We start from the raw sequence: 140,031 nt of genomic DNA, 5'->3' as shown, positions 1-140,031 counted from the left end.
AAATGCAGAACCCTTCACTGATTTCTGTGCCCGAGTAACTGAAGTTGTCACCAGGACTATGGGTGAAGTGGAAGGTACTGCTGTAGTGAGAAAGGACATCCTCTGATCAGGAGCTAATGCAGATTGTAGGAAGGCTCTGCTAGGATTACCCAAGAACTGTTCCATTGAAGACATGTTAAATAGGTGTGAGGAGGTAGGATCTCAGACATAGCTAGCAAGAGTACAGGCTTCCATCTTCGCAGGGGTGCTGAGAAATTATTAGGGAGCTGGAGCAAGAGTGAGATGCTTTAAGTGTGGAAAAATAGGACATTACCAGAGGGAGTGTAGAAACAATTCAGAGGGAAGAAAAGGACTTGAGTACCAAGGGAACAGAACACCATTTAAGAGTAAGCCAACCACACCCTGTCCAAAATGTAAGAAAACAGGGCATTGTGCTTCAGAGTGTAGGTCATTGTCCCCTCTCAAGGGTAGTGCTCAATATTTAAACATGCAGACGGGCATCCCTCCAGCCCAGGAGAAAAAGAGGGGCTACCGGGAGGACGCAGAGACGATCCCACAGGCCACTTTAGAATTCAGGAGGAGGTACCGGACACTCAAGTCGGCGCCATACAGTCAAAATTAATCAGAAGCCTAGGGAATTTCCTGATACCTCCATGCACAACAGTGTGGTTACCAATAGAGGAAATAAGCATCAAAACAAAGTGAGAGATTATCATTTCTGCACCAGCAAATGCTTACCCAGGCTTGCAGGCCGTAGTACAGCAACCACAGATTGGTACCTTACACAAGACCCTGATGTGCAACTCTAACAATGGGGAGGTGGAGGTGGGTAGAGGGCAGCCGGTAGCACAATTGATACAAATGAATCATAACATAGAACAAACAATATATTGAACTCAACAAACTGGCAATCAGAGACCAATACTTACCATATATATAGAAGGAATACCTAAAACAGGCCTTGTGGACACCGGTGCAGACAGAAGCATATTCCCTTTTTCACAATGGGAGTCTCAATGGCCTATAGGAGAGGAAGACAATGTATATGGCATAGGAGGCTCACAATGGGCCAGGGAGGTGGCCAGACCACTACGGTGGACTTTTGAGGACAGATCAGGAAAATTTTGGCCACAAGTATTGGAAGGGCTTCCCATAATACTATGGGGAAGAGACCTGCTTACACAATTAGGGGTAAGATTAACAACAAATTTTGGAACGGGTCCATTGATGACGATGCCGTGAGAATTCCACCACCAAAATTACCATGGATCTCGGATGAGCCCATCTGGGTGGATCAATGGACCCTAAAATATGAAAATCTCACGGCCCTGAAAGACCTTATATAAGAACAGTTAGAGTTAGGACACATTGAGGAATCCTTTAGTCCTTGGAACTCTCCTGTATTTGTCATAAAGAAGAAATCTGGAAAATGCAGAATGTTGAATGATTTGAGAAAGATCAATGACATCATGCAGCCGATGGGTGCTTTGCAGCCAGGTTTGCCATCACCCAATGTAATTCCCAGCAGTTATAAACTTTGGGTGATTGATATCAAGGATTGTTTTTACAGTATTCCTGTTTATACTGAGGATAGGGAAAGGTTTGCATTCTCTTTACCCAGTGTCAGTCTACAGAAGCCATACCTTCATTACCTATGGAAGGTACCACCCCAAGGAATGAAAAACAGTCCCAGAATTTGTCAGTGGTATGTAGACAAGACATTACACCCAGTCAGGAAGAGATTTCCCCAGGTGTTGATACTCCATTATATGGATGATATCTTAGGAGCTCATGATAACACTGAAATTTTAGAAATGACATTACAAATGACAGAGACAGAATTCCTCAGACAGGGTTTAAAAATAGCATCTGATAAGATACAGAAAGACCTGCCTATACATTACTTAGGACACACCATATTAGAACATCAAATCCATATTAAATCACCTGTAATAGATGTGTCTAAAATCAAGACTCTTAATCCTATGCAAAAGGTGATAGGAGAGCTTCAGTGGATCAGACCACAATTAGGAATACCTACAGGTGAATTACACCCATTGTATGACATGCTGAAAGGAGATCCTGACTTAAATTCACCACGACAATGGACTCCTCAAGCGCTGGAGTGCATCTCCAAAATTCAAACAAAAATCGTAGAGGCTAGCACCAGGAGATATAGACCAACAGAAAATATGTATATCTCTATCCTTTTCATTGTGGAACTTCCCACAGGATGCCTTCACCAAGAGGAAGGGGTATTAGAGTGGATACATTTGAAGAGGGTACACAGTAGGTCTTGTGTCCCTTCCTGTGTACTAGTTGCACAAGTGGTTTACAAAGCAATTCAGAGAGTGAGGAAACTGATAGGAAGAGATCCTGATGCCATCTACTGTAGAGACACTAAAGAACAAGTAGAGAAATGCTGTACAGAATACCCAGAATGGCAAGTCATCCTTAATCAAAACTTCAAAACAGGGAACATAAATAAGGCTCTAAGCATATACCAGGAAACACCATGGACATGGGCTGAGAAACACTATGACACTGCGGTCATAGGAAAGAATGTATTTACTAATGCCACAAAATTAAATAGAGCAGCCACATATGTGTATCAAGATAAATGGTTGCAGGTATATGATACTCCATTCTCATCCACCCAAAAGAACGAAATATTTGCGGTCTGGAAGGCTTTAGAAATTGATGAGCCTATCAATGTCATTACTGACAGTAGATATGTAGGCACACTTATACCAGACCTAGAGACTGCCTGCAAATCAACCCAATTAGAAATTGGACAGTTGCTCGCGGAAGTCCAAAACACCATAAGAGGACGTATGTTCCCATTCCACATTTTACATCTAAGATCACACTCCAATCTACCAGGGCCTCTAGCAGAAGGAAATGAGGTTGTGGATCGAGTAGTGTCAGGAGGTATATACCTAGAAACCACTGAGGAAGCTCAGCAGGCTCACAATAAGTTTCATATATCAGCAAAATCATTAAGACATTTATATAAACTTACTAAGAAAGAGGCCCGAAAGATTGTAAAATCACTCACAGCATGCATTCCTTTCCAGCCACCGATGCCATGCAGAGTGTACAATCCTAAGGGATCACATCCTAATGATATCTGGCAAATGGATGTGACTCACATAGCTTCATTTGGGAGGCTTAAATATGTCCATGTGTCTATAGACACTTTCTCCGGTTTCATCATGGCTGCTCTATGCACCCGAGAGGCAGTTAAGGACGTGTGTAGTCATATGCTTCAATGTTTTGCAGCCCATGGCGTCCCACGACTATTAAAGACTGATAATGGCCCAGCATACACTGCTTCGGCCTTCCAAAAAATTCTCTCAGAATTCAGAATCTCTCATGTGACTGGGATCCCCTGTAACCCCACAGGACAAGCCATAGTAGAACATGCGAACCGCACCATAAAACAATATGTCCAAAAATAAAAAGGGGGAGCTTCGGGACACAGGTCCATGGCACATGATCAATTGAAATTGGCACTTTTCACTATCAATTACTTAAAATTCGATGAGCACGGTCTTACGCCTGCCATGAAACACATGGTCAGATCAGGCAGACCACCAGATGATTTTATTTTATTTTATTTTATTTATTATTATTTTTTAATGTTTAACAATCACTGCCATACAATTGAGATTTTATCCCCCCCACACTTACCCTCCACTACCCCCCTCCCTCCCCACGACTGCATACAATTCTGTATAGGTTCTACATATACTTTCCTATTGAGTATATTTTCACTATAGTCATGCTATCTAGTCAGACTAAAATAAATGAAAGAAATCATATAACAAATCAAAACATGATACACAAACACATCCACATACACAAACATGATCTGCTACATTTTGGGAGTGACTTCCATATTTCTTTCTCTGAGTGTGGAAGGCATTTTGCCTTGAGAACCATCTTTGGGATTTTTTTTTTTTTTATAAGAAGTTCTTGCGTTATTACAAAATTCCAAGTCTACCAGAAAAAACTCTCGCACACTGTGGTCGTTGCTGTGCACAAAGTTCTCCCAGTTCTGCTCCTTTCACTCAGCATCAGGTCATATAAGTCCTTCCAGGCCTCTCTGAAGTCTTCTTGTTCATCATTTCTTATGGCACAATAGTACTCCATTACATTCATAAGCCATAATTTATTCAGCCATTCCCCAATTGATGGACATCCCCTTGACTTCCAGTTTTTGGCAACTACATAGAGTGCTGCTATAAATATTTTTGTACATGTGGATTCCTTTCCCATTTTTATGATCTCTTGGGGATACAGTCCTAGTAGCGATATTGCTGGGTCAAAGGGTATGCACATTTTTGTAGCCCTTTGGGCATAGTTCCAAATTGCTCTCCAGACACCAGATGATTTTAAGAAAAAATTGGAATGGACGCCTCCGGCCACGGGACAGACAGCCATGTGGCAAGATCAGGAAGGGCAGTGGCATGGACCACATACCATAATAACTTGGGGCAAGGGTTATGCTTGTATCTTTACAGGAGACAAGGAGATTTGGGTACCAGTGAAAAGACTACGGGTCGTACAGCACCAGGAAGAAATCACAGGGATTCCGCCAGAGAAAGAAGAAGAAACTACAACGCCTGAGCCATGAAATTAGTCAGCTGCCTCTTACTCCTTCTAACAGTGAGCCAGGCCAAGGACCAGTATTGGACCTTTGGACATTAGAAGACATTTCAACTTTACAGGACTGGTGAAGGGCTATCCTTGGTGTTTGTACAAATAATGTATCAGTGGGATTTAGGGAACAATTGACCTGATATTCTAGAACCAGAGGGTAAAATAGAAATGGAAAGAATCTACCAATCACCTCCTGAAAGAGCTCCCAAAAGGAAAAGTCCTAGGGTATCTAAAAAAGAAAATTGAATGTTGAGAGGAATGTACTAGGAGAAAGAGAAAAGGAAAAGTAGTATGTAGTAACTCATCTCACATAAAAGAGGCAAGAAAGAGCTTTGACAATGGAGGGGAGGAAGGTGAAAGTGAGAGGTGAACCTTCCCAACTCCTGCTACATTTCCAGTAAAAACTTGCCCCACATGTGAACTAACTAGTAGCTAAGTCAATTCAGCAGCACCAAGTATCCAGCATTGCTGATCCTTACCTACTCCCAGGTCCTTATTTCAGCATTATCCTTGATGGCTAACTCTCCCTCACCTAAATATACCATCTGTTGTGAAATCTTGTCTTTTTCTGCCTTTACTGTATCTTTTATATGTATCCCCTTCTCTGTACTGACACTTAGGCTCTCATCACTGCTCACCTGCATTGCTTTAAGAGCTTCTCTCCTGGCCTCTCTGGCTCAAATCTGTCCTGACTCCAAACAAACTCCAATGGTTGCCTCTTCCCACTTAGATCAAAGAGAAACTCATCTTCTTGCGTTTTAAAGCACTTCACAATCTGGTCAAATCAATCCTTCCACTCTCGGTACATTACTTCCTCTCCTGTGCTTTACTGTCCAGAAAAATAAAAGCAAAAATAAAGCACTGACTTTCTTCCTGTTCTTTTACATATGGTGATCTCCCATGGCTGACATGGGTTTTCTGCTCACCTTTTCCTCCAAGAATCCTTCTCTTCCTTGAAGACGTACTTCAAGCACAACTTTCACATGAAGTCTTTCCTGACTCTCTCAACCTTGTATTGAGACCTAAATTAAATAGACCTGATGGACCTAATTAAAAGAGAGAAATGTGAAAATTACATTTTCTGGAAGGTATCACTGGCAAAGAATTAATATCAATCTCAACCATGAATACATCAAATGCATAGCATCAAAATGCTTAAAAGAAAATTTAAATGACTTACAGGGAGAAATAGACAATATAGCCAAAATAATGGAGTAACTCAATTTACCACTCCCAGACAAAGATAAATTTTACCAAAATACAAATAAAAAAGAAATGGAGAACCTCAGTAGAATTTTAGAAAAGGAATACAAGGTAGACCTCAGGATGATAGTGAATGGGAATAGAAATGAGTATATCTATTTCTCAGCTGTGCATGGCACAGTCACAAAATAGAACATGCATTATGGCACAAAAATATCATAAAGGCATAAAAGGAGAAATACTGAACACATCTTTTATGGACTATAAATACGGACTATATTAAATGGACTATATATTACATATATATTATATGGACTATAATAAAAATTATAATTAACATAAGCCCTCTGAAATGAACATTAAAAGTAATTGAAAATGCTCACTTAATCCTGAAGAATGAGTAGTTCAAAGAACAAATCATAAAAACAATAATTTCATTAAAGATAATGACAACAATGATACAATGTAGCAGATGTATAGGATGTATTCATAGCAGTACTCAGGGGAAAATTATATCTATAAAACTTTTCAACAATAAAAAAGAAGAAAGGCATGCAACTAAAATAGAAAGCCAACATTTTTTACAGATGAGCAAAGAGAGGCAAACAGGGTTAAGTGATTTGCTCACAGTCACAGTAATAAGAGGGGGAAATACCTATTGGGAAAACTGGAAATTCGTCTGGCAGATGCTAGGTATAGACCAGTACTCACATCATATACCATGACAGGTTGCAGATGGGTATATGATTTAGATATAAAATAGAACAAATTAGAAAAGCATGAAAGAAATTAACTGTCAGATCTATGGATAGGGAAAGAGTTCATGATTATACAAGAGACAGAAAGGTTCACGGTAAATAAAATGGACTATTTTAATTACATAAAATTTAAAAGTTTGTGTATGAGTAAAAACAATTCAGCTAAAATTAGAAGAGAAGCAAAAAGTTGGGGGGGATTTTGAAGCAAGTTTCTCTGAAGAAAGTTCTAATTTCTAAGATATAGAGGAAACAAATTCAAATTTTAAGAATAAGAGGCACTTCCCAATTGATAAAGAATATGAATAGGCAATTTTCAGAGGAAGAAAACCAAGCTATCAATAGCTGTATGAAAAAAATGCTTCAAATTACTCACTTTATTTAGAGAAATAGAAGTTAGAGCCACTCTAGGGTTCCACTTGGCTATACCTTCAAATCTATTAAATTGTGTATATCCTTTGCCTCATGAAAACTGCTACTAGATCCATACCTCAAAGAGATCACAAGAGGAAAAGGATCCACATGCAATGTACGGAAATATTTATACCAGCTTTTCTTGGTGGCAAAGTACTGGAAACTGAGGAAGGTGCCATCAATTGGGGAATGACTGAAGAAGGTTTGGTATATTACGTGATGAAATACTGTCCAGCTGAAGAAATGGGAAAGGGGAGAGTTTCAGAGAAACCTGGGAACACTTGCATGAACTGATGCAAAGTGAAATCAGCAGAACAATTTAAACAATAACAGCAACTTTAGAAAGATAGATGATTTTGACAGACACAGGAACTTTTATCAACACAGTAACTAACCACAATGACATAACAATTACATAATTTATGATGAAACATGGGAGGAGGGAAGGAGAATGTAGACCACAAAATAAAACTGAACTTTAAAAAATGATTTGCAAACCATAGCTAGAGACTAGACTTATGATTCCAGTGGCATAAGGAACTCCCAAGTGATGGTATTCCCTCTACAGTTGCAGTTTGGTACCTTGTCTGAAACTTATAATCTTGCCTAGAATTCTCAGAGGTTAAGTGTCTTCCTCAGAGTCACCTAACCAGTATATGTCAGAGACAAGACTTAGTGTTTGAGGTGGCAATCAAGAATAGGTAGGATCCACTTGCAGCCTACTGCCTTTACTGGAAAGTTCCCTTGCCTCTCTTCCTCTGTACCTTAAAATCTTTCCTCTGCTCCCTGACTGGAATTACAAAGGTGGCTCTCCTCAAGGTCAAAGCTTGCTCTTCTGCAGGTGTGCAGGGTCTCATGGTCTCACTCCTTCCCATATCCGTAATGTTGATTATACCTTTTTCTTGCCTCCTTGATTTTTCTTTATCTTTTCCCCTTCCCTCAATAGAATTTAAGGTACTTATGGGCAGGAAAGGTTTCCTTTCTGTCTTTGGTATGTCCAGTTCCTAGCAAAGGTCTAGGTCCATAGTAGGTATTTTTAAAATGGTTGTTACATTTTCCTAATGACTTCTAGCTCGTGTCTACACAGTCTCCCTAACCCTGAAATAAAACCTTTCCTGGAAAAAAAAAAACAAAACAACTTTCCTCAGCCCTATTAATTAATAAACAATAACTAAGCACCTTCTGTACTAGGCACTCTGCTATACCCTGGGGATACAAAAGTGAAAGACAGTCTCTGCCTCAGGCAATTTACAATGCAATGAGGAATTTATAATCCATTATTAACCTTTCTCTCTTTTCCCTTTCACTAATAAAGCTGAATGAATGAAAAAGCATTAAAAAAAAAAAAGCATTTGTTAAGCACTACTAGGCTTCAAACTCTATATTAAGAACCTGGACACTAATACCAAACTGAGACATTCCTACTCTCAAGGACCTACCACTGGCCAGTTAATGTGGTCATCCTTTGGGTCCTTATTGACTCAGGGTAAAATAGCAATTGTTTCTGTTTTGACCAGAAACCCTGCAGGTTTTCCCCCTCCCAGACTGATTTTTTTTAATAGGTAAAAGAGGCCATTCTTTTGTCTCATTTCTTATAAATTAGATTCATGAACCACAGTCAATTGAAATCAAAAGGGTCAGTCATCTACTATTAAAATTCAAGAAGAATTTGCAGTTATCAAGAGATAAAAAAATAATAAAAGTTTTAAAAGTTGAGTTTCCTAACAAAAATCATTAAATGAATTGTGGCTCGGGATTAGGACAGAATTTCTAACAATTTCTGAATAGGCCCTAAACATATCTCTGCTGTTTTGTACTATGCATTTATGTGAAATGGTGTTCTCAGTCACCACTGACGATTATAAAATCAAAATATCGCTCAATTCTGAAAAAATGATGAAGATGCTCTAAGTCCTGCAGTATCAAATATGCCACCAAGATTTAAGTCTTCACGTAAAAAAAAAAAAAACACACATTCATCTCACTAGTATGCAAATTTGCTTTCATCTTTAATGGTAAAAACTATATATATACACACGTGCGCATATATATGTATACCAAAGACTTGTTTTAAAATAAATTTCTTTATCATTTATTATTGGTAAATGTTTGATTGTCTATTTTATATACTTGGAGTCACGTGAAAATTTCTTGTGTGAAAAGGGGGTACAAGTGGAAAAAGTTTAAGAAGCACTGATCTAGGGGAGAATCAGTTATCTCTAGGTCTTTCCTCATTCCACCCCTTCTCCCTCTTCTGCAAATGGGATAAGCATCTTTTATCTTAATTTAATGGCATCATCAGAAAATATAGATTCCCTAAAGCAAGGGATCAGAAAACTTCTCCTGTTAAAATGGAGCTGTCTTACTCTGTAAATAACTTATAGTTCTAGATGTATGAATTCTGAATCTAAAGAAACTAGAGTTTCTTTCTTCTAACTAGTCAGTGGAGTACAGCAAGTGCTGGCAATAGAATCACAAGATCTGGGTTCAGATTGACTCAGCCTTGTGTTTGACCTCTCAGTTTCCTCATTTGTAAAATGATGAGCTCTGCAAACTCTTCTCAATTTACAATCCACATGCTAAATTAATATTCTCCACCTCCCTGCAACTTTTGCATTTGGACCTACTGGCTTCCTTCAGGACTCAGCTCAAATGCTACCTTCTTACATTGTCCATGGTAACATAGCTAATAAGGGTCTAGGGTAGGATTCAAACTCAGGGCTTCCTGACTCCAAGCATATCATTCTCTTCACTCTGTCACCCAATGGGGGCTCAGTGTGTTAGCCTTGCAAACTCAAACCTACAAAATGCTGGTGAAAGTTGTATCAGTTCTTGAAGACCTAGTTTAAGTTCTAGCTCCTCCTCCATGATACCTTCCCTATCTTCCCTTGACTATCCTAGGTTAGAATGACTTCTCTCTTATGAACTCCTATGCCATTCGATACACCAGATACAGGTGTGTATATATATTTGGAAAAAATTTGTAAACTACTACAGTTTAAGACTATACTAAAACTTTTGGCAGTTCTCTCAGTGGATAGAGAACTGGACTTGGAATCAGGAAGATTCATCTTCCGAAGTTCCAATGTGGTCTCAGAGACTCCCTGTGTGACCTTGGGCAAGTCATTAACCCTGTTGGCCTCAGTTTCCTCATCTGTAAAATGAGCTGGAGCAGGCTATGGCAAATTATTCCAATATCTCTGCCATGCTTCAAATGGAGTCATAGAGTCAGACATGACTGGAAAAAAAAAGACTAAACAAGACTTTTGGGACACCCTATATTACCTTGTATCTCTGCTTTAATATCTCTAAGAAACCTTGATCCCATCTGTGTGAATACTCTTTCAACCATGCACATCAAAAACCATCCACGCCTTCTCACTTTGTGCTACTTTAGTCCAAGATTCTGTAAATCTTCTATAGACTATCTACTCAATTCATGCAGTTGGGTTAGAGTAGGCCCTTTTCTCCCTGAAGAAGACTGACATGTATTGAGTTCATGAGTTCAGCCACTGATCCCAAAGAAACCCTACCAAGTCCTGTATGTAGCTTTATCTAGCCTACTCATGATTGCTGCATTGAAAAGTCCCTGAGGCCTGTGTCCTCTAAGTTAGTACATTTGAAAACCATTTAAGTTATTCTGTGCTCCTGCTTATAAAAGAGTGCTGGCCCTAACTAGAGTCTAATCAATCTGCAGCTCTGGACAATACTGGTTTTCCTGCACTGTGGCTAAATGTACCGCTTTTTGCTTTGTAGGTCCGAAACAAGGCTAAATGTTAAGTAAGGCAGGAAAGTACATGGCTTTTTAAAGTGCTTCTTATCAGCAACATCCTTTTTCGCTTGTGAATACATTCTCCAATTGAATATTCATGCTTGTTTACTTACTACTAATAAACACTCTAGTTAGGGATTTTTTTAACTTTTTTTTTTGGTGATGTGGACACCTTTGGCAGTCTAGTCAGTGAAATCTCAGCATCTATTCTGAAAATCGTGTTTTAAAACGTTCGAAATAAATTGTCTGTGATTACAATGGAAATGAGTAATATTAAAACAGTTATCAATATATAACTGAAAAATCAAATTTGTCAACCCCTGGTTAAGAACCCCTGAATTTGAAGGTTGTATCAATCTTCTTTGAATTCCTAATTTGTACTGCAGTACACCAAAGTACTGCACATCTTCCTCTAGATCTTTTAGTATTTCATGAATGCTGGTAGTCAACACTTGAGTGGTCCCCACCCATTATCCCCTTTTTTTTGCTCTTCTCTTGCTACATTATTGGCCAGTATTCTATACTGGTCATAGAAATTCATGCTAATGATGAGGTTGAGGGGTGATGGGGGACCCCAAAATAACGACGATCCGGGTCATGCTCGAATGAATTCGTCTCAAGCCTTCTTAAAGCCAAAGAAAACAAAGTTTATTAAGGATTCGCCTAATTGGGTTGCCTCTTAAGGAGCCTAAGCATTGGTAACGCTTGTGATCACAAATAGGCCAGAGAGAATCTCAGCTAGACAGAATCTGAGCTGGATTCAATCTGAGCACCTCTATGGAGGCAAGGTGGGACCTAAATACAGAAAAGAGTATAGGAGGGATCTGGGAGGGGAGGGGGGGTCTGGTAGTCCAGGGTGATGGGAGGAGGGGTTTAGGAAGGGTCTTGAGGGGAGTCAACAAACATCAGACTGGGGGGCACCTAGGTGGGAAGCAGGTAGGGCAATCAAGGGATAACAGACAATGATCACAGATTTGTGTATGAAAGGCCAGATTCTGTAAGGAGATACAGGAAGAGATCAATTTGAGTATGAAAGGTCAGATTCTGGGAGGAGAAACAGAGAGCTCAATTTAAGTATGAAAAGTCAGATTCTGTGAGGAGAAGCAAAGAGAGCTCAATTTGAGTATGAAAAGTCAGGTTCTGTGAGGGGAAGCCAAGAGAGCTCAATTTGAGTATGAAAATCCAGGTAAAGTGAGGAAATTCCAGGGGAGTTCAAGGAAGTTCCCAGAGTCTGAACCCCATCATTCCCCCCTCAAACAGATTGGACCCAAATTCTTTTGGGGAAAAGGACGAAGGTCTCAGTTTCTGAAACTTCTTCCTGGGGGGCAGAGCAGAAAGACACACATACAAATAGCTCCAAACCCACAACCCATAAAACATCTGTAAAAAGGAACTCACGGCGAATTCTGGAGCAGCAGAGGCCACAGAACAGTGGAGTGAAGGAGATTTCTGTTCTAGAGGGACCTGCAAATCTCTCGCAAAAGGTCCTTCATGCCACAGACTGGGCACCACGTACTGGGAGCTGAGCACATCCCTGCCGTGGCACCGAGAGGAACAGATCCGAGCGGGCTCCAGTGGCCACCCGGGTCCCTCCACCCACAGGTGACAGGGATTGGTGAGAGGGTCCCTTTGGTGGGTCGAGAGGAGAGTGGGGTGCCCCCATAACTCAGGCCCCCTTGGGAGGCAGCAGCTGAGGCGGGAGCAGACCAGGGCTCCCAAGCAGGCAGGAGCCTGGATCCATTGTTGAAGGTCTCTGCATAACCTCCCCACCCAGGGAACTGAGCCAGTGAGGCAGCTCTGCCCCCACCTGAGCTCCTGAACTTAATCTCACACTGAATAGCAGCCCTGCCCTCCCCAAAGCCCTGAGGCTGTGAAGCAGCATTTCAATCTCAGACCCCAAGGGCTGGCTGAGAGGATCTGGAGGCCAAGTGGGTGTGAAGAGAATATTCAGAAGTCAAGTCACTGGCTGGGAAAATGCCCACAAAAGGGAAAAGAAATAAGTCTATAGAAGGTTACTTTCTTGGTGAACAGGCATTTCCTCCCTTCTTTTCTGATGAGGAAGAACAATGCTTACCATCAGGGAAAGACACAGAAGTCAAGGCTTCTGTATTCCAGCTCACTCAAGGGGCTCAGGCCATGGAAGAGCTCAAAAAGAATTTTGAAAATCAAGTTAGAGAGGTGGAGGAAAAGCTGGGAAGAGCAATGAGAGACATGCAATCAAAGCATGAACAGCAGGTCAGCACCCTGCTAAAGCAGACCCAAAAAAATGCTGAAGAAAATAACACCTTGAAAAATCGGCCAACTCAATTGGCAAAAGAGGTTCAAAAAGCCAATGAGGAGAATGCTTTCAAAAGCAGAATTTAGCCAAATGGAAAAGGAGCTTCAAAAGCTCACTGAAGAAAATAGTTCTTTCAAAATTAGAATGGAACAGATGCAGGCTAATGACTTTATGAGAAACCAAGAAATCACAAAACAAAACTAAAAGAATGAAAAAATGGAAGATAATGTGAAATATCTCATTGGAAAAACAACTGACCTGAAAAATAGATCCAGGAGAGACAATTTTAAAATTATGGGCCTACTTGAAAGCCATGATCAAAAAAAGAGCCGAGACACCATTTTTCATGAAACTATCAAGGAAAACTGCCCTGAGATTCTAGAACTAGAGGGCAAAATCAGTCTTCAAGGAATCCACAGAACACCACCTGAAAGAAATCCAAAAAAAGAAACTCCTAGGAACATTGTGGCCAAATTCCACAGTTCCCAGGTCAAGGAGAAAATATTGCAAGCAGCTAGAAAGAAACAATTCAAGTATTGTCGAAATACAATCAGGATAACACAAGATCTAGCAGCTTCCACATTAAGGGATCGAAGGGCGTGGAATAGGATATTCCAGAACTCAAAGGAACTAGGACTAAAACCAAGAATTACCTACCCAGAAAAACTGAGTATAATACTTCAGGGGAAAAATTGGTCTTTCAATGAAATAGAGAACTTTCAAGCATTCTTGATGAAAAGACCAGAGCTGAAAAGAAAATTTGACTTTCAAACACAAGAATCAAGAGAAGCATGAAAAGGTGAACAGCAAAGAGAAGTCATAAGAGACTTACTAAAGTTGAACTGTTTACATTCCTACATGGAAAGACAATATTTGTAACTCTTGAAACTTTTCAGTACCTGGGTACTGGGTGGGATTACACACGCACACATGCACACACACACACACACACACACACAGATACAGACAGAGTGCACAGAGTGAACTGAAGAGGATGGGATCATATCTTAAAAAAATGAAATCAAGCAGTGAGAGAGAAATATATTGGGAGGAGAAAGGGAAAAATGGAATGGGGCAAATTAACTCTCGTAAAAGAGGCAAGCAAAAGACTTATTAGTGGAGGGATAAAGAGGGGAGGTGAGAGAAAAACATGAAGTTTACTCTCATCACATTCCACTAAAGGAAGGAATCAAATGCACACGCATTTTGGTATGAAAACCTATCTTACAATACAGCAAAGTGGGGGATAAGGGGATAAGCAGGGTTGGGGGGATGATGGAAGGGAGGGCATGGGGAGGAGGGAGCAATTTGAGGTCGACACTCATGGGGAGGGACAGGATCAAAAGAGAATAGAAGTAATGGGGGACAGGATAGGATGGAGGGAAATATAATTAGTCTTATACAACACAACTATTATGGAAGTCATTTGCAAAACTACACAGATTTGGCCTATATTGAATTGCTTGCCTTCCAAAGGGAAGGGGTGGGGAGGGAGGGAGGTAAGGAAGTTGGAACTCAAAGTGTTAGGAACAACTGTCGAGTGATGTTCTTGCCACTAGGAAATAAGAAATACAGGTAAAGGGGTATAGAAAGTTATCTGGCCCTACAGGATAAAAGGGAAGATGGAGACAAGAGCATAGACAGATGATAGAAGAGAGAGCAGATTGGTGATGGGGCAATTAGAATGCTTGGTGTTTGGGGGGGGGAGGGGACAAAAGGGGATAAAATTTGGAACCCAAAATTTTGTTAAAATGAATGCTAAAAGTTAAATAAATAAATAAATTTTAAAAAAAGAAAGAAAGAAAGAAACTTCTTCCTGCTGGCAAGGGGCATAGAGCTGTCCCTGCCTCGATGGGTCCTGTTCAAGGGGTCCGACTTCAGAACCTGGGTGGTGCCAGGTCCAGTGGGCTGGAGACCTAGGATTCAGACAGAGGTTGGTATATAGCCTGGGCTGTCATCTAGAAGTTGATGGCTTGCACCCTGGAAAAGACAAACCTGGCCAAGAGGTTAGGCACACACACACCAAACAGGTACAAAAGGAGTATAAAGAAAAGACAATTTCCCTGGCATAAAAGATAATTTCTCTGGAGAGAATTAAAGATGACTGTGGCAAGGCCAAAACATAGAAGGGCATGTTTGAGAGGGGAGTTTTTTTGCTGTCAGAGATCCCCTTTTCCAGACTGCTCCATAGGTATGTAGAACAAGGAAAGCATATTTTGAGTAAATAAAAACATCCACTGGCCTGGGGTCAGGTCCTAAGGAATGGGTTAAGACTCCCAAAGCCTGTCCTCTCCTTTCATCAATGTACAGAGTGAAAGGTTTTCCCAGACTGGGTAGGTCTAGTGATGGGGTGGTGGTCAAATTAGTTTTCAGAGTCTCAAAAACTTTAGCCTGCTCTGAGTCAATGCCCTGAGTAGGGTCATAAAGGGGTTTAGCAATAAAATCAAAATTAGGAATCCAGAGTCTACAAAATCTAAAACACTTGAACTTGTTTCTTAGTAGCTGGAACAGGGATAGACAGGATTGTCCTTTTTCTCTCAGAGGTTAAGGAGAGAGAGGTGGGTGTGAGTTCATTGCCCAGATACCTTATGGACTGGCATGCTATTTGGACTTTGTTCCAAGAGACCCTATAGCCTCGAATGCCTAAGAAATTAAGGGCTTCTGTGGCAGCAGCCAAAGAAGCCTCCTGGTTGGGGCTACAAATAAGAATATCATGCACATACTGAATTAAGCTACTGCCTGCTACTTTCAGGTGCCTTCAATCCCTTCCCAAAGCCTGGCCAAATAAATGAGGGTTATCTCGAATCTCTTGGGGCAAGACTGTCCACATTAGTTGATATGGACTTGATTCCCCAGGACAAGTACATTCAAAAGCAAAAATAAATTGTGAGTATTCTCCACTAGGCCTTTTTGTGGGAAGGGTTGCAGTGCTGCATGGAGATGGGCAAGGGAGAAAGATTCTATACTTAAGGAATTTTTCAATTAAAGGTTGTGGTCCTTCCCAGGTCTCAGGCTTAATCAGATACTTACTGGCTGAGATGGGGGAGCACTTTAGCGTTTACTAAAGACTAACAGTGGCTGGGGTGGCAGAAGTAGCTCTCTCTGGAATTCCAGGGTCCCAAATATTTGGCCTGACTGTCTCCCACACTCTCAAGCAAACCCAGGAAGATATAGTGAACAGCGGCAAAAGGGAGATGGGAGGTTTAACTAGAGAAAATTGGCTCCCCAATTTCACCATCAGGTCCCTTCCCATCAAGGGGGCAGGGTCAGAGGAGGGCATAGGGAAGGAGTGTTTAAACAACAGATCCTCAAGCAGGCTGGGGAGGGGGGTATGTCTGGAGACATTCCTTAGTTTCCCTTTCAATGCCTATGACCCGAGGGGTCAAGGGACGGGTAGAGCCAGAATGACTGGTTAAAGCAGAGAATTTAGCCATGGCAAAGTGGGTAACCTTACTTTCAGCCTTCATTTTTGCCCAGGGCTTGATGAGACAGGTAGAGAAAGTGGGAGCACTAGCAGCACCCAGGTTTTCCTGTCGTTCCAAGTCTTGAGAAGACTGGAGGACAGGGTACTGGGGGGCCGCTCCACCACTTTTCCAACCTTGGGGACAATCCTTCCTCCAATGTCCCTTCTGGTCACATGTGCACGGTTCCACAGGCATTGGTTCCTGGGGCTACCTCTGGGGGGGCGCCCTGGAGGGGCACTTCTTGGACCAGTGACCCTCCTTGTGGCAATGAAAGCAGGTTTCCCCACTGCCCAAGCAGCCAGCCTTCCTCCAAGGGGGTGCCCTGCAGGGGTGCTCCCTGGGTCTTTTCCTGGCCAAGGCAGCAGCCAAGAATTGAGCCTTCTCCCTGGCCCTGGCTCTTCTCCTTCGTTCTCTTTCCTGTGCTGCAATGAGGTCTCTGTTGTTAAAGACTCCAAAGGCCATCTCCAGTAACTGGGCCTGAGGTGTTTGGGGTCCCATTGCCAATTTCTGTAGTTTCCTCCGAATATCTAGGGCAGACTGATTAATAAAATACATGCTAAGGACTGCTGCCCCTTTTATTGAGTCAGGATCCAAATTTCTATGCTTTTTAATAGCTTCTACTAGCCGGTTTTGAAAAAGGGCAGGGTTTTCCTTTTATCCCTGAGTAATTCCCCTAATTTTTTGAAAATTTTTCTTGTTTTTGAAATGCAGTTTTTAGGCCTTCTAACAGGCAAATTACCATAAAGTCTCTCTTTTCCCTGTCCTCACTCTTTTGGTAGTCCCATCTGGGCTCACTCGCGGGAACAGCAGCTGTTCCTGGGGGGTATTTTATGGGATTATTGCTAGCCATATGATCCCCAAACTTTTGGGCATGTTCCCAAATTCTCCACTTCTCCTCAACGGTACAACAGACAGAGAAAAGAATATGCAGATCCTCCCAAGAAAGTTCAAACTGTAGGGACATGTCCCTAAAACCCTCAGTGAACCTAGGGGGGTCTTCCGAGTATCTCCCCAGTTTCTCTTTAATCTGGGGGAGATCCGAAAGAGAGAACGGAACACGCATCCTGGTTGTCCCACTGGGTGGGGGAGGTTCTTCTCTCAAGGGAAACAGCCCTGACGGCCCAGTGGGGACAGGGGCTTGTGGAGGAAGATAGGAAGTCCCACTTCTTGTGAGGGAGGGGCTGGGGAATGCCTGCTGAACTGGATTAGGCTGCAGAGCCAGGGGATCTGGCTGGCAAGGGGAAAGATCTGCTGATGCCTGAGGAAGAGTAGGGATCAAAGGGGGAGATGCCCCAGAGAATGCCTCGGGAGCCGGGCCTGAGGCCTGAGTGAATATTGCCCCAGCCAGAGGGGCTGCAGAGGGAGGCACCTCAGCAAGCCCCCTGGCTGGGAACTGAGCTGGGGTTGGGAACGGAGCTAGGGGAGGAAGTGAGGCCGAGACCCTAGGAGCCATAAACAGGGGGTCATCCAAAATGTCCAATTCACCCCCATTTCCCTTTTGTGGGGCGGCTCTAGCTACAAGCATCTTACAATCTGTGCTAAGAATGGGGTCCTGAGAGATTTCGACAAAGGCCCTTACGTAAGGTATTTCTATCCATTTTCCCTTTTGGAGGCAATATAATTGTAATTTTAAAAGGATATTACATTGTAAGGTCCCAAACATGGGCCACACTTCATTGTCCTTCAGGTGATACTGAGGCCAAAGTCTGTTGCAAAAGAATACCAACTTTTTCTTTTTAAGGTCTTTAGAGCAGTTAAATTTGTTCCAGTTTTGTACAAGACAGCCCAAAGGCGAATTCCTTGGAACTGATGGATTTTGACCCATTTTTTTTTTCTGTAACTGGAAGTCCCCTTAAAGGGGGGCATGGAAGTAAGCCTTGGGAAAAAAACAAGAGGACAAAAAATAACCGGGCTTTCCCCGATTTCCTTGTGCCCAGGAAATCCAGAGAATTCCCAGGTCCGCTGCCTAACCAATGGACCGACAACTTGAGTCTCTAACTCTCTAGCGCCCAGAAAGTTCAGAGACTTTGCTGATACTGGGACCTGAAGCCAGGTCCGAAAATCCACTTCCAAGGTGCTTGGAGAGCAAGTAGGGGATAGAGAGAGGGGGAGCCTTACGTACCTTCCAGTTTGAGCAGAAGAATTTGAGATTAGCAGCTTATCCGGATCAGGGAACCATAAATGAAGAGGTTGAGGGGTGATGGGGGACCCCAAAATAGTGACGGTCCGGGTCATGCTTGAATGAATTCGACTCAAGCCTTCTTAAAGCCAAAGAAAATAAAGTTTGTTAAGGATTCGCCAAATTGGGTTGCCTCTTGAGGAGCCCAAGCTTTTGTAACGCTTGTATTCACAAGCGGGCCAGATAGAATCTCAGCTAGACAGAATCTGAGCTGGATTGAATCTGAGCCCCTTCATGGAGTCGAGGTGGGACTTAAATACGGAAAAGAGTATAGGAGGGATCTGGTGGGGGGGGTGGTCTGGTAGTAAAGGGTGATGGGGGGAGGGGTTTAGGAAGGGTCATGAGAAGACCTTTGACCTTTGACCCTCTGGAAACAGCTGGAGGCTATCAGGAGATATCAGACAGTGGAGGGTTTGGGTGGGAAGCAGGTGGGGCAATCCAGAGATCTTGATAGGGGCAGTATGGGAATGGGGTTTTGATGGGATCAAGGGAGGGGAGTTCAACAGAGACCTGAAATGATAATGAAAAACCCATGGGCTTCCTGAGACTGCCAGAACAAATGGGAAGATTAGATTTGAGGAAGAAAGGCCAGATTAAGTGGGAAGATTCAAGGGGAGTTCAAGGACGCTCCCAGAGTCTGAACCTTATCACTCTCACCTTGAACTCAGACTAAGACCTCTAGCCTCTGTAAGTGCCCACAGCCAACAGAGTCCCTGCCTCACTGCTTCCGCCCTCACCCAGTGTGTGCTGGTTCCTTCTCACCCCTGCTGCACCCTGAAGGACAGCTGGGGCTGGCATTCCTTATCAGCAGAAGTTTCCTAGGTCTTCCCCAGGTCAGATGCCCAACTCCCCTTACTCTTCCAGAGTTAAAAGTTCCTGTAGCTGGGTGAAACAGCCTCCCACCTCAGTTGACCCCAGGGCTTGGGGTTTATTGTTTAAGCAGCTTGAGGCTGGTTAAAACTGACCCTAGCCCAGAGGCATTTATTCTTCTCCAGTATTTTTCTTCAGATCTTGGATTCGCCCAGGATAATCATTTCTGCCCCTACTCTCATTTGTTTTCAAGGCTCTATGTTCACTCAGAGGTGCAATTTTACCTCTTTTGTGGAGGAAAATCTTGAGAGCTTGAAATTTTCTGATCTACTTCACCATCTTCCCAGAATCCTCTTCAACAACAACAATCTCAATGTAACTCAGGTATTCCAAGTATTCATACCTTCATTAAGTCAAAAAGCATTGATTAGGTACCTATGTAATATGGCTCTTAGGGACTTACAAAGATGAAAACTTTCTGTCTGTTCCTCCCTCCCTCCCTCAACTTCTCTCTCTCTCTCTCTCTCTCTCTCTCTCTCTCCTTGGTATAATACATGAACACCTGGCGCATATGCAGCATGAATGACTATCTGACCTGGAATCTGATGCACTGTTCTTCAAAAGAGACTATAATTTCCATCTTAGTGGGGAGGAGAAGGAGGGCTCTAGCTGAGCCTTCTCTCACCTATCTCCCCAGAGAGGTATAGGCTAGAATTAATTCTATCTATCACATTTCAAATTTGGGCAATCTAGTGGTAAACCATTTTGACAGGGCTAGGATCAACACCAGTTTCCCTGGTTGCTCTCTGACAGGGTCATAATATTTGGCTGACTATGACCAGATTCAGCTTCCTTTCACCAAAAGTGGCTTAATGAAAAGAACCTAATGTGTTGCGAACAGCAAGTAAACCCATAAAATCAAGCAACCAGTAAACAGAAATTGGGGGTCTTATCTAAATTACAATAGGCCCAATAATAAACAAGAGTAATGGACTCTTTGACTGAGGAGAAATCTCAGTTAAATCCAAAAAGACAGTGGAGTCCCTGAAGGGCAGCTACTTCTCAGCTATTTCCAGGTTTAAAAGCACTGGAAATAAACGTATATATTAGGGGGCCTGCTTTCCATGAAGTTTGTATAGCTCTTAAAGACAGCCATTAAAAAGTTCATATCTAACCTCCGTGACCATCTCTCTTCACGTCCTCTAATTACCTAACGAAATCACATATTTAGGCATCATTCTCATAAGCAATCAGGAGTCCTATCAGAATATGGATGTCATGGGATTATCCCTCACAAAAACTGATGCAGACTTTGGCTAAAGTATAATTGCAAAGATAAAAACCATACAATATATATATGGATAAGTCAATATAAAATATATTTAAAAATTGTGATTAGGAAAGACTAATATTGGGGGCATCAGGAAAGGCTTTATGCAGGAGGCATTGTTTGAGCTAAGTCCTGAAGAGGGATCGCAAGGGATGGAAGTGAAGAAAGAAAACAGGAGACAGTCTGAGCAAAGACAACAGGGTAAGAGAGGAGGATATCATGTGCAAAGAGCAGCAAGTAGTCCAGTTTAAGTGTATCATGGAATATTGGAGGAGAAATAATGTGAACTAAGCCAGGAAAGATTTCATCAGATGGTGAAGGGTTTTAGGAGTGAAACAGTGGAACTTCTAGCATCCTGAAAGCTATAGGGAAGCACTGAAGAGTCTTGAATTACGGTGTGATGGACAGATATGTGTGTGTGTAGGATGAATTTTATATGAGAATTAGAAGGAATGAATAGAGTACTGAAAGTAATCTGGGAGAAAGGTAATGAGAACTAGATGGTAGCCTTGTAGATAGAAAGAAGGAAGTGAATGCAAGAGATGTTCACTCAATAAATCAACAAGCATTTATTGTACCTACTATGTGCCAAGTACTCTTGTGGGTGCTGAGAATACAAAGACAAAAATGAAATGGTCCTTAACCTTAAGGAGATTCTCTTCTATAGTGGGAGGCAGCAAACACACATGTAAGTGTGTGTGTAACAAATACAAGGTAAATTTTAGACAGAAGTAGTAGTAGCTGAGGGGATCAGGAAAAACTGCATGGATATCTGAGTTGAGCTTCCAAGGAAACTAGGGGTTCTAAGAAACAAATGTGAGGAGAGAGTGCACTGAGAGACAATCTTTGCAAAGGCCTGGATATGGGAACAGTAGCAAGTTTAGACCCTATAGAGGAGAGTAATGCATAATAAGGTTGAAAAAGTAGATTAAACTATACAAGGCTTTATATGACGAAGGACTTTGTGGAGTTTATATAATAAGAAAGAAACATGGTGCATCCTGTAATTCAGGGATAGATTTTTGGTATTCTTATGGAAATTGGAATGGAGATGGGAGAGACTTGAAATAGAGCAAATACTAATCTATCATAGTAGTTTCGGCAAGAGTTTTTGGTGTTTTGACCTTGGGCGGTAGCTATGTGAGTAGGGAAAAGGGGATGAGTCTGATAGATTCTGTAGAGGCAAAATTGATGAAATTTGGCAACTAATCAGGTATGGAGGTGAGGAAGAAGGTGGAATTAAAGATGACTGTGAGGTTGTAATCTTTGGAGTGACTAGAAGGATGGTGACAGAAATAGGGAAATCTGGAGTAGACATAAGCTACAATGAAAATATCAGTTCCATTTTGGACATGAAGAATTTGAGATATCTATAGAACATTCTCCACAAGGAGATACATAGTCGGTAGTTGATGATGTGAGAGTGGAGTGTAAGGAGGACATTAGTGTTAGATGTATAGATTTGGGGTTCATATCATGAAGGCAATATAGAAAGAGGAGAAGAGAGAGAGAAAAGAAAGGAGAGGGTTCAGATGTAACTTTGGGAGTTGTATAAGTTTTGTGGATGATCCGTGAAAGTATTATAATTTTCATTTGACAAGTAAGGAAAATGAGCTTTAAAGAGGTACAAAGTGCTGTCCAAGGTCATATGGCAGGTCAGTAAGCCCAGTTTGCCTGACTTTAAGTTGGATGCAAACAGTCTAAACTAGTTCAACTCAGGTTCTTAAGGAGAAGAAAACAGCTCTGCACTCGATTACTTACCATGTTTTATAGTCAAATGGGCAAAGAGAGCAATATACCAATGTAGGGTATGCCGAATCCAGGCTGCCTTTGAATAAGGAAGCTAGATAAAAGTGCACATGGGTTGCTCGAATTCTTTTGGTGTTGAGGGATGCCTAGGTTTTATTATTAAGCATAAGTTCAGACCCCACAGAAAATCTGAGCTCCTTTTAATACTTTCCCAAGCCCTCTTCTAGACAAATTTTGTCAGACTGGCAAAGAAATAATTCTTTTATGTATTACAGTTTTGTACATGCCTCTTAAGCCATTAAAGTTAAAGAGGAGATAAATCTATAAACCCATATTTACTTCAGTGTCATAAAAGTTGAACAAATGTAGACGAGTAAAGTCATAATCTCATACATCCTCTGAATAAGCCTCATCAAACAAACTCAGTAGGTAAACTAAGTCAGATTACAGATTAAACTACATTTAGAGGATATACAAACAGACTGATTGAAGGGGAAGATTTACATGTCGTCAAGGAGTCAGCGACAGTTGAGTGTTGTACATTGAAATGTCCAAGTCTTTAAGTAAATTTTTGCATCCCATGGGACAGGTTTTGGTCAACTTAGCAACCTCTCAGTTAGGTGAAATGTCCTTGGCCTTCCCTTCATGTTATTGTTCCATGAGTCAGATTTTGGTTAGGTGAGTTTAACATTAACACTCTTGTAAGTGAATCAAAATTGGCAGGAGGAATGGCCCCAAGTCCTGAATAATAAAAGACAATCCAAAATTCCCATAATAAACTGCATCATGAAATGGTGCAGAAATAAGGAACCAATATAATTAAGGAATCAAGAATCATGAATTAAGAGCCTGGTATGTTCTAGGTTCTGTACTAGGTGGTAGGCTATAAATGCAATAAATGAACAAAACCCTACTTCCAAAGTGCCAGCATTTACAATGATGAAAACAACGTAAATCTGAAGAACAATCACAGGAAACTAAATGCGGTTGGGAAAATGGACCTACCTCTCTTTGCTGAGGTGTAGGCACTGGTACTATGCAGGTGGAGACTGTCAGACACAACTGATGTTGGTTGGTGGCTTGTCAGAATTTGTTTTTCTTTTTCATTCTTTATAGCTACAACGAGCTTCCTAGGCAGTCCAGTGTGAGGAATATATTTGGAAATAAAGATTATACAGAATAACATGTTAATAATAGTGCTTTTTAAGGAAAAAAAGCAGAAGACCTTGACTCAGCCACATGACTAGTAAAAGTCTTCTCTAGAAGAAACTTTCCTGCTTTTTCATGTCTTCTTCTCTTCCTGTTCTTGACTCTTGCTTTTGTCATTTCCACTAAGAATTTTTTTTTTGCTCAAGGCGCCAAGCTCCCTAGAGCAAAAACAAAAGAACTCTTAGCCAGATAGACTCAAATCTCTCTCTTCAACCCAGTTCTTTGTCCAGGGACATGGATCTCTATGTTGGACTGTCTAGTTTACTTTACAAAAAGCATTCCGTATGCCTTTTGATTTTATTTTTTGAAGGTTAGATTGTACCTAGTCATTCACTTGGAGATGCTCCCCAATAATTCTTAGAGTCTCTGAGATTCCAAGGTTCTCTTGTTTCCCATCTCAAAATCTTCTTCTGCTCTTCCATGTAGATGAGCTGAAAAAGACTGGGGGTGGGGAGAGGAATGGATGGACAGAGATAATGTTGGCAATGGAGGGTGCAGGGTAAAGTCCTCTTTTCCTTTACCTGTTCTACGTAGACTTTTCTATGGATATATAGCAGCAAAGGCCCAAAAGTCTTCAAGCTTACCTTTATACTACTATGAAGTGAAAATAAAATTTTGAACATAGGATCATAAATTTAGGGTTGGAAGTCATCGTCAACCTCTTTTTTACAAATGAAGAAAATGAATTACAGCAAATCAAGTGGTTTGCTATGGTCCCACAAGGGAAGCAAGTGGTAGAGCTGGGATTTGAATCTAGCTAGGTCCTCTAATTACAAAGCCAGCTCTCTTTATTGTGCATCTTGTTGCATCTATAAATAATTCCCAACATTATAGATAGGATGTAAACTCCTTAAAAGTAGTTAGTGTTTTTTGCTGTCTTTGCATTGCCAGCAGTTTGTTCATAATAGGCATTTAATAATGGTTTGTTGATTGATTAGCATATCCACTTTCTGCATTTGGAAGCAATTCCAAGAAAATGGGGCATTTGGTGTGAAATGTGAGGTATGAAAAATACTGGGCTCCATTCACTAGTTCCTTAAAGAGTCATTCGTCTTAATAGTATAATGTGTTCTTTCTTGTTACTTCTCAGCCATCTTCATAGCCTGCTACCTGAACTGTGGTTGTCATCACTGTCTCTCCCCTGTCCACCTTTAGATTCCACCCTGGAATACTGGGCTCTGATAGGGGCACTTTTATTTAATCTTACAGGGCGTCAGACCACCATACCACTCCTTAGATGGCTCCACCAACTTGCCATTCAACTTCCCTTTACAGCTTTTCTTCCTGAATTAGAATGTAAGTTCCTTGAGTAGAGGCCTGTCTTGTTTGTGTCTATTTGTATACCAGTATTTAGTCTAGTATGTGGTACATAAGAAGTGCTTAATCAATGTTTTTATCTATCTTTATTAGTGTAGGCCTTTGTGGCTCTACTAGCTTTCAAAATGAATTGGGAAATCACATCACTGTGCATCCAGTTGTAGAAAATGTTAATAACTGAGATTCCATTTGGGGTTCATTGACAGCCTCATTTGTTTCTCTTCTGTGTCAATTGCTTAAAGGAAAACAGTTTATGAAGATGTCAGGGGAACAAATGAGGGACAAATCTAGCCATTGTGAGAAGTTCCTAGCATGGGAATTCCCTCCATTAAGACAGATTGCAAGAGAATTTCCTGAGGTACATAAAAACGAAGCGATTTGCCCAGGATTACAGAACTTGTAGTGCCAGAAGAAGGATGTGAATTCAGACCTTCCTAACTTCAAGCCCAATATTTTATCCATTATACCATGCTGCAAGTGATTTTTGGAGATTTAGGGGGTGTGTGTGTGTGTGTGTCTGTGTGCATGTGCGTGTGTATAATATAATGGATATAAGAAATTCTTGGTGTGGTCTTCTGGCACACATGCTGATAATTATCAATGCAAGTTGGCATTTTATGGGCAACTTACAGTCTAATAAAAGACTTAGGTTTAAAAAATTGGGAAAACTGAGAGTTTAAATGATTTTTCTAGAACCACATAGTAAGAGTCAGAGGTAGGATGTGAACCCAGATCTTATTGGCTCTCTATCCAATATATCAAAAATGCAATGCTTTAATTTACATGATTTGTACCTTTTACATTCAGTCTTTTACCAGTGGTGGTATATCAGAATGCCATCAAGGCAATAGAGGAGAGGTAAAAATTCTTGTATGAGCAACACTCATAATTATACAAAATAAATTATACAATACTCACAATTACACAAACTAAAACAACACTGAACTTGACAGCTCAGTTTGTTTCTTCTAGGTAACTAATTCTTAAATACTTGGAAATGCCAACTTTTTTTCTTGATCTGATTTAAGATATGTATTAGACCAGATGCCTTCTTTGAAAGACCCAAATATGGCTAGAGAATTTACCTCAATCTCACCCCTTAACCACAGCAAATTGTTTCTAGGTCCCTAGAAAGATATGAAGGGCTAACTGCTTAGGGATGGCCCAAGTTTCATCTCATCAGCATTCATCTACACTAATGGAGCAAAGAGGAATTAGCCAAGAAAGATGAGCCAAAGTTCCTCAGATGAATTGTGAACTCTTCCTCTTTCTCCCTGATGACTGTCTTCAGGAAAATCTACAGTATCCTGGGTCAAGTAATTAGTACCTGGCACTTCCTGCAGTTCATTGACTTCAGCAGAAGGGAAAATTATACAAACTAAAAGTCCTATTGACCTAAGCAATGTCTTATTTCATGCTGTATGTCATCTTTTATTTCTAAACATTTTGTCCAAGAGTGACCACAATCCTTAAAGAGGTTAGGCTGCCACCTTATGGTAGCCTCCAGCATCCAGCCAACTCAGTTTTTCAAAAAAAATCATTTAAAATTAATACTTATCTTCCTTGCAAGTATGTTTACTGTGAATTTTTCTGCCAGGGTTGGAAAGAGAGTGCTAGTTTTAGTTATGGGGGCATGAGGTATTTGGTGGTGCTATACTGGTGCCACCAGCACTTCTGAGAGATTTCTGGACTATTTTCCAGTATCACCTTTGAGTCACTTATTGCTTGTAGGACTTTGGTCAAGTCCTTTAACATCTTTGGACCTCAGTTTCTTTATCTGTAAAATGAGGAGATTGAAAGAGATGAAATTTAAAGCCCCTTCTAGTTCTAAATCTACGATCCTATGTTTTAGTCCCCATGTTGTTATATTACAAACAAATGGAAATTCTTTCCAAAGTTCAGGAAGTTGTATACTTAAACCCTGATTGTTATATGTGAGTAGAGGGTGCTTTGAATTTGGTGGAAACCAAGAACCCTATAGTGTGTGTGTGTGCGTGCGTGTGTGTATGCACGAGCATGCATGCCCTATGCCAGATATACACCTTAATATTCAGCAAGGCTAGCAGCAGCCCCCAGTAGCCTGAAGGTCCTCTAACAAGAGGTATCATGTAATGCCAGATGAGGACAGCAGCAGCAAGTGTAAGCCTGAGCCCTTAAGCAAAAACATGGCACTAGTTCTCACTTTGAAAGCGTTTGGGTACATTTTCTTATCAATTTATCTCTCTAAATTTAAAAGTATAGTGTCTAGGTTATGGTCTGAACATGTATGCACTCTGAAACGTTATTAATAACAAATACACTGTCATCAGCTCTCATACTCAGATCCAGTGATACTGGCACCTCTTAACCTTGCACAAGACTCTATGTCCCGAGCTCTCAGGACATTTTTATTGACTTTCCCCCATAACTGGAATTCTTTCACTTCTTATCACTAGTGCAGAGTTTAAAAAGTTTGAGAAATATAATTTCTGAGTAATTAATCATATTACTAACAATGCTAGTATTTTAATAGAAGAGGTCAGTGGCACTCTCAAATGCCGAAGACCTTCAAGGGCTCATTGGGCTCAAGGTTTATATAGCCCTGGAAAAGGGGGTGTTCCAGAGTTCAACTCTGATTGTTGAACAGGTAATGGGAGAATGAATATTACAATGAGGGACTGGACCTATTCTCATCAACTTTGATTATGTCTACATACATCTGTCCGTGTTTGTGCACAAGCAGGTTTTATTATTATCATCTTTATTTTACATCATGTCAACATAATTTTTTTTTCAATTCTATTACTTTGCTTTTTTTCTTTAAAAACTCCTTTCTCTGATAATTTGATATTAGAGCTTGAGTGAACTTTAGAGGTCATTTATTTCAACACACACATACACACATACACATATGTAGATACTTCTTTTCTATAGCATTCCCCAGAAATGATTATAGAGGAATTCCTTTATCAGCATCTAGAAGAGGGAAAAATACTACTCTTTGAAATAATTCTAAGTTTTAGAGACATTCTTCTTACCTAGAGCCTTCAATTCTCCTAACTAATACTCACAGGGTCCAATTCTGTCTAGTCATGATCATTCAAATCTTTCTAAATGTCAATCTCATAGAATACTTAATGTGATTGTTTAAAAAGTATGTACATACGTATATATTTTCAGAACCATCAGAACCAGCTGGAGATATTTGATGGAAATGTTGCTCATGTAAGTACTTGGCTTTACCAAGCTGAAGCTCTGTTGGATGAGATTGAAAAGAAGCCTGTAAATAAAAGTGAAGAAACTGTGAAAGTAAGTATGCCTAAGATGGCATTTGTAATATATACTGTATTTCTTAGGGCTCAGAATCTTGCTTTTCATATAAACACTGTATTATTCTATTTTTTGTTTTTGAATTTTAATTTTAGTGAGAGATACCGAGGTGATACAAGTCATCTGGGAAGGATTTGAAAAGCCCCAACCCCATAACCCAATTTTCTCCTCCCCTTCCACCTCTACTACCTGTATTTAGATTCGTTAATTCAATTAAATATACTGCCAGTGTTTTATTTAGATAGACATTTAACATATTTGTGATATCTTCCCTTTTGAATAGCGTCAAATCCATATTTTAATTGGGTTATGCTTCATTGTTTCTTGTACTTAATGATAATTTTGTGTTTCTATGTGTTTAGCGATTAACATCTGAACTGGATGATGTTAACCTACAAGTCGAAAATGTTCTGAGCAAGCCATCGTACTGATGAGGGCCCGGGGCTTGGCAAGCAGTGCGCTGGTGGAGCCTAAGTTAGCTGAATTAAATAGGAACTTTGAAAAAGTGTCACAACACATCAAAAGTGCTAACGTGAGTACTTCATGTAAAACAGAGATATACTACCTCCTTAACCCTTCTTTTCTCTTTGTTTTCCTCTTCTTGCCATGCTTCTTAATTAGAGCTGTCCATGTCCCTAGGTGTGTTTGGCCATATTTTCTTTACCTGTTTCAGCTCTTTTTGATCTCATCAGTTTTTGTAACTTCAAGTATGATGTCTATATGGATAGCTTTCAAATTTGGTAGCACTTAAGAATTCTTTTCGTGCTCTTCTGCTATTACTCACTTTTTTAGCCCTGTACTTGGATAAGCTCTAACTGAATGTATCACAGATACCTCAAGATCATTGTTTCTAGAACTGAATGTATTATCTTTCATTTTGACCAGCTCCCCTTCTTGATTTCCTCATTTCTGGCTATGCCATCCCTATTCTTACAAATAACCTCCCTCATGATTATTTATTCATATTTGTTGAAACTCTATCCCATATCTCCTTATAGTTCATAAACCATCAAGTCATATCAATTGTCTTATGTAACAAGTCACATCATATTGCATTCTCCAAATATAGTATCTTTTCACTCAGTTCTGTATTTACCATTTCTGCTGCCTTCACCACCTGAGTTTTTACCACTGTCACCTTTTAGCCTCAATTGATTCTTGCATTATCCTCTGATTCAGTCTGTTCTTCCTAGTATCTATTCTCTCTTGGTTAACTAAAACGTCTATATTAGATGAACCTTACTAGTGCACCCATCTGATCATGTAACTCCATAGCTTCAAAAATACTAACTGATTCCTTTTTGCCTCCTGAATAAATTCAAAGCCTGTTGTTTAAGGCTCTTCACCACTGGATTAAAATTTACCTGTCTAACTTTATATTTCATTCTGTTTGCTTTCCATTACTTCATACCCAGTCCAGGCTAAAATGCTTGGTATTTTTCCTTTAAATCTAGAGTTCTTAGCCTGGGGTTCACAAACTTGTTTTGTTAGTATCTTGATAACTTAGCCAATAAAATGGATTTATCTGTATTTTATTTTATGATGAAGACATGAATTAGAAAAGGGGTCCGTTGCATAAAAATTGTTAGGAACCCCTGCTCTTTCTTCCTCATTGTGTTTGTTTATGCTTTTAACTACTCTGGGAATACCTTCTTCCAGTTCTTGAAACACTGTAAGATACTGGTTCCCATGAAGAAGCCACAAGGAAAGAACTAATATTGTGATGGTGACTTCATAAACTCTGTGTGTATAGGGACACATTCACTCTTCCTGCTTCTGCTGAAGTGAAGAACTTTATTGAATTTACCTTACTGAAATAAAGAACTTGATTTAATTTATATAAATAGTGTAGGCAGGCCTAACACAGAAATTTACCTTTTGTTTTTATTTTCTGTTTAACAATAGGGTCAGTGGAATCCTTTTACTAGGTAAAGGAACAGGACCCAAAAGGCAAAGAGACTGCTAGAAGGGAGTAGGGAAAAAATGTGAGATATGCCCACAGATACATTATTTCATTTATTCTTTCCTTACTAGTAGAAGAAAAGGTTTCATTTAGAGAAATATATTGAAAAAGTATGTTACCTCTCATATAATTCTTCTCTGAAGAAATACTCAGTGCTCACTTCTTATACGATACTTCAGCCATCAATTAGACATATATCTATCTTTATATATGTATATATATATATATATATATATATATATATATATATATATATATATATATATAATTTTAACAATATTCTGACACACAAAAACTTCAAGTGAAGCAAAACCTTCAGAGAGATTTTAGGTAAATGGCATTTTCAGGCAAAGTCTTCTCTTTCAAAAATCCTATAGCTTCATTTACATAATCAGGAAAGTCTCAAGCTAGTGTTTTGGGGAAATAATTCCAGTCAGTTCTATTTTTAAGAAGGCTAAAAGGAATTTTTGTAACTATTAAAGATCTTGTACCAAGCATTAAAACACAGTGTTAGAGAGATTTCGTTTTTAGTATCTGACACGACTTCATGCCAAGGAGTTATTGTCTTTGCTGTCTTGTCACCCAATATATGGCTTTGTGTCACCTCTTGATGTGTAATCTCATGAAACCTGAATGGAGTTGAAGTCACTATAGCTTTGAAAAGATCTCCCAATATGCGAAAGTACAAAGAAATGATGAGGAATCTCTGCTTGACCTGATTGGCAAATTAATTTTTTTTCCTTTTCATTTCTGCCTATTTTACAGTTGTCTTGCTTATTGAAATCTGGTTTTACCTCATTTGCTTCTTTCCTCTACTGTAGTCATTGGACTTACTTGGAGTCATGTTCTGTTTTTGGTTCACCTGTCCTTAGCTATGCTTTCTTTTTTGCTCTCTTCTGTAGATGTTGATCGACCAAGAGCTTTTCTCAAAGACAATTTCTGTGAAATCACAACCTGTTGAGGCTGCTATGCATTCAGTGGACCTAGACAAACTAGAGCATGATTTAAAAACTTTGGTGAAGGCTGTAGAAAAGCCCAGTGATGAAGATGAAAAGGTATAATCCACTTCATTTTTCTGTGAATAAATGCCTTAAATATCATGCTGTGGAGCACGTGAATAGAGCACTGGCCCTGGAGTCAAGAGTATCTGAGTTCAAATCTGTCCTCACACACTTGACACTTGCTAGCTTTGTGACCCTGAGCAAATCACTTAACCCCAATAACCTTGTGCGTGTTCTCCCCTTCCCCCCATACCATGTCATTTGTGGTGGAGAATTTTAAGGTGAGAGTTTTTGACGTTGGGTTTCAATGTAGCAATTGCCAAATGATTTATATAATGCTTCTAAGAGAGTTAAAATTTCAAGGAGAATTAACTAAGGATCAGCATGGTTTAAATTGTAAGCTATTTTAACATATAATTTAGAGAGACAGTGTGATATACTGCTGATGCAGCTAAACTAGGAAGACCTAGGTTCTAGTCCTGCCTCTAACATATACTTAGATCTTTTATCCTAGGCAAGTTACTTTCCTTGTTTCACATAGCTTTTGGAAAGTACGTGATAACCTACATTGGTAGAGGTAGTTTACTCGTTGGAGAGTCCCTGTTGAAATTGCAGGAGCTTTTTTAAAAGATCCAAGAGGATTCAAAACATTTTTGGAAACAATATAATTGTTAGAATTTTTTTCCACCTAATAGTATTTTATTTTTTCCAATTATATGTAAAGGCAGTTTGCAACATTCATTTTTTTATGATTTTTAATTCCAATTTTTCCCTTCTCCCGAAGACAGCAAGCAATCTGACAGACTATACATGTCCAAATCTATTAAATGTAAATGCTATAATTTTAATGTACTTATTTTAAATTTTTAATGGGATATTCATTTACAGAAATTCATCATGATGGATATGTTCTTTCTAGTAAAGAAATATACATTGCTCGAGAGATATCCAAGTGAAATATTGACTTGTTTTTCTCTTTCCATTCTCAGTTGGATGAGGAGAAGGCCCAGATTGAGGAAGTTCTGCAGAGAGGAGAAGAGATGTTACAGCACCCGATGGAGGAAAACAGGAGAGAAGAGATACGCTTACAGTTACTACTTCTGAGGACGAGACATAACAATGTCAAGGCATAATCACTGGAACACGTGTCTCCTACTTACAGCGCTTGGATGCAGAAAAAGGAAACCTCTGATGTGATCTCAGACAACTTGAGGAAGCAGAGAGTATTTTCATTACCAGAAATTGCTTCATGGGGGATAGTACTTGATTTGCTATTCACATTCACCCTAAGTTGTTGTCAAGGTTCAACCAATCCCCAGGAAAGAGAAGCGCTAGGAAATGACAGTGGGTATAAAGCCTGGTCTTCAAAAACAGATCTAGCCTGTGAAGACCTTTCAGCTGTCAAGGATACCAGTTTCCGTTCTCCCAATTTCCTTTGCTTTGTGCATTGTAGCCAAAGGTAAGGGACAGAGGGAGAGAAAGGGAACAGGAAGGAGGAGAAGGAAAGGGGAAAGGAAAATGAGAGGAAAGGAAAGGAAGGGGATGAATGAAAGTAAAAAGTGAAAAGAGGAAAGGAATTTTGGAATGGAAATGAAAGAGAAAAAGGGGAACGGAAAGGGGACAGATGACAAGGAAAGAAGAAGGAAGAAACTGCACCCCCAGATTGGAAGTGGCCAGTTGTGTCTCCACTGGGGCAGTTTGTATTACTCACAGAATGTTGTTTGTCCTTCCTTCTGGAAGAGGACTGTCACATCAGGAAGATGATGCTATGAGTTGCCAGTGAATTGGATTTCAGTGAGGGAGGGCTGTGAAAAGTCATCAGCCTTACTTTCTCCTTAGGAGCCATCTGGGCCCTGTGTCAAGACATTTAGTATGACTACATAGATAAGAGATAGACAGTCAGGATGACTAGAGATGGCTTTGGATGCAGTGGGAGACCTTAGCTTTTTGAAACTAAGGTCTTTACTAGGTCTCAGCTTGACTGAGGCAAGGCCCATTGAGTGACTAAGATGAGTTGAGAAATGAGCCAAGGAGTGTCCCCTTTTATCTAATTAACCCATAACAACCCCAACAATCTGAGAGGGGAAGAGGCCAGAATTTCTGGACAAGATAGAGATTGGAATGACTGGAGGTGGCCCCCATTTAAAGAGGGGTACAATACACAAAAGGAGGCAGGAAAGGGGGGTGGAGCAGGACATCAGGGAGTATAGGTAGAGGGCATTCCTTGGAACTGGAACCAGGCAGGGCATCAGATGTAAGGTGGAGTGATAGGAAAGACCAATTTCTGCCCTCTCTAAAGGAAGGAATTTTGAAGCTTTGTTGCTCCACCTCTGAACTCGCCAATTAGAGGAATTAGGAACATGGTGGTGAGTTTAGATGTGATGGACTTCTCCTGGGCACTCCATCTTGTTCTTTAGAGTTTGAAGCAGACAAGGCATCAGATTCAAGGTGCAGCTGGAAGGGACAGAAGTTCAAGATTATGGGAGCAAAGTCCTTTGCAGGAATGACTGAGGCTATACAGTTGGATTCAGTCTCAGTTACATCATTTGTAGAAGGAGTGTAATGGTAACATCTACATGATAGAATTACGGGGATCAAATGAAATAATATCTATTCAGTGCTTTGTCAACTTGAAAGCACCATATGCTATTATTAACATCTGTATCTCTGTTTTATTGTTGGCTTTTACTATCTCTTCCTAGGTCATTCAGTAATGCAACATAGTATTCAAGGTTATTTATTGATAGAATTATGAAAGGTGAAGGAATGGTATAGTCAGTCATTTAGCACAGAGGTTCCATTATGTTTGTTTTAGGAAAATGAGGGGGTTGTTTCCTCAATTAATAAATGGTCAAAGAATATAAACCAGCAGTTTTCAGAGGAAGAAATTAGAGCTATCTATAGTCATATGAAAAAATGCTCTAAATCACTATTTCTTAGAGATGTAGATTAAAAGAGCTCTGAGGTACCACATCACACTTATCAGATTGGCTAATGTGGTAAAAGAGCAAAATGATAAATGTTAGAGATGATATGGGAGAGCTGGCACACTAATTCAATGTTGGTGGAGCTGTGAGCTGATCCAACCATTCTGGAGAACAATTTGGTACTATGTTCAAAGGGCCACAGAAAAGTGCATACCCTTTGACCCAGAAATATACCCACTAGGTCTCCATCCCAATGACATCTTCAAATTGGGGAAAGAAATAGTATCTTTCCATTTACATACCTCAGGTCAGGAACTTGGCGAAGAGGGTGATAAAGATCTATACAACAGGTGACAAGAGAAGTGATCAATGTACAGTGTAGTAGAGTGTATAAAATATCAAATATTGTTTGGTATTCAAAGCCCTTCAGAGCCTGCCTTCCTAGTTTTCATGTCTTCTTACACTTTACTCCTCTGTTTTGAAGTAAAGAAAGGTCTCTTTTTATACTATCAAAAAAACAATCTAGGAGGGACAGAACTTCAGGGTTTCTGGCCAAAACAGATACAGTTGTTTCTTACATTCATTCTGAGTGGTCCTCTGGACACAAGTTGGTGGTGATGGAGGCTTGGGTGGGGCCCAATTATTGCATCATCAAGGACAGAGTGATACAAGTGGAGAAAATCTAATCTGTTCAACACTTTCCAGGTTACTGGGATGCCAGTTTCCCTTCTCCTCATTGTCCTTGTTTTGGTATCTAACTGGAAGGTAAGGATATAAAACCCTCCGTAGAAAGAGGGAGAGGAAAGGAAGGCAAGAAAAAGGGAGGGGAACGGAAGAAAAAGGGAAAGGAGAAGGAAAGGAAGAGAAGAAAGGGGAAGGGGAAGGAAAGGAAAAGTCAAGGACAAATGGGAAGGACAGGGGAAGGAAAGGAAAAGGGAAAGGAGGAGGTGAGGCAGTGTGTACTAATGACAGGTTGTTGTTTGTCCTTCTTTCTGGAAGAGGACTGTCACATCAGGACAATATATAAAATGGAGGCAAGAAGAGGGATGATGGAGCAAGGAGCCCTGGGAGTATGGGTAGGAGTTTTGGTACTCCACCTTTGAACCCTCTAATTAGAGGAATTAAGAACATGGTGGTGACTTTTGATTTGATGGATTTATCCTAGGAGAGGATATGGCAGAGTTGACACATTAATTCATTGTTGGTGGAGCTGTGAGCTGATCCAACCATTCTGGAGAACAATTTGGTACTATGTTCAAAGGGCCACAGAAATGTGCATACCCTTTGACCCAGAAATATACCCACTAGGTCTCTATCCCAAAGAGATCTTCAAAATGGGGAAAGAAATAGTGTCTTTCCTTTTACATACCTCAGGACTTGAACTTGGCTAAGAGGGTGATAAAGATCTATACAGTAGGTGACAATAGAGGTGATCAATGTACAGTGGAGTAGAGTGTATAAAATATCAAATATTGTTTGGTATTCAAAGCCCTTTGCAGCCTGCCTTCCCAGTTTTCATGTTTTCCTATACTTTACTCCTCTCTTTTGAAGTAAAGAAAGGTCTCTGTTCATATTGTCAAAAAATCAATCTAGGAGGGGGAGTAGCCTCAGGGTTTCTGGCCAAAACAGATGCAGTTTTTTACATTCATTCTGAGTGGTCTTTTGGACCCAAGGGAGGACTTCGTGGGTGTAGGGCCCAATTCTTGCATCATCAAGGACAGAGTGATATAAGTATAGGAAATCTAATCTCTTAAACACTTTCGAGGTTGCTGGGATGCCAGCTTCCTTTCTCCTCATTGCACTTGTTTTGGTATCTTACTGGAAGATAAGGGTATAATACCCTGTATAGACAGAGGGAGAGGAAAGGAAGGCAAGAAAAAGGGAGGGGAAAGGAAGGAAAAGGAAAAAAGAAAATGAGAAAGGAGAAGGAAAGGAAGAGAAGAAAGGGGAAGGGGGAGGAAAGGAAAAGGCAAGGACAAATGGGAAGGAGAGGGGAAGGAAAGGAAAAGGGAAAGGAGGAGGTGGGGCAGTTTCTACTACTTACAGGTTGTTGTTTGTCCTTCTTTCTGGAGGAGGACTGCCACATCAGGACAATATACAAAATGGAGGCAAGAAGAGGGATGATGGAGCAAGGAGCCCTGGGAGTATGGGTAGGAGTTTTGGTGCTCCACCTTTGAACCCTCTAATTAGAGGAATTAGGAACAGGGTGGTGAGTTGTGATTTGAAGGACTTATCCTAGGAGATGATGTGGGACAGTGGAAACACTAATTCATTGTTGGTGGACCTGTGAGCTGATCCAACCACTCTGGAGAACAATTTGATATTGTGTTTAAAGGGCCATAAAATATGCATATCCTTTGTTTGACCCAGCAATACCCCTGCTGGGTCTGTATCCCAAAGAGATCTTAAAAAAGGGAAAAGGAATCTTTTACATCTTTTTACTATCTTTTACTCTCTTTTATATCTTTTACATAGCTCTGGAGAGGAGCTTGGGGTAACAGAGTGATAAAGACCTATACAAAAGGTTGCAGTAGGAGAAGTGATGAATGTACAGTGTAGTGGAGTGTATAACATACTGTTTGGTATTTAAAGATCTTTACAACCAGCCTTCCAAGTTTTCATGTCTTCTTACACTTTGCTCCTCTCTTTTGAAGTAAAGAAAGGTCTCTTTATATATTGTCAGAAAAATCAATCTGGGAGGGGGAGGAACCTCAGGGTTTCTGGCCAAAACAGATGCAGTTTTTTACATTCATTTTGAGTGGTCTTTCCGACCCCAGGGAAGACTTTGTGGGTGTGGGGAACAATTCTTGCATCATGAAGGACAGAGTGATATAAGTGTAGAAAATCTAATCTGTTAAACACTTTCCAGGTTACTGGGATGCCAGCTTCCCTTCTCCTCATTGCCCTTGTTTTGGTATCTTACTGGAAGGTAAGGGTATAATACCCTCTGTAGAAAGAGGGAGAGGAAAGGAAGGCAAGAACAAGGGAGGGGAAGGGAAGGAAAAGGAAAAAAGAAAAAGAGAAAGGAGAAGGAATGGAAGAGAAGAAAGGGGAGGGGGAAGCAAAGGAAAAGGCAAGGAAAAATGGGAATGAGAAGGGAAGGAAAGGAAAAGGGAAAGGAGGAGGAGGGCAGTTTGTACTACTGACAGGTTGTTGTTTGTCCTTTTTTCTGGAAGAGGACTGTCACATCAGGACAATATATAAAATGGAGGCAAGAAGAGGGATGGTGGAGCAGGAGCCCTGGGAGTATGGGTAGGAGTTTTGGTGCTCCACCTTTGAACCCTCTAATTAGAGGAATTAGGAACATGGTGGTGAGTTTTGATTTGATGGATTTATCCTAGGAGAGGATATGGCAGAGTTGACACACTAATTAATTATTGGTGGAGCTGTGAGCTGATCCAACCATTCTGGAGAACAATTTGGTACTATGTTCAACGGGCCACAGAAATGTGAATACCCTTTGACCCAGAAATATACCCACTAGGTCTCTATCCCAAAGAGATCTTCAAAATGGGGACAGAAATAGTATCTTTCCTTTTACATACCTCAGGTCAGGAACTTGGCTAAGAGGGTGATAAAGATCTATACAATAGGTGACAATAGAAGTGATCAATGTACAGTGTAGTAGAGTCTATAAAATATCAAATATTGTTTGGTATTCAAAGCCCTTCAGAGCCTGCCTTCCTAGTTTTCATGTCTGCTTACACTGTACTCCTGTGTTTTGAAGTAAAGATGTGTCTCTTTTTATACTGTCAAAAAAACCATCTAGGAGGGACAGAACTTCAGGGTTCTGGTCAAAACAAATGCCGTTTTTTGCATTCATTCCAAGTGGTCTTTTGAATCCAAGGGAGGACTTGGTGGAGGCTTGGGTGGGGCCCAATTGTTACATCATCAAGGATAGAGTGATATAAGTGGAGAAAATCTAATCTGTTCAACACTTTCCAGGTTACTGGGATACCAGCTTCCCTTCTCCTCATTGCCCTTGTTTTGGTATCTTACTGGAAGGTAAGGGTATAATACCCGGTACAGACAGAGGGAGAGGAAAGGAAGGCAAGAAAAAGGGAGGGGAAGGGAAAGAAAAGGAAAAAAGAAAAAGGGAAAGGAGGAGAAGAAAGGGCAAGGGGAAGCAAAGGAAAAGGCAAGGAAAAATGGGAAGAAGAGGGGAAGGAAAGGAAAAGGGAAAGGAGGAGGGGGGCAGTTTGTACTACTGAGAGGTTGTTGTTTGTCCTTTCTGGAAGAGGACTGTCACATCAGGACAATATACCAAATGGAGGCCAGAAAGAGGGATGGTGGAGCAGGAGCCCTGGGAGTATGGGTAGGAGTTTTGGTACTTCACCTTTGAACCCTCTAATTAGAGGAATTAGGAACATGGGGGTGAGTTGTGATTTGATGAACTTATCCTAGGAGATGATGTGGGACAGTGGGCACACTAATTCATTGTTGGTGGAGCTGTGAGCTGATCCAACCATTCTGGAGAACAGTTTAGGACTATGTTTAAAGGGCCACAAAAATGTGCATACCCTTTGATCCAGCAGTATACCTTACTGGGTCTCTATTCCAAAGAGATCTGAAAAATGGGGAAAGAAATAGTATCTTTCCTTTTGTGTAGCTCAGGACAGGAATTTCGGCTAACAGGGTGATAAAAATCCAAACAGTAGGTCATAATAGAAGTGATCAATGTCAAGTGTGGTAGAGTGTATAAAATATCAAATACTGTTTGGTATTCAAAGCCCTTCACACCCTGCCTTCCTAGTGTTCATGTCTTCTTACACTTTACCCCTCTATTCTGAAGTAAAGAAAGGTCTCTTGTTATATTTTCAAAAAATCAAATAGGAGGGGGCGGAACCTCAGGGTTTCCACCCAAAACAGAGAGTTGTTTTTTTTAACATTCATTCTGAGTGGTCCTCTGGACAAAAGTGAGGACTAGCTGGGGGTGGGGGCTTGGGTGGGGCTCAGTGTTGCATCATCAAGAATGGAATGTTGTGAGTGTAAAAAATCTAATCTGTTAAACACTTCCAGGTTTCTGTGATACCAGCTTCCTTTCTTTTGTTTTGAGTATCTTACTGCAAGGTAACGGTATAATACCCTCTAAGGACAGAGGGAGAGGAAAGGAAGGGAAGAAGAAGGATGGGAGGGGAAGGCAAGGAAAGCAAAGAACAAAGAACAAACAGAAAAGAGACAGAAATGAGGATGAAAGGATGGAGGAGAGAAAAAAAGGAAAGGGAAAGGAAAAGAAAAGAATAAAGGGGAAAGGGAAAGGAAAAGGAAAAAAGGAAAGAGAAAGGAGAATAAAATTTTTTTTCTGTTTCTCTAATTTGTTTTTTAAAATCCCTTTTTAACTCTTCTAAGAGTTCTTTTTGGACCTAAGACCAAATTACATTCTTCTTTGAGTTTTACAAGGAGTCATTTTTACACTATTGTCTTCCTCCTAGTTTGTGCTTTGATCTTCCCTGTCACTGTAGTAACTTTCTATACTTAAGTCCTTTTCTGTTTTGCTTTTTTTTTTTTTTTTGGTGCCTTGCTGCTTTTATGTGAAATTTGAGCTCTGTTCCTGCACAGGTGAACTTTCCATTAACTGAAAAGCATATTTTTTAGAAGAAACACCAACCGAATAGTTTCTTCATCCTGATTATATTTGTGTGATGCTGACATCAAAGGAGGAGAGGTTGTTTGAGGGTAGAACTGTAACTAGAAAACTTCAAAATATAATTTTTACCATTCTCTATTTCCCTCTTATAGTAGTTCCTAAGGAAGTATATTTAAGAATTCAGGTTAAAACATACAAAAGCCCTTTATAATTTTGTGTAGTATTAGTGGAGGATTTGAAAAATGTTATAGCTTGTGATATAAATGAGAAATAAGGAAGAAAATTTCCTCTCCAAATGTACTTTGTTGATTGGTCATTATAATAATGTTTAGATTCTGTTTTATAGTGTATTTCAAGTCAATACTGAAATGAGATTGCTAGAAGTTTGCAGGAGTGCAGATTTTTAAATACTGTATTAGAGTATTTATATGGGCAGGTTTGCTTTACCAATAGAACTATTTCTCTAACATTTTGCTTTTGGTAAATATATTGTTTTAAAAATTCTTAATGTCTTTGGGAACGGTAGCACTTTGGTTTGATATAATGTAAGCTTCTTGAGAACATGGTTTGTTTTATTTTATTTTAAATTTTGTACATTTCCACAATGTCTACCATAGAGTAGTAACTTAGAAGTGCTTTTTTCGTTTGATTTCAGCTTACTATAATTTGCAGTGTGTTCCCTTTAGATGAGTATGTATTAACCATATTCCTTTTTTTTCTACAGGTGACCCCCATTGAGCAGAGTGTTACAGTTGATCATCCACATCTGTGTGGAAATAGATCCACTCCCCTCCCTACAGATTATCTCGAAATTAACAAAGTCTTACTCTCCATGGCGCACCTAGAAGTGTTACTCAGTTTTACCAATCTCAGCAGTGGTTTCTCGGAACAGTTCTCTGCGCAGGAAGAGTCAGTAAAGGTAATTGTCAACGTTATATTTGAAGAGGAGCAGTCAAATGACATTTTGAGATACCAATTTGTTTAAAGTAAACCATGTATTTTTTGACCTGCAGCCAAGTGAAATGGCACCCAAAATTGGTGATATAACAATCCTGTCTCTTTCCTATCTTTTCTGGGTAAATATAATTATGCTTCTTAAAGTTTTGTAGGTAAAATTGATTATGTACAAAAACTTTGCAAAGCTTTGCAAAGTTAGGGACATGTTATGAAACTGTTACAATGTTTCAAGGTGTGTTGTGCGGCAGTCTCAAAGGAATTCACAGACTCAGACAATCTCCAACCCATGCCAAAGCATTTATTAAGGATTATACTCTCAACAAGTAGACTAGGCTCCTTAGAGGAACCAGCAGCTTCGCAAAGCAAGACAGGGCTTTTTATAGAGCAAAAGATGCAATTGTCATTACAGAATATATGAATATTAAAATATTGAATGAGGTTATTGATATGGACAGGGTTCCTAGCCTTGGTGGAACTAGTCATGCGGTTACCCAGAATGTATACAGAAAAGGACACTGGACAGTATTAATGGATAATATTGATATTATAACAAGCCTCTCTACATCGTAAGTTCATCTAAGAACAGCTCTTTGCTATTCCTGCGCAGCCCTCCACTGCTCAGCACCTTCTTGGTGGTGCTTTCTTAATGACTGACTATTGGGAGCCTGTCTGAGACTAGATGGATGTGTTAAGTGGCTGAGGTAATGGACACACTTGCTGCGCTAGTGAGAGAATTAAGCACATGGGGAAGCTGGGAGATTGGGGGTGGGTACAGTGGCTACATTCCATCATTCTCTCCTCAAAGAGCTGGATCCCAAATTCATTTGGGAAAAGGGATGAAAGTCTCAGTTTTCTGTAGCTTCTTCTGGATGCAAAGAGGAATAGAAGCTGTCCCTGCCTCAAAGCTCTCCCAGAGCTCTCCCAGAACCGAGCATAGGCCACATTTTGGGGATCATGGGTGGGTATGGGCTGGAATCTACTGTTCACCTAAGTGTAGGTGAGCAATGGCCTGTTGTCTGGAAAACACAAATCTGGCTCTTCAGTATGTAGGGCCCAATTATAAGGAGAAACCAAGATCCCCATTAGAATCATTTGCATTTGATATACAGGATTATCTGATTTTATTAGTTTCTCAAAAATGTGCACTTTGATTCCAGTTTTCTTTAAGAGGATCAGATGCTACTGATTATCCAACCCTTTACATAAAAATGCAAGTTACAACACTTGCAGGTAGAAGCTTTCCACCCCTGAGTTAAGTAATTGTAGAAATGGATATGCTTCAGGTGCAGGGGCGGGAGCGCGGTGTTTGCGTTCTTCGTGATTCCTGCTCGTTTGAGGTGAAGACACTTAAGGGAGGCCTAGCCAGGTTGTGACTTGCCTGGGTCTACCACAAAACAGCCTCCATTGTCTCCCAAGAAAATGCCAGAGGAGTGTTTTGGGACCTAAACCCAGAGCATAGGATTTTGAGTGATAGTCATTTATTGTGGAGTAAGACGAAAGGAAATGACTGTTACAAAACAGAAAATGAGCAAGAACAAAGAAGATGCTCCCCATGAGTTGGAAAGCCAATTCATATTACGTCTGCCTCCAGATTATGCTTCCACTGTGAGAAGGGCAATACAGTCTGGAAGTGTCAACCTGAAAGATAAATTGACCATTGAACTACATGCAGATGGACATCATGGAATTGTCCATGTGGACGATGCCCCATTAGCTGCTAAGGTAGTTGACCTGCCCTGCATTACTGAATCCTTGAAAACTATAGATAAAAAAACCTTTTATAAGACAGCAGATATCTGCCAGATGCTTGTGTGCAGTGTGGATGGGGATCTTTACCCGCCTCCAGAAGAACCAGTTGCCACCACTGATCCAAAAGCAAGCAAGAAAAAAGATAAGGACCGGGAGAGGAAATTCATCTGGAACCATGGTATCACTCTGCCTCTGAAGAATGTCAGAAAGAGGAGGTTCCGTAAGACAGCCAAGAAGAAGTACATTGAATCACCAGATGTGGAAAAAGAAGTAAAGAGGCTTCTCAGTACAGATGCAGAAGCTGTCAGTACCCGATGGGAGGTGATTGCAGAAGATGAAACAAAGGAAGTGGACAACCCAGTTTCCCTAGCAGGCCTAGAAATTTCATCTCCAGGAATGAGTCATAAGCAGGGCCATGGCTCCTCAGAACATGATGAGCTTCGGGAGATATTTAATGATATTAGCAGCAGTAGTGAAGAGGAAGATGAAAGAGATCCTCATGATGATGAAGATATAAACATCATTGACACTGAGGAAGACCTAGAGAGGCAACTACAAGACAAGCTTGATGAATCTGATGAACAGCGCCAAGAAAATGAGGAAACAAATCAGATGGTCCTGGGAATTCAGAAGCAGACTGATATGATGAAAGGTAAACTCCAAGAAACTCAAGGAAGAGCAAAAAGACAGGAAGATCTTATCATCAAAGTAGAAAATCTGGCACTCAAGACCCATCCACAGGCTGTGCTGGTTGAGCTCAAACAGCAGGAAGAAAGAGAGAAACAACAGCTCAGTTCCTTGCAGGAACAGCTAGAATCACTCCTGGAGAAATAAGAGGTCCCTGCCTGCAAATTCACTGTTGTCCTCACATTGGTAAATGGCTCACATTCCATCCTTTGGGTTGAGGACAATATACATTGTTAATGTGGAAATTTGACTATTTTCATTTCACCGTTTTTCTGTTTCCTATTTTGACTTCATCCCATTTCTCTCTCTGTAACACTGTTTATTTTGCTAGAAACTTACACACTAATAAGTAGAAGGCGATAGGTGAGAGAAGACTGGTTGTAGAAGAGTTTTGGGATTAATAGACCAAATAGTTCATCCTCTAATTCCCACATTTATTTCAAGGTTTTCCTTCTCAAAATCAGAACTTAACTGTTACTTTGTGGTAAGAACCAATTCAACTATAAAAAGATTAGAGGACAGATGCTGTAAAGCTTGTTTTGTGTACATTTTAGTTTCTCAACTGTTCTAAATCTCTTATGTAGAGGAGCATGTTATATAGTGGTAGATAACTGTCACAGCAAATACAAGTGACAGACATTCGTGTCTGTAACAAAAGTTGTTTCCTACCAAGCATATGTCTCCATTTTTTTTTTTTTACTTCATTAATGTTGATATTCAGTGGATTAATGAACAGTTATTTCTGTGATATGTTGTAGAATCTTATAAGATATAAGAAAGTGATAGACCATGTTTGGCAACTTTTAAGGCTGTATTTTGCATCTACCCTTCACAGCTGATAAAGATGGTATTCTGTTTTCTAGTGTTACATGTTACATTTTTGTTTAACTCTGACTCACCTTGGACTTACTATAAGAGTTCCAAGTTAATTCTTCATGCTGTGAAGTTTTTCCAACTACATTAAAGAGTGATTTGACTCCCTAAAAAAAAAAAAAGAAAAGAAAAGAAATGAATATACTCATAAGAGGCTAACTTTTACTTCAATTATAATTAAAAAAAAAAACTTTGGAGGATTACAAAATAGTACATATCAGTAACTTTTTCATAAGGAAACATGTTCATCATAAAGTTGAGTTTTCCATTAATGTAAAACAAAATATTGCAAAATATTCCATAGGTTACCTCACTTTAAGAAAATGGGTGACACTGAAATTCTCTTTTCCAAACCAAACTAAAGATGTTTCTGATTTAGTTTTAGTAATTAATAGAATGACAGCTAGGTTCCTCAATCAACTGGACCAGTACCCAGTTATTCTCACATCATTTTGAAACATTTTACAACCTTATGTTGTCTTTGAACTGTACTGAAATCTCATTCCTGAAACAGAAACAAAAGAGGTTCCTGACTTTAAGCTCACAATTCTTGCTTAGGCCACGGAATGACTGTAAATTTAGATCAAAATAGCAAGATCTCACATACTTACATTTGCTCATATACTTTACTGACTACTCGCTTAGTTTATAGAAATTTGCTATAAAAGGAAGAAGTAGGGACCTGATCATAGCACATATCACAATATAAAATATCCTTAGCTCTGTTTGACTTTTGGTAGGAGTCACAGTTTATCAACCGTGCAGTAACAATTCCACTGTATAGCCAGACTCGGAAATCATCACGTTGGGAAACATTCCTTTTCAAAGGAACACAGTGGGGAAACTGAGCCAGGAGGATCCCAGGCTAGGCTGTGCCAAGGTCGTCCCAGAAGCAAACCTCCCCCTGTTGTCATTTGCAGTTGAGTATATCACATCACCTCTGAGTAGCCTGTGGCATTTTTCTCAGATGGTGGAGTACTGATTTAATGCATACAACTATACCTAAATTCAAACTAAAAAAAAAAAAAAATCAGTTATAGGCCCAAGAGCTTTTATCTTAAATGGCAAGTTTCATCAAACTCAGCTTAGGGCTAGATGGAATTATTTTTACTCTTAATGGAGCAATAAAAATGTTACCATTACTTTCATGCATAAGAAGTTTCCCTGAACATCTTTCACCTGTTTTTCTTTCCTTCTTGAATTTACATTTATCCTGGTGTAAAGACCAATCATTAGAAATCATTTCTATATAATAGTATACATGCATGTAATATACAGATAAATATATTTGTATATAATACATAAATTTGCACATTCTCAGCAAGCCAAGCTCATTGTTTAGGAACTCTGTAACCCAAACAAGCTCTTTTCCTGGGCTGATGAACTTGTCCACACAGGAAAATTTACAGAATAAGAGGAATTGACAAGAACCACAGAGAAGGGTCTGCCTGTTCACCCTATGGTAATTCTTCCTCTAGACTGAGGAAAATCCAATACTTTCTGGAACTAATACAATAGTTTACCAATTTGAAACAATATTATGTATTTGAAACTTGAAACAAACCCATTACTGATTAGGTGACTTCAGGCTTACTGAATACAATTCCAAAATACCTAACACGGAAAATTGGGCATCTCATCACCACTGGCATTGTATAGCGGTGCCATCCAATGAAGAAGCTCATAATCCTAGTTAGTACTTATAGTGTCTCCCTCTCCCACGCATTGTGTTACCTTCTTTACACTCATGTGAATTGTTTTCATGTCCTGTAAGCCAAATTTGTTCCAACTTTGCAGGATACTTGCCTAGTGGGGAGTCCTATGGGTTTGGGTTGGGTAGGGGGAAGGCACTGAATGCAAAGAAATCCTTTTTGTAGCCACCATTCACTTGATCATGTGGTGTCCCTCAGAGAGGGATAAAAGCCAGCTCAGAGCTGACTGTAAAGTTCCTCAAAGAGCTTCCTGTGTCTACAGGGAAATTGCCCATGGACACTGGGGCCCCAAGTGTCTTGTCAAGACTTCCTAGGTATTTGAGGGACCCCAGCCAAGAGAGAGGAAAGGAAAAGACTTACCTTTGATTGAAAAGTATCAGAATCAGACTCTCCTCTCCATGCTGGGTGTCAAAAACATTGTGGTGTTACAAGGCATGTTGTAAGTTTGTTTTGAAAGACTTCACAGACTCAGACCATCTCCAGCCCAAGCAAAGGCTTATTGAGGATTATGCTCTCAACAAACAGGCTAGGCTCCATAGAGGAACCAGCAGGTTAACAAAGCAAGATAGAGATTTTTATGGAGCAAAAGGTGCAACTCATCTTTACAGAATATACGAAGAGTAAATTATCAGAGGGCTGAATTGATATCGGTAGGGTTCCTAGCCTTGGTGGAAATATGTTTATCCAGAATGCATACAGAAAAGGGGTAAAGGGGATATTAATGTACACTAATGATACTATAATAACCCTCTCTACATCCTAAGTTCACCTGAGGCCAGTTCTTTGCTGTTACTGTGCATGTATCCACTTAGGTTATGATTTAGTGGTAAAAGATTCTGCTCAGCATCCTCTTGGTGCTACTTTCTTGATGGCTGCCTATTGTGGTCCTATTTAATATTAGGTGGATGTGGTATGTAGTTGAGGTAAGGGACACACCTGCTGTTCTAGTGAGGTAGTGACGCATATGAAGAAGTTGGGATATTGATGCTGGGAGCAGAGGCTAGAGTCCATCAAAACTATTTCTCTGATAAATGCATTTAGGACACCTTAAGATCTGTAAAACATTTTACATGTATCATCTAATTGGGTCACTGCAATAGCATTGTGAGGTATCCTATCCCCATTTTATACTTGAGGAAACGGAAGCTATAAGAGATGAAGGTCAGATAGCTACTCTGGAGTATTCACAGCTATAATGACAGCAAGGTATTTATTTATTAAACACTTGTTATGTATTGGGCACTGCATTAAGGGCTGGGGAGACATAAAAATAAATGGGGCAGTTCATGCCCTCAAGCAGCTTAAAGAATAATTAATAAGAGAAGACAACATAGAAAGGGTAAGAGAAAAAATTATATGTATGTTGGGTGAGGGACATGTCTCGAAACTGAGATGTCTTCAAAATGGTATGGCGTCCTTGAACTGGGGAGATTCAAGCCAAACCTTTGCCCATCAGAGCTGGCTTTTCAGGGGATGTAATCCAAGTTTCTTTTGGAGGGATTACCGACAATAGTGGTCATAGTACAAACTGCATGGTGAAGAAATAACTGGGGAATGTATTTATGATAAAAGTAGAAACTAGAGTGAAACGTATTAGATTTTATAGCATTAGCATTCAGTAGCACATCATATGGAGAACTATAATTTCAAAGCAAGATCATCACAGGGTATTTTAGTCATGGAGTTACAGGCTTGGAAGGAAACTTGAGAGTGTATTTAACTAGGCAGAGGCAGAGCCAGATCTGGAATCCATGTCTCCCATTTTCGAATCTAGTCTTTCCTGAAATGTGGCATACTAGAGATGATTACATTACTATTTACACCAATTATAAGTCTTCTTTCTATTACAAAAATTCCTTAATCTAATTTTCTAAATTCATTGTATCAAGTTGCTGAGTAGAGATTGCATATATGAACCATGCCACTGATGAAGCAAGATAGCATTTTAACTTTTGCCTCAGTCAATTTTATATGTGTGTACATATAGCATATATCTAGCGTATATGAACATATATCTTAATTCCTTTGATTATTTACCAAGAATTGACCATTTACTCTATTTCCTTTCCTTGTGATTTTGTTATGTTTTTTATTTTATTCAGTTTTAAATTGGTATGTGCTACGCTTCTCTCCTACTCCCATGAATGGTAATGTCATCTATGCTTTAAAGACCAACATTGATGATTTCATATGGCTGAATATATAAAAGCATAATTCTATATGCTGAGTAACTCATTTGGTTCCTTCCTCATGCCCCCCTCCCCCTTTTTGTCCATTCTTTTTATGCTTTGTATGTATTATGACCTTCTTTCAGAATGACTTTCAATGGGGGCCCTAAGGTTAATGACCACAGCTGCTACTATTTCTTTTAGTATCTGTACTATTTTTATGGGAGTGGGAGGAGGGAAGGGAAGAATTATGACTTTATAACTCTGAGTGAGGAAACTGACTCCACAGTGCAAATTAATACCAGCCTTGTAACTTAAAGTTTAATAAGTCTCCATGATAAAAAGTCTATATGATGTCTACGTGTAAAGGGAGAGCTATTGTAATATTCTATAATAGCCAGCGCTGCTACCGTACTTTCAAACCTGCTGTGCACTTTATGCACAGCATTTTGATATTCCAGCAGTCCTGTGAAGTAGCTACTGCAGCTATGATTCCAGTCTCATCGTTGAGGAGACTGAGGTTTGAGAGGTGAAATGACTCTCCCAAGGACATACAGCTAATATAATCATTGTTAGAGATAGTATCCAAACCCAAGTCTCTGTTGACATTTTTTTTTTATAGCAAATCAATTCTCTCCTGGACAAAGTCGAGGAGCAGATTACAGCTCTTCGTAGGAAGGAGCCCAGAATTATACTGGATGTTTCCCATCTAGGAGCCATTCTGATTGAGAAAAGACTGAACCACTTGATTGAAAAGTGGAACAGTCTGAAAACAACCTACTATGATCATAAAAGGTAAGTTTGTTTTAGCTTATATTTACTATTAAGGATTTTAAAAAAAAATATGAGGCTCAGCAGTCTTGAAAAGGAGTAAAAACACATACCCCTTCCCACATTAGTCAAATGATTAAATTTCTTGCCTTATTCCTAAATCTGCCTTATAGAAAATCTGAGTATCTACAACTGCTATTATCATTGTGTTTGTGTATGTATTCAATTTTTATGACCAATAGTTTTGGAAAGATCATCATAAAACCAATATAGTAACAAATTAAGGATAATACAAATTAATATTTCATATCAAATTAATGGATGAGTGATAGTTTTTTCTAAATTTTATTTTCTAAGTTTTAAAAATTTCTGTGTATGTTTTTGAAGGAAATGGGATTGACTGTGTAAGAAACTCCTTTGTATGGAGATTCTCTGTTCCAGTAGAGTTTTGCATCTGTTTTATAATTTATAATCTTAGAGAAGTTTCTGGGGTACTATGAGTTGAAGTGACTTTTCTGTGGATACATTGCTGATACGTAGGAGAGAATCTTGGACCTGGGTCTTTCTGACTTTAAATTCATCTATATCCACTATACTATGGCTGCCTATCATTGATGTCTGTATTACAGCTTGGTGCTCATCGCATTTCAAAGTAACTTCATAGTAATAATATGCCTAGAGGTTTTTATAGATGGTACTGTGGATAGCATGGTGGACCTTGAGTCAGGAAGACCTGAGTTCAAATCTACTCTCAAACATTTGGTAGGTATGTAATGCTAGGCAAGTCTCTTAACCTTTGTCTACCTCAGTTTCTTCACTTGTAAAGTGAGGATAATAATGGTCTCAACCTTCTAGGCTTGTTGTGGAGATACATTACTATTGGTAAGTCATTTTGCAAACCTTGAAGAGCTATGTGAATATTAGATGTTACACACACACACACACACACACACACACACACACACACACACACACACACACACACACACACACACACACCCTATCTGTGAATGGAGTAAAAATGTAAAAAAATCACAGCCTAACGCTATATTTCTTAATGTGTTTTTTTTAATCTGATCTTTGGCCAAAAAAAAAAAAAGGATGACATACCATGAACAGCAAACTTCTTTTGTAATTGGAAAACTTTTTTGAAGCCAATGCTTTTAACTTTCTCTGTACCAAACTGAAGCTGGTGTGAAAGATAGCTGCTTTGATTTTTCTTTACTATCACATATTCTAATGGGAATGATTACATTGTGAGAGAGTACAGTGATGTGCAGCAGATGGCAGGAAAAGGAAAGCAAGAGGCAAAATAATTTATATGTCAAACAATTTCAGATACTTGCTAATCAACACATGACAGGAGAAAGAAATACAACTTTGGAAACAACACTTCTATACATAAGACATCATGAGATTACAAAAGTCTTTTTTTCTGAGTAATAATTAGTTTTTGGTCAGTCATTCATTGAAGCATTTTTAATGTGCTTACTGTGTTCCAGCCACTGTGCTAAGGGCTGGACAAGCAAAAAATGGCAAAAAAGCTGTCCTTGCCCTTAAGTAGCTCCTAGTCTAATGGGGTTAGCAGCATGGAAAGGAATATAAGATAAATACAGAATGAATGGAAGGTAATCTAAGAGAGTAGGCAGCTAGATGGCACAGTGGATAGAGTGGTGGGCCTGGAATTAGGAGGACCTGATTTCAAATCCAATCTCAGACCCTTACTAGATGTGGGACACTGGGCAAGTCGCATACCCCAATTTTCCTCAGTTTCCTTGTCTGTAAAATGACCTGGAGAAGGAAATGATGAACTGCTCCAATATCTTTGGCAAGAAAAACCCTAACGGGGGTGGTCATGGAGAGTTGGACATGACGGAAATGACTCAGCAGCAGTGACAGTTCTAAGAGGGTAAGATATTAGCTGCTAAGGGGATTGTGAAAGGCTTCCTGTAGAATGTAGGATTTGATTTAATTCTTGAAGGAAGCCAGGGAAACTCAGGTGTGAAGGAACAGTGGCAGAGCATTTCAGTCATGAAGGGGAGCCACTGCAGAGATATGGATGTGAGAGATGGAGTATCATATTCCAGGAACTACAAGAAAGGTGTATGCTAGATTATTGCAATAGCCTGCTGGTAGGTTTTGGCTTGGTGCAGGTCTCCCCCAAGTCCTTTCCATCCTCCATTAAGCCACTTAAAGTGATTTTCCTAAAGCTCAGATCTGATTACATCCATCTCCCTGCTCAATGAATTCTGACGACTTCCTATACAAAATGCTTTGTTTGGCATTCAAAGTCTTTCATGTCCTAACCCACTTGTCTACCTTTCCAGTCTTAGGTTACCTTACTCCCTGACACATACTCTTTGATACTGTGCCACTGGCCGTCTGGCTGTTGCACAAACAAGACAATCCAGTTCTCAGCTCTAGCATTCTGTGGCTGTCTCCCATCCCTCAAACTCTCTTCTTCTTCCACTCTGATTACTGACCTCCCTGAGTCCCCACTTCTATGGGAAGTCTTCCCTAAAAAAGCCCTTGTAATTCCAATGCCTTCTCTCTGTTAATTATTTTCTACTTATCCTGTATATATCTTGCTTGGCATATAGTTGTTTGCATGTTGTCTTCCACCTTTAGTTTATAAACTCCTTGAGGGCAGGGACTATATTTTGCCTCTTTTTGTGTCCCCAGAATTTAACGTCATGCCTAGCACCTAGGAGGCACTTAATGAATGCTTGTTGATTGATGGTAGCTTTGGAGAGAGGCTAGGATTAGCTACATAGATTTGGGCATCACCTGTTTCTCGTATCGACTTTTATAATCTTTCCCCTTTTAGTGATTTAGATCATCTAATGGGATGATTGTATAATATTATTATAGTCAGCCTTAATTGTACAAATCATTACTTAAGCACTTCCTATTTCAAAACTAATAATCCATATCTATGTAGGAGGAGAGGAAGATTCTAGAGTAAGAAGACCTAGATTTTAACCCTGCTTCTTAACGCTTCCCTGTGTAACCATGGGTAAATCAATTATATCTCTGGGTTTCTGTTTTCCTATCTATGAAAAAAATTGGGTGAGATTACAGCCTATGAGAAGGTAAAGTAAAGTCTGAACTGGGAGGATTATTCCTAAAGATTTTGAGTCATAGTGGATAGAAGACCTGAGTTCAGACATAGTCTCAGACACTTAGGAGTTTGTGACCCTGAGCAAGTGACTTAACCCCGTTTGCCTCATTTTCCCCATCTATAAAGTATGCTGGAGAAGAAAAAGGCAAACCACTCTAGTACCTTTTTCAAGAAAACTCAACTGGTGACACAAAGAGTCAGACATGATTGAAAGGACTGAGCAAGAACAACAATAGCATCTTATTTCCCCAAAAATCTTATTTAGGGATCTTGTTAGAATTTCCTGTGAACATAGTCACATTATTTTGTATGAGCTGTGTGCTAGTTCAAAACCATCTGTTTATACCTAAGTTCAGTCTATAGGAAATCTCTTTAGAATGTCAGATACCACTGATAAGGACTTTGAGAAGGCTTGAAAAGTCTCAGGCCTCTTGAGTTTTTGAAGCTCATTACCTTTTTTTTTTCAATTAACAAGCATTCATTTTTTCTCCAGCAAATTGAAAAACAAGAGAAAAAAATAAAAATTCTCACAATTGCATAAAGTCATGCAAAATAACAATTTCTGTCTGAAGAATTTATGCAAGATGTTTGCCCATACAGTTGCATGTTAAAATCCAGGAAATTGGCTTCCTTTTTCTTCCTCTTGTACTTTTCACCCTTTGTCAACTGATAATGTTGATTTCTTCTGATTGCTAATGGATCCCATTTGGGAGGTTTCTGTAGTATCCCAGGGACCATGTGCTATCTGTATCATGTCATCAATATGCAAGAGTATTGGTCGAACCTAACGGTTTTGTTTTGTTTTTTTTAAACTTTTCAGATTTTGCATTGTACCCCTTCCATGACAGTTGGAAAATAGCTTCACACTGATGCATGTCTCTGTTTTATGTCTTGTTTTTGATATATGATACTCAAAGTATTCTTCAACCAAATTATCTTTATAGTTGAATCTGTCCATGGATTTTTGAATCATCTTTACATTTCCATGGGAGTCAAGATTCTTCCATGGTCAAGGCAATTGCTGTTTTAGAATTTTTTTTAAAAAAGCATGTCAGGATCTTGTATTTTCTCAATTTTTCAGTCAGTTCTTACAGAAGATTTCAGCTGTCATAGAAATTGCCTACATTATTGATGGCAAACCCAAGTAGAAATGGGGACCACTAAAGTGGACATAAGGGCACTTATGGACCACATTTTGACATTCCAAGTTATAGTAATGTTTCTTGTTTGATTTTTATTAATTTGAAAAAATAGTTCCAAGTTATGTTTTAATCTGGTTTGGTTTGCATTCTGCGGTATTGTTGGTTGCCTGCAGCACCTCTGATCTACGTGATCCTTGCCTGTCCCTCTTTTTATGAAGTATTTCCTTGATATGTCCAAAAATTTTTTATAGAAGATAAAATCAGTCTGTGAATTGGTACTTGTTCTCCTTTTTCTGGGTCATTTCCTCTCTTGTCAATAGTACTATTGGTAATTGTTTCCACTCCTTTGAAATCTTCACTTCTTTTTGATACATTGAAAAATAGATTCCTGGCTTGCCTTTAAAATTCTCCATGAAAGGACATCATCTATGTGTATTTGTTAATTCCTATTCTCAGTAAAGATACATCTTATATAGATAAATAGGGGGGAAAAGAAGAATACCATAAAAGAGACATTCTGATTTTCATAATGTTAACATTACATTTTAACATAATTTTGATTTTTAACATGAGCTTTGTGCGTCTTTCTGGGCAAATCTAATTATTGAGGGAAAAAAAACTTTAATATGGTAATATCATAGTTTACTTTTTAGCATACAAAAAAGGTTAAAATACTTTGCCCTATAGTTGAACAGGATGACTCCTTTACATGTTAAATTTGAGCTCCATTCTGTCTCCCCCTTAAGTTACCTTCCCACAGTTTGAAGCTTGAAGTGTAGACTCAAGCTTCTTGGCCCCTCTGTGCTCTTACTGATAACTTACAAATGTGTACTATATATCTCTTACCTTAAAGCTTCCTCTTCTGCTTTCCTTTTCAACTTATTTATCCCCAAAGCCTTCTACTACTGTTTCTACCTTCCTTCTATTGAACAAGAAGAGGTGATTGTTCCTTTCTCAAGGCAAATTGTCCTGAATGCGTAAGTAATTCCATTGTGTCCCATCTTCTCCAACACTGACTCCCTTCTCATCTTTACTCTCTGCTTTTCCTTCAAGGCCCTCCCTTTGCTTGTACTGGCTGCTTACCAACATTCATGTATTTCCCTCATCCTCTGAAGATCCTTACTTTATCCATCTATCCCTTTTAGCTGTTGTCCCATTTCTTTCTTCCCTTTTATGTCTATCCTTCTTGATATATTGTCCATGTTAGCTGCCCCCACTTTCTTCTCTCTCTCTTCTTAACTCTTTGCAGTCTGAATCCTGACCTTGTCATTTAGCTCCCTCCAGAGTTCCTATTTCTTATCGCCAAATTGGATTTCCTTTCCTCAGTCTGTGTCCTTTTTGATCCCCTCGCTGGGGCTTTGATCCACTCACTGTCTTGTCCTTGATACCCACTTCTCTGTATGCTGTTGTTGTCTAGTTTTCCTCCCTGTTTTATCACTCTCATTCAGTCCCATTTGTGAGATCTTCATTTAGCTGATATCCTTAGCTGGGGTAGGTGTCCCACAGGTCTCTGCCCTGGACCTCCTTCTATTATCTTTCTGCATTGCTTCACTTGATGATCTCATCAGCTCCCGTATATTCAGTGATCATATCTATACGTATTTTTCTCCACTCTCATCTTCAGCTGCTTATTGAATATCTGGAACTAAATGTTTCATAGAGATCTTATAATCAACATGTGTAAAACTCAACTCCTTATCTTCTCCCCCACCTTTCTCACCACCATCTACTCATTCCCTGATGCTTGAAGTGTAGGATCTCTCCTTAACCCCTCACTTTCTCCTTCCCTCCTCCCGTCATAATTTGTCTCTTGCCAAGGCCTATTGATTTGACCTATGTGATATCTATGGTAAATGCCCCCTTCTCTCCTAACATTTCCCTTGCTCTGTTGCAAACCCTTACCTCATTGCAATACCCTTCCAGTTGTTCTCCCAGCCACAAATATTCCTCTCCTCCAGTCTATCATGCACTCATTTGATAGAATCAGTCTTCCTTAATGACAGGTCTGATCAGGTCACCACCTCCCTTCTCATCAAATTCAATGGCTCTTTATTACTTCTGAGGTCAAATATAAAAACCTCTGTTAGTCATTCAAACCTTTCATAATCTCTCACTTTTCCAGTCTTCTTATGTTTTATATTCCCCTTCCACCATGTACCTGTGATCCTGTGACATTGACCTCTTTGATGCTCTTGAACAAGAAATTGGTGTTCAACTAGGAGCTTTTCACAGGCTCTTCCCCATGCTTGAAATTTGCTCCTTTTTCCTTTCAGCCTCCTGACTTCTGCTTTCTGTTAGGTCCCCGGTAAAACCCTCTCCTCCCCAGGGTTCCTTTCCTGATTCCTCTTCATTCTAATGACTCCACTCTCTTGATTATCTTCAATTTAACTAACTTGCCTGTCTTTTTTTTTGTACAGAGTTGTTTGCATGTTTTCTCCCATGTGTTACAGTAGGATTTCTTGATTTCTAGGACTGTGTTTTGTCTTTTTTGTATCCAAAACACTTAATGTAGCATCTGGCACATAGTAGGCACATAATTCAGGTGTACTAATTTACTGAAATAATTAGGCAAAAGGTCTTTGCCCAAATTTACCTCTCCATGGCTTGTTGAGACTTAAATTAGAAGGAACTGCAGTTTGCAATTTTCTTTTCTTTCCGATGGAAAAGGAAGAAAACCCAAATCCTTTCCCATGACAGCAAGAACACAAAGATATTGTCAGTTGCTTCCTCTAAAAGTGCTACCTTGAGTTCCTGGTCAGTAGTTTCACAGTACTGCAGAAATTTGAGATTGGCTCCTCTCAGGGAGAGGGAAAAAGGGTTTTTCTCAGAATCTTTTTTAGAGGGAAGTGTTCGTATTTTATATTGCTTGGTATAATCATCTTTTGAGACCGTTGCGTGGGGAATAGAGGCCTTGTCTTGTGTGGTTGCAACAAGGCTTGGGTTTCATGTCTGCATAATACCAATTGTGAAACAAGTTATAGCCTTATGGAATATTTCAATTACAGAACACCTCAATGTTTCAGATCACTTTCTAATCTTGCAAAACAGTCATCTTCGTGGTTAGAATTTCTTTACTGAGAATACTTTACACCAAGGAAACCAGAAGTTTATGCCAAACAATTAAACAGACAAATCCACTCTCCCCACCCTCCAACTAATAATACAATTTTTCAATAAAAATATAATTTTTTACTTAAAAATAGAAGAAACTTATAGAATCATCATATCATCACCTTCGTTAGAGACTTTGCCACTTACCAGCTGTGTGATCGTTGAGATCATTGAACGACTGACATCAACTCTCTGAGTCTCATTGTCATCCTATGTGTTGAGGGTTGTACTAAATGACCTCCAATGTGCCATCTTTGTCTCCAGTCTGTAATCTCATTTGTACTTTCTTCTTGTTTACGAAGTAATTGAAAGATTTTGCAGTTCACAGATTTTACAAATTTTATAAGGAGTTGAATTTAATAGGATGAATTAAGCAACTCAGTATACAGGATAGGGAGTACTGGTACATGTGAATCCAGAAAATAGGGATTTTAGTGGACTTTGAGCTTCTTTCTAGTTAGCATTATGGTTAGACAGGCAAAAAAAAAAAATCTTAGGTGATTTTTGACCACATTTTTGGAAGCAGAGCATTGCATATGAAGGGAAGCTTTGCTCCTTTTACCTTGGTCAGGCCACATTCTTTATATTATGTTCATTTCTGGCTGTTCACTCCAGCTGTGTAGCATTTCTAGAGGATACTGAATAAAGAGGAAAGCAGTGCCCTATGAGAAATTGGTTGAAGCACATGATGTTTAGCCTATAGTAAGGAGAAATTTAGGGAGTACATGTTTGGATTCGAAAATTCAGAGTTAACAAATGAAATGCATTTTCTTTTTCTGCTTTTGTATCTTTACATAGAAGTAGAACCAGTGGGCAGAAGTTATAGGGAGACACATTAAGGAAATACTTTCTCAGAACTGAACTATCCAAAACTAAAATTTGATTTTATTAACGGGATCGTTCAGACAGAGGTTGCCTTGACATATTTGAGATTATTCAGGTATACATTGGACAAGATTGCTTCAGAAAACCCTTCTAAAATTAAGATTCCTGAATTCTTCTTTCATCTAGGAAAACTTTTTAAAATTGATCACAGAAAACGGTCTTAGGTATTCTTTTTTTCATGCATCCCACCAATTAACGATTTTTCCTTGCCATTTAATTTGAATTTTAGTAGACTGTTAATGCTTTATTAATTATTTGTAGGTTTCCCAGCTTCATATTTTTATTTGCAAACTTGTTTGCACAATTATGGACACTGGATTCCAGATTCACAGATGTAGACCTAGGAGGGAATCTTCCAGACCATCTGATCCAGGTGTCCTGCAGGCTCAGCCCCTCCTTAACCCCCCCATTTGATTGTTGAGGAAAATGAGTCTTATGAAGTTAACGTAACTTGTTTAAGGTCACACACATAGGAATGTCAGTTACTTGATTACAGCCCACATCTTGGGATTCCAGAGATAGGATTGTTTTCTTCCCCTTGTGCCTTACTTCTTCACAGTAGTCCAGTTGTCCAGAGTTCAGTAATTTAGACATGTTTTCCTTGATGATTGTGATGGTACAGATGCCCTCAATTCCAATTGGTTCTTAACTAATTCTGTATATTGTAGTCATTTAATAGTGGCTATTATAGTCTTATCTCCTCTGGGCTACCTGGTGACATTTTGCATATGTTAGAAACCTTTTATTGAGGAGGATCATTTCCACATCTTTTGGCGTTGGTGATGGGATGTTGTCATAGGATAGGTTAATAATGTGCTAGTTAACTACCTCAATAAAACTTTATAATCCTAGTCCATTAAAGCTTTTTGCCATTGTGTGTCTATATCTAGGGCTCTTTGAATATGCAAAGGACTAGCATTTTTATTCATTTCTCTTTTATATTACACGGCAATTAAAGCTAAATATGCCTTTCTCTGTGTAATGACCTAAATAACATTCCTATTCTTGCTATGTTACAAACCTTAACAGATTCATGATCATAATTAGAACGTTTTAGGTATGGGAACAATTGACATTTGTATAGAGGGTAGAATTGGGGTATTTGAGAATTGTAATCATGCCAGATACCAAACAAAACTGTTCAATTGTAAGAAAAATGTTTTAAAAGACTCAGTTGATAACTTCAGGGTGAATAAATGTTGGTTTCACCAGGAAAGGGCTCAGAAAGAGAAATCACTGTATGTCTACTATTGCTTTCAGATGGGCCAATTAACATTTTCATATATATTGGCAAATGTTTCCACAGGGTAGCCATTACCTATGCTTGCACTTTGTTTCGTGAACCAATTTCCCCACCATTTTAGCTCCTGGTAGAATTTTTTGCAAAAATAAATGAAGAAATAAAATGAGGGAGAGAACATGGTGTTAGGGTCCATGGGAGGTATTTCCCTGTGATGTTTTGCTTGCTAACATAGATTAAGCTTTGTTCTTGTTTACTTTTGTAACTAAGTTATTTGATTTTTCAAAATGAATCTAATATTACACAGTTTTAAGGGTTAATAAAATCATTGGTTCTCATAAAAAGCGATCCCATTTCCAAAATCACTTACCAGTTTTTAAAATTTATTCCCTAAAAGTTTTTTTGATAAAAGTGTGAAAGATTGGAGACACTTCCAAAGTAACCTCAGTGAATTCAACCAGTGGCTGACGGAAGCTGAAAAGTTACTGACTCATGCCAATACTGAAGATGGTCTCGATCTAGAGAAAGCGAAGCAATATCAGCAGGTAGGGATTGTTTTGTCAGAACAGGATTTGCTGTTCAGATAACTTCCCTTGCGTTTAGTGGCTTTTTATGAAATACCTTAAGATTGAGGTTTTAAAAGCATGGAAGTTGTTCTTGTCTTTTTGTCAGTGACAATTTAAACTTGGAATGTGTTTAAGCTTTTTTATAGAGAGGTGTGATGGGGGAACGAATAGCATTTGAATAAAGGTTTTCTCCGCAGACTGAAATGTGGGAGCTTTTATGGTAGCTACAAGAGTCATTTTTATTTAATATATTTGTGTTTACCAAATTAATTTTCGGTAAATTTTTCCCTGTGAAATTCTTTGATAGATGGAAACATTTAAGGGCATCAGTTGTAAATTCATTAACATTTTCACTCAATATTATAAAAGAAGGTATTCTTGATTTATAGCCCTCTAATTTAAAAAGGAATACCAGCAAAATCATTCTTGAGGCAATTTTTCATAATAATGGTAACAAATTAAATTGTAATTCAGACTCTTGGTAAAAGTAAAACTTAATTTCTTAAAAGTTGTGCACATGCTTTTAATTCGAAAGGCAGTGATTACTTCACCTGCATTTTTGTTTAGTTATAAACATTTATGTTCCCTCCTCATCCTGCCTACTTCTCTCTCTTCCCTTAAGAATTTTTGTTTGAATAAGAAATTTGAACCTGGAATTAAATGAAAAACCCCCCCAGCACTTTCCTTTGTCTTTGCATTGTGATATTTATAGTTCATTGATACTATGTTATCAGTTTGATCAGAAAGTAATTCATAAAAAAGTCTCAGGGAAAACAGACATGGTTGGAGAAATAGAAGGAAGCCTTTTATTTTTAAGCTGAATGTGATTGAGTCTCCCATGTGATCATTTTTAAATGCTTCCTTTTGTAATGGAAAGTTTTCCTTGAATCTTATTTTCTTTTTAGTTAATAAAATGAAAACAATCTGAATTATCTCTAAAAGTATATTTATTCTTTCATTTGAAATTCCCTTGACTTGTTCTAAAAGAGCTAACTCATGAGGATATGTTTTCTGTGTTTATCTTCCCATTTATTGGTTTCTGCATGTAATATTAATGCCATAATACCTATGTGTGTTGAGAGTTTCAAAAACGTTTGATCTAACATTAGAATTTATCTTGGCTTTTTCATCTGTGGCAGAAACTGGAAGAGGAAGTTAACATCCACAAGTGTATGTTTTCACCACTGATTCAAACTGGGAGCAACATCATCCCCAAACTCTCCAACCCAACCGAAGCATGCCTCCTGGATGAAAAGATGGCAGAGCTCTGTGATCGCTGGGATGCAGTTTCAAGCCAAGTGTATGATAGAAAACTTAGGTATCTCAGCCATAACTGTGCAGGCTCTTCAAAATTGCATTCTATGGAAAATCCTTTAGAAAACAAGATGAAGGAGTTTGATTTTCTTATCCTCCATTGGTAGAAAATTTTCTGACACTTACTTTCTGTGTATCTGCATTTTCCCTCAGTGTCATGATAAGTTCATTTTTGCTTTTGAATTTTTTTTTACCTTAATGAACATCAATCCTCCCTTTCATCTGTACTTGCTAAAGGTAGATTGTTTAAGGAAGTCTAGCCATTCCCAGTGTCTAATTTTTATTATGCAAGTGCCATAAATGTGACACTTCCCCCAAAATATGTGAAGTTGAAAATACTAATTTTACAAATGTGATATTCTGTAATTGATTGAGAGATGAGATCCATGTTCAATTTCTTGTGAAGTTTGTTAGGAATTACAGGAACATCTCTTCAGACTGGGCAGACCCTTAAGAGATCATCTAGTTCAGAGTCTTCATTTTGTAGAAGATAAAACTAAGACTGAGATTCCTAAAATCCAAGGTTCCCTTTCCCTTTCTCTGTCTCCCTCCCTCCCTCCCTCCCCCCCCCCCCCCCCTCTCTCTCTCTCTCTCTCTCTCTCTCTCTCTCTCTCACACACACACACACACACACACTTGTGCATACATGCATGTTATTTTCTTTAGAGGGTCTAGAATTGTTTGCAAGCAGCAAGGTGTGTCATAAGGAGAGTTAGGTCGTCTCCAGACATCTCTTACTTTTATAAAATAACTTAATTCAGCTTTCATTCTATGGCAAAAGTTCTTAAGAAAGATTTTCTCTTTCAAATCTTGCTGGAGTCAGAAAAATGGGGGGGAATCACAAATTCTTTGGAGACATAGATGGTGGTGAGGGGGCTGTGCCTAAATTTCTAGCACTTGTCTTGAAAACCAATGCCAACTTTCCAGCTGAAAAACCCTCCTCATTGGCCTAGAGTACATAGGAGCAAGTCCACTGGAAATTATCCTTATACGTATTCTCTTTTAAGGTTTAATTTTTAATTAAGCTGTAGAATTTTAACTGGCAAAAGACTTTTTTGTTCAAATTCTTCCTTGTCCAAGACATGTAGCATAATAATATCGATCTTTCAGACAGTGGAAGCTTTAAAACAAGAGTCCCAATTTGAAAATCTGAGAGATGTGCATGCTTATCCATTTTAACTGTGTAGATGAAATATCAATTAATGAAACTGACTTTCATGTGTTGAGATATTTCATAATAAGTTCATCAGGATCAACTAATTAATGAGTAGTTGTCCATTTCAGTCAAATAAGTATTTTTTTAAGTTCCCTATTTACTATATATCATATAGTCTGCCAGAAGCTGGAATTAGAAAGATAAATATCAGGGGAAAACATCCTATGAAAACGTAAGTCAATTCAAGTTATACACAAAGAAAATACCAGGAAATTTGGGAGGGGTCGGAGAAGTATTAACAGCTAGGATAAACGGGAAAGGCCTCATGGAGGAGGTGGCACTTGAACAATACTTTATTGACTATTAACATTCTGTCCAGATTGGATCTTTTTTCTTTGATAATTCTTTAATGAGTAATTGAAAACTCTTTGGGCCCAAGTATCCTAGACCCTGTTCTCCCATCGTAACAGAAAGATGAACAAAAGACCATACCTGGTGCATGAATTATCCAAGGAATTTAAAGAATCCATAATTTATCCAGTGTGACTATTTCCTTCACTGTTGTAGATCCCAAGCCTTTAGTACTTTAGAAAATGACTTAATGAATTTTAATTCCTCCTGCCCCATCAAGATCATCTGATGGCTAGCCTGCTTCTCATGAACTTCTTTGAATTAGCTAGTTATGTCTTGGAAAAGACAGGTGGAGTCCATCCTAGAAGTCTTTCCAACTTGAATAGTACCTTGAAATATTCAGCTTCCTCCTTCCACCCCTCTATCAGCAATACAAATAAATGTTTTCCTGTTGGCAGGATCATTAACCGTTATTTGCAGAAATGCACTCTAAATTTTATTTCAAATTGCTTGCTGTGTGTCCTTTGTTCTTTAAGAGGACCATGACGTCAGGGAGATGATGCCATGACATGCAAGTGAATTGGATTTGAGTGAGGGTGGATTGTGCAAAGTCACCAATCCGTTTCACATCCAGGAGTCATCTGAGTTCAGTGTCCAGAAATAAATCAGGACAACTGAAGATGGTCCAGGAATTTCCTAGGAATTCCAATTGATAAATTTTGTAGAGTGGATATCACTGAAGTAACACTACTCATTCTTTTGCATGTCAAAATGAGAATGAATTATATACCTTTTTCTATTTTTACAAATGAAATATTTGATTTACTCAATTTGTTTTTACTTTTATGTCATGATGTCAAGATGTTAACCCATCTTAGGTTGTTTATCACTGTTTGTTATCTATGAACTTTTCTGATCCATAACAACTTTTTGATTCAACAATTAACTATTATGGAGGACTGAAAGTTAAATGCTTACACAGTTAAACAGCACTTTGTTTCTTGTACAGGATTCTCAATCATCTAGATTTCTACATCAAAGCAAAGTCTGTATGCTATCTAGGTAAAATTAGATAGCATGCATTGTTTATGAATAGATATCCAATGACTGTTTATGGCTATCTTATAATGTCATTACCCAGGAAATATTAACTCCAGTTTGTTAACAAGAATTTCAAGGAGGGCAATTTGAAGTCTCATAGCAATGTAAATACACTAAAAAATTATTGATAAAATGGCTGAAAAAAAGTTCCTGCCAAATCTGTCTTTCACAGTAGGAAATATATTGTGTTTCTTTGATGTTCTTTGGGAATTTATAGGTCTATTTTGTGTATACTTATGTATATAAACTTTATAAACATTCATTATTTTCTTGCTACTAAAGGGATTATTTGTTGATGCAATTTCACATATAGACATCTATATGTAGATATCTATAATATATCTATTTCTATATACATACACGTTATGTATATTATGTATGTATATATGTGTGTATACAAATACACACACAAAACAAATGTATACACAGTGGTTAGAAAACCATTCTTAGAATCAGACCTTGGTTCAAGTTCTCCCTCTAGCAATATACCGACTCTATATCTGTCATAAGCAACTCTCTTCCTCTTTGTGCCTTGAGTATTTTTTCCTTTTTAATTAAAATTTTTAAAAAGTTCCGTTCCTTATTATTATTTATATCATTACTTTGTTCTTTAAAATTAATTTATGCATTTTGGAGGATATTATCAAATTATTAAATACTGAGTTATACCTTTGGTTTCCCTCTATGTACCAAAAAAGCAAAATTTTCTTTTGCATGGCTCATATAACTATAGCTTTGAGAGAGAAGGTGAAAATGAGGGAAGGGCAAGATTGTATCATGCATGATACAGTATTTTAAAATACGAATTCACTAATTTTGAACCCATTTAAACAGATGTTCTATCTGTTGTTAATAAGAATGATTGACATTTTTTACCTGATCTGCATACACTATTATATCAAACTAGTTTGTTTGCTCAATATTTTTCAATAATGATTTTTCTAGTCTTGAAACAAAAAATGAGGCGATAGTGAAATACAGAAAAACGATGACTGAAACTTTTCGCTGGGTATCAGAGATTGAAAATGCCTTGGAATTGACGTCCTCATCTGAAATGGAAAGGAGTGTCCAAGAACTAAAGGCAAGTTATAGAATATCCTTGTTTTTGTACCTTGGGGTTTAAATGCAAAAATGGGAATAATGTTGCAGGAGAATTGGAAGTAAAAAAATCTCCTCTTTGAAGGTAAAAAAACATTAAAATAGGTTTTGAAAGGGATATTACATCGCATTTATAAGGTTAGCTCTGAGAAGGGGCAATAAGTAATACTTGAAGTCATACTTTCAGAAGATTCTGTTAGCATAAGAATTATTACTTGACACTGTCATTTCAATAGTTCAAGCAGAATCCTGATATTTTGGCATCATATACTGGTTTCATATCATAGAAAGGCTTGGTCCTTCTGTGTTAAGATCCTGCTGCCTAGTGCAACGTATTCATTCAATTGTTCACGTAGCTTATTAAATGTGTTGTAGGAGTAGCACTTCCTGGCAGTTTTTAGCCTTAAAAATCATGGCCGTGTTGCATCATTACACTTGGCTTTATTACACTTTGATTCTTAATTACTGCTTTGTAATTCTGTTCCTTAAAATATTTTCATTTGCATTGTTCCAAATTAGTCCCATGACATGTATAGAAAAAACTAGAGGCATTATTTGTTCTGTATTCTCTTTGTTAAGCGTATTTTTAGATAAATTGAAGTGTGTATTGCTGTTTTCTTAGAGATTATTTGCCACGTAAAGAACTTCATTCCACATGAAATTATTTTCAGGGATTGTTCCTATTATTTCCGGTTAGATTGTAGTATGTTTACGCATGAACATTTTAAATGCCAAATCCATGATTTAAAGACAAGGGTTTTTCATGTCATTCTACTAATGCTGGTGTGGCTGTGTGTTGCCCTTTTAACCAAAGCTCTCTTCTGCCCCCTTTAGGACTTAACCCAGCACATGGATGTACAAAGGGAAAATCTTCGGTGGTTGAACGCAAATATCCCTTCGCTACTTGCATTGGAAGACTTCAGTATGAATGAAGGAAAATTCATTTCTGCCAGTTTAAGAACTCTGAATATCAAGTGGGATAAGGTATGCCTGAAATGCTTTGCACATTGCATGTCCCAATCAATATTTGTGGATGTGATTTGATTATTATAAGAATGATATCCTTGTAATATTCTATTTTACCTTTAAAGATGCCCTCCCCCATTTTTCTTTGTGAGTGCCTCTTATGTTCATGGAATGTAGTGAAATATTGATTTGCTTATCTTAAAAATAGGGATCAATGTTTTCGGGGCATTTTGCTTAATAGATTTGGATGTTGTGAAGTCGATGAAATAATGAATATTAATGTTACTTGAGACAAACCAGACAGAACTAGCTTGAAACTGTTATTTTGGACCCAGAAAAGTATAGCTTCCTACATCAAACTTGAGTATCACATAAGAAAGAGAAACTCTACCAAGTGTTTCCCAAGTGTCTTTTTAGCATCTACTAGTAGGAGAACTCCAGTGCCACCATCCTTCAGGGCAGTCCCTTCCGATTTTGGCCACTGCAATTATGATGAGGATTTTCCTCATTTTGAGTCACTCTTTCCTTCTGCACTTCTAACCATTGACCCTAGTTCTGACTTCTTAATAAGGGCAAAACAAATCTAATCTATCACACAGAAGTGTGATAATTCTGCTTAAGATAACTGTCATGTGGTCATTAAGAGGCAGCTAGTTGGTGTAACAGAGTTCTAATCTGTGAGTCTGTGAGACCTGTGTGGAAATCTAGCCTCAGACACTTAGTAACTGACCATGGGCAAGTCCCTTCAGCTCTGTCTGCATCATTTTTCTCAACTATCAAATGGAGGTCATACTAACACCTACCACTAGGGGTGTTGTGAAGCTCAAGTGAGAGATTATTTGTAAAAAATTTACCAAAGTGCGTGGCTCATATTAAGCACTTAATAAATGCTTGTTTCTTCCCTTCTCTTCCCTCTTCGCCCTCATTTTCCCTTCCATTTTCTCCTTTTCCCCTCCCCTCTTCCCCATTCCTTCCCTTCTTCCCTCGCCTTCCCTTTCCCCTTACCATCTTTCATTCCTTTCTATGACTAGGTATAGAAGAATACTATATTTGATCACTCCCGTTCCTGTGTAATAATTTTCCTTTTGGTTATGCACAGACATTTCTTAGTTTTTGATAATAAAACTAAATGAAAATTATGTATTTTTTGGAAATAGGAGTTATTGTTATTTTGAATTATTTTAATTTGTAAGGTGTTTTTAAAAAGCATGATCTTCCCTTTCTGATTTAGCTAATTAAGTGAATTAAAATGCATAATGGAGAATGAAAAAGAGTCATACATAGTGAAGTATGAATCAGTTCTTTTTATATTAAAGAAGGCCCACTTCAATAAAGCCATAGATCCATGTCTACTGATGGGTTTAAGTTCTGTCTATTAATAGCAAACATAATTTTTTGATATTCTAGTTAGAATAATAGAAACATATTCATTTTGAATGTAATTTGGACTATAAAATCATCTTCATTCTGTGGGAAGTAATATTTTCTCTTACCTTTCTTTCCCTCTCTGTGTATGAAATTATAGGTGGAGAGGGATATCCCTCGCGCCCTGGAGGAGAGACCCTTGGATGTTTCCGAGCCCCATCCTTCAACAGCCTCTGGTAAATAAGGGAAAACTTGATATCTTAATTTTGTTTAATTTTATGTGGAACTTTCATCTTTCTATTATTTCTGTGTAAAGCTATTCTTCTAAGAGAGTTTTAAAAGTAATGTTTCCTCTTCATTTTTTAAAAAGTACAATTTAAATGTGTTCTTTTCTTTTGGGGTTTAACAGATAAATATCTTTTTTAAAAAATCCTACTGCTTGAGTGAATAAAGAGCATTAGAGTAGAATAGTTAATACTAGCTTTATGAATATTTAAATGAGACTGGGATGATAGTTTCTCATGTTACATATTTGCCTTTTCATGTTGTAAACTGGCTCCCAGGGAAGCTCAGTCATTTGCTAAAGATTACATAGTTAATATATCAGTATTTAACCTAGGTAAAAAGTATTTTACTTTAGCACCACAACATACCACCCCACCAGACTACATTGTTTTCTCATTAGTAGGATGATTTTGAGGTGGAAAAGAATTAAAAGATATATTTATCCCACCCAAAGAGCTTATACATTTTTTGCGGGGGGGGGGGGGGGGGAAAGACACACAATTCCAGCATGAATCACTTGAAATTAGGCAGTTTTCGTATAAATTGTCAATTATGCCTTGTAGATTCCTTCAGTTATTAATATTTTCAGTAGACATACCTTTTCTATTTTTTTTTATATCACAAAATGTATATATTCTTGTTGTCAAAGGGTAGCTTATATTTAGGATTTGCCTCTATGATTCTATCACTTGGAGAGTTTTCCTCCACCATTTTTGAGTCAGCATGGAACAGTGGAAGGAAGACTTACTCTGAAGTGAGAACACTTGGATTCAGTTCCCTTCTCTGACCCTTGACTATCCTAGATGACCTTTCTGTCACTCAACAATCCTTGATCTTCCTTTCATCATTAGTGAAATGGGGAGATTATTTCTAAGTAGATCTATGATCCTATGAGTCAAATGGTCCACTCCTCTGTAGGTAAAACTCTTTGCTGTCTTGGTCACTGAGAGGTTCAACAGTTTGTCCATTTTCACTAGGGAGTGTCAGTGGCAACACTTGAACCCAGGGTGGTTCTAAATCCAAGCCTGGCCCCTTAATCCACTATGCAGTGTTAGAGAGCTAATGTGTTCTTTTTTACCTCCATTTTAATTTCAAAAAATCAGAGGTAGAATCTGGTAAAGGGTTTAACCGACAACATTTTTCATCAATGGGCAAGAGGTCTGACACTTTAATTAAGCACTTACTATGTGCTAGACACTAGGATCATTGCTTCATAGATATTTTAGTTTGATCTCATTTGATTGTCACAGCAGCCCTGGGAAGTAGGTCTATTATCCTCAGTGTTTTCTATAGTTAAGGCAACTGAGGCAGATAGAGAATTGGTGACTTGTTCAAGGTCACACAAGTATTAAGTGCATGAGACTAGATTTGAACTCAGATATTTCCAATCCCTGCCCAGTGCTCTATCCACTCAGCCACCAAATGCTATGGTTATTCACCTAGTGTCAAAATACTTTATCATTCTGGCATGAGAATAAACTAATTATAACTATATATTTATAGATATCTATATATCTATAGATATATGTATGCATGCCCACATATATGTAGTTGTATGTACGTGTGGTTGGCTTTTTGTATATGAGAAAATACTACATTATTATATGTGTATCCCATTTTAAGCATTACCTTAATATGTACAAATATGGAGTTTACATGGATAAATTAGGGGTGATTGGCCCTCATTGTATATAGGTTCTTGATTATATAGGAGGATTCATGTCTACCCAGTTATACTTTAGAGTTTTTTTGGAAATACATATGACTTAATTTGAACACATCTCTGAATGACCTGTATCAGCATGAACCTAGGACCCAGGAGGTCATTTACTTCATAACCCAATCTGTTATATTCCAGTGAATGGAATATAGGGAGAAAAATTTTTTCCCCAGGTTCACAGATGGTATGCAGTTGAAAGAAATCTTTGTAAAGGCAATAATTAAGTGACATTTGCCCTTATACAGTAAAACACAGACTTCTAATGACATTCTTCTGGTCTTTCACGCTCAATGGTTCTATCCAGTTACATTTTATACACTGTGCCCTGCCTTAAAATAATTGATATATAAGGTACGTTATAAAAAAATTGTATTGGAAAACTAACTTAAATTTACATAGTGTTTTGACAGTAATAAAACACTTTCTTTAAAATTACCTGCTAGCTATGTAGCATTTCTATTATGAAACCTATTTTGCAGAAGAAACAACTTAATGCTCCCAAACATTATCTATATTTATTAACCCACAATTATATGAGCTGGAAGAGTCGGAAGAATGTAAATTGAGGAAGATTCAAATTAGTAGAAAACCAAGAGAAGTGATATAATAAAAGCAACACTGTAAAGGCATATATATTTGCAAAACTGTGGAGCTATGATCAATAGAGTTGATATAATTCATGATTCCAGTTTACCAATGATGTACTATCCTCTGATAGAGAGGTAATGGGTTTAGGGTAAAGAATAAGTCATAAATACTTTTGTATATATCCAATGCTTGATTATGCCTATTTTACAAGAATTTTTTTTCTTTCCTTTTTTTCTTAATGACATGGAAGGTGGGAAGGGAAAAAATACACCTCTAGTAAACAAATTAAAAATAGAGAACTGGGGTGGAGGTGCTTTTACAGATGTGGAATGGCATTGGCATTCTCTTTCAAATGATTTCATCATATTGGTTTTACTTCATTTTTTTTTGTAAGAGAACTTTTTTAGAGTGGGGACAATTTGAAAATGTTTATAACATTAAAACAAAATGAATTAGTAGAATAAAAAATGTTGGAGCTGAGAAAATCTGAATTTCCGAATTTCAGGTCTTCTGAATTTCTCACCAGCGATAATTCCAGAAAATCACATTGTTCCTCAAAAGTGGTATAACATTTCTATTAGAATTTATATTTTTTGCTAAATTCTTTCCTTCCAAAAAAACCCTACATCCCACATACTTCAAATATCCTTATTTTATAGATGAGTAAATATGATTTGCCCCAAGTCACAGTAGTAATAGGTACCAGAGTTGGGACTTGAACACAGATCTATAAAAGCCTTATCTCTCCAGTTCTAATGCATATTACAAAGTGAATATGAATTAATAGATGACTAGTATGTAAAATGGAGATTTTCTTTATTAAACTGCTCAGCATTTTATTTGAAAGATTAAAAGAAATCAGTAGCAAAATCTCTTCTGGATCTATTTGTATTTCTTTAGATCATCCTGCCACCTCCGAAATTACTGGTGAGACACAGTCATCTCTAGAACCAGAACTTTCCTCGCTTCCCGATCTAGAAAAAACTGCGACAGAACTAGCTGAATGGCTTATGTGCATCGAACGAATGCTGAGGTCCAGCGTTGTCAAAGTTGGAAATACGGAAGAGATCAAAGAGACAATTGAACGTATGAAAGTAAGTATGTGGTGTAAAGTTGAATGCCAGAATTATAAAAGCAGATAAGACTGACCTAAAAAGTCTCCATTTCGTTTGTGGTGCTAACTGTGGGAACGTAGAATTTACAAAGCTTTTACAACAAGGAAGAAGAAATCTTCCCACTTAAAGCAATTGAGTTTCATAAAATCCGTGTTAACCCAATTAGGTTTTCGATGCACCCATGGATTCATCTGCTGATATATGAATGGCTCAAATCAGCATTCATCTCTTAGATACTTATTTGCAAGGTGCTGCCTATCTTGAAGATATGAACGTATTCCCTACCCTCAGTATTAAAACCTAGTGTTTACTTTCTAGCAAACTACACACTAGTTGAGTCTGGAGTGTTTTCCTACCTGCGGTACACAATAGAACGTAACTGTGTGTTGAATACTACATTCAAGGTCATTGTATTTCTAGAATTTCATGAAACTTTGAATTTTCAAGATTAAATTACTTTTTACATCCTCATTCAGAGAGACTGTTTTCCTTAAGCATAAGACTTTTGTGGGTAGGCTGATATTTGAAAAATGGAAATTTTTTCTTTGGAAAAAAGTTAATAGTGTATTAGTATTCTGTGTTGTAGTACCGTCTTCCTGCTCCAGCATTAGCTCAGTTCTTTTACCAGCCATTGGTAAAAACCTTACACTGTAGTCCGTATTTTGTGTTTATGATCATTATTCTTGAAACATGAATTGTTCTCTGATTTCATCCTCTTTTCTTTCAGGATTTATCAGTTTTATAGAGAACAAAATCAGGACACTTACTTAGTGTTAAATGGTACAAAAGCTTCTGAAGCAGCAGTTCATCATCGATGTGTAATTAATCTACAGTTCAGAAGCTCATTGATACACTTGCACTCTTTAATCACCTTAATAATGCTTGGTCAATCTTGTTTTTAGTTCTTTCTTTAGCAGTACTGGGAGAGTCATCTTAATCACATACGTGGATCTAGACAAGTTGAAGACTGTCTTTCTGGAAAAAAGTCATGAGATTCCTTAGCATTGTTTTTATTAAACTAACATTTGTGCTATATTATAATACGTAGGGACTGTTTTAGAGTGAGTTTCATGACCTAGGAGTTTGCTGTACCAAGGAAACCACCGGTCTGGGATATTGGCACCTTCTCAGGTAGCCCTAGAGACTTGCCCAGAGCACTGCTTGACTGCCCTGGGATCCAATAGCCCAGGAGGAGTCAGAGGCAGCTGGAACTTCTGCCTTGCTGACTTTTGGGGTCAGCCCTCTCTCCATTGTTCCCTAGTGACTCTCAGTACAAAATGTAATATAATTTCTTTTTCATTAGATTACAAAGGCTGACTTAGAGCAGCGCCACTCCCAATTGGATCGTATTTTTACATTAGCCCGAAATTTGAAGAGTAAAACAGATATAAAAACAGCCATCATCGAAAAACGTAAGTCTCTTGCTGCTATCTGTCGTCGTCTGTCCTCACTTTGTAAACTGTGAATTTCCTCACTTAGTAAATCCTACTAATATGTGTGTATGTAACATATATGGATAATGTACATCTTTGTGTGTGTGTGTATACACATCTGTCTCTAGATATACACACATTACACATGATACATATATACAAACACATTTTTATTTGGGTTGACACATTTTGATGTATAGTACATTTCTTTATATTTTAGTTTTGTCCTTAAAATTGAGACTGTATAATAGTCTTTTTAGGAGTATTTATTTCCCTCAGTGTCAAGTACCAAATCACTTTTGCTTATGTGAATTCTGAATGTCTTTCTTTTGAGTTGTATACTGGTATGTCTCCCCACGGCTCACTTGGATGCTTCTTCAGGTCATGGAGGTGAACCAGTGTCCTTTTCTGTTGAACTTTCTATGTTTAGCAAAGGAATCTCCTGACAACAAAGAAAAAAATTTTAAAAGTCTCCAGAATTCTTTTGACACACAGAAGCAGAAGAACCCTTATTTTCCAAACTTACAAATTTAATGTTCAGAAGGATTTCTTTTGCTCGTGTTGCATCATCAGTGTTAGGAGGTAGTAGTTGACTGGAGGCACTTGGAGCATGGCCCTGTGGATAGAATACATGTGCCTTATATAGCCCAGCTACATTGGAAGAGACTCATCACCACATTGTCTGCAACAGGATGCATTCTTCTTCTATAGCAACTCTCTTGTCTCCTCTGCATTGAGTGGTTGTGAGCTGGATCAGTGCAGAAACGATAGTGGTGTCAGTATCAATCTTTGAATATCAAAATGTACTGATTTAAAGCAGGCATTGATTTTCACTTCATGAAGAGTACCTTGGATCGTGAGAGATTATAATTATTTACACTTTAGGTTTATTTTATTCCCATTTATTTTTAAGCAACCAAGAAAATAAAGACAGGGCCACAGGAAAGTGCTGCTATAACTTAAGTATCACTCTTGAGCCTCATGTCACTGATGGGACTGAAGTCAATTGTTTTAAAGGGTCTGTTAAGATTGTGGGTTAAGGTAGCAATCATTTAATTGGCAAAGTTAATTTACCAAATAAATCCTTGTAGCCTTAAAGAATCTTTGTATCTCTCGACTTAGTTTTATCACTTACGTGGTAGATTCCGCCCATTTTCTTTTTGTTTTGTATTCCTTTGAGCTATAGAATGCTGGAACAACATCACTTTTGACTGTTCTTTAATATTGCAGCCACCCCCCACTCCCACCCCCTTCTTTACCCTGCTTGGATGTGCCTTTTTGTGACCTATCTCTACTGTTCTGCTTTGTACTTTTGTCTATCTTGTGAATCCCTCTAAAACCTCCTCCTCAGTGGTGTCATCCCATCCATTGTCATCACTTGTTTCAAGGACCAAGAATGACCTCCTTTTCTATTTTCATTTCAGTACTTCATTTATAAAATTCCTAGACCCTGCCTTCCCACATTAAGTGTAAAGCCAAGTAGGGGTATTTTTTTTTTAACAGGGATCTATCGACTTTTTAATATTCCTTGACTGGTTTAGTTTAGCTTGGAGTTGATTATTGCTTTTTCAGTGATTACCTTGCTGTGTACTGTTACCCTCTAATTTTGGATTTGTATTTTCAACAATTTGTAATGTCAACAGTTAAGATGGTGCTGTTCTGTCCTTCTCTCCCTTTAGGGACATTTCTTACAATTTACCTATATAGGCATGTTGGATTCCTCTCTTGGATCGAACTAGAAATCTTTTTGTTTTATTTGCCAGATTTCAAACATCAATCAGTTTATCACTGATGCTCAGTTCATATGAACTTTGAGGTCTAACTTTTTGCATTGCTTCCCATAGTTAATGAAGTCAAAATTCAGTGGGCCAGCACTGAATTTGCTGTGAACTCAAGGCAAGAGCGGCTGCAAAACATGCTTACGGACTCCCAACGTTGGAGAGATTTAAATAGACAAGTCCAAGAACTTATAACTGAATACAAAGCCAAACTACTTAGTATCTCAGAAGAGGAACCACTTGTGAAGCAAATTTCTCAGAACAAAGTAGGATTTACCAGATTGTTTGCATTTCTTTTTCTTCAGTGAAGTTTCATTTTGTTTGTTTCCTATGAAGTCTTTCTGTATTTAGGGTTCTGTGAGATATATACATATTTAAATTGTGTACTGCATTTTCATTATACATCAGATACATGTGAAGATTTATTGTGTACACACATCCAAAGAGAATCCTCTTTTTAGGGCTTCTTTGGTGAGTTAATGCCAAAAAATGTTTAACGCTTAAATAAAAAAATCCATCATTTCATGCAATTTGTCATTGTGGAAAAGAGGGCTGGACTTGAAAAACAGAGAGACCTGTGTTCTATACCTGTTGCTCACACTGAATGAGTTTTTTCTATAATTATGGACCTTGTGTGTAAAAAAATTTGAGCGTAATGGGATCTTTTACATTGATCATAATTTGACTTTTAATTTATTTTTGCCTCTCATGGCAAAAGAGACAGAGTTGGATTTCCATACACATTTTTTGCATTTAGCTTATGTTGACTCCATACTGAATTATTTTACTTTTGTGATCCTTCTCTTTCCCCGTTCTCTTGAAAAGTCTCCAAAAGAATGCAATCCCTGGATAATTCATTTGTGAAATGTGATTAAAATATTAAGGCATTAGATAATAAGTATAATGAATGCAATTTAGGGTACTGCAGTCTAATCATCAGTAGAGTTGTTTTGTTTCCATTGCTTCAATTGGATACATGCATTACAATTGAAAGGAGTGAAATCTGTGATTGGTAAATGCCAGGCCTAGAGGCCTGAGGGCTACCCGAGTCTTACCTTACCTATTGCAGATCTTCGGCTGGCCAAACCAGATAAACGTATGAGAGAAGAGACTTTCCAGAGTCGAACAAGGGTTAGGCTTTATTCAGGGTCTTGGTTACATGTGCAGGGGGAACTCTTCCTTAGGAGAGAGAGAGGAATCTCCCAAGGAGGCAAAGATCTTACAGCAAGAGAATGAAAGCAGAAGTGGAAGTGGAGAGAGAGGGGAGAGGGAAGAGCGAAGAGAGGAAAGAAGGAAGAGGGGCCTTCTGTCCTGTAAGGGCCCCTCAGCGCTAAGAGCTTTCAGGCTTTCCTGACCCTACTTAAGCTCTCCGGCCATGTAGTTTGCACCTGAATACCTTGCCTGTTAGATAACAATAGGTGTGCCCAGATCCGGGTCAGTCTCGAGGGCGGGGATGCTCCTCCCATCACGTTTCTCACGGGAAGAGGCGGAAATACACGAGATAGCTCGGTCTCACTCCTCGATTCCCTGCTGTTTTCTGGGACGCCTCATGAGAACTCTAAGATTTAGAAGTTCCCACCTTTACCCGCCCGAGACTGTCCACATGGAATTGAGCTTCCACCCGCAACAGGTAAAAGATTTTGCTTCTTTTTGTATCCCCAGTGCTTTCGTCCATTGCCTAACCCCTAGTGGGTACTTCATGAGTGTTGGTTGGTTAATTGATTTTAAAGTAGGGAAACAAAAGTCCACTTATAGTCAGTGTCTGTAGTTTATCATTAGTGTTTTACCAAATCTCAAAGCCTATTTGATGGCCACCTGTTTGCTAACTCCAGTGGTAGAAGGAAATCTATAGTGGGCTCCGAATAGATTTCGTGTTGAATTGTACATTGTCCCAAGTGTTTATTTTTTTTCTCTTTTTTAGATTTTGGAACAGAAAACCTGGGATAAATAATAATAATAATAGTAAAATTCCCATTTTCCCTGAAGAAGGCATAGGCCATTGTAAGCTAAAGTACCTTAAAATATTTATTTTCTTATACCTGTAACTTGGGAACTGAAAGGAGTCATAGGTGGACAAGATAAAATATTCAAACCAACAAAACATCTTTAACTGGCGCTGCTGTGCTTTCATGTGATTGTTAAGGCATAAAGAGTATAGCCTTGTAATGTTTTTCCTATTGTTTTTGCTTGAGCAGCATTTTTCTTTTTGTAGAGTTGATTTTTTCCAGGGTTTATAATCCTGATGTTATCTCAGGTACCTCTTGTAAGAAAACAGTTTTAAAAAATTATTTTCTGGACACTGCAGGTAAACTGCTATGTCTTTAATTTTCTCATGTAAACTGAACTTTATTGTACCAGCATGAACTATTGGCTACCACCATTCTTTGATGATCTGTTGGAGAAAAATAGAACTGAATTATCAAACATTTACGATATTTTAGGGAATTTTTAAATTGCTGTCGTTACTACTTTGTATATGGACTTTTTGTGTGCTTTATTTGAAAGGGAATTTTCTATAGAAGCAATTGAAGAACGTTGAGAAATCTGGTTGAATATTTAAAGCAGTGATATGCTGGTAAACATTTAACAACTGGCTCCTTGGAAAAAGAATGTTTGCCCCATATACTGTAGCATTAAATTTTTGTCTTTAACTTTCCTCATTCTAAACAAGTATCAGAACTGTCAACCATGCCCTGATTTCTAGCATTTGCTGATTTCTAATGTATAAATCCTCATACTGAAAATTTAACAATTGTGCCTCCCTGGTATGAGTTCAGGCTGCCTCTAGCACACCTGCTTTAGCATAGTCTAAATTTTCTTGTACTATTACATAATATGGCAGTTTTCAGAGTGTAGTCTGGCTCCACCAAGGATGTACAAAACCCTTTGATGGGATCAGTGAAGTCAAGGCAATTTTCATAATAGTAAGAAATTTCAATTTCAAATATGTTAACATTGACGTATGTCAATAACCCCTTAAACAAAAAAGCTCTATGTGTGTGATGGCTGTAAAGGAGCCCTCAAATTACGGGTGTAGTATAAAGAGAAATAGACTGAAAATGCCTGGTCTTGAATTGGCCACTCATCATGAGATCTTGAGCAAGTAGATTCTTCTTTCTTGGTCCCAGTTTCTATATCTGTGTAGGACCTGCCTTTCCTACTTTGAAGGACTGTGGGGTGGACCAAATGACAGAAAGAATGTAATATGCTTTTCAATTGCATAAAATTAAACACCAGCTTCTGAGTATGTATATCTAGGTGGTATATATCTACTACTACTTCTTTGTTTTTTCTTTTTCCCAGTAGTTTCATATTGTATAAAACTTGAGAATAGATATACTGAATTAATGGTTATTTTTAATATTTTTCTGATAGAAAGCAAGAAGATTGCTGTCTTTCTTTTATTATTGGTAAACCTTTTAGTACTCTATGGTACTACTTCTTATAGTATTCTGTGTATATGTACTGTATCCATGTGTGGTGTATGCATTTGCCTCTTCAGCTAAAAAACTGCAATTTAATATTAGAAGATATTTTAGATCTATTCAGAAAGTGCATGCTTATGGAAACTAAATTAATAGATAACTATTTAGATTATTTTTATTTTGCTAATATTCGTGGTATTATACAAACTATGCTAATCACTGATAGAACTCACAGTGCATTCAGGGTATGAGAAAATTAGTGTTAAGATAATTTGGATGGTCTTTTGTTATGATGTACCTTCCATCTGTGACCCCACTCATGTTATTTTTTCCCCCCAAATTGCGCTTTAGTCATTAATCCAGGATTTAAATAAAAACAAAGCTACGATAAAAATTTATGAGAATCTGTGGAAGAAATTGGCGAAGACGTATAGAACTGATGATACTAGGGCATTAAGGAAAAATGGTGATGACTTCAATGCAGCTTGGGCTAATCTCAACCAACGGTAATTTAAAGACTTTATTGGTTAATATTACACAGTCAATGTGGAATAGAATTTCGTCGTATTTCGTAAGTAAATGCATTATCCAAAGACTTAAGCTATGGTTTTCAGAGGTATATACAACCATTTTATTGTTGTTCAGTCATTCAATCATGTCTGACTCTCTGTGACCCCATTTTGGGTTTTCTTGGCAAAGATACTGCAGTGGTTTGCCATTCCTTCTTCAGCAGATTAAGGCGAACAAGAGGTTGAGTAACTTGACAGGATCAGAGTGTGAGACTGGATTTGAACTCAGGTTTTCCTTATTCTAAGCCCAGCACCCACCAAGCCATCTAGCTTGTCTCCATGCCACCATTTATTTATGACTTCTTAAGTCTTTGTCATTAACAAGCAAATCAGTAAGCATCTATTGAAGACCTACTATGTCCCAAATGCTGTGCTGGCAGTACTGGTGATAAAAATGCAGAAAGGAAGCAGCTACTGTTCTCTTGGAATGCTCATCCTATCAAGTGCTTGTCATTATTAATAACAATCATTATTGTTCTAGCTACTGGGCAAGATTAAAAAAGCAGGTTTTATACCTGTCCTCCTTAAGTTTGCCTTTTTTTTTTTTTTTCGATTCCTTTTGATAGCAAACTGGACTAATATTATGTGGTCTATATCGTATTTTTAGAGTGACTCTTGCCTTATCTTTCTCAAACAAGCATCTGCCTTGGAATTTCTCCCTAAACAATTATCAGAGTTTGTTATTCATTCCATTTTTGTTTGCTTTGTTTTCCTATTTCTCTCTGCATACTTTGTTCCAAACATTGCCCCACTGCTTTGATGCTGTGGAATGCTATATATGAGTAAATGCGTATAGCTGATCTTTATTGGGAAAGTTTCCTTTCCAGCAGTTCCCTTTAACAATGAAGTTCGATGTCTCTACCTCTCACCCTTCCCCCCGCCGCCCCAAAATCAATAATCACATCTTAGTATAGAAAGCTAGATAGAAGATTTGAGTCACTATTCTGTTACTCTCTGTACGTTTGTGGGCATATCATTTTTTACTAAGTCTAAATTTACTCCTATGTCAAGAAAATGAAAACGAACACTGTAATGCACTTTTCAATAAAGCTAAGTCATTCTTGTCTTTCAGTCCTGGTAGGTCAATTTGGAGAGCATCTTATCTGTGTGGGAAATCGTTGTCTTCAGCCTCAGTGAATACTTGGGTTTCAAGAACCACAGTCTTTAACTTCTGCTTAAAATTTCTTTCTTATGCTTGTCAGTGCTCCAAAATATTTCCTTGTTTCTTGATTCTGAGAATGACTCAAAAGGTCTAAGTGCAATTAGTCTCTCCTCTTCTCAGACCTTTGGATACATGATGTGATTTACTTTGTGGTATTTTGATTTCAGCATTCTGCATTTGACTAAAGTGGATAATGTTGGACTCCTTTGCAATTCATATTCAATTCATAAAGCATAGCCAGCAATTTAGAAATGATAGTAAGTTGTTTTTCCTTTTATTTTTGCAACAATCTAGAAAACAAATTTCTGTAGCGATTCTGCAGATAGAATTGTTGTTCAGTCGTCTCTGACAGATCCCTTGGACCATAAAGTCCATGGAGTTTTCTTAGCAAAGATATTGGAATGGTTTGCCAATTCTTTCTGCAGTGGATTGTGGCAGAGAGAGGTTAAGTGCCTTGGCCAGATTCACACAACTAGTTAGTGTCTGATGTCACATTCGAACTCGGGTCTTCCTGACTCCTGACCCAGCTCTTTATCTGTTGGGCCATCTAGCTACCTCCTGTAACAGTGTTGTAAGGCAAATTAAAAGGTATGAATATGGTTGAAAGAGATTAGACTTTGGAAGAAAGAAATCTAGTGCAAATGCTATGTTTTGTAAGAGATTTTTAGGAGAAAAAGTATGTAATATTAAGTTCTCTGTGGCTCACTGGAGGAAGGTTCTGTTTTGATATTACATCTGTTGGATATGACAGTGGGTTTGGATGCATGAGCTATAACCCATGTCTGAGAGGAAAAGAACCGCAGGATGCCCTCGTTAGCAAAGAAAGATGCTCCTTAAATATAGGTTTCCTACATAACAGCACCATTTGAGGAGTAATCTAACCAGTGAAGACTTTTGCAGAGGATAAAACTTTCTAGAAAAATCGACCACTTAGGAATATAGACCTGCTTTATTTAGGACCTCTAAATCTTTTTTCCTTTGCTTTGTAAATATTTTAAGACTGCATACAGCAATAGCTGGGTTAGATAGAGTAGGCAATTAAAAATGGATTATACTCAAAGATAATACTTCCTCTCTCATAGCAGGGGAACACAACACTCACATTTTCATTCAGTTGTGATAATGCGAAAGACAACTACTCTTTCATCAACAGGATTTTCAAAACTTGAACTTATTTTTAAATGGATATATGGTAGTTTATTGGAGCATCATGCTTATTGGAGACATATATATAGTCACGTTGGTTGAAGTCTTTCAAATGGACATGACCTTCCTTCCCTCTTTCACCAATTCCTTCCTTCCTCCTCCCATCCTTCCTTCCCTACCTCCCTCCCGATCCCATCCCTCCCATTCCTTCCTTTCCTTTCTTCCTCCTTTCTTCTTCCCCCACCTCTTCCTCCCTCTTTCCCCAGTTCCTTCCTTCCTCCTCCCATCCTTCCCTCCTTCCCTCCCTCCCAACCCCATCCCTCCCATTCCTTCCTTCCTTCCTTTCCTTTCTTCCTCCTTTCTCCTTCCCCCACCTCTTCCTTGCCCCCCTCACCTCCCTTCCTAAGTTTGAAAAAAAAAATGTACATAAAGTAATAGAAAATCCTCAACTATCCCAGCTGCTTGGGAAATCATTTCTGCTTATGAGATTTCTAGATAGTTGAGTATTTACCCATTTAACTGCTAAAACATTTAAAACTCTTTGGCACGGATTTTTTTCTTAAATTTATTGGATTATCCTCCTGTCTTCTTAAACAGTTTATTTATTTGATAATTAGAATGATCCACAGTTTTATTTGTAAAGTGTCTTTGTAGTTACGTTTCTCCCTGGGTCTTCTTTTTTCCCTGGGGGGGTACTCTTTTCCATCATTTATTAGAAATCTTTAGATTCTTAGAAGTGGAAATGACCTTAAGTAAAAGAGTGTCAGAATGTTGGCTTCAGGATAGTTATACCCCACCAACTGTATAAACAGATCTTCTTTCCTCAACCCTCCCTCCTTTCCCTGGCCTCCTGGGTGATAGGTAGAGTTTCTATGTAGTTGATAGGGTTCTAATTAGATGAAATGTTACATGGAAACCAACAGCCATAAGCATTGTATAGTGGTCCCTGATATATGAAAGTGATTAAGAATTCTCAATTAAATCTTCTATCGATTACTTGTATATCTTCCACGTATTTTGTACCTTTGACAGAGTGTCACTGAAGTTGCATTTCACAGAATTTTTCATTTTAGCAACTTGGAATATTTTCTTTATGTCTTTCCTATTTTCTTCAACTTTACAGAGTGATGTAGAAGGTTCAGGATAAAGTAAAGTTATTCTGACTACTTAATGTCTAAATTAAATGATAAAATAACTTTTTAGAGCTATGTAGGTTTAGTCATCGACAACTAAGTCACACAGCAGTGGCTAGAATGCCAGGCCTCTAGGCAGGAAGACCTCATTTGAAATCTGGTCTCTGACTCTTAATTATCTATGTGACCCTGGGTAAGTCACTTAACCCCATTTGCCTTAGTTTTCTCTTCTGTAAAATGAGTTGGAGAAGGAAATGTCAGACCCCTTCAAGTGTCTTTGACAAGAAAACCCCTAATGGGATCATAAGGAGTTGGACGTAATTGAAAACTGATTCAACAACGGTAATATTTTATCTGTATACTATCATAAAATTCCCAGAATATGGTGAATTTAGGTCGTTAGTCATCAATTTAGTTCATTTGTTGCACAATGCATGTGCTCACATTTGTTTTCTGCCATATTAGTTGTTACAAGAAGTATATAAGGAAGTCACTAAGTTGCTGTTCACTGGTTTCAGTCATATTTGAATCTTTGGATTCAAATTGGGTTCAAATTTGGATTTCAAATTTTGGATTTTCTTGGTAAAGAGGAAACTGAGGCAAAGAGGGTTAAGTGACTCCAATGACATGTAGCTAGTCTAAGGCTGGATTTCAACTTGGGTTTTCCCCATTTTCAGCCCCAGCGCTCTTATCCACTGTGCCCCCAGCTGCCTTCAGTAGCTAATAAGCAGTTGCATGCCATTGAATTGTTGCTAACCTTTGTCTAGTTCTTCAAATCAGAAGAAATGATGTCAGATCAGGTTTTCAGGGCCATACACACATCTTTACCATAAATCCCCATTCTGATGATTCATCCAGGCCTATATATAAGTGAGTGAATCCTCAAAGTCTATGTCAGCTGAGATTTGTCCGTCCAACCCTGTAGTTGTGAAACTTCTGGCAGCAGACTGTTTAGATTTTCCAAGAACCAGCCAATCTGAATGGAGATGGCTCACTCACTGAGTAATGAAAGTCTTTATCAAGTTCCAGAGGTTTGTCATCTGTCTTGGCACAGCTAATACCTACACTCATTGTCAAAGATCTTTTGGTTTATTAAAGTGACTTCATCTCATTTCCAAGTCATAAATACATATGTCATGAGAAGTAAGAGAGCTACAATGATCCCTTCCACATCATGGGGTTTAGGGGCACAGTGCCCCGGTGATCTGAAAAATCCGCATAAAATTCTTTGGCCCTACCAGAGATGAAGTTTGAAATATTATGGTATCAAAAGAGAAAATATGTTGATATTGTACAATACTGTTCATATATTTTATGCATTTCTCAGTCTCTAAACTCACATTTTCTGCATCGTTTGCTGGTCTTCACATGTTGTCTATGATTTCCACAGAACTCCCAAAACATTCTCACTTAATATCTTATGTACAACTGTAATATATCAAAAACTGCAATGGGAAAATCATGATGTCAAAGGGATAACTACATAGGAAATCCCTTATTGAATAAAGTCTCGTTTTTGAGGATGGTTCTTCATTTTCAAAATTGTTTCAATTGAGTTTCTCTTTAAGTCATTTTGTTTAGCTGGGAATATGGGGAGAGAAAATAACGCTTATGAAATGACTGAATTGAATGCCCTCTTTCCAATTTCCCATACAATAAGTGCCCTTTTGGGGTATGCACAAACATTAAATGTTATCCCCAAATAAGAATAATAACTCAGTTTTTCACAGGAGTGATTTTGTAATTTGAATTTTTTTGTACCTTCACAAATTAATATTCATATATGCAAATAGAAAATTCTTACTATTCTTGTTTGAAGGAGGAGAAAGCAAGTTTATAGAGGGCCAACTTTGTGCCAGGCACTGTACTAAGTGGTATGGAAGTATCTTGTTTGATCCTGAAGTGCACCAAACATATGAAGGGATGGGTTTCTCAGCTACTTTTGGTAATTGGTAAAAAGGAACATTCCTTTTTACATTATCTATTAACTTCACGTTCATCATGTACATAACATTGGACATTATTTAAGGTTTGCTTATCTGTTGTTGCTTCCAGCGCTCGAGGAAGACAAATTTGCTTAGAGGTGGACCTCAGGTCAGTGCAGGCCTCCTTCAAGATTATGGACAAATTATGGAATTGGTTGACGGAGGCAGAAACTTCAATTAATGTACTTGCCAATGCAATTGAGCAGGAGGATGCTTTGGAAGAGTGTGTTTCGTACAAGAAGCTGAACAAGCAGTTTGAGGTGAGTGATTCTGAAGCCAGCACATTGATTCATAGCTGCACTTTACATTGTGTTTTCTTTTTCCAATTACTTGTAAAGATAGTTTTGAACATTCACTTTGAGAAGATTTTGAGTTCCAATTTTTCTCTCCTCCTTTCCCTCTCTCCCTTTGCCCCTCCCCAAGCTGGCAAGCAATCTGATAGGCTGTATGCACAATCATATTAAACATATTTCCATGTTAGTCATGTTGTGAAAGAAGAATTAGTACAAAAGGTGAAAACCATGAGAAAGGAAAAAAAAAATATGGTATGCTTTGATCTGTGTTCAGACTTCATAGTTCTTTCCCTGGGAGTGGATATCATTTTGCATCATGAGTCATGTGGAGATCTAAGGATCATTGCATTGCTGAGAAGAGCTAAGTCTATCAAAGCTGATCTTTGCACTGTGTTGCTATGACTGTGTACAGTGTTCTCCTGGTTCTTGTCAATGTTATTGTTCTTGTTAGGAGGTAGAAGGACCAGTAGGGAAAGGGGTGAATCTTGTCCTTGTTATGAGCCTAGGGGCACTTAAAATTGAGGCCTGATTTTGTTAATGTGGTAATCAAGATGCTTATTCCAGATGGATGTATTTTTCTAGTTTCATAACTGCTACATGCATCCCTTTTGTGGTTATCCTCATTTGACCTAAAGTTTTTTCTTCTACTGTTTAATTTATTTAGACTTCAGAATGTCTTCAGAGAACATACACATATACTTACACACATGCATATATGTGTGTGTATACAAATGTATTTGGGTGTGTGTGTATTTCCTCCAACTACCCTAATACTTAGAAAGATCTCATGAGTTACAAATGTCATTTTTCCATGTAGGAATGTAAACAGTTCAACTTTAATGAGTTGAATTAATGGCTTCTCTTTCCTGTTTACCTTTTCATGTTTCTCTTGATTCTTGTATTTCAAAGTCAGATTTTGTATTCAACTCTGGTCTTTTCAACAAGAATGCTTGGAAGTTTCATTTATTTCCACTGAAATATTCTATTCAGTTTTGCTGGGTAGGTGATTCTTGGTTTTAATCCTAGCTTCTTTGACCTCTAGAATATCATATTCCAAACCCTTCAATCCCTTAGTTTAGAAGCTGCTAAATCCTGTGCTATCCTGATTGTGTTTCCATGATACTTGAATGATTTCTTTCTGGCTGCTTGTAATGTTTTCTCTTTGAAGTGGGAACTCTGAAATTTGGTTACAATATTCCTAGGAGTTGTCTTTTGGGGATCTCTTTCAGGAGGTGATTGATGGATTCTTTCCATTTCTGTTTTACTCTCTGGTTCTAGAATATCAGGGCAGATTTCCTTGATAATTTCTTGAAAGATGATGTCTAGGCCCTTTTTTTTTAATCATGGTTTGAAAACCTTTACCTTCATCTCTTTTTCTTATGGTACAATAACATTCCATTCCATTTGTATTTCATTTTTTGTTCAGCTATTTCCCAATAAATGGAAATCTCTTTTGTTTCTGGTCATTTGCTTACCCTCAAATTACTAATTGGAATATTTTGGCTTATAGAAGACTTCCCCCTTTGTCTGTGACATTCTTGGGATTTATGTGATATTCCTGTGTAAAGCTTAGGGGCAATTTAGTTTTGTAAGCTAATTTCCTATTGCTTTTTTGGGCAGTTGGATCAATATTCAGCACAGTAAACAGTGTTATTCATGCACTTGTGTTCCCACAGTTTCTCCAGCATTCAGTATTTTCATCTTTTATCATCTTCGACAGTTTTTTAAAAAAATATATGAGATGAAACTTCAAAGTTGTTTAATTTTACAATTTCTCTCTCTTAGTGAATTAAAACATTTTTGATATTTGTTGATAGTTTGGTTTTCATTTCTTCCTTTTCAAACTCTTTGTATCCTTTGACTACTTCTCTCTTGGGAAGTGGCTCTCCTAGAGCATCTTCAAAGGACTCTTAACTATTTTTATTTATCAGATAGGCCATCTTCGTGTCGGAGGCCATGATATGTTACATTGTTGGCTCTTTGTGACAGTGTAAAGACAGTCCAGTTAACTTGACACAGCCCTAAGTAGTTGTCCAGATTGCTTTTATATGAAAACAATTTTTCCCCATTTCTTTTTAAAATCAATTTGGTGGTATATTTATAAACCAATGGTTATATGTGTGGCCATGTAGGTCCAGTATAGACTGCTCAAGGCATTTATGTGTGTGTGTGTGTATTAACACCACCACTTTATCCCCTTTTCCCCAGAAGATCATTAGTTTCACACCATGTCGTTGTTAATTTTTGCATGTATGTGCAATGTAAAGGAGAGGAGATTTGACGGTTTGATACTGTTTCAAAGTATCTCTTATACAGTTTGTCATTTTAATATTTAGATGCACAATTTATACTTTATCATCGATGTTCAGGCAGCATGCCCTTATTATTTTTACTGTACTGAGTATATCCTTGTATTTATGTAATTTGAAAGACTTTAAAATTTGTAGCAGATTAGCCTGTATAATATTGATTAGTACTTAAAATATATTCTTATATTCATGTCTAAAGAGAGATTTGGAAGAATATATTAGAAATAGTAATAATTTATGGATAAAACCAAACAAGTCTTTAAGAAGAATGTAAGGAACTGTTAATGTTTCCTATCTAAAGAGTTTAACCATTCCTCCTTATGTTATTACATTAGGGAACATTTTCTTACGATGACACATAGTCATTCAAAATATTTAAAGAAGAGTCTTTATTATGTAGGGAGAAATGAGAAGAGAAGTGAGAAAAAATGGAGGACTAACACGCTAATGTGAGGATTTTTTCAGAAAATGAGCTACAATATACATTTTAGACTGCAAGCAAAACAAAGCAATTCTCATTACACATAAAATTTGAGAAATATTTTGTTTCCATATGTGTTAATAACCTACAAAAGCCAAATAATCCATTTATTTCCCTTTAAGGGAAGCCTCTCAAACCCTCAATTTCAAGTATTTGTTAATTTAAAAGAAAAATTAGATTAACCAAACTTCTCCCCCAAACTAAAACCTTAGCTTTAAAGGGAAGTAAATTGAAAGCAAACTTAACATAAAAGCAATTGTTGGAGTTTGATTCTATGTACACAGTTTAAATGAAGGTGTAAGGGAACCCAGGTTATTTTGTGAAAGGGGAACGAGCCAAAGCTGACGACATTCCTTGTACACAGCTTAGAATGTGTCAGGTCTTAGGGATGGCCTGATACGTAGCCATGATAGAACCGTGAGAAGAGCAAGTAGACATTTTCCCTGTGTTCAGATGAATCTTGGAGGAAATGGAGGTAAGGTGTGCTATTGTTAGTTTGAGTTCTGGAAGGATGCTACATTTTTCTGTATCCCATGTTTTTAATGGAAAAGTATTATCTTGAGCAGCATTTATTTCATTGACCCACTCCACGGCTGTCTCAAGTTGCTTCTAACTCAAGTAATCAATTCTCTTAGTGGTAGAATGGTAGCAGAAGCATGTGCTCTTCAAATGAATATATGTTTGACTTTAATATTTAGTAGTTAGGAATAGGTGGGTAAAGAAATAGGAACTGAATAAAGTGTACACAAATTCGAAACCAACTTTTTAGTAGGCTATTTCCCCTAATATTTTAAAACATTGCCATGTTCCTCACTAAAAAAATTCTTAGTATTTCTCAAACTAATCAGTTAATAAAGAATATTTGTTGAGCCCTTGTGCTCATAATATGTTTTGCTTTTTAAATATTTTATTGACAGATATTTTAAAATGTTCTAACTTTCTAGTTTCTCTCACGTTTTGTTCATAGAAGACTTCTTTATGAAAACTAAATACAGTTAAGTAATACAAATGAATTGTGATTGTGATTGTAAATCATGTCCCCAAATGAATGTCTCATTCTGCACCTGTGGTCCATTGCCTCTTTCAAAGAGGTGCAAAATGTTCATCCATTTTCCTACATGTCTTCCAAAACCATGATTGTACCCTGCTTTGGTCAGAGTTGTGGTCTTTCTGAATTCTATTCCTTTATATTACTGTGGTAAATTCTTCAATTTCTGCTTCCTTTCTTTGTAGAATGTTAAATATTGAAGGATGCAGAGTTGTATGAATAGTTTAGAAAATATTAGTCATTCAATCTGAGAACCTCAGTGAGATATCTAGTCCAATCTCTTCATTTATTATGTTATAAGAAGTTGAAGCCCAGAGAGCCATTTCTGCCCAATATTCAAAGCAAATGAGTAGGAGAGCTGGACTAGAACCTAACTCTCCTGATTCCTGGGTCAGTGCTTTTTTTCTTCTCCCCCACCAGAAACTGAAAAATACTGGACAAGAAAATATTCCTGAAAGTTAAATAATGTAACCTTACCATAATGAGAATCTACACGATCGATAAGAGTCCATGTGACCACAGTTCAGCCAAAGGCCAAATAGGTAGAGAACATGGACTGATGTGGTTAGTTCCCTAACTTGTGGCTTCTTGTGGGAGCTGGGATGAGAGGTAGGACTCAAGGATAGTATACGATTTGAGTAGGTGAAGAAAGTAAGCTGTTCAAATGGGAAGAGGAAGGCAGTTGGGTGGTGCAGTGGATAGAGCACTGGGCCTCGCATTTGGAAGACTCATCTTCCTGAGTTCAAATCTGGCCAAGTCACTCAACCCTGTTTGCCTCAGTTTCCTCATCTGTCCAATGATCTGGAGAAGGAAATAGCAAATCACTCCATTTTCTTTGCCATGGAAATGCTACATAAGGTCACAAAAAGTCAGACACGACTAAAATTGACTGAAAAACAAAGTGAGAAATAGTGCAGACATGCTGGTTGTGATTTCATGGATAATTCCACTTGTAAAGCATGTTTTATGAAGTTCTGCCTATTTCAGTCCTTCTTTGACACTAATTGTTTTGTTCAGTGAATGTCAATGTTACCTTGGCTTGTAGAACCAAAACATGACATTGATTGCCTGATTGGTAAGGTCATGCCACAGACAAGATGTTTTCCTTGTTCAGTTGTTTAGTGTCTGACTTTTTGTGACCCCATTTGGCATTTTGTTGCTGGTTTTCCATTTCCTTCCACAGCTTATTTTACAGATGAGGAAACTAAGGTAAACAGGATGAACATGACTTGCATAGGGTCACACAGCTGGCAAGTGTCTGAGGCTGGATTTGCACTTAGGTTTTCCTGACTCCAGGCCTAGGGCTCTTTCCACCATGTCATCTAGCCTGCCCCACAGGCAAGGTAAACAACTGCAGTTTTTCTGTATTATAATTTTTATAGATACTGTATACACGTAGCAATGTATTGATATAATAATATCCATCATTAAATATGTCAATCACCAGTTTTCTGCTATTTAATTTTTAATATTAATATCCAAACTATCTTGTTGATAAAGTTATCTTTGACATTTTTTATCCTTCATTACCACCAATAAAATCCTGCTCGGTTCTTGATGGCATATTTTTAGTTTTGGTGTTCAATTGATTTTCTTTTTTTGGTGACTGAAATCTAAGGGGGAGAGGCTTTGATTTTACTAAACTCATTAGCAAGCATTTCTTGAGTGTCTACTGTGTGCCCTGTACTTTGAGGAGAGTAAGTAACTTTGTTAAAGTATCTTCACCTAATGATTCTCCAGTGTGCACTCTCCCATCATTTGGTATTTAGCTGCGTAATTGACATTCCATCCTGGCAGTTCTATAATCAATACCTTGGCATATTCATTCCAAACAGAGGGAGGCGCCATAGGCTCAGGATGTGTTCTAGTAGAGGAATGCAGAAAAGAAATGAAGGGTACACCACTGGCTGGTAACTGAGCAGAAAAAAACACTGTATTAGAGAAACACTGTTAGGTATTTGAAGCGATATTGAAGTAAATACAGAAAAGACCTGAGGAAATAGGTAAAAATGTTTTAAGATTTATGAAGATGAGGTTGTTTGTGTGCCCTTTACTGCACAGGAAGACTAAGCCTTCTTGCAGGATACCTTTTCTGATTTACTTTATAAAGGAATAATATGACAATTGCACCGTATGATGAAACTGTAATATTACATAGGTTATTAGTTTGAGCAAGATAGTGATAATGAGAAACATCTGGCTTCTATTTCTGGCTGTGATCTTTGACCAAAGCATTTAATCACTCTGTTATTTTCCTCCTCTTCAAAATGGGAATTAAATCTCAACTTACTTGCTTCAGTTTTCACTTGTGACAGTGACCCTAAGATGGTTTAGAAGGTCCCACAAGGTCTAATCATATAGTCTGCCTTCTTTTTGTGCCCACGCATCTTATTCTTTTTTAAAGTAAACTTGAGAACATAAAGCAACCTTTTGAAAAGGGAATCCTAATATTCTGGAATGACCCATAAAATAGTCTTTTATTAATGTTACTTCTTAATTAGGTAAGCCCTGACATATTCTGTTTAGTAATGGCTTTACTTCCCGGTATGGAAATGTGTGTTTTGGATAGCTCTTTGGGCAGATCTGCTTCAGTGTTAAGCAAAAACATTTGCACCTCTGCAGTTATTCTTTCGTTCATTTGGTTAGGTTTTTTTTTTCTTAGATAATCTAGTTTTGAGTCCTGTCCTCGTGTGATTGATTAGCCCTTAACGTATGGCTTGATACCATTAGAGCCAGGTATCCCTCTGTTCTTCTCTGAAGATTTATAACAGAGCCTATTATTCACTCACTCAACAGTGCTCTGCCAGAGCTGCATTTAGTCTGGGAGTGAACACATCCTTCTCCGGAGTGAGGGAGTGAATGCCTTTCTATCTCCTAATATAAACCAGCTCCGAGGGATGAACTATTATTATCTGTTGGAGCTGTCTTCCCAAGGGGCTTCTGCTTTGTCTCAGCAGCATTCATGTTTCACTTAATGTCCTTCTTGGCTACCAACTGCGCTCCTCTACGGCAACAGACAGCACTTGGCTCAACACCTGTGCTGAGCCGAGCAAACACTGGCTTGGGGGGGAGCATCTGTCAGGGGCTTTCTGTTGGGCGTCTACGCGTGCTTTTTAGATTGAGAAGAACGTGAAGGTGTATAATCCTTCTCCTTGGGAAGCTACAGCTTGTACCTCTCCAATGTATTCCTGGAAACGAGCATGCTCAGAAGATTGGCAAATCCTTGTCCAGTGACCAGGAGGAAATGAGCATTGCTCTTAATTTATCATGCAAATTCTGAGGTGTCTTCAGAAGTGTGGCAAACTTACAATGATGGCTGTGGTGAGAACATCTCTTCAGAAAGTTGTGGTTTTGTTGCATCGTTTACAGAGGATGGCAGTTTCTTCTCCTCGGTACCAGAAGCTCTGTAAGGTAATTGTACCCTGAAAATGAACGTCTCAGGAGATTGATTATCTGACCTCTTTTTCAAGCTTTAAAAACTGTCCTGAGAGTGATGGCATTGAGGTACTTTGCAGAATGCCACGTTACACAATTTATTTGGCTGAATTGTTTGTGTAGTTACATTTGGGCTAAGAATTGTAAATAGTATTACAGCTTCAATGAATGCTGTCTTTTCTAATAGACGAAAGGTTGTCTTGTTTATGATATTCTACTGAAGTGTTTGCAGAGAATGTAATTAGTCGGTATTTTAAAAAATACTTTTTCATTCTTCTGAAAAGCATCATCTTACTAGTGTAAGCATTTTACTGATGTAAGTGTCAGAAAAATTAAAAGTAGATCGTATAAAATATTATTTTACCCTATTTCTATAAAACCAGTCCCCCTCCCAACACATCTTTCATTCTGTCATCTCATTAATTTTTTCTGTTTCTAAAATCAGAAGCGCATTTCGAGAACCATGGAAAATTGGTCTCTTTAGAGCTTGTTGCCTCCATTTTAGAACGGTTCCTTTTTTTTTTTATTTAGGAAGACTCCTTTGTCAGTAATTATATTAGATATCATAATATTGAAGTGTTAGAAGAGGATCTCAAGGGTTTTCCAGTTCCATCTCTGGCCCCGATCTCTCTCTTTTTCTCTCTGCTTTCACGGGTGGTCCTCTCTGCAAGTTTGGGCACTTCCATAGAGTGGGAAGAACTTAGAGTAAAACAAGTGTTATCTTGTAAGAAAAACTGAGCAGGAAAAGGGAAGTGATTTAAAAGTTTCGAATTTCAGTTTGTCACTCCCTAAATCGTCCATGAGTTTGTACATCAGCCTCTCTTTTGAAGTTAGCACTGTCAGTGTTATTTGTGGAGAAGCTATTATTTATAATTTAGAGATAAGTCTTATTCCTATAACTTTTTCCAATGACTTGCTGCAGAATTCCATTTTAATATTAGTGTCAAACCCGTTTTCCAAAAGTTCCTTTCAAACATGATATTCTCAAAAACTTGGATTCAATCCCTTGTCAGACACACCTGTGAGCAGAATGAAACTTGGGGCTTTTCATTTTCTCCTAATGTGGCTAATATAGAATATAAAAAATATTGAACTTTATTTGCATGGCAAGTTTCTATGGTGCTGGAGAGCGAGGTGGACAACCAAAGTATTGTCTTTCGATTCCTTTATTTTCTTTGGACTTTGGCTAAAGCAGTTTTTCCATATAGAAAGTTTTCCTTGGGAGATGTATAGCAGGTTATGATTGACTGAAGTACTGAGGCATTCTTTGCAAGAACCTTCAGAAATATTTCTTACTCACTTGATTAGCTAAGCGAGGCTTCATAGATAGGATTTAATAACAATGTCAGCTGAGATAATCTGTATCTTTCATTTCCAATGTTTGATTCAGTGTGGTGTGTTTCAGTGCATGTCAGAGAATAAATCTGATCTGCTCAAAGCATTTTTTCACGCAAATAAGACAGTGTTGTTAATAGAGAAGAAAAGCTCATTCACTCATGCTTTTTTTGTGAAAGAAATTACAAGCATGAATACATAAAGCATCCTTTTTTTGTTTGGAGCTGGGTCACTTCACTGATACATTTGTACAGACTTGCACAATCGATCATTTGTCTCCCTTCTCAGACAGCCAAATGACTCCACTAGGTACAGCCACGAAAGTTACCACAGCCAAACATGGTCAGCTGCAATATCAGTAAAGGAAGAGGAATGCTTTAATCAGTTTGGCTAATAACATCCCAAATAAAGGATACCCCAAATTACGATAGAATTTTGTTTACCTTGACCTGTCACTGGGATTTCGTTAGAACAGAACAGCCATTTAGGGGAGGGTTACTCTTTGGGCAGATTTCTTGAGAGTTTCCTGTATTTACAACATGTGCTATCTCAGTCTGAAAATGGTATTTATGTCACTTTGTGCAGGAATTGATCCTGCCGTGTACTTTTTGTACCACTGCTCAATTACTGCTGATGCAGCTAACAGAATAAGAAATTTACAGTCCCAATATTTTCCAGCAGGTGTCAACATAAGGCAATGCTATCAAAGCTCTGGTTTAAGGAACCAAGAAACTAAAAAGGAAACTGGCATGAATATTGTAAATTAAAACGACCTAGTGGGAGATGGATGCATAACATTCATTTTGTTGAACTGAGCAAATTTATTTTCGACATTGACAACCCTGAAATCTGTATGATGTCAGTGGGGTACAATTAGATGGCTGAGAGTTGCTTGCCTGAATAGTTGCTTAGTGATCGCTACTCCTCTGAAAGATGTTTGATAGTGGTGACAGAAAACAATTCTACAGCATAGGAATATTTTTTTGTATTTTGTCATCTATAATAGAGTTTAATTGAATTCCATTTGTTATCAGTCTTCATGTATCAAACGGATAAATATCATGAATTCATGTTCTTATGGACACCAAGAATATTAGAACATTAGTACAACTTGGTCATTTTACGGATGAACAAACTAAGGACAAAAAAGCTGTGACTGACCTGAGCTCACACATCTTTCTTAGTGTACACATCACTTTTAAGTTCCCAAAGGAAGCAGTAGCTCATATTTTCATTTGAAGGGAAATCAGCAATTTTTATGTATACATTTAGAATATATATACTTCAGCAGAGATGGAACCCTCAGACATTTTTCTTTTATGCAAATGAAAACAATTTCAGAGAGAAATTAAATGCTAGGTTAACCTGAACTGAATTGAATTCCAGTGGCCAGTCATTGCTTCTCTCGTACCCTCCCACTACCCTAGTTACTGGTGCCTTCCTCGGTTTGTTAGATGTGTGGTTATAGCCCCAAAGTAGATTGCCAACTTCTTGGGATTGATTCAAACAGTTTCTCTCAGTACCTTGCATATCATGAGTACTTAATAAACGTTTGTTGCGTGGGACTGGACTGGAATTCAGAAGTTGTAGGCTTTGAAGAAATCCCTTGTTTATGTTTGAAAACATTCGACTGTTTGAAGAAGATTGGCTTTGTTATGAGGAAGATCAAAGTCGCTGGTTAAGTCCAAACATCATGGTAATTGATGATCGTAAAAACTATTGTCTTTATCTAGCAGAATAATAAATTACTATTACTTAACATTTGCATTTTTCTCTTCTTATTTTAATGGGACATACAGGCAGAAATCAACCCACACAGCGATATTTGGAAAAATATCGTTGAAAAACAACAGGAAAATATGATCAAGGCCCTTGGAAATTCCAATGCAGCAGCCACCCTCCAACATAAAATCAATGTTATGAATGAAAGATGGAGTCATTTAAAAGCCAAATTGCCTTGCATCAGGTCAGTATAAGATATATGAAAATAGGAATTTTGAGAAAAATTTCTTTGTTAATGTGGTATTGTGAGAAAAGAGGTGCAGCACTGAAAATGGCTCAGCAAGATTTTAACATTTTAAATCCAAGTGTACTTGGATCACAATTTAGAGTTGCAAATAGATTTACCAAAATCTAGTCTGTTCTTAAAATTTGCATTGTAAGTAAGGTTGGAAACTGCTTAATAATAGTGAATATTAGTTTTAAAGCAAAGGCCAGTACTGACATCCAAATCTCAGTGGAATCTTTTGAACTGGATAGTAGTCTCATTAGTAGGCTAGGTAGCCTGGCCTTGGAGTCAGGATAGCCTGGATTCATCCGATTCCTCTAAAACATATTATTGTGCTGAGTCGTTCTGTATATGTCCCTTCACTTTTCTTGCCACGGACAATTCTCTTAAGACTTTTAAATTACAGATGTCATGTTGACCTGTATTAATGAAGGAAGTTCATATACCAAGGAGCTTCGTAACCTGAGAAGATAATAGATCCACATGTGCATCAAGGCGGGGGGGCGGTGTTACAAGCCAAGGAGTTTCCTAAAGTGGGGAAATTATAGAGATCTGGTGGTGTAGAGAATATTATTAGTATTTCTCTTACTAACATTTCTCCTCTTGCCTTTCTCCCCTAATAAGATCTGTAATTTTATCTAAATTGGTAGTCTGTTTACCAGCATAGATTGAAGTCTTGCTAGGTTTGGTAAAGGAATTTCAGAAGGTACTATGGTGGCCAAGACAAATTGATCATTTTATGGCTAACCTTCTGGTAACAAGCCCTTGAACTTGAAGTCAGTTGGTTGTCAGGCATAAGACAGAGTCTATTCTCTAGCCTATGTTCCACATCTTTTTTTTTTTCCTTTGGCTGGACTTTCCAGAGCTTGTTCTTAATTGACAACTTTTAAGACCTCAGGTTCACAAGCACATCATCCAGGACTGTGGCAGAATATTATCATCATGGTCAGTAGTATCTGGGGGTAGAGAGATTGATATCAGATGCATTTCAGATGGGTGATTGAAGTCAGTCCATCACTCAACTATCATTTATTAATGTGTACTACGTGGCAGGCACTGTGGTAAGCACTGGAGATAAAAAGAAATGCAAAAACAAACTCTAGCATCAAGGCATTCATACTCTAATAGGGAAAGATAACATACAAGATATAATCAGGATCAGGTAGAAGTATTATTGGAGTAAGGAGTAAGGAAAAGACTCCTTCAATATGGTTGAACATAATACGTTGTGATGGCTGTGATTACAGAATGGAAAATGTCATAGATGTGTGCCAGTTTATGTAAATCATTTTCAAGTTGGCATTTTCAAGTTGTGCTGTAAAATCCTCCATTTGAATTTTATTGGTCCTAATATGTTTGTTCACCAATTTCAATACCTTTCTCCCTTTTTCATACCTGTATAAATGAATCAATGTCTATATCTCCACTCTTCCAGCTTGAATGGCAACTCTGTGATCAAGTCACTCTCTGTTTAATTGTTAGGAATTTAGGCCTCTCTTTTTTAAATTCATCCCAGAATGTGTTGCTCAGAAAGCCTGCAAGAGGAAAGAAAACCCAGTCTGGTGTGACTTTGAAAAATGATCAACCAATTTAGCTACCTTTTTCTCTACCAAAAGGGAAAAACAAAGGAAAAACTCCCCCATGGTGAAATTAGTTTGTGTGTAGACACAAGCTCAGTGTGATATACTGTAGTTACCTTTGCTTCTGGTTTCCTAACCATGATTTCTTTGGTGCAGCCACTTTGGTGGATCTACGATTTCATTAATTTTCTATATTGTTTCTGGTCATCCCCTTTCCGTGGTTCTTCGTACATGGTAATACTGATCCACTTTTCTCCATATATTCTTCCATATGTTGGGTGTTAGCCCAGCGTGCTCAAGGATGTTTGTGGTCGTCATTACTATCTAGCAGGAGACCCCAGGATATTACTTGAGCTATCCTTGTCATTTCTTGTGCTAGCTACTTCACTTGCCCATGCTATGATCTAGTCTGTTGGAAAAATATGTGTTAGAGAAGAGTAAAATATTTGGGATCATAATGATCATCTCCTCAATAAGTCCTTGTCTGTCTGTATCACTTATCCAAGATAAGTCTGTCTATTAATAGCTGGGCAAAGGACTGCCAGATCAAATGTAAGCCATATTTTAGGAAATATGTTTTATTTTCCCCCATCTATTTTATTTTTCCAATACAAATAGGTTGAGCAATCTTTTTCCAAGGTACTATTGTTTTCACCAAGGAAATTAGGATTTTAGAGTATCACACAATTAGTTCACTATTGATCAATAAGATCATTTAAAAATCTCACCATTGATAATGAATTCTTCTCTTTCCAAACAAGGTACATAGGGTCTTTCCTATAACACCAAGTACTTTAGGTGATCAAATGCCTTTTTGTTTCTCATCTTATGTGATGGTAACATTTAGATTGCCCTTGAATCATAGAGTGCTTTGTCATGTTCGGTATCAGTAAGGACCCTGGCATAGACAGCTTCTTTGATCGACTTTTCTAAAAGAAAAGCAACTTTTGAGGGGTCAGCAATCTACTTTAATCAAGCACATATGTCATTCACTTAGTTCAGGGGAAAAAGTCAGCACCCTGAACTTCAGAGAAAATAAAAACAAATTACAACCAGAAAGACCAACAGACAGGGCTTCCAACTGTCTGAACATAGAGAAGACATATATCATTACCAGAGAGAGAAGCCCCAACACATCTGGGTTTTCAAAGCAGGGGGGCTTCTTAAAATGGCTGCCCAGAGTCTCATCTGGCATATAGAAACCTTCTTCCAAAAAATTAGTCCAAAGTAAAACCTCACCTCAGAGTATATATATACTTTTCAGAGCTTGAGGGCATGACTGTCATGACCCAGTATCTCATTAGAAATTAAAAAAAGGTGTTGTCAGAGGCCTATTAATGGATGGGGAAGGTTTTTAACTCTTTTTTCTCCCCCTAGCCCCCACTTACCCTCAATCATTAACCTTAGATGTCCACATGGATGGATAGGTACGATGATACCTTTTTGGGCGACCATTTAAAAAGCTATGTATGTTTTACTCTATGTCAAACATACATCTGTTGTATCTTTGATCTGCATTCAGGCTGTACTAGTTCTTTGGAGATGGACCAACATCTTTCATCATAAGCCTTACAGAATTGTCTTGGATCATTGTATTGCAGAGAAAGCTAAAGTTATTCATAGTAGTTCACCATAAAATATTGCTGTTACTGTGTAAAATGTTCTCCTGGTCCTGCTCTTTTCACTTTGCATCAGTTCGTGTAAATCTTTCCATGCTTTTCTGAGAGCATCCTGTTCATCAATAACAACTTGTTCAGTCATTCCCTAATCGATGGCCATCTCTTCAATTTCCAATTTTTTGCCACCACTAAAAGAACTGCTATATTTTTGTATGCATAGGTCTTTTTCCTTTTTTAAAAAATCTTTTCGGGATATAGACCTAGTAGTGGCATTTTTCTTGGTCAAAGGGTATGCATGGTTTTATAGCCCTTTGGGGATAGTTCTAAATTATTTTCCAGAATGGTTGAATCAATATACAACTTCACTGATTGTACATTACTAGTTTGACTTTTCTCACATCCCCTCTGACATTTGTCATTTTCCTTTTCTGTCACATTAGGCAATCTGACAGGTGTGAGGTAGTAGGTCAGAGTTATTTTAATTTTCATTTCTCTCATCACTAGTGCTTTGGAGCATTTTTTTATATGACTATAGAGAACTGATTACTTTTCCTGAAAACTGCATGCTAATATCCTTTGACCATATAACAGTTGAGGAATGCCTGTTATTTCTATAAATTTCCCTCTATAGCTCCCTCGCCTGACTGGTGTTTCTGGATAATGGCCATCACCTCTCTTTGTACAAAGTTTTAGAATTTTCATGAAAAAGACTAAATGTATGCCTTTCATTTCTTTAGGTAACAAATGTTATGAGGTGATATGCATGACTGTGAGTGAATCATAGATCAAAATCTTGCAAAAAAGGGCTATTATTTCTCCTACCATTTTTGATGTTCTTGGAATCCAAAAAACTTTACTGTCACAAGCCTCATTTTAGGTTTTATATAATTTTCATCATATTCTTCACTTTCATGCTTTTTTTTAAAGGCGAGGAATTTTTAGGTAAATTGTCAATTATCTAAGAGAAAATGAAAGGGGATGTTGGGGCAATGTAGTACAGAGTAGGAAAAGGAACTGTGGACCTTGAAATTAGATAGAATTTGGTTTGATACCAGTTCATAATGGGCAGGTCATTTCACTATCATCCCTTAAATGAGGTCAACAGTGTTTGTGGAGGTAGAGTCAGAGACCTGTGGAGAGGATTGAAATTACTATTATATTATGACCTAATGACCGATGATATTTTGTGTTTGTCTTAGATTTAATATGTAGCTTTGTTCAGTGAATGGTAATTGTCTCATCTCTGTTTTAGTCCTCTCAATTATATTTAGTTTAAAGATAACTCCAGGCCCACACAATTTTTTCTAGTTTAGTATAACTAAATTTCGATTGACAACCACATCTTCTCATTTGTATATATGCTTCTGATGTATTCCCAGTGAGCCAGATGTATTTTGTGACCTTCAGAATGTTGTGTAATTCCCAAGTTAATGATTTTCTAAACCTGTATCAAAGCTAATTGTCATACTGACATATTTCCTAAATATTGTAAATATTGGTGATTATAAAAGAGGTCTAGAAGCAAGCTGTGAAAATGCCTCCCTTGCTCCCCCCCCCCCATCAAACCAACACTTCTTTTCATTATCTTGATATAATATTTCTGTGATTACCTTTTCTTTGTTATAAATGACGTTGGTATGATAGATGACCTAAGGAGAAGGGCATTTCCAGTCAAGGGAATTCTATTGAGGAAATGAAAAGTTGCCTGTTGTAGAAGAAATGGTATCATTAGTGGGTCTATACTGGCTTTGTAGATTGCATTGCAAAAACCGGAAGTTTGTGCACTTTCAGAAACTCTGCCTTGGCAGGGCTGGATCAGCCTTCAGCCCAGCTGAATGCTACTTTCTTCCTCCCGTGTCCACAGAAAGGTGACCTTAACAAAGTGTTTCCCTGATCGCGGTATTTGATTTCATTGAGCTATTCTTTTTCTTCATTTCGTTTGGCATCCCTGGGTATACTTTTTAATCCTCCTTCTGGGGATCTCTTCAATTTGACCCTAGCATTTAGGTTTGAAATTGAGAGGGAACACTCCACTGTGGGAGCTTCATCTGTGATATCTTCGGTGCCCTATGACTTGCAGGCACCCAATGGAGAGATTCTCCATCTGACACTTTGTATCCAACTGAACTCAGAGCAGAGTGGTCTTAGTGGAAGAAGTAACCAAGAACCTTATCCTCTATGGTGGGCCCACTTGTCTAGGTGGTTATTGGAACTTCAGAGCAATGGGGTTTGATTTCTTACCTAAAGGGCGAGGCTTTGACTTCCACTGGGCCAAATATCCCAAATATCTGTGTATGCTCACTTTTATGCAGTAAAAACTATACATGCCTGCCTTGTTTTATTGCACTTCACTCTCCTGCAAATGAAGCAGTACAAATGAAAACAAACACATGCCCAGATATTTTTAAACACTTGGGGAAAATTGGAAACTGGTCAATATTTTTCTCTACTGAGATTGCAGAACTGATGTTACTTTGCAAACCACACCTGTTTAGAAACACTATCTTTTTTTCTCTATAAACCAACCACAAAACTATACATAGTTGCATCCCTTGGCCTTTGTGATATTCTTTGGTGGTCATCACCCCAAATCTTACTAGATGTCATCTAAGGTATAAGATTTTTGAAGTGATACAAGGCATTCTCAAACTTCAGTTCAGTTCTCTTTGAACACAATATGCATCATAACACAAAAGATCTCACTTGAGGGTACTTGTATACCCTGACTGGTAACTTTTCATGTTTTGAATAGGAAAGTGAATAATGAATATACATAGGTGATGTTTTTTTAAAACTTTTGCAGATGATTATGATTTGCTTTAAGTAATACAATAATATATAATAAAATGTACATTATATTACATATTACGATGCCACATACTTATGATCTATTGTCAATATATAATTGTGGACAATTATGATATGTTAATTGTTTGAATTTCTGGGGTATATGAGTAGGCAAAAGCAAAGGATGGTGTTCTTGGCTCCAGGAGGGGAGACAGTATGATTCCGTGCCCATACATAGCCAGCAGATGGTAGAAGGGGAAGGGCAAGAGACTTGTTTTGGCCTGCTCTAGTATCTTCTCAATGTACCTTTCTTCACTCATCAGGTAATCAGTAGTCTGTCTCTGGTTAGCACATCGAAACCAGTTATAGGATGTGCAGGCTCCACATTAAGGAACAGGGCTTTTCTAATCACTTCAAGCATCATGATTTCCCAAAGTAGAATCCTAAGTGTCTTCCACATGGGTTGCCACCAGGCAGAAGACAACATAGATACTCTGAGATTAGGACTTTATTGGCCAGGGCCCTGTTAATATGGAACTCCATTGACAAGAATTATGTAGGATAAGAAGGCTTTTGAACAGCTTGTGATTAGCAGTTTTTAGAGAAAGTATATAAGTCAGTGAGATCATAGATCATCAAAGAATTGAAATAATTATGTGAACATGCAAATACATGGTTTAACATTTAATTTTGCTTTGGACAGTATTTTAACAGTAGTTAAAATACTCAGTTTCCTTCCCCTATCCCCTCTGTAAGTCTAACACTGTTATTATGCAGGTTTTTGAAAAGGTAAAAGAAGCTCTAAACTTTGGTAATTATGTGTTGTGTTGCAATATTAGTGTTAGCTCATTAGAAAAGTCCATTCTTTCTCAATATTAGGAAGTAGTAGTAAGGGTGAATTCAGATTCACCTAAGTTTCTTTGAACAATGAAATGCTTATACTTTTCTATCCACCTTTGATCAAACATTCTCTACAGTTCTGAATCACATTTTTCTCTGAGACTATTTCAGTTTTAAATAACTAAATTTTATTTTGTTCTAACATTATTACATATTTGCAGAAGTTTTCTTTCATGTACTTGAGTTTTACTTTCTTTTGGCTTCATAGATGCAGCCAATTTTCCATTTCGTTCCATAAATGTATATGAAATGCCCACTGTGCACCAGTTACCAGGTTAGAGAATACAAAGGCAAAAATAAATGAAGATAAAAAATACCCTTATTCTTATTCTACTGATTTATTTAGAGTTTTGTCTTTCTCTGGTCAATTAGTTAACAAAATACTTTGCTATGAATAGTATCTTTCTTCAACGTAATGTGTTCTGAGGCAATTTATTTTTCTTAGGTGGTTCTGATGCAAAGAAACCTAGGAAAAACCACATTGAGTGGAGATACCCTGTCTTATAGTATATACCTGTGTTTCAGTACAGAATGACATACCAGTGTACATACTAGTATATCCTGCCTTGCCTCTTTGTTTAGAATGTAAGAGAACAGAAATCAGTGTTACTGGATTTTGGGGGAAGAGAAAGCAAAGAAGAATATAAACTATAGGATTTAAGGAATCTAGAGGGGAGACCAACTTCATTGTGTTTTCTTCTGCCCATATGTTTTGAATTGCTATGTAGAAGCAATGAACAAGAGGGACCTTGGATATCAGCTAGCAGAGTGTGTTTTGGAATAGTATTCTATCCAAGGGTGGGGAACCTGTGGTCTCCAGGCCACATGTGGCCCTCTAGGCCCTCAAGTGTTGCCCTGTGACTGAATCCAAACTTCACAGAACAAATCGCCTTAATAAAAGAAAGGCAGCAACCAAGGACCTAGAAGGCCACATGTAGCCTCGAGGGTTAGATTCCCCATCCCTGGATAGGAGATACCAGAGAACCTAAACGTTGGAATCTCTGCTCACATCCACCCCTCCAAAAGCAGGGATCTCTTGTTAATCTTTTTCTTTTTTTCCCATTTGTCTTTCAGCCTCGTAATTCAACAGGAACTGTTTACTCCAGAGTTACCAATACTCTGTTTATTGGTAAATTTCTTAAACTTGTACTTTTTTGACCTGTCTCAACATTTGAAACCGTTGGCTACCCTCTCCTTCTTTGTTCTTTCTTCTCTCTGACTTTCTACCTACCTCCCCTACCTCTGAGTTAATTCCCTTTGCTGTTTATCCTCCATATCGCAGTACCTAACGGTGATTTTACCCCCTGGCTATATTGTGGGCCTTCTCTCTCAATGCTGCCCCAGCTTGATGACCTGGTCGGCTCCCATGGAAAGGACCTAAGGAACAAGACTAGATGGAAACAATGTCTTTTTCCTGTCTTGTGTTGCCAGCTGCCCATTGAACATTTCAATTAGATGTCCTGAAGGCATCTTGAACCCCTCATTTCCTTTTTTTTTCAAGTCCTAGTCTTAATAATATTTTATTTTTTCTTCAGTTGCATCTAAAGATAATTTTCTTTATCTTTAGCATTCGGTTTTCAAAAGTTTGAGTTCCAAATTCTTTCCTTCTCTCCCTTCCTGAGAGTAAGCAGTCTGATATATGTTACATATGTGTAATCATGCAAAGCATATTTCCATACTTGTCATGTTGTACAAGAAAATACAGACAAAAAGCAACACACGTGCCAATAAAATAAGTGAAAAATAGTATGTTTCAATCTGCATTTAGCTTCTGTCAGTTCCTTTTTCTGAAGACGCATAGCATTTTTCATCATGAGTCCTTCAGAATTGTCTTGGCTCATTGCATTGCTGAGAACAGCTAAGTCATTTACAGTTGATCAGCACACTGTATTGTTGGATCCGTGTCCAATATTAGACTCACTTCACTTTGCATCAGTTCATGTAAGTCTGTACAGATTTTTCTGGATTCATCCTGCTGATCATTTCTTAGAGCATACTAGTATTCCATCCAATCATATACCACAATTTGTTGTGTCCTAATCTTTCAATGTCCCTTCCAACACTTAGCATTTTCCTTTTCTGTCATATTAGCCAATCTGATAGGTAGATATGAGGTATTATCTCAGAGATGTTTTAATTCACATTTCTCTAATCTATAGAGACAGAGCATTTTTTTCGTATGGCTATAGCTTTGATTTTCTGAAAACTGCTTGTTCCTATCCTTTGACCACTTATCAATTAGGGAATGACTTGTAACCTTTAAAAAAATTGACTCAGTTCTCTACATGTTTGAGAAATTAGAACTTTATCAGAGAAACTTTCTCCAAAAGAAAAAAATTTCTCAGCTTTCTACTTTCCTTCTAATCTTGACTGCATTGGATTTGTCTGTGCAAAAACTTTTTAATTAAGTGTAGTCAAAATTATCCATTCTGCATCCCATAATGCTCCCTGTCTCTTGTTTGGTCATAAATTCTTCCTTGTCCAGATCTCCACATTTCCTAATCAGAACTCATTATCTTTCCTCCTACCCCCCAACTCATCTTCTGAATTTTCCTTTTCATGTTGATAACACCATAATTTATCCAGACAATTCAGCTTCCCAATGTCGGTCTATCCTTATCTTCTCTTATACCCCATACAACACATAAATTGTTTGTTGCCAAATCTGTTTTAACAGTATCTTTTATTTTTTCCCCATCTCTTTACTTACATGACCTGTTTCTGGCTATCATCTCCTTTTACCTGGACTGTTGCCTCTTCAACCAGCTTCCCACCCCAAGTATCTCCTCATCACATCCTATCCCCTCATAATTTTCCTCCCTTATTTAGCAGACAGGCCAGTGACTTTCTAGGGTCAGATCTCCTTTGTTTCACTTTGCCAACCGTTCACAACCTGCCCCCAACATTCCTTTCTAACCTCATTATGCATTAATTTTCTTCATCATTTCTTCCCGATTGGACTATCTCCTCCTGCCATTCCCCACCGGAAGTGGCAGTAGTGCTCTAGTGTTGGAATGGCCAGTTTTTCAGAAATAGCCAAGAGGTCTGAAGAAGAGAGAGAGAAAGGAAGGAGTCCTTTGGTCTAGGTTTCACATGTGGTACTTCAGACCAGTGGGTGCTGTAAACCTGATAGGCTCCCAGAGACACAGGTTTGAAGTTTTCATCAAAAGTCGTGTTGGAAACATCATCAAGGCCACCTTGATTTGCCAAGCCTGGCTAGAGAGAAGGACCTGAGGGCTAGCCCAGAAGCCACTTGCCTGAGGCCAGTAATCCTGTCCCCAGGCCCCAGGGCCTGTCTGCCCTCACATAGCTTTCTCAATTAGTTTCCTCTCTTTTACTCTTATTAGCCCTCTATCTCCTGACTCCATCCCTTAGCATGCTTAGCATGCATTCCTTTCTCATCTCTACTTCTTAGAATTTCTTGCTTTCTTCAAATCTCAGCTCAAGTGCCATTTTCCACAAGAAGTCCTACTAGATTCTCTGCCCTTATCCCACGCCCCAGCTATTTATGTTTTCTCCCCAAACCCATTACCTTGTCTATATTTTAGAAATATTTTGCATTCTTAAAAATTCTGATTTCTGCCAGGACAGAGACTGTTTAAATTTTGTCCTTGAATCCCCAGTGCCTGGCACATATTTGAGAGGTGATAAAGGAATAGCAATTAATTAAAGCCAAGAAAAGTTGAATGTCTCCTTTACAGACATGCAAAATGTAGAATGTCTTATGTGCAATAAGGAAACTTGGATTTGCATTCCTTTATGCAGATCTCTTAGACCTTTCAGGCTTAGACTTGAATTTCCTCATCTGGAAATAGGTAATAATTACATGACTTATCTCGCAGGCTGATGGTGATAAAAGTACATTGTAAACTTCAAAGGGCTATGGAAATATGAACTATGATTTTATTACAGAAGAAAAATAGTAGGACGTCATAAAGTGTCTCAGCATGAATCATTTGAGTCCGGTTTTCTTCTCAACTGTATTTAAAATGGGTTACTGAATAGTCGCAGATCAGCCTGATTAAATACCCTGCAACAAAGAATGGATATACTTTCTCCATACAACATTACACTGTATTGTACCACTCTGCAGAGCCAATTGAATTTGGGATTGTGCCACATGCAATAAGAGAAGATTAAGGTTGTCTTAAAATTAGCTAGTGCACTATGATCTAAGCCAATCTTGTTTAAGAAGATGGGATGAGAAATGAGGTGTTTTTCTCTTTCTCTTTTCCCCTTCATTCAGTTGTCTCAATCATTCCTTCAAGTGTATGAGGAATTTTTACTTTACTTGCCTAAATCCAATAAAGACCAGGGCCTTATAGATTGGGCATATGTTAATTTTCTTTTCTCACTATTTCATTAGAGACGTCTTCCCCCAGTTCAATCAGGAAAGTGTACTTCCCTGCCTCTGAAGCTTTTCAAGCAGTTGATCAGAGAAGTGGCCACTTGAATAAATGGAACAGTAAGCTCGTCTTGGTTAAATTGGTACAAGTTCAAAAGCAAACGATGTATGGGGAAGACACAGAAAAAAAACCAAAACAGGGCAAGTTCAACCAAACCTAAAGCCATTCTTTAACAATATTTTTGAATACTTAAGGCCTTATCTTGTTTCTACTTTCTGTCCTGTTAATAATCTTGAAAGCAGCCAATCTAATAAAACTCCCATATTAAAGAGATGCTAGTTTCCAAAACAAATCTGGAGGCAATTATTGACACTACAAAAGGTTTCTTTGTCTTACATCTGTAGGGTTCTTTCTAAGTTTCCAGTCCCCAACATTTCAAGAATTACTTGATTATCACCAAACTGGTTGTTGTCCTTCGTTCTCGAAGAGGACCAAAATGACATTACCATGATAAAATGACATTTCTGTGTGTCCGACTGTGGCTGATCAGACCAATATGAGCTTGGAATGCTCTACCACAGATTGAGCACAGATAGTCATATGAACATTGGGGGTGGATACTCCAAATGTGCGCATCCCACATTTACTTTGTGCTGTCTTGATTCTGCTTTGCTCATAGAGTATAGCACCCTTTCTGATGTGGGCACACCATGCTGAGCGGTCCTGTGCCAGTGTCTCCCATGTCACACAACCAATTCCAAAGTTCTTGAGAGAGACCTTGAGAGTTTCCTTGCATTGCTGCTTCTGACCACCATGTGATCGCCTATGCCATGTGATTTCTCCATGAAACAGTTTTTGGCAAGCGTACAGTGCAGTGGATAGAGCCAGCAGAACAGGAGTCAGGAGGACTTGAGTTCAAATCTCACCTCCAACTTTTGACATTCACCAGCTGTGTGACCTTGGACAAGTCACCTAACCCCATTTGCCTCATCCTGGGTCATCTCCAGTCATCCTGATGAATATCTCCTCACTGGATTCAGATGATTCTGGAGGAGAAGTGAGGCTGGTGACCTGCACAGTCCTCCCTCAAAACTAAGTTAAGTGCAAGTCATGTCATTATTTCTCTGATAGCATGGTCTTCTTCGTCAACAAAGGATGAACACACACACACTTTGCATTTGAACAATGTGCTTAGCCCATTGGAATTGTGCTCTCTGAAATGTAGTATGAATGCTTGGCAGTTCCGCTCAAGCAAGGACCTCAGAGTCTGGTAGCTTATCCTGCCAGGTGATCCTCAGAATCCTCCCAAGACAGTTCAAATGGAAGCAATTCAGTTTCCTGGCATGGCACTGGTAGACTGTCCATATTTCACAGGCATACAACAATGAGGTCAGCACAATGGATCTGTAGACCTTCAGTTTGGTAGTCAGTCTAATACCTCTTCTCTCCCAAACTTTTCTTTGGAGCCTCCCAAACACTGAGCTAGCTCTGGCAATGCGCGCATCGACCTCATTGTCAATGTGTACATCCCTGGAAAATACACTACCAATTGTAAGTGAACTTTTCCACAGAGTTCAAAACTTCTCCATTTGTTGCAACCGATAGTTCTACATATGGATGGTGGCTGAGGGAGCACCTGTATTTTCTTGCTGTTAATTATTAGGCTACATTTAGCACAGTCAGCAGTGAATTGATCCATACTTTGTTACATTTCAGCTTCAGAGGTTGCATTGAGTACACAATCATCTGCAAACAGAAAATCGTGCACCAACACTCCCTCCACTTTGGTCATAGCTTTGTAGCCTTTTCAAACGGACGAACTTACCATCAGTACGGTAGTTGCCCTTGAGACTGTGTTTATCCTCACTGAAAGTATCTGATAACATGGCTGAAAACATCATGCTAACAAGCATGCGAGCAAGCACACAGCCCTGTTTCACTCCATTGATGACTGGGGAGGCACAAGAGCATTGTCCACTATCCACAACCTGGGCAAACTTGCCATCGTGACGCTGGCATACAATACTGATGAACTTCTCTGGGCAATCCAATTTTGACATAATTTTCCCTAATTTGTGAGTGTCAAAGGCCTTGGTCACATCTACAAACATTGTGCACAGAATAGGAATCTGAATCTCATTTATGTTTTTTGTCTTGTAACAATCCTAAGAAAAGATTTGCGTGATGGTGTGGTGGTAGGGGTGGTGTAGGAGGAGAGAGCCAATAATTTGTATAGTTGAGAGTCTCATCTCCCTTCAATAGTTTTAGTCATTTCAGTTTGACTTGAAATCTCAAGTCTGGCACATGCTACCTGAAGGAAAGTATTACACCTTTCTTTGGTCTTCAGTATTCTCATCTCTAAAATGAGGAAGATGGACGAAATGATCGGAAAATCTCTTATAGCTGAAAACTCCACGTTCCTTATTTTTGTTTTGTGAACCTTAAAGTGCCCTATAAATAAGAGTGATTATAATTATTATTTCCCATATGTTCTTAATAGGAGGAGAAGTTCAAACAAGCTCTAAAGAGCTGCCCACATGGTGTGTATAAAGCCTCTTGGACCTGACAAGGTGTAATAAAAATAGAAGATCTGCATTATGAAATTGCTGCATCTGCATCAAACATGTTGTCTCCAGCAACTGATAGGAACCATTCGTTGTACCAATATTTGAAAGCTAAGAAACTTTACATAACTGAGGAATTTCCTGAGCCTCCTGTGGAACCTGGAAGGCACCTATTCTATCTGTCAAGTAGGTGGTGAGTTGTTTCTCCAGCTCAGTTAGGCTTTCCTGCAAGACCTGCAACATGTGGTCAGTTTCCCTCATGGTCTGTAGTTGCTTTTCCAAAGAAATTTGTCTGAATTCTGCCTATAGAGGAGAAAAAGTATTAAGAAACTCAGCAGACACTCAGTTAGGTATAACTATCAGAATACAAGAGCATCCACACATTCTAGGTCACAAAAAGAAGAAAGAGATGCCAAAGCATCACCGCTTAGAGAGCTATGACTTGATTTAGAGAAGTAATTAACATCCAAGAACATTCATTGAAAAGATGCTATTGAGTTGTAACAAAAAAAAGATACTTGTACTTTTCTCTTAGCAAAGCATAAAAGACTACCCCTCACAACATTAGATTTCTTCTATAAACAACATTAAATAACAGCAAAGTATAAGAATAAAGATCGCAAAACACAGAGACAAAATAACTGGCTTCAAATTCTGGCTCTGTTAAGGAAAACAGAATGACTTTGGGAAGTCATTTTTATGAATGAAAGGCAGGAAAAATATGAGTTACCATTGGCCAATTTTTTCAGGTACTGTGTGATATGAAATTTCAGAGTTACCTTGACTTTCATTTTTTTAAATTATTCGATAATGGAACATTCTTTGATATAGTTCTTAAAAGTTTACAATATTAGTTATTAATAGTTAAAATTTTTCTTAAAAATTATTATTTTTTTCACTATTAGCAGATGGCTTTTGGTCTTACATATTTCTATTCATGATATGTCTTGGATATCTACCCTTATCAGAGAGATTTGATTGAAAAAAAAGTTCCCAGTTGACTGCTTCCAATTCTTAAACTGTATGCATTAAATTTGTTTGTGCAAAAGCTTTTTTATTTCACATAATCAAAATTATTCATTTTATCAGGTCAGTTTCATCTATTCCTTATGTTAAGAATTCATCTACCAACTGTAGCTATGAAAGGTATATAAGATCTCCTAATTTTGCAACATTCCATTGGTATTATCTTTCATATTCAGGTCATGTATCTATTTGGATATTATTCTGCATTATTGTACAAGATATTGTCTAAGCCTAATTTCTACCAAACTGCTTTCCAATTTTCCCAGTAACACATGAAGGTTCCTCTCCTTATGCTTTCACCTTTTCCATACATAAGTAAGTGAGCTCCCAGTATTTCTGATTAGACCTTGTCAAGTCAACTGCATTGATACCCTTTTTCTATTTTTTGAACAGTAAAATATGATTTCACTGACAGCTGCTTTATAATGTAATATATATATTTTATATATACATATACATGTATATATAATAGAATAACATAATAAGAAGTGCTATTCTCTCCCACTCAATTTTTTGCACTATTTACCTTGATATCTTTGGTCATCTGTTCTCCCAAGTGAACTGTTACAACTTCAATTAGATTTGATAAAGTACCCCATTGCTCATTCTTAATGATCAAATCATCAAATGAACTCTGGTAATATTATCACCTTTATTATGTTAGCATGACCCAACAATGAGCACTGACTGCTCCAATTATATTATCTTTTGTTTCTTGAAGAAACATTTTTATTCCAAGCTACACAAATATTAGCTGTGCTTTGACAGAATAACTCCAAAATATTTTATACATTTCGTAGTTATTTTGAAATTTACTTTCTGTTTGGTCCTTCAGACTTTTTTTTTTAATTGTACAGATATACTGTTGATTGTGGTTTTAAAGTGAAGTCTGGAAATTCATTGAAGGTACTCAGTGCTTCAATTAGTTTCTTTGCTAATTCCCTGGAATATTATAAATAAATGATCACATCGCTGACAACTAAGAATAGTCATGTCTCTTCTTTGCCTCATTTTATGAATTTAATTTCTTTCTCTTGTCTTACTGTTATTGCTAACATTTCTAGAACTGTACTGAAAAATGGGTGCGTTGGTCAGGGATAATTTCTATGGTGTCACTAATGCACATTATTGTTATTTGGGGTTTTAGATACATGTTTCCAAAAGTAACAATTTTATAAACATATGTAAAAATTATGGTTTGCAAAATGGTCAAGATAGGGAAAAAATGACATCACATAATTCTATGAAGTTTTTCAGGTAAGTAAGTTTCAAGTAAGCATATATAATTCCAGTATCTTATAAACGCTTATACATGTAAAATAGTGTTTTGCTCAGTGTTTGTTTTAGATCAAGGAAATTCACATTCTGCTTTTTTCAATACATTTTATACATCGTTACTAACATCTGCTGTCAAAGTTTAAATAGTTCTACGACTTAATAGTGAAATGTAGCTTTCCCGTTACTATACAACGCACAGAAGTATATAATGAAATATATCTGTACTGCTGACAGGTAAGGCACTTAATGATATATTCAGATATATCATTGATCAAGATGATTTGAACTCTGTTTTTTCTTAGGAACAAACACTATTTAACCTTAATAGCTGAATAGAAAAATGCATTTTGTCCAGTTAAGGGTATAAAATTCTATATCTGTGTTAATGAGAGTTAAAGATCTTCCTTGCCCAGTAATAGCCTTCAGGGAAGCTTGATCAGGGGATGTTTGTTGTGTAGGAAGGTCCACAGTTTTTGTTAATTTCTGATGAGGCACTGGGTCGTGAAGGTCATGATGCCCTCTGGCTCTGAAAATTGTATACATACTCTGAGGTAAGGTTTTCTTTTGGGGCTTACTATTTGAAAGAAGGTTCATGTGCCAGATGAGACTCTGGATAACTGATAAGGAGCCCCCCTAGCTTTGAAAAGCCAGACGCTGGCACTTCTCTCTCTAGTAACTATGTGTGTATCTAATGGTCAGACAGTTGGATCTGTCTGTTGATCTCTGATGTACATATTGCTTATGGTCAGACAGGTAGAAGCTTCTCTGCTTGTATTTTCTCTTTTGGTGAATGTCATTAAAGTAGAATTTTAAATTGCTTTCCTTAGAAAAGCAGATCTAAGAACATGTGCCAGCAGATCATCCTAGATGTGTGTCAGGATGCTTGCTGTTACAATATCCAAAAGCAAATGAAGAGAATGTTTAAGATAAAAATAATGTCAAAGTTCTTTTGATTGATGCAAGAAGAACCCAGTCAGGTCTACTTTATGATTTTGCGTGACTTTAGCCTGACCACTGCCTACATGGTAAAACTTTATTTTCCTTCATTGCTCTTCCTTTAAAGGGAAACAATAATTCATCATCATCATCATTTACGAGTATTATGTATTCTTACCAAGTGACTCAATTCTTCATATCGGCTATTGAAGGTCTCTAACTTCTCACTGATTATGTCATCAAGAATCCCACCATCAATTAGAGTCTGACCAAGTTCACGGATCTGAGTGCGATTATCTGCTGGATGGCGTCAAACTGATTCCAAAGACTGAATAGGAATAAAACAAAACAAAACAAAGGAGTGACTTCATTTCAAGGCTTTAAAACGCATTCCATTTCTTGTATTGCATTTTGTCACATTTCAATTTACTATTAATAGGCAATCTGTCATACAAACTACTACCAATTTGGGAAAGTTATCTTCAACTCATCTCTGACTTCCTCATCATCCTACACCACTAATCTAATCTAAATCATTTTCATCAACTGCCTGCATTACAATTGTCTTCTCTGCCAACAGCATTGGCCACCCCATCCTCAAATACTCAAAGAATAAAATAAATTGATTGATTGGCTGCAGTGTTATAATACATTTTCCCCCAAATCAGGTCATGTTAGAGATAAACTACATTATGATAAAGTCATTCTGGTACAATTGCCAAGTAACTCTACTCATCTAGGAGGTTTGAACTACACTATAGAAATTCCAAAAGACAAATCAAATGGATGTTTGTTCCAGTATAATAACTATTCTAAGGAACAATAGTTGTATTAGTTTTGTATGCTTGGTTTTTTCACCAGACCCAATTTCATGAGTACAGAGAACTCCTAATGAAAATCCTCCCAAAGCAACATATATCACACCTTTTCTGCCATTCCTAGTTTAAGAGTTGAAGGGGGCAGTTCAGAAATTCAATGACTTGCTTAGGACCACACAGTCAGTTTGTATTCTATGCAAGACTTAAAAGCGGGTCTTTATGACTATGTGGCCAGATGTCTAACCACTATCTACACTGTCTCTCATAGTTCTATTAGTAATAATAAAAATTGTAGAATGGAAAGTAAAAGTCATTCAGACAACTCAGTTTTATCCTAGACTATTTTCATTTGCTTGGTAGTTTCTGACAAGTTCTTTCTTGGGCTTTGATTCACAACATCTCAAATGTGATTGTATGAATTGCTACCTGCCTCTCACACAGGGATCCTGAGATGATTAGCAGGCCAAGAGCTCTTTTCGCACACAAGTAGAAACTCCTACATCCTTCAGCAATAGTAAAAGCCAATTATGAGAATTTCAACTTTCCAAGAAACAAAACTACCCTATAAGAAAATGTCTTCTTTATTTTAGCCCAGGATGAATCTGAGAGTGGTAAGACAAGAGGAAAGTTTACTCCTGTAGCCCCTTCTTGTGATTGGTCAAAATACTTTCTCCTTTACTCCTTCAACTTTTCAGCATCCAGTATTCTCTATTTTCATTAGAATAGAAACTCCTTGAAGGCAAGAGTTACCTTTCCTTTTTCCTTCTATTTGTATTCCCAGCACTGAGTACAGTACAAGTGCTTAACCAATCTTTGTTGACTTGTTGACTGAAAAGTTCATGTGCATCTCCCATATACCTGTTTGTTTTTCATATTTAAATGTTTTCCTTGGCTTCTAGGTTTTATCCCCTAAAGGATCTTTAATTGACCAGAGCACAATTACTAAGTATTGTAAGCGAGGGAAAAAGGGAGAAGAAGGGAGTGGTGGAGAGGAGAGAGAGAGAAAGGTGGGCAGAGAGAAGAAGAAGAAGAAGAAGAAGAAGAAGAAGAAGAAGAAGAAGAAGAAGAAGAAGAAGAAGAAGAAGAAGAAGAAGAAGGAGAAGAAGAAGAAGGAGAAGAAGAAGAAGAAGAAGAGGAAGAAGGAGGAGGAGGAGGAGGAGGAGGAGGAAGGAGGGTGGGAGGGAGAAGGGAGGAAGGGAGGAAGGAAGGGAGGAAGGGAGGAAGGAAGGGAGGAAGGAAGGAAGGAAGCAAGGAAGGAAGGAAGGAAGGAAGGAGAATAAAAAAACCACTTGCCAAGAAAGATGAGAAACCAAATGACATGGTTCTGGTGGAAGAGGAAAGGGGGTCGCATGATTGTCATCTGTGGTATTTAGCATTTTCCTTTTTCTATAGTATTGAGGGATTTCCAGACCCACCCCACTCACACAATCCTGTATTCTGTCCTTCACTGCTGGACAGCAGTTGGATGGCAGTGGCATGCAGGGCATTTCAGGGTACTGAATACTTCTTTTTATTCCTGTCCATATGTAATTGTCTTCCTCCCTGGAAGGTCTATTGCCATGGATTATTTTAAGGGCACGAGATGTCCCTAGGAGTGTTAAGACAATTCTGGTTTTTTCATGTTGGTTTTCTGACTCCTGGAAATTCCCAGGAGAGAAAAAATTCTTGGCCTCCGTCAAAAAAAAGTGAATAACTTTGGGAAAATGTCTGAGACTGTCCCAGAAGAACTGTGAGAAGAAAAAGGAGTCACTCAGAAAGTGAGAGGAAGTACAGTAGGTAGAATAATTCTCCTCTGGACATTGAACCTGTCAAAGAAGCTGGAATGTGCTGTTACGTGTTTAACAACCAGCTCTCTGGTAAAGTGTATGGAAGTAGGATGCACAGTTTCATCTTCATTATGAACATTTTCTCCATTACTTTATTAAGTCTAGATATTAAACAAAACAAATCAAGCCCTGATCTGGAGCTTTTGCCAATTCCTGAGGTATAAATACTTACACTGAAAATTTAATACAATCTGACTCCAGTATAAAACCTTTACTCTCATACTTACCTGCCCTGTGAGCATGGGCAAGTTATTTCCAGGTCTCACTTTCTTCATCTGTAAAATTGGAGCGACACTTGCCCTTTATTGTTTCGTTGTTGTTCACTCATGTCTGACTCTCCATGACCCCATTTGGGGTGTCCTTGGCAAAGATACTGGAATGGTTTGCTATTTCCTTCTCCAACTCATTTTACAGATGAGGAAATTGAGGCAAACAGGATTAAATGACTTGCCCAGGGTCACATACCCAGTAAGTGAGGCCAAATTTGAACTCAAGAAGATAGTCTTCCTGGCTTCATTGCAATGCAAGCACTTAAAAAAATTCTCACTGGTCTTTTAAGGCAAAATGTCTTCCACATCCAGAGAAAGAACTATGGAATTCAGTCGCAGAATGTAGCAGATCATTTTCTTGTATATTACGGTTAGGTTTGTTATATGATTTCTGCCATTCTATATAAAGCCTTTTCTGATTCTCCCAGTTGTTAGTATTCTCTCTCTTAAACTACTTTACATTATACATACGTATACACATATATAAAGCCTTTTAATTGATAATATTTAATATAAATTTTAGACTTTAATAAGGGCCAAAGTTTGAATTAAGAAGAGCCTGGACCTAATAGTCTCCTTTGTTGAGAGGATGCCTTTTGGTGGGCAAATGGGACTTCCTTATCAGACCCTCCTTCTACCATCCTAGTGTTAAGAGAAAAGCACTAATACCTTGGGGTGTGACTTCAGCTTTGTCAAACTCTGTTAAGTTAAACAACTTCAAAGGCCTGTTTAGGACAGGATGTCTGTTACCTGGGTGATGGGACTTTTTCCTTATCTTAAATCACAGAGACATGCTATGGAAAGAAGATGCCCATGGCTTGGGATCATAAAACCCAACCGATGCCACTTTGTTTCCAATGTGTTTATCTAAGAGAACTCCTTCCTCATGGTAAAATGTACTTAAGACAGTCAGTTTCTGTACTGAGTCAGCCAGTTCTGATCCTGGCTCCATAGCGCTATGTAACTGTTAGCTTGATGGGGAATTGATTAATTAATTAAATCCTAAAATGTATGCGTTTAGCCTGTTGCCTTTTCTCTCTAACCAAGGTTTCAGATCAACATATTTGTTACTATTAATGTACATATGTATCTGGATTTACTGACACCTATTCTGTTTATTTTGTATATACTTCTTATCATCCCCTTCCCCCCCTTTAAGTCAGAAGTCTCATTGTGAGCAGGGACTTTCCTTTTTTTGTATTTGCATCCACAGCATGTACCACAGTGCCTGGCACATCATAGAAACCTAACAATACTTGTTTATTGATTAAGATCTCTTACTACTTATAAAGCAGGTAGGAAAGAGCAGAGGACACGTAATATTAGACTTATTTAAGCATTCTAAATAAAACCTTTGAATCATGTAACTTTTTAAACTCCCAGTCTTTGACTTACTCCCTGAGACCTAGTTCCTCCTTTTTTGTTTTTTGTTTTTGGTAACTTCTTGACTTTCAGCCTTTGGTTTGCTCTGGGCCAAGGCAAGTTTCTGACTTCCTGGTTCCACCCCTGGAAGGCTATTCTATGGTACCAGTGAACCAGTGATTCCCTGACCCCTGCAGTATCTTGATCTCTTGACTCCTGGATATCTTTCTTATATCAGAACTTGACAGCTGCCCCATAACTACCTAGCCCCCTGCCTGACCATCCCACACAAGCTGCCACAAAGAGACTAATGAAATAATTATGCTCCAAGCCTTATATCCCCTGCTAGCTAGAAGAGTCCAACTGTGATCTCTCGGCCTCAGACTATAAGTTGGGATATACTTTTAAGATGTTGTTTCTGACTTCCAAAATGAGGAACCTGGCTTTAGCTCAAGTTGAAAAATCTTTTTCATCACCTCTGTGTTTTGCCTTTACAATGACTTAAGGATCCATGTGTGGCAGGTAGAAAGGAAAGTCATGTCACATAACAGCAAAATGTGGACAAGCAGTCAAACAGCTACAGCTTTTCTTAACCCTTGAATTAACTCTAATTTTCATGAAGGCCACAGTGTCCTTATTCTATCTTAGTGCTTGGGCACAGAAGAAGAACATCACTGCCTATAGCATAGCGAAGAGTTAAAGTTTCAAAAGAAACATTCTAACACATTGACAGAGAGAACTCTCAATCAACTTTCTATCTTTACCTAAAATAAAAAAATTCCATTCAAGACATCAGTTTGATGTCAATATCTTCTAGAGTCTATGTGAATCTTACACATCCTACATCATATAACAGATCTATTGAGAAGTTCATACTGTGATTAAGAGATGACCACACGATGTTAGAAACACCAAGTATAAGTGTCTCACTCCATGAAAGTTGCTCCATCGTAACATGTCCTATAATCTCATGAAGTGGGTGGTGGTGAACTGACCGTAATCCATCAAATAATTCATGGTTTCCTCTGATTGCTCCTACTAAACTATTATCTCCCAAATCAGAAAACCCTTTAACGTTGAACCAGCCACTGCCCTGCTGCCAAATGGATTCATCCTGTCAGTCCTTCAAAAGAAACCAACTCTTAACAAAAGCACAGATTTTTCAGTTCACTAACCCTTATTCCTCCCCTTGTCACCAGATAATTAGCTCCATCTTTGTTTCTGTCTATCCTCAATTTCTAGTGGTCAATAATCAATAAACTTTTTTTAAGAACCTGCTATGTGTCAGGGACCGTGCTGAGCACTGTGGATACAAAGAAAGGCAAAAGACAGTCCCCTCTTCTCAAGGAACTCTCAGTCTAGTGGGGGAGAAACCATGCAAACAAATACACTAACAACTATATATAGGATCAATTGGAGATAATCAACAAATGGAAGGCTCTAGAATTAAGAGAAGACATTAGTACAGATGTTTACAGAGGTGGAATTTTATCTGTGACTTGAAGGAAGTTAGGGAAGACAAGGGAGAATATTCCAAGCATGGTTTGTCAACCTCTAGAATATTATAAGCTCTTTATAGGACATAGATCTAGAAAGGAACTAGATCATAGAATCCCACTTTAAAGGGACCTCAGAGGCCTTCTAGTCCAACACTTACCTGAAAAAAAATGACCTCCGTGACATACCTGACAAGTAGTCTTGTAACCTTTGTTTGAATGCTTCAGGTGAGGCGGTAGTCAGAAAATTGTTCATTCAATAAATATTTATTAAGCACCTACTATGTGCCATGCGCTTATTTTAAGCCCTAAGGATGTAACGAAAGGTGAAAGATAGAGTTCAGTCAATAAATATTTATTAAGCACCTACTATGTGCCATGCACTTATTTTAAGCCCTAAGGATGTAAAGAAAGGTGAAAGATAGATTCTTCCCTTGAAGAAGTTAATGGGAAGTCTATATAAACACCTTTAACTAGTGCAAGTGCTTTGCGATCATGTCTCAACATACAGTCTAAATTTGCCTCTTTGTAACTTAACCAATTACTTCTAGCTGTGTCTTCTGGGGTTGAGCAACACAATTCTAGTCTCTCTGACTCATGACAGACCTTCAGATGTTCAGAGAGAATTATCATATCACTCACAAGTCTTTTCTTCTCTAGGCTAAACATCTCAAGGTTCTTTAACTGATCTGTGATATGCGTTCCACAAATATCTATGAGTCCCTGCCATGGCAAAACATTAAACTAGGTAGTGAGGGAGCTACAAAAATGTAACAGCAGACACCCTGGCATGCCCTGGCCTGCTGCACAGGTTCTTCGATCTGCTTTTCTAAAAGGAAAGCAACTTTTGAGGGTTCACCAAGCTACTTAATTATAGTCACCAGAAGGGAAAATATAAGCAGAGAAATAAAAAACCAACAGACTGGGCTTCTAACTGTCTGATCATAAGCCATGCATACATTATAGATCAACCGCAAGATGCAACTATCAGACTATTTATGTATATGAAGCACCACCATCTGGGTTTTCAAAAGGGGAGGGGTGGTTACCCAGAGTCTCATCTGGCACATGAACCTTCTTCTAAGCCCTCAAAGCAAAACCTCACTTTAGAGCATATATATTTTTTTCAGAGCCCTAAGGGACCCAGTACCTCAGTAACAATTAACACTTAACAAAACGGTTGCTACACAAACAAGCCTCCCCTAATCAATCTTCTCCCACTGGGTTCCACCTGAGACCTATTAACGGGTGGGAAGATCTTCATTAACAGAAATGTCATTAACATTATAAAAGATGAGTACTTACAGACCCTGATTTAGGAGATGGGGAATAAAGTAAGCACACAAATAGCACTTCAGAAGAGCCATGAAATTTTAATTTCTTAGGATAGTTGAGAATCTCCAAGCTAGATGTCCAAAAGAAATTATAAGGAACCTTGGATTATTGTATGTATGTATATCTACAGAGTTCCTAGAAATAATTTATTAGCAATATTGGAAATATCCTGGAAAAAGTAAAGAAATCTGATGGATTTGAATGCACTACCTTAAATGCAACTCGTTAGCCTGAGAAAATTATAATAATGAAAGCACACTGGGTTTAGAGTCAAAAGACCTGGGTTTGAATCCTTACTGAACTACAGTTATTCTGTCCACAATGTAGGGGGTTACTGGTATGACACTACCAGGATCTGGAAACTCTGTGTAAAACTTTTTGGTGCTTCCTTTGTACTAAAAAGAAATCTGATTTATGGGGAGTTGACAATACCTTATTGTAAAATTGCAGTTGGTATTCTATAATACTATGCATATATTTTAAGCAATTCTGAGTTTCTAAGCTTTTTCTGGCTTATCTGTTGGCTTTCTTGTCAGCAACTTTTGCAAAACTTCCCCTAAAAATTCCCATTTAATTTCTTATGCTGACCTACCATATATCGAAACTGTGATGGGGAAAGTTGCAATGTGGAAGGGATAACTACTGCCTAGGTGACCTTGAACAAGTCATGTCTCTCAGGGCCCCATTTATTCTATCTATACAATTAATGACACTTTTCCAGATTAAAAGCCTATGATCCTATTTTAGACCCCTACATCCCTCAATTTCCTCATTCCTAGAAAAGAAAGGAAAATAATATTCCTTTTCTCTCTGCACTGCTTCTAAAAAAGCTCAACATTTCTAGACTATGGGTCAAAAAAAAAGTGACTGATGTGATTGTCAGTGAGAGAGATAGAAAGGGAAATGTGTTTGTAAAATGAGCTCTTCCTGATCACATATTGGAGCAACTTGTAATGGTTCTCAGTTTGGTTCAATACCTAAAATGATTTCCCATCAATCCCAGACTGTCAAAATTCTTTGCAAAAAACACCTTATCATTCTTCATCAAATTACCAAAAAAGACAAGAAGATATGATAAGATTTTGGCAAACCCTTAGAATACTTCCTAGACATCAATTTAAAAAAAAATTTTTGTTTACAAAACTCACCGAATTATAAAAGCAAAGTTATCTTTCAAATTGTATAACTCCTCAAAGTCCAATATTAAATTATTAGCGCAGTAATGTTAGCCATGTTATTAAAATTACATATATTCGTACATAGCCATGCACATATTATATATTATATTCATACATATAAATAAACATTGTATTGAGAAATGGTATGATGTAGTTTTCTTTTTAAAGATCACCAGACATAGAAATAGAAAACTGGGTTAAATCTCATCTGTATCCCTTAAATTTCAGGCTTCAGTTTACTCATCAGCAAAATGTTGAATTAAATGATCAGAGATCTCTTCAAGCTCTAAATCCATGATCCTATGTTTTATAACTTATGATTTACATATAAAACGGCATAAGTGACTTCATCGGGTAAAGTAATTATCTATAAAAGGTAGTCAGGGCATGAAGGGAAAGAAAGAGATACTTGGGGGACAACTTGATTGCAGTGTAGGCTTCCTCAATATATTAAAATATCAAAGCACCCAAGGAAGGCCTCTAGCATGTTGAGTCCATTCTCTATGGAGGGTTTTCAGAAACATATAAACAAGATTTGTAAAGGGGGACCGTAATGGTAATTTGAATTGGAAAATCTTTCCTATATATTAATAGACCTATTAAATCACCTGGAACCCTAAGTAACGTGGTTGGAGGAGCTTGAAGAACATGCAGAACAGGAAGGGCTGAGCAGAACTAGGAGGAAGTGGGTGAGCACAGTCAGGGCAGAGAGGAGAGGATACAGGCAGGTGCACAGTAAGGCTCAGTCTCCTGAGCCTTTGCTTGTGAGAAGGCCCTGACCAAGGTGGAGGGAGGCTTGGAATGGCTTTGCTCCCTGCATTGATCATGTTTATTAACTTCTTGGTCACCATGACACATTTGGCTTTCTGGTGTCTAAATAAATGTTTTCCTTCTGCCTTCTATATAGAGAGTCTTTTATACTTGGTGATTGAGAACTACCCCTGCATATTCATAGTCACCACCAGTGCTGTGAATGTTGCCTTGGCGATACAGGGACAGGACATGAAGAAGCTGCAAAGAAAATGACCATCATGAGGGTAACAAAGTCATGAGTTCCCCACCTGGGGTCCATAGATCCCAAGGGATCTGTACATAGATTTTAGGGTGTCCATGAAGTTGGAGGAAGGAAAAAGTACATCTTTATTTTCACTAACTTTAAGTTTCTTTTGTAATCCTATGCATTCTATTTTCTGAGTTTATAAATATTTTTCAGAGAAGGGTTCATAGGTTTCACCAGACTGCCAAACCAGACCATGATACAAAAAAAAGTTAAGGATCCTGATCTAAGTGGTTTATAGACTAATGTATGGGATCCCTAACCTTTGTCTGATGGAATGGTTTTTAGAATTTCTCTGAAGTCTTATGATCACTGCCAGTCTAACATTGAGGCAGTTGAAGGCATTGTTGGGGGGTGGGGGGTGAAAGATGGAATAAGAGTAGGGAAGGGAAAAAGAAAGTGAAAGGAGAGAACCATAGAAGCTGGAGAGTGAAAGTATCTAATTAGAAGGAGTCAGTCACTACACTTTCTTCCCTCCTGAAAGTCCCAAGAATTTTGGTGAGGACAGCAACTATCTTGGTTTTCTATGAAGGAAGTTCAAGACTGACCCCTGAAGACCTCAGGTGAAAGGATTATAAAATGATTAAAGAACAATGGTAGGTTAGAAATGTAAGGGGCGCTGACTGCCACACCATCTGGGACGCCACACTGACGGACATCAGGTAAACTGAGTCCGGAGCAGGGAATGGTGAAGAAGATGGCGCTGGAAGGGACGGCCCCACCCCGGGTTTGTTGTTGTCACTATAGTTCCAGCTTGTATTCATTTCTTTAGTTTCGGGTTTGTTTAGGTGTGTCACCATGGTTCACTGGGCTAGCTGGCAGAGACTATATAATCAGAGTGCTTGCTTGAATAAATCAGAGTTCCTTCTCTGACCCGCTCTCCCACCTCATTCTCTTACTCGCCAGCTCCACAGGAGGACAAGGAGCCTGCTGGCCAGGCATAAGACTTGCTCCTCTCAGTAAGCTATGCTGTAACCATAGCAACTTGGCGCCCACCAACATGGAGCCACAAGCAGGGGGGAAGGAGGAGGAAGCTCAGCCAAGGGAAATTAGGTCCCTCAGGAATCTCAGCTGAGGCAATCAGGTCCCTCAGTCCCCCCCGAGTGAGTCAGGCTCTCCAGAAGCCTAGACAGTCTACAGGAGCTATCAGGACAGGGTCAAAGGCCGATGCCTGAGCGCGACGGGAGACAGTAGCCTGTCTGCCTCACCGAGTCCTCCAGCAAGCGGATCTGAGAAGTGGACCCAGGAGAAGACACGCACAATTCAGCTCGGTGGGAAGAGGTGTAACCCTGAGTAAGATTGAAATGGGGCAAAGCTCACAAAAGTTGAGTCAGGGTCAATACACAGCAATAACTTACAAAAAGATCAGGAAACATGGAACTACAGTAAGTTTGAGAAATATAAGGAAGTTCATAGATACCATTTGTGAAATCTGTCCTTGGGTGTCAGAACGACCTCCTATGAGTTTAGACTCTTGGGTCATTGTTGGAGAGCAGTTAACAGCTTTTGAACTCGAAAACCCAAATAAATTGGATCCTCACACTTTCTTCCTATATGACATGCTGAAGCATGTGTTCATAGAGGAAGACGGTGGCAAGGCAGTGCAAATGAGAACATTTACCACATCCTCAGAGACGACCCCCTCTGAGTCAGGGAGTAGTACAAGGGACAGTAGCCCAGAAAGGCAGCCAGCATCCATATGTCCAGACTTAGAGTTGGAACAAGAGATATGGCGAGAGAGAGAGAAACAGTTCGGGAAGTGAGAGAGGACATGCAAGAGTTAACTGAAAAATTAAAGGGCTTGCTGAAAACTAAAAGGAGGGTTAGCTGGAAAAAGGAGTTCACTGATGGTGAGAAGGGAGGAAGCACAGAGAGTGAGAGAAGAGGAACAATTCTGCCACCTAGCGACAAGGTGAGAGAAGTACAAATAATTTTCAAAAAATCAGCATTACAGCAGACTCTAGAAAAGCTGAGAGAGGATGGTGATTACACTAGCTTCAGGGAGATTGGCGGGGAATGGATAAGTGCGTTCCCTGTATTGGAGGATAAAGCAGAAGACGGCTCCGTGACGAGGACTCACGGGCCCATACCAGCCTTACAGATAGAAGAATTGAAAAAGGTGGTTACAGATGATGGGATAAATGCTCCTTGTATCCTCATAAGATTAAAAGAATTGGCTAATTATGTGTTAACCCCAAATGACTGGAAATTAACCATGAGAGCCATCTTAACTCCCAGACAATATGATTGCTTTCTTCAGCTTTTGGCAGAAAAATTAAGAGCCATAGCAACATCAGGTAATGCTGGCAACACTACAGATGCCCAATGGTATTATGATATGTTATTTGGGTCCGGAGAGTATGCAGAAGACATTAAGCAAATAGGACATGATCTAGTGCTGTATGAGAGGCTAGCCCAAGGGGTGGAGCAGGCCTTAATGCTGATTCCTGAGAAGGGTCCTAAGAAGGTATCTCTGCAATCACTGAAGCAAGGAAATGCAGAACCCTTCACTGATTTCTGTGCCCGAGTAACTGAAGTTGTCACCAGGACTATGGGTGAAGTGGAAGGTACTGCTGTAGTGAGAAAGGACATCCTCTGATCAGGAGCTAATGCAGATTGTAGGAAGGCTCTGCTAGGATTACCCAAGAACTGTTCCATTGAAGACATGTTAAATAGGTGTGAGGAGGTAGGATCTCAGACATAGCTAGCAAGAGTACAGGCTTCCATCTTCGCAGGGGTGCTGAGAAATTATTAGGGAGCTGGAGCAAGAGTGAGATGCTTTAAGTGTGGAAAAATAGGACATTACCAGAGGGAGTGTAGAAACAATTCAGAGGGAAGAAAAGGACTTGAGTACCAAGGGAACAGAACACCATTTAAGAGTAAGCCAACCACACCCTGTCCAAAATGTAAGAAAACAGGGCATTGTGCTTCAGAGTGTAGGTCATTGTCCCCTCTCAAGGGTAGTGCTCAATATTTAAACATGCAGACGGGCATCCCTCCAGCCCAGGAGAAAAAGAGGGGCTACCGGGAGGACGCAGAGACGATCCCACAGGCCACTTTAGAATTCAGGAGGAGGTACCGGACACTCAAGTCGGCGCCATACAGTCAAAATTAATCAGAAGCCTAGGGAATTTCCTGATACCTCCATGCACAACAGTGTGGTTACCAATAGAGGAAATAAGCATCAAAACAAAGTGAGAGATTATCATTTCTGCACCAGCAAATGCTTACCCAGGCTTGCAGGCCGTAGTACAGCAACCACAGATTGGTACCTTACACAAGACCCTGATGTGCAACTCTAACAATGGGGAGGTGGAGGTGGGTAGAGGGCAGCCGGTAGCACAATTGATACAAATGAATCATAACATAGAACAAACAATATATTGAACTCAACAAACTGGCAATCAGAGACCAATACTTACCATATATATAGAAGGAATACCTAAAACAGGCCTTGTGGACACCGGTGCAGACAGAAGCATATTCCCTTTTTCACAATGGGAGTCTCAATGGCCTATAGGAGAGGAAGACAATGTATATGGCATAGGAGGCTCACAATGGGCCAGGGAGGTGGCCAGACCACTACGGTGGACTTTTGAGGACAGATCAGGAAAATTTTGGCCACAAGTATTGGAAGGGCTTCCCATAATACTATGGGGAAGAGACCTGCTTACACAATTAGGGGTAAGATTAACAACAAATTTTGGAACGGGTCCATTGATGACGATGCCGTGAGAATTCCACCACCAAAATTACCATGGATCTCGGATGAGCCCATCTGGGTGGATCAATGGACCCTAAAATATGAAAATCTCACGGCCCTGAAAGACCTTATATAAGAACAGTTAGAGTTAGGACACATTGAGGAATCCTTTAGTCCTTGGAACTCTCCTGTATTTGTCATAAAGAAGAAATCTGGAAAATGCAGAATGTTGAATGATTTGAGAAAGATCAATGACATCATGCAGCCGATGGGTGCTTTGCAGCCAGGTTTGCCATCACCCAATGTAATTCCCAGCAGTTATAAACTTTGGGTGATTGATATCAAGGATTGTTTTTACAGTATTCCTGTTTATACTGAGGATAGGGAAAGGTTTGCATTCTCTTTACCCAGTGTCAGTCTACAGAAGCCATACCTTCATTACCTATGGAAGGTACCACCCCAAGGAATGAAAAACAGTCCCAGAATTTGTCAGTGGTATGTAGACAAGACATTACACCCAGTCAGGAAGAGATTTCCCCAGGTGTTGATACTCCATTATATGGATGATATCTTAGGAGCTCATGATAACACTGAAATTTTAGAAATGACATTACAAATGACAGAGACAGAATTCCTCAGACAGGGTTTAAAAATAGCATCTGATAAGATACAGAAAGACCTGCCTATACATTACTTAGGACACACCATATTAGAACATCAAATCCATATTAAATCACCTGTAATAGATGTGTCTAAAATCAAGACTCTTAATCCTATGCAAAAGGTGATAGGAGAGCTTCAGTGGATCAGACCACAATTAGGAATACCTACAGGTGAATTACACCCATTGTATGACATGCTGAAAGGAGATCCTGACTTAAATTCACCACGACAATGGACTCCTCAAGCGCTGGAGTGCATCTCCAAAATTCAAACAAAAATCGTAGAGGCTAGCACCAGGAGATATAGACCAACAGAAAATATGTATATCTCTATCCTTTTCATTGTGGAACTTCCCACAGGATGCCTTCACCAAGAGGAAGGGGTATTAGAGTGGATACATTTGAAGAGGGTACACAGTAGGTCTTGTGTCCCTTCCTGTGTACTAGTTGCACAAGTGGTTTACAAAGCAATTCAGAGAGTGAGGAAACTGATAGGAAGAGATCCTGATGCCATCTACTGTAGAGACACTAAAGAACAAGTAGAGAAATGCTGTACAGAATACCCAGAATGGCAAGTCATCCTTAATCAAAACTTCAAAACAGGGAACATAAATAAGGCTCTAAGCATATACCAGGAAACACCATGGACATGGGCTGAGAAACACTATGACACTGCGGTCATAGGAAAGAATGTATTTACTAATGCCACAAAATTAAATAGAGCAGCCACATATGTGTATCAAGATAAATGGTTGCAGGTATATGATACTCCATTCTCATCCACCCAAAAGAACGAAATATTTGCGGTCTGGAAGGCTTTAGAAATTGATGAGCCTATCAATGTCATTACTGACAGTAGATATGTAGGCACACTTATACCAGACCTAGAGACTGCCTGCAAATCAACCCAATTAGAAATTGGACAGTTGCTCGCGGAAGTCCAAAACACCATAAGAGGACGTATGTTCCCATTCCACATTTTACATCTAAGATCACACTCCAATCTACCAGGGCCTCTAGCAGAAGGAAATGAGGTTGTGGATCGAGTAGTGTCAGGAGGTATATACCTAGAAACCACTGAGGAAGCTCAGCAGGCTCACAATAAGTTTCATATATCAGCAAAATCATTAAGACATTTATATAAACTTACTAAGAAAGAGGCCCGAAAGATTGTAAAATCACTCACAGCATGCATTCCTTTCCAGCCACCGATGCCATGCAGAGTGTACAATCCTAAGGGATCACATCCTAATGATATCTGGCAAATGGATGTGACTCACATAGCTTCATTTGGGAGGCTTAAATATGTCCATGTGTCTATAGACACTTTCTCCGGTTTCATCATGGCTGCTCTATGCACCCGAGAGGCAGTTAAGGACGTGTGTAGTCATATGCTTCAATGTTTTGCAGCCCATGGCGTCCCACGACTATTAAAGACTGATAATGGCCCAGCATACACTGCTTCGGCCTTCCAAAAAATTCTCTCAGAATTCAGAATCTCTCATGTGACTGGGATCCCCTGTAACCCCACAGGACAAGCCATAGTAGAACATGCGAACCGCACCATAAAACAATATGTCCAAAAATAAAAAGGGGGAGCTTCGGGACACAGGTCCATGGCACATGATCAATTGAAATTGGCACTTTTCACTATCAATTACTTAAAATTCGATGAGCACGGTCTTACGCCTGCCATGAAACACATGGTCAGATCAGGCAGACCACCAGATGATTTTATTTTATTTTATTTTATTTATTATTATTTTTTAATGTTTAACAATCACTGCCATACAATTGAGATTTTATCCCCCCCACACTTACCCTCCACTACCCCCCTCCCTCCCCACGACTGCATACAATTCTGTATAGGTTCTACATATACTTTCCTATTGAGTATATTTTCACTATAGTCATGCTATCTAGTCAGACTAAAATAAATGAAAGAAATCATATAACAAATCAAAACATGATACACAAACACATCCACATACACAAACATGATCTGCTACATTTTGGGAGTGACTTCCATATTTCTTTCTCTGAGTGTGGAAGGCATTTTGCCTTGAGAACCATCTTTGGGATTTTTTTTTTTTTTATAAGAAGTTCTTGCGTTATTACAAAATTCCAAGTCTACCAGAAAAAACTCTCGCACACTGTGGTCGTTGCTGTGCACAAAGTTCTCCCAGTTCTGCTCCTTTCACTCAGCATCAGGTCATATAAGTCCTTCCAGGCCTCTCTGAAGTCTTCTTGTTCATCATTTCTTATGGCACAATAGTACTCCATTACATTCATAAGCCATAATTTATTCAGCCATTCCCCAATTGATGGACATCCCCTTGACTTCCAGTTTTTGGCAACTACATAGAGTGCTGCTATAAATATTTTTGTACATGTGGATTCCTTTCCCATTTTTATGATCTCTTGGGGATACAGTCCTAGTAGCGATATTGCTGGGTCAAAGGGTATGCACATTTTTGTAGCCCTTTGGGCATAGTTCCAAATTGCTCTCCAGACACCAGATGATTTTAAGAAAAAATTGGAATGGACGCCTCCGGCCACGGGACAGACAGCCATGTGGCAAGATCAGGAAGGGCAGTGGCATGGACCACATACCATAATAACTTGGGGCAAGGGTTATGCTTGTATCTTTACAGGAGACAAGGAGATTTGGGTACCAGTGAAAAGACTACGGGTCGTACAGCACCAGGAAGAAATCACAGGGATTCCGCCAGAGAAAGAAGAAGAAACTACAACGCCTGAGCCATGAAATTAGTCAGCTGCCTCTTACTCCTTCTAACAGTGAGCCAGGCCAAGGACCAGTATTGGACCTTTGGACATTAGAAGACATTTCAACTTTACAGGACTGGTGAAGGGCTATCCTTGGTGTTTGTACAAATAATGTATCAGTGGGATTTAGGGAACAATTGACCTGATATTCTAGAACCAGAGGGTAAAATAGAAATGGAAAGAATCTACCAATCACCTCCTGAAAGAGCTCCCAAAAGGAAAAGTCCTAGGGTATCTAAAAAAGAAAATTGAATGTTGAGAGGAATGTACTAGGAGAAAGAGAAAAGGAAAAGTAGTATGTAGTAACTCATCTCACATAAAAGAGGCAAGAAAGAGCTTTGACAATGGAGGGGAGGAAGGTGAAAGTGAGAGGTGAACCTTCCCAACTCCTGCTACATTTCCAGTAAAAACTTGCCCCACATGTGAACTAACTAGTAGCTAAGTCAATTCAGCAGCACCAAGTATCCAGCATTGCTGATCCTTACCTACTCCCAGGTCCTTATTTCAGCATTATCCTTGATGGCTAACTCTCCCTCACCTAAATATACCATCTGTTGTGAAATCTTGTCTTTTTCTGCCTTTACTGTATCTTTTATATGTATCCCCTTCTCTGTACTGACACTTAGGCTCTCATCACTGCTCACCTGCATTGCTTTAAGAGCTTCTCTCCTGGCCTCTCTGGCTCAAATCTGTCCTGACTCCAAACAAACTCCAATGGTTGCCTCTTCCCACTTAGATCAAAGAGAAACTCATCTTCTTGCGTTTTAAAGCACTTCACAATCTGGTCAAATCAATCCTTCCACTCTCGGTACATTACTTCCTCTCCTGTGCTTTACTGTCCAGAAAAATAAAAGCAAAAATAAAGCACTGACTTTCTTCCTGTTCTTTTACATATGGTGATCTCCCATGGCTGACATGGGTTTTCTGCTCACCTTTTCCTCCAAGAATCCTTCTCTTCCTTGAAGACGTACTTCAAGCACAACTTTCACATGAAGTCTTTCCTGACTCTCTCAACCTTGTATTGAGACCTAAATTAAATAGACCTGATGGACCTAATTAAAAGAGAGAAATGTGAAAATTACATTTTCTGGAAGGTATCACTGGCAAAGAATTAATATCAATCTCAACCATGAATACATCAAATGCATAGCATCAAAATGCTTAAAAGAAAATTTAAATGACTTACAGGGAGAAATAGACAATATAGCCAAAATAATGGAGTAACTCAATTTACCACTCCCAGACAAAGATAAATTTTACCAAAATACAAATAAAAAAGAAATGGAGAACCTCAGTAGAATTTTAGAAAAGGAATACAAGGTAGACCTCAGGATGATAGTGAATGGGAATAGAAATGAGTATATCTATTTCTCAGCTGTGCATGGCACAGTCACAAAATAGAACATGCATTATGGCACAAAAATATCATAAAGGCATAAAAGGAGAAATACTGAACACATCTTTTATGGACTATAAATACGGACTATATTAAATGGACTATATATTACATATATATTATATGGACTATAATAAAAATTATAATTAACATAAGCCCTCTGAAATGAACATTAAAAGTAATTGAAAATGCTCACTTAATCCTGAAGAATGAGTAGTTCAAAGAACAAATCATAAAAACAATAATTTCATTAAAGATAATGACAACAATGATACAATGTAGCAGATGTATAGGATGTATTCATAGCAGTACTCAGGGGAAAATTATATCTATAAAACTTTTCAACAATAAAAAAGAAGAAAGGCATGCAACTAAAATAGAAAGCCAACATTTTTTACAGATGAGCAAAGAGAGGCAAACAGGGTTAAGTGATTTGCTCACAGTCACAGTAATAAGAGGGGGAAATACCTATTGGGAAAACTGGAAATTCGTCTGGCAGATGCTAGGTATAGACCAGTACTCACATCATATACCATGACAGGTTGCAGATGGGTATATGATTTAGATATAAAATAGAACAAATTAGAAAAGCATGAAAGAAATTAACTGTCAGATCTATGGATAGGGAAAGAGTTCATGATTATACAAGAGACAGAAAGGTTCACGGTAAATAAAATGGACTATTTTAATTACATAAAATTTAAAAGTTTGTGTATGAGTAAAAACAATTCAGCTAAAATTAGAAGAGAAGCAAAAAGTTGGGGGGGATTTTGAAGCAAGTTTCTCTGAAGAAAGTTCTAATTTCTAAGATATAGAGGAAACAAATTCAAATTTTAAGAATAAGAGGCACTTCCCAATTGATAAAGAATATGAATAGGCAATTTTCAGAGGAAGAAAACCAAGCTATCAATAGCTGTATGAAAAAAATGCTTCAAATTACTCACTTTATTTAGAGAAATAGAAGTTAGAGCCACTCTAGGGTTCCACTTGGCTATACCTTCAAATCTATTAAATTGTGTATATCCTTTGCCTCATGAAAACTGCTACTAGATCCATACCTCAAAGAGATCACAAGAGGAAAAGGATCCACATGCAATGTACGGAAATATTTATACCAGCTTTTCTTGGTGGCAAAGTACTGGAAACTGAGGAAGGTGCCATCAATTGGGGAATGACTGAAGAAGGTTTGGTATATTACGTGATGAAATACTGTCCAGCTGAAGAAATGGGAAAGGGGAGAGTTTCAGAGAAACCTGGGAACACTTGCATGAACTGATGCAAAGTGAAATCAGCAGAACAATTTAAACAATAACAGCAACTTTAGAAAGATAGATGATTTTGACAGACACAGGAACTTTTATCAACACAGTAACTAACCACAATGACATAACAATTACATAATTTATGATGAAACATGGGAGGAGGGAAGGAGAATGTAGACCACAAAATAAAACTGAACTTTAAAAAATGATTTGCAAACCATAGCTAGAGACTAGACTTATGATTCCAGTGGCATAAGGAACTCCCAAGTGATGGTATTCCCTCTACAGTTGCAGTTTGGTACCTTGTCTGAAACTTATAATCTTGCCTAGAATTCTCAGAGGTTAAGTGTCTTCCTCAGAGTCACCTAACCAGTATATGTCAGAGACAAGACTTAGTGTTTGAGGTGGCAATCAAGAATAGGTAGGATCCACTTGCAGCCTACTGCCTTTACTGGAAAGTTCCCTTGCCTCTCTTCCTCTGTACCTTAAAATCTTTCCTCTGCTCCCTGACTGGAATTACAAAGGTGGCTCTCCTCAAGGTCAAAGCTTGCTCTTCTGCAGGTGTGCAGGGTCTCATGGTCTCACTCCTTCCCATATCCGTAATGTTGATTATACCTTTTTCTTGCCTCCTTGATTTTTCTTTATCTTTTCCCCTTCCCTCAATAGAATTTAAGGTACTTATGGGCAGGAAAGGTTTCCTTTCTGTCTTTGGTATGTCCAGTTCCTAGCAAAGGTCTAGGTCCATAGTAGGTATTTTTAAAATGGTTGTTACATTTTCCTAATGACTTCTAGCTCGTGTCTACACAGTCTCCCTAACCCTGAAATAAAACCTTTCCTGGAAAAAAAAAAACAAAACAACTTTCCTCAGCCCTATTAATTAATAAACAATAACTAAGCACCTTCTGTACTAGGCACTCTGCTATACCCTGGGGATACAAAAGTGAAAGACAGTCTCTGCCTCAGGCAATTTACAATGCAATGAGGAATTTATAATCCATTATTAACCTTTCTCTCTTTTCCCTTTCACTAATAAAGCTGAATGAATGAAAAAGCATTAAAAAAAAAAAAGCATTTGTTAAGCACTACTAGGCTTCAAACTCTATATTAAGAACCTGGACACTAATACCAAACTGAGACATTCCTACTCTCAAGGACCTACCACTGGCCAGTTAATGTGGTCATCCTTTGGGTCCTTATTGACTCAGGGTAAAATAGCAATTGTTTCTGTTTTGACCAGAAACCCTGCAGGTTTTCCCCCTCCCAGACTGATTTTTTTTAATAGGTAAAAGAGGCCATTCTTTTGTCTCATTTCTTATAAATTAGATTCATGAACCACAGTCAATTGAAATCAAAAGGGTCAGTCATCTACTATTAAAATTCAAGAAGAATTTGCAGTTATCAAGAGATAAAAAAATAATAAAAGTTTTAAAAGTTGAGTTTCCTAACAAAAATCATTAAATGAATTGTGGCTCGGGATTAGGACAGAATTTCTAACAATTTCTGAATAGGCCCTAAACATATCTCTGCTGTTTTGTACTATGCATTTATGTGAAATGGTGTTCTCAGTCACCACTGACGATTATAAAATCAAAATATCGCTCAATTCTGAAAAAATGATGAAGATGCTCTAAGTCCTGCAGTATCAAATATGCCACCAAGATTTAAGTCTTCACGTAAAAAAAAAAAAAACACACATTCATCTCACTAGTATGCAAATTTGCTTTCATCTTTAATGGTAAAAACTATATATATACACACGTGCGCATATATATGTATACCAAAGACTTGTTTTAAAATAAATTTCTTTATCATTTATTATTGGTAAATGTTTGATTGTCTATTTTATATACTTGGAGTCACGTGAAAATTTCTTGTGTGAAAAGGGGGTACAAGTGGAAAAAGTTTAAGAAGCACTGATCTAGGGGAGAATCAGTTATCTCTAGGTCTTTCCTCATTCCACCCCTTCTCCCTCTTCTGCAAATGGGATAAGCATCTTTTATCTTAATTTAATGGCATCATCAGAAAATATAGATTCCCTAAAGCAAGGGATCAGAAAACTTCTCCTGTTAAAATGGAGCTGTCTTACTCTGTAAATAACTTATAGTTCTAGATGTATGAATTCTGAATCTAAAGAAACTAGAGTTTCTTTCTTCTAACTAGTCAGTGGAGTACAGCAAGTGCTGGCAATAGAATCACAAGATCTGGGTTCAGATTGACTCAGCCTTGTGTTTGACCTCTCAGTTTCCTCATTTGTAAAATGATGAGCTCTGCAAACTCTTCTCAATTTACAATCCACATGCTAAATTAATATTCTCCACCTCCCTGCAACTTTTGCATTTGGACCTACTGGCTTCCTTCAGGACTCAGCTCAAATGCTACCTTCTTACATTGTCCATGGTAACATAGCTAATAAGGGTCTAGGGTAGGATTCAAACTCAGGGCTTCCTGACTCCAAGCATATCATTCTCTTCACTCTGTCACCCAATGGGGGCTCAGTGTGTTAGCCTTGCAAACTCAAACCTACAAAATGCTGGTGAAAGTTGTATCAGTTCTTGAAGACCTAGTTTAAGTTCTAGCTCCTCCTCCATGATACCTTCCCTATCTTCCCTTGACTATCCTAGGTTAGAATGACTTCTCTCTTATGAACTCCTATGCCATTCGATACACCAGATACAGGTGTGTATATATATTTGGAAAAAATTTGTAAACTACTACAGTTTAAGACTATACTAAAACTTTTGGCAGTTCTCTCAGTGGATAGAGAACTGGACTTGGAATCAGGAAGATTCATCTTCCGAAGTTCCAATGTGGTCTCAGAGACTCCCTGTGTGACCTTGGGCAAGTCATTAACCCTGTTGGCCTCAGTTTCCTCATCTGTAAAATGAGCTGGAGCAGGCTATGGCAAATTATTCCAATATCTCTGCCATGCTTCAAATGGAGTCATAGAGTCAGACATGACTGGAAAAAAAAAGACTAAACAAGACTTTTGGGACACCCTATATTACCTTGTATCTCTGCTTTAATATCTCTAAGAAACCTTGATCCCATCTGTGTGAATACTCTTTCAACCATGCACATCAAAAACCATCCACGCCTTCTCACTTTGTGCTACTTTAGTCCAAGATTCTGTAAATCTTCTATAGACTATCTACTCAATTCATGCAGTTGGGTTAGAGTAGGCCCTTTTCTCCCTGAAGAAGACTGACATGTATTGAGTTCATGAGTTCAGCCACTGATCCCAAAGAAACCCTACCAAGTCCTGTATGTAGCTTTATCTAGCCTACTCATGATTGCTGCATTGAAAAGTCCCTGAGGCCTGTGTCCTCTAAGTTAGTACATTTGAAAACCATTTAAGTTATTCTGTGCTCCTGCTTATAAAAGAGTGCTGGCCCTAACTAGAGTCTAATCAATCTGCAGCTCTGGACAATACTGGTTTTCCTGCACTGTGGCTAAATGTACCGCTTTTTGCTTTGTAGGTCCGAAACAAGGCTAAATGTTAAGTAAGGCAGGAAAGTACATGGCTTTTTAAAGTGCTTCTTATCAGCAACATCCTTTTTCGCTTGTGAATACATTCTCCAATTGAATATTCATGCTTGTTTACTTACTACTAATAAACACTCTAGTTAGGGATTTTTTTAACTTTTTTTTTTGGTGATGTGGACACCTTTGGCAGTCTAGTCAGTGAAATCTCAGCATCTATTCTGAAAATCGTGTTTTAAAACGTTCGAAATAAATTGTCTGTGATTACAATGGAAATGAGTAATATTAAAACAGTTATCAATATATAACTGAAAAATCAAATTTGTCAACCCCTGGTTAAGAACCCCTGAATTTGAAGGTTGTATCAATCTTCTTTGAATTCCTAATTTGTACTGCAGTACACCAAAGTACTGCACATCTTCCTCTAGATCTTTTAGTATTTCATGAATGCTGGTAGTCAACACTTGAGTGGTCCCCACCCATTATCCCCTTTTTTTTGCTCTTCTCTTGCTACATTATTGGCCAGTATTCTATACTGGTCATAGAAATTCATGCTAATGATGAGGTTGAGGGGTGATGGGGGACCCCAAAATAACGACGATCCGGGTCATGCTCGAATGAATTCGTCTCAAGCCTTCTTAAAGCCAAAGAAAACAAAGTTTATTAAGGATTCGCCTAATTGGGTTGCCTCTTAAGGAGCCTAAGCATTGGTAACGCTTGTGATCACAAATAGGCCAGAGAGAATCTCAGCTAGACAGAATCTGAGCTGGATTCAATCTGAGCACCTCTATGGAGGCAAGGTGGGACCTAAATACAGAAAAGAGTATAGGAGGGATCTGGGAGGGGAGGGGGGGTCTGGTAGTCCAGGGTGATGGGAGGAGGGGTTTAGGAAGGGTCTTGAGGGGAGTCAACAAACATCAGACTGGGGGGCACCTAGGTGGGAAGCAGGTAGGGCAATCAAGGGATAACAGACAATGATCACAGATTTGTGTATGAAAGGCCAGATTCTGTAAGGAGATACAGGAAGAGATCAATTTGAGTATGAAAGGTCAGATTCTGGGAGGAGAAACAGAGAGCTCAATTTAAGTATGAAAAGTCAGATTCTGTGAGGAGAAGCAAAGAGAGCTCAATTTGAGTATGAAAAGTCAGGTTCTGTGAGGGGAAGCCAAGAGAGCTCAATTTGAGTATGAAAATCCAGGTAAAGTGAGGAAATTCCAGGGGAGTTCAAGGAAGTTCCCAGAGTCTGAACCCCATCATTCCCCCCTCAAACAGATTGGACCCAAATTCTTTTGGGGAAAAGGACGAAGGTCTCAGTTTCTGAAACTTCTTCCTGGGGGGCAGAGCAGAAAGACACACATACAAATAGCTCGAAACCCACAAGCCATAGAACATCTGTAAAAAGGAATTCACGGTGAATTCTGGAGCAGCAGAGGCCACAGAACAGTGGAGTGAAGGAGATTTCTGTTCTAGAGGGACCTGCAAACCTCTCACAAAAGGTCCTTCACGCCACAGACTGGGCACCACGTACTGGGAGCCGAGCACATCCCTGCCGTGGCACCGAGAGGAACAGATCCGAGCGGGCTCCAGTGGCCACCCGGGTCCCTCCACCCACAGGTGACGGGGATTGGTGAGAGGGTCTCTTTGGTGGGTCGAGAGGGGAGTGGGGTGCCCCCATAACTCAGGGCCCCTTGGGAGGCAGCAGCTGAGGCGGGAGCAGACCAGGGCTCCCCAAGCAGGCAGGAGCCTGGATCCATTGTTGAAGGTCTCTGCATAACCCCCCCACCCAGGGAACTGAGCCAGTGAGGCAGCTCTGCCCCCACCTGAGCACCTGAACTTAATCTCACACTGAATAGCAGCCCTGCCCCCCCCCCCCAAAGCCCTGAGGCTGTGAAGCAGCATTTCAATCTCAGACCCCAAGGGCTGGCTGAGAGGATCTGGAGGCCAAGTGGGTGTGAAGAGAATATTCAGAAGTCAAGTCACTGGCTGGGAAAATGCCCAGAAAAGGGAAAAGAAATAAGACTATAGAAGGTTACTTTCTTGGTGAACAGGCATTTCCTCCCTTCCTTTCTGATGAGGAAGAACAATGCTTACCATCAGGGAAAGACACAGAAGTCAAGGCTTCTGTATTCCAGCTCACTCAAGGGGCTCAGGCCATGGAAGAGCTCAAAAAGAATTTTGAAAATCAAGTTAGAGAGGTGGAGGAAAAGCTGGGAAGAGCAATGAGAGACATGCAATCAAAGCATGAACAGCAGGTCAGCACCCTGCTAAAGCAGACCCAAAAAAATGCTGAAGAAAATAACACCTTGAAAAATCGGCCAACTCAATTGGCAAAAGAGGTTCAAAAAGCCAATGAGGAGAATGCTTTCAAAAGCAGAATTTAGCCAAATGGAAAAGGAGCTTCAAAAGCTCACTGAAGAAAATAGTTCTTTCAAAATTAGAATGGAACAGATGCAGGCTAATGACTTTATGAGAAACCAAGAAATCACAAAACAAAACTAAAAGAATGAAAAAATGGAAGATAATGTCAAATATCTCATTGGAAAAACAACTGACCTGAAAAATAGATCCAGGAGAGACAATTTTAAAATTATGGGCCTACCTGAAAGCCATGATCAAAAAAAGAGCCTAGACACCATTTTTCATGAAACTATCAAGGAAAACTGCCCTGAGATTCTAGAACTAGAGGGCAAAATCAGTCTTCAAGGAATCCACAGAACACCACCTGAAAGAAATTCAAAAAGAGAAACTCCTAGGAACATTGTGGCCAAATTCCACAGTTCCCAGGTCAAGGAGAAAATATTGCAAGCAGCTAGAAAGAAACAATTCAAGTATTGTGGAAATACAATCAGGATAACACAAGATCTAGCAGCTTCCACATTAAGGGATCGAAGGGCGTGGAATAGGATATTCCAGAACTCAAAGGAACTAGGACTAAAACCAAGAATTACCTACCCAGAAAAACTGAGTATAATACTTCAGGGGAAAAATTGGTCTTTCAATGAAATAGAGGACTTTCAAGCATTCTTGATGAAAAGACCAGAGCTGAAAAGAAAATTTGACGTTCAAACACAAGAATCAAGAGAAGCATGAAAAGGTGAACAGCAAAGAGAAGTCATAAGAGACTTACTAAAGTTGAACTGTTTACATTCCTACATGGAAAGACAATATTTGTAACTCCTGAAACTTTTCAGTACCTGGGTACTGCGTGGGATTACACATGCACACACACACACACATACACACAGATACAGACAGAGTGCACAGAGTGAACTGAAGAGGATGGGATCATATCTTAAAAAAATGAAATCAAGCAGTGAGAGAGAAATATATTGGGAGGAGAAAGGGAGAAATGGAATGGGGCAAATTAACTCTCGTAAAAGAGGCAAGCAAAAGACTTATTAGTGGAGGGATAAAGAGGGGAGGTGAGAGAAAAACATGAAGTTTACTCTCATCACATTCCACTAAAGGAAGGAATCAAATGCACACGCATTTTGGTATGAAAACCTATCTTACAATACAGGAAAGTGGGGGATAAGGGGATAAGCAGGGTTGGGGGGATGATGGAAGGGAGGGCATGGGGAGGAGGGAGCAATTTGAGGTCGACACTCATGGGGAGGGACAGGATCAAAAGAGAATAGAAGTAATGGGGGACAGGATAGGATGGAGGCAAATATAGTTAGTCTTATACAACACAACTATTATGGAAGTCATTTGCAAAACTACACAGATTTGGCCTATATTGAATTGCTTGCCTGTCAAAGGGAAGGGGTGGGGAGGTAGGGAGGTAAAGAAGTTGGAACTCAAAGTGTTAGGAACAACTGTCGAGTGATGTTCTTGCCACTAGGAAATAAGAAATACAGGTAAAGGGGTATAAAAAGTTATCTGGCCCTACAGGATAAAAGAGAAGATGGAGACAAGAGCATAGACAGATGATAGAAGAGAGAGCAGATTGGTGATGGGGCAATTAGAATGCTTGGTGTTTGGGGGGGGGGGGAGGGGACAAAAGGGGAGAAAATTTGGAACCCAAAATTTTGTTAAAATGAATGCTGAAAGTTAAATAAATAAAGAAATTTTAAAAAAAGAAAGAAAGAAAGAAACTTCTTCCTGCTGGCAAGGGGCATAGAGCTGTCCCTGCCTCGATGGGTCCTGTTCAAGGGGTCCGACTTCAGAACCTGGGTGGTGCCAGGTCCAGTGGGCTGGAGACCTAGGATTCAGACAGAGGTTGGTATATAGCCTGGGCTGTCATCTGGAAGTTGATGGCTTGCACCCTGGAAAAGATAAACCTGGCCAAGAGGTTAGGCACACACACACCAAACAGGTACAAAAGGAGTATAAAGAAAAGACAATTTCCCTGGCATAAAAGATAATTTCTCTGGAGAGAATTAAAGATGACTGTGGCAAGGCCAAAACATAGAAGGGCATGTTTGAGAGGGGAGTTTTTTGCTGTCAGAGATCCCCTTTTCCAGACTGCTCCATCGGTATGTAGAGCAAGGAAAGCATATTTTGAGTAAATAAAAACATCCACTGGCCTGGGGTCAGGTCCTAAGGAATGGGTTAAGACTCCCAAAGCCTGTCCTCTCCTTTCATCAATGTACAGAGTGAAAGTTTTCCCAGACTGGGTAGGTCTAGTGATGGGGTGGTGGTCAAATTAGTTTTCAGAGTCTCAAAAACTTTAGCCTGCTCTGAGTCAATGCCCTGAGTAGGGTCATAAAGGGGTTTAGCAATAAAATCAAAATTAGGAATCCAGAGTCTACAAAATCTAAAACACTTGAACTTGTTTCTTAGTAGCTGGAACAGGGATAGACAGGATTGTCCTTTTTCTCTCAGAGGTTAAGGAGAGAGAGGTGGGTGTGAGTTCACTGCCCAGATACCTTATGGACTGGCATGCTATCTGGACTTTGTTCCAAGAGACCCTATAGCCTCGAATGCCTAAGAAATTAAGGGCTTCTGTGGCAGCAGCCAAAGAAGCCTCCTGGTTGGGGCTACAAATAAGAATATCATGCACATACTGAATTAAGCTACTGCCTGCTACTTTCAGGTGCCTTCAATCCCTTCCCAAAGCCTGGCCAAATAAATGAGGGTTATCTCGAATCCCTTGGGGCAAGACTGTCCACATTAGCTGATATGGACTTGATTCCCCAGGACAAGTACATTCAAAAGCAAAAATCAATTGTGAGTATTCTCCACTAGGCCTTTTTGTGGGAAGGGTTGCAGTGTTGCATGGAGATGGACAAGGGACAAAGATGCTATACTTAAGGAATTTTTCCATTAAAGGTTGTGGTCCTTCCCAGGTCTCAGGCTTAATCAGATACTTACTAGCTGAGATGGGGGAGCACTTTAGCGTTTGCTAAAGACTAACAGTGGCTGGGGTGGCAGAAGTAGCTCTCTCTGGAATTCCAGGGTCCCAAATATTTGGCCTGTCTCCCACACTCTCAAGCAAACCCAGGAAGATATAGTGAACAGCGGCAAAAGGGAGATGGGAGGTTTAACTAGAGAAAATTGGCTCCCCAATTTCACCATCAGGTCCCTTCCCATCAAGGGGGCAGGGTCAGAGGAGGGCATAGGGAAGGAGTGTTTAAACAACAGATCCTCAAGCAGGCTGGGGAGGGGGTATGTCTGGAGACATTCCTTAGTTTCCCTTTCAATGCCTATGACCCGAGGGGTCAAGGGACGGGTAGAGCCAGAGTGACTGGTTAAAGCAGAGAATTTAGCCATGTTAAAGTGAGTAACCTTACCTTCAGCCTTCGTTTTTGCCAAGGGCTTGAGGAGAGAGGTAGAGAAAGTGGGAGCACTACCAGCACCCAGGTTTTCCTGTTGTTCCAAGTCTTGAGAAGACTGGAGGACAGGGTACTGGGGGGGTAGCTCCACCACTTTTCCAACCTTGGGGACAATCCTTCCTCCAATGTCCCTTCTGGTCACATGGGCACGGTTCCACAGGCGTTGGTTCCTAGGGCTACCTCTGGGGGGGCGCCCTGGAGGGGCACTTCTTGGACCAGTGACCCTCCTTGTGGCAATGAAAGCAGGTTTCCCCACTGCCCAAGCAGCCAGCCTTCCTCCAAGGGGGTGCCCTGCAGGGGTGCTCCCTGGGTCTTTTCCTGGCCAAGGCAGCAGCCAAGAATTGAGCCTTCTCCCTGGCCCTGGCTCTTCTCCTTCGTTCTCTTTCCTGTGCTGCAATGAGGTCTCTGTTGTTAAAGACTCCAAAGGCCATCTCCAGTAACTGGGCCTGAGGTGTTTGGGGTCCCACTGCCAATTTCTGTAGTTTCCTCCGAATATCTGGGGCAGACTGATTAATAAAATACATGCTAAGGATTGCTGCCCCTTCTATGGAGTCAGGATCCAAATTTGTATGCTTTTTAATAGCTTCTACTAGCCGGTTTTGAAAAAGGGCAGGGTTTTCCTTTTATCCCTGAGTAATTCCCCTAATTTTTTGAAAATTTTTCTTGTTTTTGAAATGCAGTTTTTAGGCCTTCTAACAGGCAAATTACCATAAAGTCTCTCTTTTCCCTGTCCTCACTCTTTTGGTAGTCCCATCTGGGGTCACTCGAGGGAACAGCAGCTGTTCCTGCGGGGTATTTTATGGGATTATTGCTAGCCATATGATCCCCAAACTTTTGGGCATGTTCCCAAATTCTCCCCTTCTCCTCAACGGTACAACAGACAGAGAAAAGAATATGCAGATCCTCCCAAGGAAGTTCAAACTGTAGGGATATGTCCCTAAAACCCTCAGTGAACCTAGGGGGGTCTTCCGAGTATCTCCCCAGGTTCTCTTTAATCTGGGGGAGATCCGAAAGAGAGAACGGAACACGCATCCTGGTTGTCCCACTGGGTGGGGGAGGTACTTCTCTCAAGGG

General features: G+C 38.6%; 2 protein-coding genes and 1 long non-coding RNA gene across 4 annotated transcripts; 2 read left to right on the top strand and 1 right to left on the bottom strand.

Annotated features, from left to right (window-relative positions):
• Positions 1 to 32,271: 32,271 nt before the first annotated feature.
• On the bottom strand, positions 32,272 to 34,965 carry LOC140526972 (uncharacterized). Its single transcript, XR_011974627.1, has 4 exons — positions 34,648 to 34,965; positions 33,747 to 33,872; positions 33,130 to 33,271; positions 32,272 to 32,440 (listed from the first exon to the last, which is right to left on the bottom strand). It is a non-coding gene; the product is annotated as an uncharacterized lncRNA (long non-coding RNA).
• Positions 34,966 to 35,029: 64 nt separating this feature from the next.
• On the top strand, positions 35,030 to 109,323 carry LOC140526968 (utrophin-like). Of its 2 annotated transcripts, none has more exons than XM_072643584.1 (15): positions 35,030 to 35,110; positions 40,657 to 40,851; positions 48,701 to 48,873; positions 58,746 to 58,893; positions 60,054 to 60,232; positions 63,782 to 63,917; positions 64,769 to 64,918; positions 66,426 to 66,501; positions 69,759 to 69,952; positions 71,277 to 71,385; positions 73,251 to 73,450; positions 76,961 to 77,115; positions 82,675 to 82,864; positions 93,305 to 93,471; positions 105,425 to 107,239. In XM_072643584.1, exons 1-15 carry the CDS (start codon positions 35,060 to 35,062, stop codon positions 105,429 to 105,431), a joined length of 2,130 nt encoding a protein of 709 aa, XP_072499685.1. In that variant the 5' UTR covers positions 35,030 to 35,059; the 3' UTR covers positions 105,432 to 107,239. The 2 variants fall into 2 exon arrangements, with proteins under 2 accessions (XP_072499685.1, XP_072499683.1); XM_072643582.1 differs by lacking the exon at positions 105,425 to 107,239 and adding an exon at positions 107,246 to 109,323 and having other exon boundaries at positions 35,032 to 35,110.
• Positions 41,587 to 44,334, top strand: LOC140526961 (transcription initiation factor TFIID subunit 7-like). The gene has a single exon (XM_072643575.1). The coding sequence runs from the start codon at positions 42,393 to 42,395 to the stop codon at positions 43,470 to 43,472; it is 1,080 nt and encodes a 359-aa protein (XP_072499676.1). The 5' UTR covers positions 41,587 to 42,392; the 3' UTR covers positions 43,473 to 44,334.
• Positions 109,324 to 140,031: the final 30,708 nt, after the last annotated feature.

This window comes from Notamacropus eugenii, chromosome 2 (assembly GCF_028372415.1).
Source record: "Notamacropus eugenii isolate mMacEug1 chromosome 2, mMacEug1.pri_v2, whole genome shotgun sequence".
Lineage (NCBI taxonomy): Eukaryota > Metazoa > Chordata > Mammalia > Diprotodontia > Macropodidae > Notamacropus > Notamacropus eugenii.
Note: the sequence above shows the minus strand (reverse complement) of the source record. Positions and strands in the feature narration are given on the sequence as shown.

Bases quoted from the DNA above. Each gene is read 5' to 3' on its own strand.
- LOC140526968 (XM_072643582.1), top strand. From the start codon at position 35,060: ATGCCAGTTTCCCTTCTCCTCATTGTCCTTGTTTTGGTATCTAACTGG. The intron at 58,894-60,053 runs GTAGGGATTGTT...CATCTGTGGCAG, and splicing joins AAGCGAAGCAATATCAGCAG to AAACTGGAAGAGGAAGTTAA. The intron at 60,233-63,781 runs GTATCTCAGCCA...TGATTTTTCTAG, and splicing joins GTGTATGATAGAAAACTTAG to TCTTGAAACAAAAAATGAGG.
- LOC140526961 (XM_072643575.1), top strand. From the start codon at position 42,393: ATGACTGTTACAAAACAGAAAATGAGCAAGAACAAAGAAGATGCTCCC.